This window comes from Schistocerca serialis, chromosome 6, assembly GCF_023864345.2.
Source record: "Schistocerca serialis cubense isolate TAMUIC-IGC-003099 chromosome 6, iqSchSeri2.2, whole genome shotgun sequence".
In the NCBI taxonomy this organism is placed as follows: domain Eukaryota; kingdom Metazoa; phylum Arthropoda; class Insecta; order Orthoptera; family Acrididae; genus Schistocerca; species Schistocerca serialis.
This window is the reverse complement of record NC_064643.1, coordinates 104304823-104449001: the sequence shown is the minus strand read 5'-3', so window position 1 is coordinate 104449001 and position 144179 is coordinate 104304823. Positions and strand designations below refer to the sequence as shown.

The 144179-nt window shown below is 42.9% G+C and overlaps 1 protein-coding gene across 2 annotated transcripts; it reads left to right on the top strand.

The window, feature by feature from the left end:
* Positions 1-32022: 32022 nt before the first annotated feature.
* On the top strand, positions 32023-100038 carry LOC126483872 (cytochrome P450 6k1-like). 2 transcript variants are annotated; one of them, XM_050107115.1, is made up of 8 exons: positions 32023-32064; positions 51219-51448; positions 56895-57133; positions 71192-71454; positions 74432-74619; positions 81964-82185; positions 86998-87249; positions 99533-100038. In XM_050107115.1, exons 2-8 carry the CDS (start codon positions 51229-51231, stop codon positions 99703-99705), a joined length of 1557 nt encoding a protein of 518 aa, XP_049963072.1. In that variant the 5' UTR covers positions 32023-32064; positions 51219-51228; the 3' UTR covers positions 99706-100038. The 2 variants fall into 2 exon arrangements, with proteins under 2 accessions (XP_049963072.1, XP_049963071.1); XM_050107114.1 differs by lacking the exon at positions 32023-32064 and adding an exon at positions 32193-32222.
* Positions 100039-144179: the final 44141 nt, after the last annotated feature.

Here is a 144179-nt window from a genome sequence, read left to right as displayed (position 1 = left end):
GCGCAAGATACCGCTTTAGCGCTGATAAGCCCTGGAGAGGAGATGATTTGCTTAAACTGATATCTACCATTGCTGTCGTCACAAAAGCAGCCATTGAACGCAGTTGAATGAAACATGTTCGCAATTCGAGATACATCTCGGTGAAGATATGAAATGAATTTATGCATAGTGAAAATCTATCACAATCGTACAATAACTAAGAATACGTACTAAGATTGTCGATGTATGGTACCTCAGCAAGAAAGCGACAAACCTACCGGACGAAGACGGGAAATAGTTTCCGCTGTGAATTACATTTTCCTGGACAGTTTCTAACATCGCTACGCCACCAGACCATATCTAAATTAATCACTTCACATGTAACGATCACAGCAATGTGACTATACCTAAATTAATCACTTCACATGTAACGATCACAGCAATGTGATATTTTTGTAGGACATCATCACACACGAGTGATAAAGCAACAAAATATTCAATATACGACTTAGCGAGATGTGATGATCGTGCATCCTTCGTAAAGTAAAATGAAAGTAAATACTTTCGTTTTACGTTTATTGCAACAGGCAAAAATACAGAGCCTTCAGCTTTTCAGTCGTAAGTAACAAGAAGCCACCAGCCAACAACTCACTAGAAACTGTGCCCTCTGCCATCGTCATACTTATATCTTATGAATAATTCCTACTTTACGTTTCTTTGTTACAGTATTAGTCTCAAATGATTTTATTACGAGGGCGTGCTGAAACTTACTGCCTCCGAACTTATATGTATAAACTCTTAAAACTTTTGCAATAAAACGAACTTTATTAACATTCTGCGTCTTTATTCTTGATGTCTTCATATTTATTTCTCAGCATAATCATCCTGGCGACGAGGAAAAGTATCCATAAGAAAATTACATCAACTCTTGCACGATAATTTGAGTGATCGTGTGCCAAGAGTAATGAATACAAACAATAGTAACACAAACAACAGAAGAAGAAAAATACTTGCTCACTTTATCTTCAGAATCAAAAGTAGGTTGAAAAAAATGTGTAAACGCAGAAAGTACCTACACCTATCAAAGTAATCAGAATAGCTGACTTAAAAACCAATACAACATACGAAAAAAGTACATAAAACAAATGAAAGGTTCCCTTGACTAAAGAACATGGCTACATATCGCAAATGCCCTGTTGACTACAAATGTTGGGTTGAGGAACTGTACAAAATCGACTTCAAAGGAAAAAAACTCTCTGGGAGACAGGTAACTCGTTCCGATAATGTGAATTTCCTCAGGCTCCATACGCATTGCTGATGGCATGTATTGCAACACAATATTGTGATGTCACCCACACACAGGTGTATCACACGTTACACAGTTGCTTTTTGTCATGCTTCTCAGATTATAATTAGCAGTCTCTGGAAACGCGACGTTTTTTAGGCTTAGAGGGCTGGGTTGGGAACTGCTTGAGGAGGGACGGAGTTCCTCTTCGTTTCGTTTCGGGCACAGTTTGTAACCTCAACACGTTTTCTATTCTCTGCTTCACGTCCCGATGATGATGATGATGATGATGATGATGATGATGATGTTTGGTTTGTGGGGCGCTCAACTGCGCAGTCATCAGCGCCTACGGAATATCAGACCAGCTGTGCGGCTGGATTGAAGAGTTTTTAGCAAACAGAACACAGCATGTTGTTCTCAATGGAGAGACGTCTACAGACGTTAAGTAACCTCTGGCGTGCCACAGGGGAGTGTTATGGGACCACTGCTTTTCACAATATATATAAATGACCTAGTAGATAGTGTCGGAAGTTCCATGCGGCTTTTCGCGAATGATGCTGTAGTATACAGAGAAGTTGCAGCATTAGAAAATTGCAGCGAAATGCAGGAAGATCTGCAGCGGGCAGGCACTTGGTGCAGGGAGTGGCAACTGACCCTTAATACAGACAAATGTAATGTATTGCGAATACATAGAAAGAAGGACCCTTTATTGTATGATTATATGGTAGCGGAACAAGCACTGGTAGCAGATACTTCTGTAAAATATCTGGGAGTATGCGTGCGGAACGATTTGAAGTGGAATGATCATACAAAATTAATTGTTGGTAAGACGGATACCAGGTTGAGATTCATTGGGAGAGTCCTTAGAAAATGTAGCCCATCAACAAAGGAGGCGGCTTACAAAACACTCGTTCGACCTATACTTGAGTATTGCTCATCAGTGTGGGATCCGTACCAGATCGGGTTGACGGAGGAGATAGAGAAGATCCAAAGAAGAGCGGCGCGTTTCGTCACAGGGTTATTTGGTAAGCGTGATAGCGTTACGGAGATGTTTAGCAAACTCAAGTGGCAGACTCTGCAAGAGAGGCGCTCTGCATCGCGGTGTAGCTTGCTCGCCAGGTTTCGAGAGGGTGCGTTTCTGGTTGAGGTATCGAATATATTGCTTCCCCCTACTTATACCTCCAGAGGAGATCACGAATGTAAAATTAGAGAGTTTCGAGCGCGCACGGAGGCTTTCCGACAGTCGTTCTTCCCGCGAACCATACGCGACTGGAACAGAAAAGGGAGGTAATGACAGTGGCACGTAAAGTGCCCCCCGCCACACACCGTTGGGTGGCTTGCGGAGTATAAATGTAGATGTAGATGTAGATGAAGATGATGATGATGAAATGATAAGCACAACACAAACACCCAGTCCGCGGGCAGAGAAAATCCTCAAACCGACCAGGATTCGACCCCGGGACCCCATGATCCAGAGACAGCAATGCTAGCCACTAGACTACGAGCTGCGGATGTTACCCTGCAATATCTTTTCTTTCAGTGCACCATTCCTACGACAAAGCATCTATAAGGGAGAATATGAAATCCAGCAGAGACAGACCATTCCAGGCCATTGCTGTCTAAGGTATTAACTCGCATTTGGATTGTACCAAGGTGTACTGGCAGCTGTCTCCAGAGGACGAAATCGTGGCTAATGACTAGCAAGCTGCTGAGAAGCGTTTCTTCCTTGAACCATTCTCGTTACTTGTGTTCTGCACATTTTTCAGGCCACTTTTCTGGGGTAGAATAGTTGACTGTTTTCCCTTCTTCTTGTCTTTCCCAACAGACATTTCCTTCTCAATTTGGGTCCCCGCTGCGGTAACCTTCTTCTTCCCCCCAATCTGATGCAGAGTGAATAATGTCATCAGAAACGAAGTCTTCTTCTTCAACTCTGTAGTCTTCGACAGAATCATCAAATGATGACATGTCAAGATCCGACTCCATTTCATCCATAATGCTCAGATTTGGATAGCAAATCAGGACCTAAAAAGGAAATGAAAGATGTGGAATAGGTACCACAACATCCAATAAGATACGTACCGCAAATTGATCGCTCATTGCTAAACTTTCGTCGAATAGACGAATCCATTTTGTTCGTGAATACCACACGTTAGTCATTTCGACGATCCAACATTTACGTAAACACCTATACCTTCGTCGAAACTTCGGGACGAAATATGGTTTACGTGATCGTAGAGCGGGGTAGGTCACATGCGCCGGCGGTATCACAGAGCCAACTATACCCTCTAGGGCTCTAGGCAATGCTGCTAGGACGGCGTGCACACTCCCATCTGCGACAGGCAGGGGCTTATTGAAGGGAAATGTGTTCGTCGAATTGACTACCAATACTATTCTGGGGTTAACACATCCTGATGGAGTCCGCTTCGAGCATGTATATATTTTTTCAGAAATCCTGTTTCAGCCAAAATAGCCACTATGGCAGACGTTTTGCATAACATTGAGGGAGTAATATACCAGATGTTCAGTGAAAGCAGCGATATTCCACCGCCTAAGAAAGGAAAGCCAAGCAGCGTTTTCATATTTGACAATCAAATTCGAATGACTCTAAGCACTATGGGACTTAACATTTGAGGTCATCAATTCCCTAGACTTAGAACTACCTAAACCTAACTAACCTAAGGACATCACACACATCCATGCTCGAGGCAGGATTCGAACCTGCCACCGTAGCAGCAGCGCGGTTCCAGACTGAAGCGCCTAGAACAGCTCGGCCACAGCGGCCGGCCATACTTAATAACGTTGTAGTGGAAAATCAGGATGAGATCTGGAGATATTTCTGCTTTGACCACCCATATGCAAGTTACTATACTTTATTTGAACCAGATATATTCAAGGATCCTGAAGAAATTGGTTTGGAATAATTTGAATCATATTATGACTTTCAAACAGGACAGTCTGAATTTAGATCATACCTACCAAGCACAGGCAGGAACTTACATGTTATTCTATCAATATATTACCATATGCAGGGATGAATAGAATAATTTACGGTATATATGAAGATAGTAACTGTTCTCGAAAAAACAGACACCATTGATGACCGTGCAGCTTTTCTAGAATAAATGATAATTAATTGAAACCTCAGCTGCCGACAGGTGTTGTTGATAACCTCAGTGGGGACAGCTGAAAATGTGTGCCCCAACCGGGAATCGAACCCGGGATCTCCTGCTTACATGGCAGAATGTGAGTCTCACGCGAAGCGTGCAAGGGATAAGTCCCTGCAATCGTGCTATTCATCTGTGTCCTCGGTGGCTCAGATACATAGAGCGTCTGCTATGTAAACAGGAGATCCCGGGTTCGATTCCCGGTGAGGCCACACATTTTCAGCTGTCCTCATCGAGGTACATTAACAATGCCTGTCGGGAGCTGAGAGTTTCAACTAATTATCATTAATTTACAGTATGGCTTTCTGGTTATTAATAAAACTAGGAAACTGAATGAGGTCCGATATAGATTAAACTCTGATGAGGATCTGCACAAAATACAGTGTACCAAAGCGTACACTACGTGATCCAAAGGAGCCGCACACCCCCAAAAACGTCAGTTTTTCATATTAGGCCCACTGCAGTGCCACCTACTGCCAGGGACTCCATATCAGCGACCCCAGTAGTCAATAGACATAGTGAGAGAGCAGAATGGGGCGCTCCGTGAAACTTCGAACATAGTCAGGTGATTGGGTGTCACTTGTGTCGTACGTTGCTACGCAAGTTTTCCACACTCCTAAACATCCCTAGCTCCACTATTTCCGATGTGATAGTGAAGTGGAAACGTGAAGGGACACGTACAGCACAAAAGCGTACAGGACGACCTCGTCTGTTGACTGACAGAGACCGTCGACAATTGAAGAGGGTCGTAATGTGTAATACACAGACATCCATCCAGACCATTACACAAGAATTCCAAATTGCTTCAGGATCCACTGCAATTACTATGACAGGTAGGCGGGAGGAGAGAAAACTTGGATTTCATGGTCGAGCGGCTGCTCATAAGCCACACATCAGGCAGGTAAACGCCAAACGACGCCAAGCTTGGTGTAAGGAGCGTAAACATTGGACGACTGAACAGTGGAAAACCGTTGAGAGGATTGACGAACCATGGTACACATGTGGTGGGTGTGTCGAATACCCGGTGAAATTCATCTGCCAACGTGTGTAGTGCCAACAGTACAATTCGGAGATGATGGTGTTATAATGTGGTCGTGCTTTTCATGGAGGGGGCTTGTACCCCGTGTTGTTTTTCGTAGCACTGTCGCAGCACAGGCCTACAGTAATAACTTCGGTGATCTGACGGGAACCGGTGTTACCACTACGGCAAGGGGGTTGGCCCCTCTCGGCTAACGCAAAAACAATTTTTTTTAGGTGAACAACAAGTAGCGGTAGTCTGAAAGGCAGCCCACACAACTGTCTTGAATGTAGTGTAAACACTGTAAGCTGATGTCCTGACTTTGTGTGCCGCTCATTGTGCCGTAGAAACAGCCAACCAACAGCCTGGTTCATCTATAAGCTGTTGTCACGTCTCTCACTAAAATGTGGTAGTGTGGGCTGAAAAACGGTAGCAACACGTGAATAGAGTGCCTCAGTGTACTACAGTAAACGCATCTTCCAGCTTCCCCACCACGCACTATCTCTCATCCCTGGACCTCCAAACGCAACAGTTGTCATCTCAATAAGTCGTCATAAATGCTAAAATAGGCGTTATGATTGTACTTGCGAAGTGCCTAGCTAGCAGTGTATTTATCGCTAAATTCTTCTAGAATCTTCATATGGAAGTGATGCTCTAAGCCCCCCCCCCCCCCTTTTCAAACTCCGACTTTTGCTGTTCCACATGGATTAAGAAGAAACACGAACTGACTGTAATCAACCCTGCAAGTGGAGTAGAAAAGAGTTTGGCACCTGCAATAACTTAATTTGATAAAGTAAAGTTTCATTAACAAGTGAGAAATGAAAGGGTTGCTCTACCGATCTACAGAATGAAAGTTCTGCCCAAAATAACAATTTGATTTATTATGAATAAACTCAAAATAATTAACAAAACACATGAAACATTTACAATACGTCAAACTGAATACTCAAATAAATGCTGTGGAGGTGAAGTTGTCCGTAAACTAGCTCGTGACACTTATGATCAAGTGGTATGTGGAGCCACTTCCTTGCAACTCAGATCTTAAGAGAAACAGCCAGCCAACCCAACATTAATTGCTGCTACAGTAGTGAGAACTCAGACAGTGAACACCCAAGACAGAACCACGTTAGAAAAGACGGGAACAGGCGCGCTCTGCTGAGCTCTGGTTGTCACATAGCTAAATTCCCTAATCTGCCGGTGCTGCGGACATACATTACCAAGTTGTCTTCTTAACTGCAAGGACACGATCTGGCGTACCGTAGGCGATGGCTGGTTGCTTCGACGTCCCGTCGTGGTGATGATAATGTCGCGAGTATAGCCCGAAACAAACTATCCTGGTCTGGTTGTTCCAGACTAAAGACTTCCTAGCAATTCAAATGCGCCTCTGAGGGAGAAGAAGAAGCCTTTCCACACAATCACTGACGGTACAGTGATTGATTTTAACAAGCGAAGTCACTCAGTAACTCCGATACAGTCGACTTTAGCCAAAACTGCTCAAGACGGACAACATAGACCGCTTGTACAGAGAACACTCAATTGCCAACTGTACTCGGAAAGTAACGTTGAAGTAGAAATTTCTGCAACTTCGTCAAACAGTTACAATTAAATGAAAGTATATTAGGCAGCCACAGGAAGGCAGGCTGTCCAGAGCAGCGAGAGCTCAGTCTTGTAACCTACCCCGTCCGAAAGGCGAGACTCGACTCTACAAAGAGCACCTGTACAAGCCGCACACAGAACATTACCGCCCCCACGAAAGTGACCGTGGTAAAACGTGCCAATCAGCAACTCGAAAACCGGCGGAAAATTCCACTCTATTGCTGAAGTGCTACTATTCCACCAATGGAGATACTTGGCGCCAATTGCAGCGCCGATTTTACTACGTCACGGAGCTATCCCCTGAGCAAGCCAATCACAGTTATGATTTTGCAGAAAACGCGGGAATTTGCCCACCCAAGACTGCCTGGGAACACAAGTCATTCCCGCGTCTCGCTGGTAGCCCGTCAGGAATTGTTTTCACTAAGTTTCTGCGAAGTAACGGAATCTCTAACCCCAGCCTCTCCTACAGGCCCCTGTGGGCGTGTCGCCTCCATTCTTATGACAATGTCGGCGTCTGGACAGCATCTACTCGACTCCCTCACATCCGTTGGCATAACCCTTTCAAGATCAGCAGAACCCGCCTATCACCAGACCACCCGGGTGACGAGAGACGCTGCGTGGGGAGTCAGCGTGTGAAGGAATAGCAACTTTTCACCGCATGCAATTAGAGAGGAAAATATTCATATCTTCTGAGTTCTCAATACTAGCCTTGTAATGACCATACTCGGTTATACTTCCCCAAATCGAATTACTCAGAGTAAGATATAAATATGAGAGGGGGCAAGTCACTATGTGCATCGTAAGGGTATGCCACCTCTCAAACTCAGCCAGCGGGTGTGGCCGAGCGGATCTAGGCACTTCAGTCTGGAACCGCGCGACTGCTATGGATGCAGGTTCGAATCCTGCCTTGGGCATGGATGTGTGTGATGTCCTTAGGTTAGTTAGGTTTAAGTAGTTCTAAGTTCTAGGGGACTGATGACCTCAGATGTTGTCCCATAGTGCTCAGTCCCCTAGAACTCAGAACTACGTAACCCAACTAACCTGAGGACCGAGGCAGAATTCGAATCTTCGACCGTAACGGTCGTGCGGTTCCAGAGTAAAGCGCCTAGAACTGCTCGGTCACAGCGGCCGGCACTAAGATTGCCACTAAGCCAACAGGAAGTAGAAAAGGAGCTAAGCATTTTAGGACAAGTGGCCGTAGCGAAGGGATATACGTGCAAGGAGTTGATGAATATTTATAATAAGATAAAGAATAGGCAGATGAAACAAAAAGAAGGAAGTGAATTTGCAGTTAAGAGGAACAACAAGAAAAAATTAATGGTTCTCACGTACAGTGGAAGAATTACAGATGAGATTGAAAGATGCTTTCGTAAATCCGACGTTAAAATAGGGTTCCGAGCAAATAACACGCTAAAATTGAAGCTCTGGCAAAAAATATGTAATAGTAGGAATAAATTTCAGGATTCAGGTGTATATAAGATCAAATGTGATGACTGCTGTAACCAATATACAGGGCAGACTGGTAGGAACTTTGAGACCAGATTCAGCGAGCACACCTACTCTCAAAACCAAACAGCGTTTGGTTCGCATATGGCTGCCTTAAAGCACTCAGTCACAAACACTGAACAAAATTTAGACATCCTGCATAGAGCTCATAAGGGACGGCTTCTCAACATTTGGGAAGAAATTGAAATATATTATTGTTGTTGTTGTCAGTCCTGAGACTGGTTTGATGTAGCTCTCCATGCTACATCCCTCTGAATCTGCTTAGTGTATTCATCTCTTGGTCTCCCTCTACGATTTTTACACTCCACGCTGCTCTCCGGTACCAAATTGGTGATCCCTTGATGCCTCAGAACGTGTCCCACCAACCGATCCCTTCTTCTGGTCAAGTTGTGCCAAAAACTGCTCTTCTCCCCAATTCTATTCAATACCTCCTCATTAGTTATGTGATCTACCCATCTAATCTTCAGCATTCTTCTGTAGCACCACATTTCGAAAGCTTCTATTCTCTTCTTGTCTAAACTATTTATCGTTCATGTTTCACTTCCACACATGGCTACACTGCATACAAATAGTATCAGAAACGACTTCCTGTCTATTAAATCTATACTCGATGTTAACAAATTTCTCTTCTTCAGAAACGTTTTCCTTGCCATTGCCAGTCTACATTTTATATCCTCTCTACTTCGACCATCATCAGTTATGTTTCTCCCCAAATAGTAAACCGCCTTTACTACTTTAAGTGTCCATTTCCTAATCTAATTCCCTCGGCATCACCCGACTTAATTCGACTGCATTCCATTATCCTTGTTTTGCTTTTGTTGATGTTCATCTTATACCCTCCTTTCAAGACACTGTTCATTCAGTTCAACTGCTCTTGCACGTCCTTTGCTGTCTCTGACAGAATTACAATGTCATCGGCGAACCTCAAAGTTTTTATTTCTTCTCCATGGATTTTAATACCTACTCCGAACTTTTCTTTTGTTTCCTCAATATACAGACTGAATAATATCGGGGACAGGCTACAATCCTGTCTCACTCCCTCCCGACCACTGCTTCCCCTTCATGCCCCTCGACTCTTATAACTGCCATCTGGTTTCTGTACAAATTGTAAATAGCCTTTCGCTCCCTGCATTTTACCCCAGTCATCTTCAGAATTTGAAAGAGAGTATTCCAGTCAACATTGTCAAAAGCTTTCTGTAAGTCTACAAATGCTAGAAACGAAGGTTTGCCTTTCTTTAACCTATTCTCTAAGATAAGTAGTCGTAGGGTCAGTATTGCCTCACGTGTTCCAACATTTCTACGGAATCCAAACTGATCTTCCCCGAGGACGGCTTCTACCAGTTTTTCCATTCGTCTGTAAAGAATTCGCGTTAGTAGTTTGCAGCTGTGACTTATTTAACTGATAGTTCGGTAATTTTCACATCTGTCAACACCTGCTTTCTTTGGGATTGGAATTATTATATTCTTCTTGAAGTCTGAGGGAATTTCGCCTGTCTCATACATCTTGCTCACCAGATGGTAGAGTTTTGTCAGGACTGGCTCTCCCAAGGCTGTCAGTGGTTGTAATGGAATGTTGTCTACTCCCGGGGCCTTGTTTCACCTTAGGTCTCTCAGTGCTCTGTCAAACTCTTCACGCAGTATCGTCTCCCATTTCATCTTCATCTACCTCCTCTTCCATTTCCATAGAATTGTCCTCAAGAACATCACCCCTGTATATACCCTCTATATACTCCTTCCACATTTCTGCTTTCCCTTCTTTGCTTAGAACTGGGTTTCCATCTGAGCTCTTGATATTCATGCAAGTGGCTATCTTTTCTCCAAAGGTCTCTTTAATTTTCCTATACGCAGTATCTATCTTACCCCTCGTGAGATAAGCCTCTACATCCTTACATTAGTCCTCTAGCCATCCCTGCTTAGCCATTTTGCACTTCCTGTCGATCTCATTTTTGAGACGTGTGTATTCCTTTTTGCTCAAGGGATCACCAATTTAGCATCGGAGGGCAGCGTGGAGGGTAAAAATCGTAGAGGGAGACCAAGAGATGAATACACTAAGCAGATTCAGAAGGATGTAGGTTGCAGTAGGTACTGGGAGATGAAGAAGCTTGCACAGGATAGAGTAGCATGGAGAGCTGCATCAAACCAGTCTCAGGACTGAAGACCACAACAACAACAATTGAAATATACACCCACAAAAAGAAAGATACCGAGTTAATCCTCAACGAGCAAAGCGAGTTCAATCATGACGCCTATTTTAGCATTTATGACGACTTACTGAGATGACAACTGTTGCGTGTGGAGGTCCAGGCCGAGGGATGAGAGATTGTGTATGATGAGGTGGCTGGAAGATGCGTGCAGCGCCTGCGCGGCCCTCTTGCCCACGGCGATGGACGTTACACGACTGGGCGGATCGCAGCACAACACCGAAATGGCGGGAACCACGGAAGCAGACCATGGAGGATAACAAGTTTACACCAGCGCCATGGATATAGATATCGCCCTTTGTTTTTAGATCGTATAAAAATGATAATTTTACTGTGTATTTCAATTTTGACAAGTAAAGATTTTAATTTCTGGTAAACCTTCCGGGATGTAAGGTCGTGGTCCATGAAACTCTTCAGCTCCTGACGTTTCGTCCAGAGCTGCGCCGGACATCTTCAGAGGGGTGTTTCTCCTTCGGTGAGTCTTGCCGACTGACGGGTCGGATGTCCAGCGCAACTCTGGACGAAACGTTAGGAGCTGAAGAGTTTCATGGACCACGAACTTACATCCCGGAAGGTTTACCAGAAGATATGTCATCCGGTCGTGAAAGCCTTCACACTATGATAAAGATTTTAAATTCTGAAGGTGGCAGGGGTAAAATACAGGGAGCGAAAGGCTATTTACAATTTGTACAGAAACCAGATGGCAGTTAGGGGAGTCGCGGGACATGAAAGTGAAGCAATGGTTGGGAAGGGAGTAAGACAGGGTTGTAGCCTCTCCCCGATGCTATTCAATCTGTATATTGAGGAAGCAGTAAAGGAAACAAAAGAAAAGTTCGGAGTAGGAATTAAAATCCATGGAGAAGAAATAAAAACTTTGAGGTTTGAAGATGACATTGTAATTCTGTCAGAGACAGCAAAGGACTTGGAATAACAGTTGAACGGAATGGACAGTGTCTTGAAAGAAGGGTATAAGATGAACATCAACAAAAGCAAAACGAGGATAATGGAATGTAGTCGAATTAAGTCGGGTGATGCTGAGGGAATTAGATTAGGAAATGAGGCACTTAAAGTAGTGAAGGAGTTTTGCTATTTGGGGAGCAAAATAACTGATGATGGTCGAAGTAGAGAGGATATAAAATGTAGACTGGCAATGGCAAGGAAAGCGTTTCTGAAGAAGAGAAATTTGTTAACATGGAGTATTGATTTAAGTGCCAGGAAGTCGTTTCTGAAAGTATTTGTATGGAGTGTAGCCATGTATGGAAGTGAAACATGGACGATAAATAGTTTAGACACGAAGAGAATAGAAGCTTTCGAAATGTGGTGCTACAGAAGTATGCTGAAGATTAGATGGGTAGATCACATAACTAATGAGGAGGTATTCAATAGAAATGGGGAGAAGAGAAGCTTGTGGCACAACTTGACTAGAAGAAGGGATCGGTTAGTGGGACATGTTCGGAGGCATCAAGGGATCACCAATTTAGTACTGGAGGGCAGCGTGGAGGGTAAAAATCGTAGAGGGAGACCAAGAGATGAATACACTAAGCAGATTCAGAAGGATGTAGGCTGCAGTAGGTACTGAGAGATGAAGAAGCTTGCACAGGATAGAGTAGCATGGAGAGCTGCATCAAACCAGTCTCAGGCCTGTAGACCACAACAACAACAACAGATTTTAACCTTGACATCTATAGATTTTAATAAAGTATTTTTAAAGATAAATGTAAGGCACAAAAATCTTATTAATACAATATGCGCATATGTAATGTAACAAATGTACCAGATGCCACCTGTCGGTAATAGCGTTATAATTAATATAAGTGACGTGCATTCTGCTGACCAATTTTATGTGACACAACATGTGAAGGTTGCTGTGTGTGGACGGGCTACCCCTGTAACCGAAATAGCAGGTAAGTTCTGGTGCATTTGATGGTGATTGGATAGGATGAAAATTTTTGGCTTCGTGAAATAGTAAATTAGTATCATTATCGTTACAGATCTGAAGGTGGTTCTAAAGGAACCGAAACTGGTCATGTGAATAAACATTTTATGCAATCAAGACGGATTACAAGTAAAATTCCAAAAATATATGTTTTTCATATTAGGTGCATTGTGCTGCCACCTACCGCCAGGTACTCCATATCAGCGAACTCAGTAGTCTTTAGACATCATGAGAGAGCGGAATGGGGCGCTTGGCGGAACTCACGAACTTCGAACGTGGTCAGATGATTGGGTGGCATTTGTGTCATACGTCTGTACGCTAGATTTCCACACTCCTAAACATCCCTAGGTCCACTGTTTCCAATGTTATAGTGAAGTGGAAACGTGAAGAGACACGTACAGCACAAAAGCGTACAGGCCGACGTCGTCTGTTGACTGACAGAGACCACCAACTGTTGAAGAGGGTCGTAATGTGTAATCGGCAGACATCTATCCAGATGACAGGCGGCAGGTGAGAAAACTTGGATTTCATGGTCGAGCGGCTGCTCATAAGCCACACATCACACCGGTAAATGCCAAACGACGCCTCACTTGCTGGAAGGAGCGTAAACATTGGACGATTGAACAGTGAAAAAACGTTGTGTGGAGTGACAATGTGGCGATCCTATGGCATGGTATGGGTATGGCGAATGCCCGGTGTACGTCATCTGCCAGCGTGTGTAGTGCCTACAGTAAAATTCGGAGGCGGTGGTGCTATGGTGTTGTCGTGTTTTCCATGGAGGGGATTGCACCCCTTCTTGTTTTGCATGGTACTATCACAGCACAGGCCTACATTGATGTTTAAGCACCTTCTTGCTGCCCACTGTTACAGAGCGATAAGCGGATGGCGACTGCATCTTTCAACACGATCGAGCACCTGTTCATAATGAATGGCCTGTGGCGGAGTGGTTACACGTCATTAACGTCCCTGTAATGGACTGGCCATCACTGAGTCCTGACCTTAATCTTATAGAACTCCTTTGGGATGTTTTGAAGCGCCGGCTTCGTGCCAGGTCTCACCGACCGACATCGATACTTCTTCTCAATGCAGCACTCCGTCAAGAATGGGCTCCCATTGCCCAGCACCTGATTGAACGTACTCCTGCGAGAGTGGAAGCTGTCATCAAGGCTAAGGGTGGGCCAGCACCATACTGAATTCCAGAATTACCGATGGAGAGGGCCACGAACGTGTGAGTCATTTTAGGCCAGGTGTCCGAATACATTTGATCACATAGTGTAGTTTCATGAGGAAAATGATTAAACAGGTACAAACAGTCCATCACTCAAGTAAAAAAGGATTTAGAAAGAGAAAAATTACCACACCACCACATCTACTGGAAGTACTACAAACTGGGCAGAGAAGTAAGACATCACGATGATGTTGTTGTTGGTGTGGTCTTCAGTCCAGAAACTGGTTTGATGCAGCTCTTCATGCTTCTCTATCCTGTGCAAGCTTCTTCATCTCCCAATACCTACTGCAACCTACATCCTTCTGAATCTGTTTAGTGTATTCATCTACGATTTTTACCCTCCACGCTGGCCTCCAATACTAAATTTGTGATCCCTTCATGCCTCAGAATATGTCCTACCAACCGATCCCTTCTTCTAGTCAAGTTGTGCCACAAATTTCAATTCTCCCCAATTCTGTTCAATACCTCCTCATTAGATATGTGATCTACCCATCTAATCTTCAGCATTATTCTGTAGCGCCACATTTCGAAAGCTTCTATTCTCTTCTTGTCCAAACTATTTATCGTCAACGTTTCACTTCCATACATGCCTACACTCCATACAAATACTTTCACAAACGACTTCTTGACACTTAAATCTATACTCGATTTTAACAAATTTCTCTTCTACAGAAACGCTTTCCTTGCCATTGCCAGTCTACATTTTATATCCTCTCTACTTCGACCATCGTGAGTTATTTTGCTACCCAAATAGCAAAACTCATTTACTACTTTAAGCATCTCATTTCCTAATCTAATTCCCGCAGCATCACCCGATTTAATTCGACTACATTCCATTATTCTCGTTTTGCTTTTGTTGATGTTCATCTTATATACTCCTTTCAAGACACTGTCCATTCTGTCCAGTTGCTCTTCCAGGTCCTTTGCTGTCTCTGACAGAATTACAATGTCATCGGCGAACCTCAAAGTTTTTATTTCCTCTCCATGGATTTTAATTCCTACTCCGAATTTTTCTTTTGTTTCCTTCACTGCTTGCTCAATATACAGATTGAATAACATCGGAGATAGGTTACAACCCTGTCTCACTGCCTTCCCGACCACCGCTTCCCTTTCATGCCCCTCGACTCTTATAATTGCCATCTGCTTTCTGTACAAATTGTAAATAGCCTTTTGGTGCCCGTATTCCAATCAACATTGTTAAAAGCTTTCTCCAAGTCTACAAATGCTAGAAATGTAGGTTTGACTTTCTTTAATCTATTTTCTAAGATAAGTCGCAGGTTCAGTATTGCCTCACGTGTTCCAACATTTATTCGTAATCCAAACTGATCTTCCCCGAGGTCAGCTTCTACCAGTTTTTCCATTTGTCTGTGAAGAATTCGTGTTAGTATTTTGCAGCCGTGGCTTATTAAACTGATAGTTCGGTAATTTTCACATCTGTCAACACCTGCTTTCTTTGGGATTGGAATTATCATATTCTTCTTGAATTTGAGGGTATTTCTCCTGTCTCATACATCTTGCTCACCAGATGGTATAGTTTTGACATGGCTGGCTCTCCCAAGGCTGTCAGTAGTTCTAATGGAATGTTGTCTACTCCCGGGCCTTGTTTCAGTGCTCTGTCAAACACTTCACGCAGTATCATATCTCCCATATCATCTTCTTCTACCTCCTCTTCCATCTAGGTTTCCATCTGAGCTCTTGATATTCATGCAAGTGGTTCTCTTTTCTCCAAAGGTGTCTTTAATTTTCCTGCAGGCAGTATCTATCTTACCCCTAGTGATACATGGCTTCTATATCCTTACATTTGTCCTCTAGCCATCCCTGCTTAGCCATTTTGCGCTTCCTGTCGATTTCATTTTTGAGACGTTTGTATTCCTTTTTGCCTGCTTCATTTACTGCATTTTTGTATTTTCTCCTTTCATCAATTAAGTTCAATATCTCTTGTTACCCACGCATTTCTATTAGACCTCGTTTTTTTACCTACTTGATCCTCTGCTGCTTTCACTATTTCATCTCTCAAAGCGACCCATTCTTCTTCTACTGTATTTCTTACCCCCATTCTTGTCAATCGTTCCCTAGTTCCCATCTTCTTAAATTCTCACCTTTTTGCAGTTTCTTCAGTTTTAATCTACAGTTCATAATCAATAGATGGTGGTCAGGGTCCACATCTGCCCCTGGAAATGTCTTACAGTTTAAAACCTGGTTCCTAAGTATCTGTCTTACCATTATATAATCCATCTGACACGTTCCAGGATCTCCAGGCTTCTTTCATGTAGACAACCTTGCAAGTGTTAGCTACGATTAAGTTATGCTCTGTGCAAAATTCTACCAGGCGGCTTCCTCTTTCATTCCTTAACCCCATTCCATATTCACCTACTACTTTTCCTTTCCTCCCTTTTCTACTATCGAATTCCAGTCACCTATGACTATTAAATTTTCGTCTCCCTTCACTATCTGAATAATTTCTTTTGTCTCATCATACATTTCATCACTCGCTGAAAAAGACAAGTTTGTGGTGCGCCCCATCGGTAATGCTGGAATTGAGTATGGTGTCGGCACACCCTTAGCCTTGATGACAGCTTCCATTCTCGCAGGCATACGTTCAAACAGGTGCGGGAAGGTTTCTTGGGGAATGGCAGCCCATTCTTCACGGCGTGCTGCACTGAGGAGAGGTGTCGATGTCGGTTGGTGAGGACTGACACGAAGCCGTCGTTACAAAACATCCCAAAGGATTCAGATCAGTCCATTACAGGGATGTTACGGTCTTGTAACTACTCCACCATAGGCAGTGCATTATGAACAGATACTCGATCGTGTTGAAAGATGCAATTGCCATCGCCAAATAGCTCTTCAACAGTGGGAAGCAAGAAATGCTTAAAACATCAGTGTAGGCCGGTGCAGTGATTGTGCCACGGAAAACAACGAGGGGTGCAAGCCCCCTCCATGAAAAACACGACCACGCCATAACACCACCGCCTCCAAAATTTGCTGTTGGCACTACGTACGCTGTCAGATGACGTTCACCAGGCATTCCTCACACCCACACCCTGCCATCGGCTCACCACATTGTATACCGTGATTCGCGACTCCACACAACGATTTACCACTGTTCAGTAGTCCTATGCTTACGATCCTTACGCCAATCGAGATGCCGTTTGGCATTTACCAGCGTTATGTGTGGCTTATGAGCAGTCGCTCGACCATGAAATCCACGTTTTTTCTCCTCCCACCTACCTGTCATAGTACTTGCAGTGGATCTTGATACAATTTGGAATTACTGTGTGATGGTCTGGATAGATGTCTGCCTATTACACATTACGACTCTCTTCAACTGCCGGCGATCTCTGTTAGTGAACAGATGAGGTCGGTCTGTACAGTTTTGTGCTGTACGTGTCTCTTCACGTTTACACTTATCACATCGGAAGCAGTGGATGTTTAGGAGTGTGGAAATCTCGCGTACAGACGTATGACACAGTGACACCCCATCACCTGACCACGTTCGAAGTCCGTGCTTTCCACGGAGCGCCCCATTCTGCTCTCTCACGATGTCTAATGACTACTGAAGTCGCTGATATGGAGTACCTGGCAGCGGGTGGCAACACAATACACCTTTGATCACATAGTGTAGTATGGGAACGACGTCTACAGCGGCGAAAAAGAACGAAAAAACATCTAGTATGAATGTGGAAGGTAGTGGAGTACCCGTTCACCAAATAGTCTTGTCTGACACATTTAATTAATCCCGAGAGCCTTTGATGGAAAGAAAGATGAACTTCGACATTTGTGACCTAGCATCGAAATAACGCCAAGCCTTTGTCATTGGGTGCTACTAAACTTTGTTAAAACTTGTATTGTCGTTGCAGCTCGGAGTAAACTACTCGTACGCGATTTGGCAGCAAATATATCAGAGGTGAAAGGAATTTTATTGGTTATCGTGCTTTTTTTTCTTGGTAGACAGAAAAGGACCGAAATTGGTAAATTGGGCCAATCACGTTGACGCTTTGCAACACCAGTTTCGAGAAGCCGTCCAGGGAATGATGATGGCATCAGACGTTCCGAGTAGTCTTCTCTAATTGGGAAGCTGGCCCGATCAGTGTTTATACAGGGAACTGGACATGAGAGGACTAAATCAGTCGTGAAAGCAAGAGGAGAGGTTCTTAACGTTAGTAAAACCCGAAGATATAGTGTTAACCGAAGAAGCACCCACCACCCCTTGTAAAGAAAAGTTGGATGAATCCGGTCGCCTGAGAGATTACTGTTTCAGACGTAAGAAAAGAGGTCAACGTGCGAAGAACTGCACTACAGAGAAACGCGTCAGGAAAATAGACGCCAAGCAACATAGTTGTAATGGAGCGGAGAAACAAGCACGCCATAGTCTATCACCGCCGAGAAGGACAGAGTAAACGCTATGGAGAGGTCATCACAGAGGAACTGGAAGCAAACTACCGAAGGTGTGTTGTCGATGAGATCACCAAAGGCAGCGAGGCCTAACAATCTGGCAAGACCCGTGGTATGTTTCATTTACAAAGAACCAGGACACCGACAATGTAACGCCGATGCTGCGTTAGCGAATACAAAGACTCAGAAAACGGGAAACGAAAGAAAGACAAAGTTATACTCAGTAGACTGCAAGAGGAGGAATGATTTTGTCAATTTAAGATGTGCACAGGGATGCGCAGGAAATACAAGTTTCATTGTAGACAGTGCTGCTCAGGTGAGTTTAATAAAGGAATCAGCACTGTAGGGTACGTTTGCCAGTAACGCTGACGAAAGAATAATACTTAAAGGGATCACTAAAGCAGTAATAGAGACTCACACAACAGCAATGTTAACGCTGAGGATAGATGCCGATGTGTTTGTGGAACACAAGTTTCAGATAGTGGAGGATGAGTTAGATGTCCCGTATGAAGGAATTTTAGGCAGGGACGCCTGCGACAATGTAAGAGTAATCATAGATTACGTAACGGAGACGTTGCGGATATGGGCTGAGCAGTACGGTTGTACACGGAACGAGCTGAAGCAGCGAATCCTGCGGAGCGAAAGAGAACTGTGTCGAAAGAAACGGGTCGCGAGGACAAATGAGACAATTGGAAATTTTTTTATGTTTTTTGAGTCATCAGTCTCTCGATTGGTTTTATTCGACCATTCCAGGGATGGTCTCGGTGCCATGTGGCTGGATTTGATGACAGCTAACTTTTAGGAACGGTATTGATGATCATAAAGCGCTGATGCTGATGTCTGCACGTTTTCCGCCAGAACCAACTACTATTGTCACCGATCATCCTCCATACAGTCCCCACTTGGCCCCAACCGATTTTCATTTGTTTCCAAAACTTAAAGAACACCTTCGAGGCTCCATACTTGTTAGCAAGAAACTTAAATTCATCTGTTATGTCGTGATGTTGCAATTTAGAAAAATTAATAGCACTTTCATCATGCTTCTCCACAGCACCCATTTTTCCATATTCGAGCCTAACACCATCTGACTGTGTATACTCTGTGCGCCACTTGCACATACGACCGAAGAAAGGTCTACTTTGATTCGTCCGTCGGCGTATCCAACGCCTCGGGCGTGCAGCGCGAACCCTGCGGAACATCCTTATCCGACGAAAGGCAGATAACCTCCCCCGCGGTCTCCATATCCGACGCGTCCGACGGATCCAACTCCTCCTTCATAGACAAACAGTGTACTATATGACAATCTGCATGTATTACATTCAGTCGCGAAATCAAGGCTTCGTCACCAATTGAATATTCATTCGATACAAATATGACCAATCCACGATGTTTAATAACCATACCAGGCTTGTTCTTTACATTAACAGTAACAGGCCGTCCTGCAACTATACGCTTCAAAATAGATGCATACGGCCTCCACCTTGACCATTCAAATTCCTCAAAGACAATAACATTATGCACCCGCGGATCGTATCCACCAAATCCGAATTCGGAACAAAAAGGCAGGTACACATGTTGATTACGGGAAACTACTTTCTCAATTAAAGTGGACTTGCCGATATTTGTATCTTCATAAAGATATAGCTGCTTCTTACGAACCTGCGTGGACCGAAAGGCCTGGTTATACCACCGTACCACGTGGCCCGCCCAGCCATTATAATTTAAATGACACTCAGTAAGCGACCTGACGACCAACCGATTTGCCTGGAAAGAATCAAAATATTTTTCTATGAAACGGATACGTGACGAATTGTTAACTAGAAATGGATCCGTGTAATCTATAACATTTGTACGTTCGGCCCACCTCCGCAGCCGCACATTGAATGACAAGGCCGTAACAAAAATGGTTCAAATGACTCTAAGCACTATGGATTTTAACATCTGAGTTCATCAGTCCCCTAGACTACTTAAACCTAACTAACCTAAGGACATCACACATCCATGCCCGAGGCATGATTCGAACCTGAGACCGTAGCAGCCGCGTGGTTCCGGACTGAAGCGCCTAGAACCGCTCGGCCACAGCGGCAGGCAGGTCCGTAACAGTTCAAAACATTGTAGAAAAACTAAAAGGCTGTTGAAATATGTTATCAATATGTAGTGCCACAAAAGTAAACTGTGACATTCGCATTTGTACCGCTTCTGAAACATGGTAGTGAGAGCGAAAAATATGTAGTTATCAATTTTCAGAGTCTAAGAATAGATTTCTCGCTTTGTGTTTTTCTACGTTCACTGAACGATGGGGCCCAACGGTGTTCGCGGAGAAAAGCAATGTGCGAGTCTAAGAAACGTAATTGCTCAAGAAGATACAAACTGCATGATTATTGTATGATAGCCAAGTGTAAACAGATAGCTTGGGAAATAGGGAAACATACATACGAGGGCTATTCAGAAAGTAAGGAACGATAGATCGCGAAATGGAAATCACAATGAAAATCAAAACCGTTTTATTTGCAACGGTTTGCTACACCTTGCAGCTACTTCTCTACGCAGTCGCCGCTCAGACTTCGACATCTGTCGTGGCGTTGTACCGACTTTTCAATTCCCTCGTTATAGAAGACAGCCGCCAGTGGTTTTCGACAAGTTTCTACTCTGGACTGCCGCTCGTTGTCTGGTGTGTCAAAATATTGGCTTCATAGCCAGCGGTTTATTTGAGCAGAGATGAACCTCATGAGTAGCCAATTACTTTCTATATTATGGGTGATCAAACACTTCCCATCGAAAATGCTGCAGGAGCATCTTTATTGCCCCTGCAGAGTGCGGCCGATAATTGTCGTGACATGCATGACAATTATGTTATGTGGATTGCTTAGCTTCATCCGACATCTTTCGCCAGGCCCTCATACTTGGCGGGAGACGCTAATTTGTAGCCATCTTTACGTTCTCACTGTGGACTCAGAACTGAAAAGAGCGACACGATGCGATCGACGGGCGTGCTAGACACAGTGCCCAACGCATCTGTGCAAAGCTTCATCAGATTTTCACTGTATTTTGCATTTCGCAACCGGTCTTTCCTTACTTTCCGAATAACCCTCGTACAATATAGGGTCTAAAGAGATGTTTCAAGGAGCTAGGGCCTGTGAAGAATGGTTCCCTGAGATGTGATATTGAACTATAAATTGGAAACCGCTCACGATATATCAAGAAAAATTGGCACGTAGGCAAATGTTAATTAGACAATGAGACACGTTAGCAAATGGTATGACGTCGCCATGACTACACTGCTCTTGCGTTTTAAAAAGGGAGTCACACGTTTAAATTGCTTGGAACTTTTCATCCCTGGACTTGAAGCAAGGTTCTTATACCATGTATTGGGAGGCATCATCCAAAAAATAATAAAAAAAGATCGGATTTGTAGTTAGTGCTAGCTGTTTACACTGTGGGTTTTTCTGCCTTTTATTCCTGAGATGGAAATAGGCTGGGGGCTAGACAGCCCATTCCAGTGTTGTCTGCATCATGCGAGAGGATATACCAGCCGATGTTTGCAGTCCTAAGGCAGACATACACAACTGCAAAATTTCTACTACAAAACACGGATTCCATATTTTGTGTCATATGAAGTGTCTCCCAGGTAGTTCTGTGGTGGTACTTTAAACAGCAGACTTTTTTTCTCTAGCAAGCACAGGGGAAACAAGAAACTGGTAAAGCAAAGTGCTAAGCAACTGATACGTGTCGTTCAAGGATGGTGGCCCACACTTTTAGCATACGCTGCTACCAAGTCACCTTGTTAGCTTAATCGAAATTAAGCAAATAAAACGGTGAGATTGGAAACCTTAGCAGTTTTTTGGTTTTCCTTCATCCGACATTACCACATTTAATAAGAGACCCAGTACCTGCGCATGGGTTGAACCAGGCTGTAGGTTGGTTATATCTCAGACGTAGTGGGCGACACAGATATCCAGGATATCAGTTAACAGTGTTTACACTACACACACGACAGTTGTGTGGACTGTCTTGCATGCAACCACTAACTTGCTTTCCACCTAAGAAATGTTATTTCTGTGTTAGCGGAGAGGGATAACTCATGCTATAAAGACAGCAATTTTTATTTCAGTTTCAATGATTTTGATAACAGTCCATGTATACTTGCTTCAAACCCAGGGTCAGGAAGGTCGAGCAAATTCAGTATGGAATTCCATGCTCAGTATACGAAGGGACGTGGTCTCCAAGTAAACCATATTGTTTGGTAATGTATCTTGAAACAGCTTGGTGGTAGGCCAGTATTAAGAGTTAACCTTTCTTAGTGTATCTGCAGTGTCTGTTAATTTGTGACCTGAAGATGGTCGCTTGCTGAGAATATTTTTCTGAAAACAGGGGAAGTTTGCCTACTGTAAAATAATTTACGTGTTATGCACTTGCATCACACGGTATTACATTATGAATAAAGACGTAACTTAAAGGCGTATAATTTAAAATTTAGAAGTATATAAATGTTCCGAATATTAGAAAACAGGTTGTTTAATTTGGACCTCCAGTTGCTTAAGTTGGACTTTTGCCAAAACTATGAGTAAAAAATAAACAAAAACTGTAATATTTTAAAGAACTTGTATTTCAACACATTTATTAGACACTTGATAATTAGGTAGTTAGACCATTTACATAAAGCTGGATCAATCGTAAAGCTGTGAGTAAAAGATAAATAAAAACTCTAATACTTTAAAGAAGTTGTATTTCAACACATTTATTAGACATACAAGATATTTAGGTAATTATGCCATATTACACAAAACCAATATTTTTGTAGTATTCATCACTAGTAAGATGAAAGAAAATACAGCACTAACCTGACTACAGCAGATGTTTAAAGTGACCCCCCACTCGTCTCTTGGCACTTTTGAGCTCTGGTCAGCAATTGCTGAGGACGGACCGAAGCAGGACTGCTGGAATTTCTCCAGTTTCATCCGAAATGTTATGCTGCAGTTCTTAAAGACTATGAGGGTTGTTGCGGCACACCTTAGACTTGAGCGCTCCACACACAAGATAATCGCACACTGACATATCAGGTGATCTTGTTGGCTAGCTAGGACTGCGACCGGGCTGACCTCTGCTAACACCCCTGTTAGGCGTGAAGATTGTGTAAACGTGGTCTACGGTTCGGCCGGCTGTATGGGCAGTTGCCCCATCCTGTTGGAAGTTAGTTGGTGTGCTTATATGCATATATTCACGTCCAATCGTATCCACTTGTCCGGGGCACTTTTATTTGTCCCACCCTGCTTGAATCTGGAGGGAGTAACACCTTGCTCACAACCTTCCTGAACATCCTTTTAAGTGCCGTACGCTGATCATCACTTAAAATGTCTTCTGAAGAAGATTCCTGGCTTCCACTGTTTCTAGAGATGAATTTCTCTTGGAAACTATGATTAATTTTGAAACACTCTGCTGGAGAAAAATTGTGATCTGAAAACGCGTTCATATTCACAGTCCAAATTCCTGCTGGACAGAAGGCACTCTCTGCGGTTCCAGTTGTTGTTGGTAGGCCATGGGTTTCGTTCAACAGTCCAGATATCTGAATCTGTGTTATAGTTTCACCTACGTTTTCAGCAACCATTTGTTCTGGGCTTGAATGAGAAAGGTTTGACGAGGTGCACAGAACGAAACATCAAGTGGCTGAGATCTGTCGGTGGTGTGCCCACATGACTGCAATATTACGTGATGCACGACAATTGCTTCTTGCTTCTTTGCACGACGACTTTCAGCTGTCTTTTTCGAAAAATTGATTCACATTCTCTCCATTAAACCCCTCAACTCCTACCATTGACCTTCCTTCTGGCTGACAGGAGGAAAGTTGTGGATTTCATCTCATGAGTAAAACCACTTTTTCCTCGTCATTTCCTTCTCTTTGTTGAAACAATGAAGTAGCTCACATATCTCTGCTACGTAAATGCAAGTCTATGAATATCTTTGATGGTATACCCGAAAAACTCCCTTCAAGTAATATGAAGTGGTTTACGAGTTTTTTTTCCATTTCAGACGTAGAAGTTTACTGTCTTCCGAATGTGTGTTTACTATCAGCATATGTGTGTACCATACACACGAGCACACTCATTAAATCAATAGTCACAGTTTCTGTCTGCTGCCACGGTGACCTCCATCTTCTATTTCCCATGCATCCTCCTTGAGAAGCTAAAAACTTATCACCTTCCTATCACTTATTGTAAAAGTGCATTTCAAAATTAATTGTTATGAGTGTTTCCTAAAATAGACCGGTTCAGATTAGGAAACACGCGTTAGTTCGACTTCGGCAAATGGCCGCCGTAAAAGAAAAGGAAAAACTACAGGAATGCACTAAATTAAACTCTAGTTTTGCAATGTCTAGTTATTAATTAACAAAAGGCAGTCATGGACTAGTTTGCAGATAACTTATTTGTTACTGGTACTGTGTAAAACTGCTTAAGGTTTGTTATGCAACACTTTTAACGAAAACGGAGAGAATATAACAACGGCAACTATTTTTTGCCCCACGGCTACAGTCGACTGGCCGCTGTGTCACGCGACCTCGAGAACATTTCTCTCCAGTAGAGCCACTTGAAGGTTTAAATTAGCAACACAAAGCACAATACGAAGGTGGCACAACTTAGGCAACGGCCCAACTTTGGAAACTCTCCCTTAAATATTCGTTACAATAGTTTTAGGTGCTTCCACGATGTCTTACATTAAATACAGACTCCGCCAGAAAAATGTATACACATTTTAAGGAACGAAAGGTATTACTTGTGTGTTTATTTTACATTTAATAATTGATCACACCTGTTGTACAACCTTCAGTTTAGCACGTGGTTACTTTAAATGTTCAAAATGCTATACATATAACAGAACGACGAGCTGTCGCCGCAACTATGTCAGTCAATGTTACAGTGGAGACCGCTGCACATGTCACTGTAAGCTCCTGGCGAAGTTCCTCCAGCTTGCGTGGCTTACGTCGATCTTTCACAGTTCCCCACAAATAAAAGTCCATAGGTGTTAGATCTGGCGACCGTGGAGGGAGGTCAATGGGCCCTCTTCGCCCATCCAATGCCCCGGAAAACTCTCATCCAGGGAAGATCGTACGTCTAGGTGATAGTGTAGTGGCACCCTGTCCTGTTGGTAGAAGACCTCTTCATCAGCTCCATAAAGCGGACGTATACCTTTCAAAACCGATGTGCGTAACATTTCCAGGTACACTTCTCCAGTGACAGTAGCATCGAAGAAAAAGGGTCCTACTAACCCCCTGGATGATAATCCACACCACACATGAACCCCTAGTGCACTGACCGCTTTATCCACATAAACATACGGATTTTTCGGTGCCAAGTACACACTGTTATGCCAATTCACAGTTCCATTAAGATGAAATTGTGCCTCGTCACTCCACACTACCTTCGTCACAAATTGTTCGTCATCAGTTAGCATTTTTTGGTAGCATTCGCAAAATTGCATTCGGCGATCAGGATCATCACCATTAATAGAGTGCAGTAATTGTGGAATGTAAACTGTCCACTTTGCAGCTTTCAGAATTCTTCGAACACTTGTACTGCTAATCCCCACTTCACGTGGACATTGCGTAGCAGACTTCTGTGGAGAATTAACAAACGTTTCCATCACGAGAGCCGACGAAGCAGGGCTTGTAGCTGTACGCTGTCTTCCTGATCTTCCTTTGTAAGTATCAGAAATCGTTGCATGCACTTCAAACTTGTCAATGACGCATTTAATTATTAGGCGAGTTGGTGGTTCTGTTTCAAACTCCCGTCTCCATTGACGTTGCACTCCAACGGCATTATCAAATTTGAAAAACGACTTCACAATACATTTTCGTTGCTCGAATGTCAAGCGTGCTCCAGCCACCTTGTTTTCTCAATACCGAGATGAAAGTACTAACATCTGTTGAGCCAATACCATACTACAACACACTCGTAACTCAAATCGAATGACAATATCGATACCGAGGGATCTAAGGTGCTGCAGTCATGGACTGTGCGGTTGGTCCCGGCGGAGGTTCGAGTCCTCCCTCGGGCATGGGTGTGTGTGTTTGTTCAAATTCAAATGGTTCAAATGGCTCTGAGCACTATGGGACTTAACATCTGTGGTCATCAGTCCCCTAGAACTTAGAACTAGTTACACCTAACTAACCTAAGCACATCACACACATCCATGCCCGAGGCAGGATTCGGACCTGCGACCGTAGCAGTCGCGCGGTTCCAGACTGAGCGGCGAGAACCGCTAGACCACCACGGCCGGCGTGTGTGTTTGTCCTTAGGGTAATTTAGGTTAAGTAGTGTGTAAGCTTAGGGACTGATGACCTTAGCAGTTAAGTCCCATACGATTTCACACACATCTGAACATTTGAGAATATCGATATCTCGATAGAGCCTGACAAAGATCGTATAGATTTTTCTGGCGGACTCTGTACATTGGATCTGCTCGGCAGTGTCAAAGAAAACTACTGCTCCAAACTTTACTGTCTAAAGCCAAACAAAATTTAAGTACATTTTTATAAAATTCGATTACTTTTTGCTTGTACTGTACTGTTCTAAAAAGCTGAAAATTACAAAAAAAGCTTCATGTTTCATTTTACATTCAAGCGATACTAAGTTTATGAATGCATTTACACCACATTCCAACAAATTGGGTGATCTTAGGAAATGGTACTCCGAAATAGTGTTATGAATGACAAACTTTCGTGGAAAATTGTGGTTTTTCAGGGAGAAGCTCAATCGTAGGTATGTTACAGAGAAAGGAATGCTCTTTAAAATGGTAGTTAATTTAAGTCTGGATAGGTGTCACTTTAAGTTACAAGAATTTTCATGTCATTGTTTTTGCAGCAAATGGTACCTTTCGGTTACTTTCTCTCCCATTTATTTTAAAAATTATAAAACTAAAAGTGATAAGTAATGCAGGTAGTCGAGCGCACAACAACCAAATGAGGTGTTGCATGTGTTATGAACCAGCTATTAGAGAACAAGACCGCAACAGGGCACCCGTCCAAGCCAAGTACGTGAGGAGACCAAGATACGAGGGCCGTTCAGTATGGAATGCAATACATTTTTTTCCGAAAACAGATTAGTTTTATTCAGGATTCCAATATACCATATTATTCCCCACTCTCTTGGCTACAAAACCCTATTTTCCAACGTTCAGTGTGACGGCTTCATGCAATCCTACTGGGAGGGCCTGGTACCACTCTACTGGTGAACGTCAGAACCAATGCTGCGCCCATAACCCCACCCCACCATCCACGCACTGCTTCCCTCGGCGTCAATCCTTCATTGGGCCATACAGATACTCGTAGAAGTCGGAAGATGCGAGATCGGGGCAGTAGGGTGGATGAGGAAGGACAGTCCACTGAAGTTTTGTGAGCTCCTCTCGGGTGCGAAGACTTGTGTGAGGTCTTGCGTTGTCATGAAGAAGGAGAAGTTCGTTCAGATTTTTGTGCCTACGAACACGCTGAAGGCGTTTCTTCAATTTCTGAAGAGTAGCACAATACACTTCAGAGTTGATCATTTGACCATGGGGAAGGACATCGAACAGAATAACCCCTTCAGCGTCCCAGAAGACTGTAACCATGACTTTACCGGCTGACGGTTTGGCTTTAAACTTTTTCTTGGTAGGGGAGTGGGTGTGGCGCCACTCCATTGATTGCCGTTTTGTTTCAGGTTCGAAGTGATGAACCCATGTTTCATCGCCTGTAACAATCTTTGACAAGAAATTGTCACCCTCAGCCACATGACGAGCAAGCAATTCCGCACAGATGGTTCTCCTTTGCTCTTTATGGTGTTCGGTTAGACAACGAGGGACCCAGCGGGAACAAACCTTTGAATATCCCAACTGGTGAACAATTGTGACAGCACTACCAACAGAGATGTCAAGTTGAGCACTGAGTTGTTTGATGGTGATCCGTCGATCATCTCGAACGAGTGTGTTCGCACGCTCCGCCATTGCAGGAGTCACAGCTGTGCACGGCCGGCCCGCACGCGGGAGATCAGACAGTCTTGCTTGACCTTTCGGCGATGATGACACACGCTTTGCCCAACGACTCACCGTGCTTTTGTCCACTGCCAGATCACCGTAGACATTCTGCAAGCGCCTATGAATATCTGAGATGCCCTGGTTTTCCGCCAAAAGAAACTCGATCACTGCCCGTTGTTTGCAACGCACATCCGTTACAGACGCCATTTTAACAGCTCCATACAGCGCTGCCACCTGTCGGAAGTCAATGAAACTATACGAGACGAAGCAGGAATGTTTGAAAATATTCCACAAGAAATTTCCGGTTTTTTCAACCAAAATTGGCCGAGAAAAAAAATGTGTTGCATTACTTATTGAACTGCCCTCGTAGAAGTCGGAAGATGCGAGATCGGGGCAGTAGGATGGATGAGGAAAGACAGGCCAATGAAGTTTTGTGAGCACCTCTCGGGGGGTCAGACTTGGGTGAACTCTTGTGCCGTCACGGGGACTGAGGAATTCGTTTGTATTTTCGTGGCGTTGAACAAGTTGAAGTCGTTTCCTCAATTTCTTGAGGTTAGCACAGTACACTTCCAAGTCGACTGCTGCACTTTGAGGGAGTCTATTAAAAACAAGATAACCCCTTCAGAGTCCCAGAAGACCGTCGCCATCACTTAAATGGTTGAGGGTGCGGCGTTGAACTTTTACCACGGAGGAGAGGTGGTGTGGCCCCATTACGGTTCGAAGTGATGAACCCATCGTCTTTGCGATATTCGACAAAAAATCGTTACGTTCAGCCTCGTAACACGCAGACAATTCCTCACATACGATCCTTAGTTGCTCTTTATGGTCTTCTGTTGGGGGGCAAGGAATCCAGCGGGCACACACCTTTGAGTATCCCAACTGGTGGGGCCGGCCGGTGTGGCCGTGCGGTTAAAGGCGCTTCAGTCTGGAACCGCGTGACCGCTACGGTCGCAGGTTGGAATCCTGCCTCGGGCATGGATGTGTGTGATGTCCTTAGGTTAGTTAGGTTTAATTAGTTCTAAGTTCTAGGCGACTGATGACCTCAGAAGTTGAGTCGCATAGTGCTCAGAGCCATTTTTGAACGCAAATGGTGGACGAGTGTGTCAACAGCACCAATAGAGACGTCCAGTTGTGCAGCAAAGTGTTTGATTGTGATCCGTCGATCACCTGGAATGAAGGTGTCCGCACGTTAAAACACTGCAGAGTCGCAGCTGTGTGCAAATGGCTCGCACGCAGGAGATGCGATAGTAACAGGCGCCTCGCCCAACGACTCACCGTGCTTTTGTTCACTGCCAGGTCTCCGCCCATGAATATCAGCGATGCTTTGGTTTTCCGTAAAAAAAAAAAAAAAATCTGTGGCAGCTCTCTGCTTGGAACGCAACTCCGTAAAGACGTCATTTTGAGGGCTGCTTACAACGCCCCCACCTATTGGGTCTTCACGAAACTATGAAGGACGAAGTGGGAATATTCCATGAGGTCCCACAACAAAATGTGCATTTTTTCAATTGAAAAAATGTGTTTCATTGCTTATTGAACGCCCCTCGTATTTAAGTTTGGGAGACATGGCATCATAAAACAATTTATTGACCATTTTTAGTGTCGCTTGGCCCAGAAAGAATGAATCAAGCGATATAAAATCTATGCAGAATGCACAACATTAACTGTTATAGAAGCGTGCTAAGGTTGGAAGCTTTTACGTAATTGTCATAATTATTCAGTGGTATACAGTAATTCATATACTGCCATAAATTCTGAAATTTTGCCGCGATGTTTTGTTGTTCTTTATTTCAGGCACCCCTATTCACAAAACACTGAAGTTTGTATATCTTGTATATCACCACTGAGTCGATTAGCAAACTTACGCACAAAATTTGAACCAACTCTTCGAGGATCGTGGGGGAAGGGCGAAAGACACCCCTTAATCATTTGACCTGGAATCACCCAAAGGTGACTCGAAAACACATGTAGTGAAGTAATAACTTTCCAAAATTGCTGCAAGATGGCGCGTATATATAGCCATTCAGAAATAGAAGGGAATGCCTGCAAATGACGCTTTTTGAAAAGAATGGTCAGAGCTGCAAGCGAAGCCATAGAAAAGGACCTTCCAGAGACAAGACCCCAAAATTATAAATATTCTGTAATTCATCTGCTTCACCTGAAAGGAGAGAGGCGAGATATAAAAAACACTGGGTCCACCAGACTCCTCTCCATGACGTGCAATATGTTCACAAAAACTGACACCAAATGCTTTCAAAGAAGCACTGGACCGAAACAACACAGTGAATAGAACAGCTTTAGAAATGAACACCACAGTGGAGTACTCGCACGAGCACCGGCACCTCGTGGCCGGCCGTTGTGACGGAGCGGTTCTAGGCGCTTCAGTCCGGAACCATGCTGCTGCTACGGTCGCATGTTCGAATCCTGCCTCGGACATGGATGTGTGTGATGTCCTTAGGTTACTTACGTTTAAGTAGTTCTAAGTCTAGGGGACTGATGTCCTCAGATGTTAAGTCCCACAGTGCTTAGAGCCATTTGATCCATTTTTGAGCACATCGTGTTCTTATCAGACTTAGAGTGGAGAGGTATAGAAATTACTCCTACTTCCTGCAATTCTTCTCTTATGACCTCGTCTCCTTAAACTATTTAGTACCAATATATGTGCACTTTTTCTGAAGGTCACATCACACATTATTGTCCGTAGAATGAACTACATCCAAATGTAATGGGTTGCTAAATATTTGTCACGCCTCAATACACTGCAGTGATTAAAACTTGCTGTTAATTCAATTTCATTATACTACGTTAATTATTTGCCGGCCGCTGTGGCCGAGCGGTTCAATAAGTTAATATACTTCGCGTAATTTTAGTTCATAATGTATGGAATGATATTCTGGAATAACTTGTCCTTAAGAAAGGAAGTTTTCAATGCCAAAAAACATGCTGTAAGAGCAATATATTATGCCGACACACGAGAATCTTGCAGAACGTATTTAGGCATTTTGACAACCGCGTCTCATTATTCGTATTCCCTCGTGAACTTCGTTGTAAATAATTCACCATAGTTGAATAGAAACAATTATGTGCACAATTACAACACTGGACGCAAAAATGACATTCGTTACTCCATATTAAAGTTGACTTTAAGAACTACACCAAAATTTTTGATTACCTACCCAGTAATATAAAATGTCTGACAGACAGCAAAGTTAAATGTGAATAAAAAGTTGAAAAAATTTTTCCTTGACACCTTCTTCTACTTTGTAGGATAATTCCTAGATTCATCGCACGTAAGAGGTGGTGCATAGGAATTACTAATTTACTTTGGGAAAAAGTTAAAAAAGCACTAAATGTTCAGCACATAGCTGTATTTATGTATGACTGTATAATTTGAATATTAAGTGTCTCGACGTACAAAATCATAATAAATCCTCCACCCGATGCATGGAACATGACACTATCTGATCATATACGATAAGAAGAATGATGTCACCGGAGCTATTGACATATCTTATGACTCACTGCTATAGATAGATCCGTCACAAGCGTAGTAGCTTCGATTTTACCTTAGCCACTATGACGGTGCACTCTCCTCTCGGTCACAGAGCTCTTCTGCTGACAACAGATGACTCAGGAATTCTCCGCCGGAGCCAAACTTTCACAGATAATTTGCTCCGTTGATTATCTGTCAGGGCGGCCCACTTCTTATATACAGATGGTGAGGTGAGACGTAAGGAGTTGAAGTTGAGGCAAAAGGCAGGTGAGTGTAGCAGCGCTCTCGCGTCGGTTCTCTCTCTCTCTCTCTCTCTCTCTCTCTCTCTCTCTCTCACTCCCTACCTCCCTCCCTCCCAGTTTAACGGTATGCCTCATTCATACTTAGACTATCGGGAGATGCACACGAGCTGCGGCAGCGAACGGGTGAGTGTAGCAGCGCTCTCTCTCTCTCTCTCTCTGTCAACTTAACCGTAGGGTCCATTCGCACATTCATGTCCGTAATAGAACCTGGCAGTCAGCGTATATCTATGACACTCACGCAGCCTGAGACCTTCCGCGAACGGTCGACCTTGATCTTCACTGCGCATGCGCTGTTGGTGCCGCCTCACTTTTTTATCTGTCGTTGCAGTATCGCTCAGTCTGTCAGTAGTGCGTGTGGGTTTGTTCTACAAACGACACGAATGAATTTCAAAACTAGTCTCCGTTTGCATTGTAACAAAACTCTCATGTAAGAAAAGCGTGCGTTCGTAATCTTCGGGTTAATTTTCTAGTTTTTGATTGCGAAGTGAGTGTTTTCGACTGACTGACGTTTCGCTGCCAGTATTGTCGGAGCAACGAGGGCTACTGTAATGGTTAGCTACCTGATGTCAGTGCCACAGACTTCATGTTGTGTTCAGTTTAGTCACTTCATTGTTTCATTTTTATTCTCGCAACAAACTTAACAATGTCAAATGTGCCGATTGACAAATACAGCACTATTTTAAATTACATTTACTTATATGGTTGTAAGTTTGTAGTTGACTGGGTATTATTTATCTTAACTCTTTGATGGAGTAGGAGAAACAGCCTACATCTACATCTACATGATTACTCTGCAATTCACATTTAAGTGCTTGGCAGAGGGTTCATCGAACCACAATCATACTATCTCTCTACCATTCCACTCCCGAACAGCGCGCGGGAAAAACGAACACCTAAACCTTTCTGTTCGAGCTCTGATTTCTCTTATTTTATTTTGATGATCATTCCTACCTATGTAGGTTGGGCTCAAGAAAATATTTTCGCATTCGGAAGAGAAAGTTAGTGACTGAAGTTTCGTAAATAAATCTCTCCGCGACGAAAACCGTCTTTGCTTTAATGACTTCCATCCCAACTCGCGTATCATATCTGCCACGCTCTCTCCCCTATTACGTGATAATACAAAACGAGCTGCACTTTCTTGCACCGTTTCGATGTCCTCCGTCAATCCCACCTGGTAAGGATCCCACACCGCGAAGCAATATTCTAACAGAGGACGAACGATTGTAGTGTAAGCTGTCTCTTTAGTGGACTTGTTGCATCTTCTAAGTGTCCTGCCAATGAAACGCAACCTTTGGCTCGCCTTCCCCACAATATTATCTATGTGGTCTTTCCAACTGAAGTTGTTCGTAATTTTAACACCCAGGTACTTAGTTGAATTGACAGCCTTGAGAATTGTACTATTTATCGAGTAATCCAATTCCAACGGATTTCTTTTGGAACTCATGTGGATCACCTCACACTTTTCGTTATTTAGCGTCAACTGCCACCTGCCACACCATACAGCAATCTTTTCTTAATCGCTTTGCAACTGATACTGGTCTTCGGATGACCTTACTAGACGGTAAATTACAGCATCATCTGCGAACAACCTAAGAGAACTGCTCAGATTGTCACCCAGGTCATTTATATAGATCAGGAACAGCAGTGGTCCCAGGACGCTTCCCTGGGGAACACCTGACATCACTTCAGTTTTACTCGACAATTTGCCGTCTTTTACTACGAACTGCGACCTTCCTGACAGGAAATCACGAATCCAGTCGCACAACTGAGACGATACACCATAGGCCCGCAGCTTGATTAGAAGTCGCTTGTGAGGAACGGTGTCAAAAGCTTTCCGGAAATCCAGAAATACGGAATCAACTTGAAATCCCCTGTCGATAGCGGCCATTACTTCGTGCGAATAAAGAGCTAGCTGCGTTGCACAAGAACGATGTTTTCTGAAACCATGCTGATTACGTATCAATAGATCGTTCCCTTCGAGGTGATTCATAATGTTTGAATACAGTATATGCTCCAAAACCCTACTGCAAACCGACGTCAATGATATAGGTCTGTAGTTCGATGGATTACTCCTACTACCCTTCTTAAACACTGGTGTGACCTGCGCAATTTTCCAATCTGTAGGCACAGATCTATCGGTGAGCGAGGCGGTTGTATATGATTGCTAAGTAGGGAGCTATTGTATCAGCGTAATCTGAAAGGAACCTAATCGGTATACAATCTGGACCTGAAGACTTGCCCGTATCAAGCGATTTGAGTTGCTTCGCAACCCCTAAGGTATCTACTTCTAAGAAACTCATACTAGCAGCTGTTCGTGTTTCAAATTCCGGAATATTCTATTTGCCTTCCCTGGTGAAGGAATTTCGGAAAACTGCGTTCAATAACTCCGCTTAACTCAGTGTGAACTTGATATTATGCTGGAGTTTCTGAGACATGTTATTTGAAAGGGTAGATTTATTAAGTGTATATCTCACCCTCATTCTGTACCAAATTTAGATTCACTACAAAGTTGTACAGATCGTATTCCCCCTTGTACTGACGTGTTGACAACTAACTGTATTTTTAACTTTTCTGATGTTCAAATCTTGCTTGGTTTTTAAAGAACCGTGTCATCTACAGGAGATGTATTTAATGCTTTTAATAACTGATTAAAACGTGTTATGTTTGTGAAGTTTAACAGCCTGTCTAAATGCACGACTGGTTTATTCGTTATTGGGAGGGCTGACATAGTTACTACCACTAATTGTATACGCAGCCATTAAGGAGTTTTCCGTATTTCGCTGTCTACGTAGTGTCATATTCAAGAAAGTGATTTTTAAAATAACGTCAATCACGCCTCGAGGCCAGGTGCGTATTTCCGAACTCGTGTATTCGAGCGACGGCGCTGCGTTTCCTGGCAAGTGAATGTGAGTTAAGAGTTCGAGGCATGGCGAAGACCGCTCACGGACGGGTGTGTGGTAGTAAGCCAGGCCCGTTTTCTCCGTTTCGTCCTGTGCGGATCGCGCTGCGTTCTTAACCACAATTCATATATGACATAGTTTACAGTGACGGCTGGTCAAGTGCTTCACAAGAAAGCAATAGGAACCTTCTCCTCTTTCTTCTTCTTCTTCCTCTTCTACAATTGAACTGTTTAGGTATTTACCTGTTATGATACTGACCTTTTCCTCTGTCTTCCTTGAATTCTCCCTTTTTCGTTTGTATCTAAGGCATTCAGAGATAATCTTTGGGTACTCATTCTGTCAATGTGTTCATTCCATTCTGTTCTGCCTGTATTTATTTTAGTTCCCAATATATAAATGTTCAATTCATTCCTAATTTCTCCACTGTATCTATATCATATTCATATGTAACGTCATATCCTACATATCTTATACAAAATATTCTAATATTGATACAAAACATTAATTTATTGTAATATTAAACAAAAAGAATAGTGGATCCGTTTGTATCACTCCTTCAAAAATTGTTGGAATAAGGAACCCCAATTCGTAGAGCCAAAACAAGAATAGGAGAATATGGTGGTGTATTTAGAACTACGGAGAGAATTTCCGTGTCCGTTCTAGTCCCTTGCTCGCAATTTTCATATCATCAGCCAGTCAATACAATCGCAAAAAAGAAAACGGAGGCTTCGCAAAAAACTTTTTCCAACGCATCATGTTCACTTTGTACACTGCAGGTATGAAACTGCCAGGAGAATAAAAGACTGAAAAAAAAACGCAACACCAACAAATAATTAAAAATTGTTCAAATGGCTCTAAGCTCTATGGGACTTAACATCTGAGGTCATTAGTCCCCTAAACTTAGAACTGCTTAAACCTAACTACCCTAAGGACATCACACACATCCATGCCGAAGGCAGGATTCGAACCTGCGACCGTAGCAGCAGCGCAGTTCCGGACTGAAGCACCTAGAACCGCTCGGCCACCGCGGCCGGCAAATAATTAACGTAGTATAATGAAATATCGGGAATGAATTTGTCTAGGTAACATATTTAAGTGATTAACATTGCAAGATTACAGACATGACACAAGCCATTGCAAATTTCAAATTATGGTACATTAATAACTGGTGTAATCGCCGGAATGTTGAATGCAAGCTTGCAAACTTGCATACATCGCACAGGTGAACGATGTCAGTTTGTGGGATGGAGTTCGATGCCTTCTGTACTTGGTCAGCCAATACAGGGGCGGTTAATGCAGTTTGTGGATGGCGCTGGAGCTGTCATCCGATGCTGTCCCACATGTGCTCGACTGGAGACAGCTCTAGTAATCGAACAGGCCAAGGTAGCATATCGACACCCAGCAGAGCATATTGGGTTACAACAGCGGTATGCAGGCGAGAGTTATCGTGTTTGAAAATACCCCCGGCAATGGCTTTTCTGAACGGCTGCACAACAGGTCGAATAACCAGATTTACATATGTACGCCACAGAGCGTCTGGCTCAGAGCTGTCCTTAAAGTAACTGAGTTGTAACATTTCGCTGTGTCCCTTGGTACCAACTGCTGCTCAGATTGCTGCTGCAGATGCAGCACGATGCACCAAAGTTCAAAAATGGTTCAAATGGCTCTGAGCACTATGGGACTTAACACTGAGGCCATTAGTCCCCTACAACTTAGAACTACTTAAACCTAACTAACCTAAGCACATCACACACATCCATGCCCGAGGCAGGATTCGAACCTGCGACGGTAGCGGTCGCGCGGTTCCAGACTGTAGCGCCTAGAACCGCTCGGCCACTCCGGCCGGCTGCACCAAAGTCACATGCCGAGTATGAGAGTCTTCCCTTCTAGAAGTGCCACATGGCCACCTGTAGACCAGTCTCCTTGCGACAGTACATTATCGTGATCACCGCTAACAGCAATCGTATACAATGGCTATGTCCCTGCCAAGTCTTTCTGCCGTATCGCAGAAGGATCATCCCGCTTCTCGTAGCTGTATTACACGACGTCGTTCAAACTCCGCGACGTGTTGATAATGCGTCTTTGTCACCATAAAGACATTCTTGACTAACATCAAGTCACCACGTCCAATGTCAGAGGTAACTAACACTCACGACATAGTGTATGTAAAGCAAACCTGGTTTGAATCCGCATAGTGGCATAACTAGCGCCACGCTTATGCGACCGACAAGAAATATAAATATACGAGGCGTGTTTTTTTAAGTAAGTACCGTTTTGCCACACCGCGGCCGCAGCGCTGCGGCCGGTGTTCTGTGCATGCGCACTGGATACCTACATCTGTTGTCTACGCACTGACGCCATTACAGTCTGATTCTTCTTTGTTTACGTTGTGTACTGAGTGTTTAAGATGCCTCCGATAATCGTGAGTCCCGCCGACTGTGAAGTACGGGCTGTTATAAGATTTCTTAGTGCTAAAGGCCTAAAAGCGATCGATATTAATCGTGAGATCTGAGCAGTTTACGGAGAAAACACCATGAGTGATGGAAGTGTAGGAAAGTGGGTGAGAGCATTTAAAGATGTGCATGATATAACAACGGAGTGGGCGCCCTTCGGTCGTTAATGAAAGTTTGGTGCAGGAAGTGGACAATAAGGTGAGAGAAAACAGATGCTTTACGATTTCCTCCTTGCGGGATGACTTTCCTAATGTTTCTCATAGTGTTTTGTATGGCATTGTGACCGAGCACTTGAATTACCGAAAATTGTGCGCACGTTGTGTACTGAAAATGTTGACGGATGTGCACAAAACCAGATGTTTAGACAGTGCATTGACTTTCTTTGAGCGGTACCACAACAACGGTGATGATTTCGTAAGCCAAATTGTTATGGGCAATGAAACATGGGTGGCCTACGTCACACCAGAATCAAAGCAACAGTCCATGGAATGGCAGCGTTCAGATTCATCCAGAAAAGTGAAGTTTAAGCAAACAATTTCTGTCCAAACATCATGTGCACAGTTTTTTGGGACAGAAAAGGAGTATTGCTTGTGGAATTTCTGCCTCGTGATGAGACAATCAATGCAGCAGCTTACTGTAAGACATTGCACAATCTGCGCCGTTCAATCAGAACAAAAGACGTGGCAAGTTGAGCAAGGGCATCGTTTTGCTGCAAGACAACGCCCGTCCGCATGTGGCGAATCAGACCAAAGATCTCATAACATCTTTTCTATGGGAAAATCTAGATCATCCTCCGTACAGCCCCGATCTTGCACCCGGTGACTACCATCTGTTCCTGCACTTGAAGAAACACCTGGGCGGTCAGTGTCTTCAAGACGATGACGACGTCAAAACAGTGGTGATGCAGTGGTTAACAAGTCGGGCGGCGGACTTCAATGAGGAGGGTATTCAAAACTGGAGAACGTTATGACAAGTGCCTCAATATTGACGGAAATTATGTAGAAAAGTAGATTAAGGTACAGGCTTGCATGTAAAAATAAAATTATTGAGATATCATAGCACGTCTTTTTTAAATTTCAAAGCGATACTTTAAAAACACGCATCGTACATCATCATGCAGTAACACCCCTACCAACTTTCGTTTATGTCGCTCGTTCTTGGTGTTGCGATTTTTTATTAATATAGTTTACATATTGAAAGTGCATACCCCACAGCCTGGTTTTTGCAGAGGACTTTAAAGGAAACTTAGTGACATTCTAGTTGACAGATTTGTATTTTTGAGAACGGCGCATCTCGAATTAACTGCGCTGACAAAATTTACGTACAAGAAAATTATGCAAGGGGTATGTGCCGGAAACGAGCTTTGTATATGATGGAGTACTTGGAACCGGATCAGGGAAAGCGACTGTATTCCTCTACGCTAGCTGCTTTTTACAGCGCCAATGGCAAATATTTCTGAGAATTGCCAATGCGAAATGCCATACTCTGTTTTTAAATAACGTGAAAACGCGACGACATTTGAGTATAAACTGTCTGATTCCTTACCGCGTCAGAAGAGGGTAAATCCTCAGTGTTTTGTCATTCACATTCATCGTCTTCGTCAGAAGCAGCTGACTACGAACAATGCTTTGAATAACAATTTCTGCCTTACTACCATGCGTGTTCAGTTATTTTCATGGACTACGCTAGCAACTTACCTGTGCCAGTCATTAATGCTAAACACTTAGACACTATTAAGTCGGTGATCTCTAACGAAATACCACCTTTTTCATTAAAATTTCAGAGCGGAGTTGTTGGTCCTTTAAAAGACCACGAGCTCGCTCAGCGAACATAGGAGCAGATGAAACAGCTACCCTACCACCACGCCATTCGAATTGCAATCGAATTTAACGGCCTGTCTTATCTTAGAACCTCGTTCCTTGAGGACGTGTTCAGCATAAATATTAATTAACGTCTGAGTAAGTCTACGGCTTACGTTCACTCCTCTACTTATTTTACTGCCTGCAATTGGTCGCTATTGAATTTCAGTGGTTTAATTCCGTCAAAACTTTTGATGTTATGGAATGCTTCCGATATATCCTTTGTTTTCTTATAGGCTCTTCTCAGCTATTCAATCAAAAACGTTTAAAAAATGATGAACGGAACGTAAGATAGGGGAGACATTTATCTCACCATCAGGTTGTAAAACTTAGTTCATGAGATTGAAACGTTAAAGACACTGCCAAAACAATTCCGTTGTTCACAAAATGAAATTGAATAAAAGCACATTGGGTTATCGGGATTACTGAAGAATGAGATAGAACCCATTGGCTTTGACCAATGTCGTCAGAAGTTACCCGAAATGATGTATTGCACAGATTTAACAGCAAAGACGAACGTTGGGAAACAAACGAACGCGGGATAGAGAAAACAGATGGTAGACGTGTATCACGTATATCCGTATTTCGAACATAATGTTAGATTTATTACTTCTTTGGGTCCTAGTATCCTATTGTTCATTTGACCTATATAGCTCAACTGAAGAATGGGATACCAGTGCATAAAAGAAAGAAAAAAAAGGGACAGAAATAATGTTAGCATGGACTAACTCAGTTGACAAATATGAGTTGTGTACCGATCTTCTGTTGATCTATATAGCTTAACTGCAGTAAGGGATAAAAACTTAACGTATGTCGACATGCCGCCTTCGCTAACACTAGTACCCTGTTCATCAGCTGACGTACATAGGTCAAGTGAAGTACAGGTGACAAATTTTACAGTTGTTGCTTTTTTCGCCTCCGCCAGTATTAGCTTCCTAATCTGCAGCTGGTACTAGTACTAGGGGAGGGAAAAGACCGAAATACTGTACGTAAAATTTGAATCCCATACTCCAGCTGGCCTATACGGGTCAACTGAAGTAGGGGATACAAATTTTTCGTATGTCGGTCTTTTCGCCTTCGATATTACTAGTAATGGCTGAAAAATGTAGCAGTCATACTAGTGCTAGTAAAGGCGAAAAACAGCGACAGTTGTAATATTTGTATCCCGTACTGCAGTTGTTGTTGTTGTTGTTGTGGTCTTAAGTCCTGAGACTGGTTTGATGCAGCTCTCCATGCTACTCTATCTTGTGCAAGCTTCTTCATCTCCCAGTACCTACTGCAACCTACATCCTTCTGAATCTGCTTAGTGTATTCATCTCTTGGTCTCCCTCTACGATTTTTACCCTCCACGCTGCCCTCCAATGCTAAATTTGTGATCCCTTGATGCCTCAGAACATGCCCTACCAACCGGTCCCTTCTTCTTGTCAAGTTGTGCCACAAACTCCTCTTCTCCTCAGTTCTATTCAATACCTCCTCATTAGTTATGTGATTTACCCATCTAATCTTCAGCATTCTTCTGTAGCACCACATTTCCAAAGTTCTATTCTCTTCTTGTCCAAAGTATTTATCGACCATGTTTCACTTCCATATATGGCTACACTCCATACAAATACTTTCACAAACGAATTCCTGACACTTAAATCTATACTCGATGTTAACAAATTTCTCTTCTTCAGAAACGCTTTCCTTGCCATTACCAGTCTACATTTTATATCCTCTCTACTTCTACCATCATCAGTTATTCTGCTTCCCAAATAGCAAAACTCCTTTACTACTTTAAGCGTCTCATTTCCTAATCTAATTCCCTCAGGATCAACCGACTTAATTTGACTACATTCCATTATCCTCGTTTTGCTTTTGTTGATGTTCATCTTATATCCTCCTTTCAAGACACTGTTCGTTCCGTTGAACTGCTCTTCCAAGTCCTTTGCTGTCTCTGACAAAATTACAATGTCATCGGCGAACCTCAAAGTTTTTACTTCTTCTCCATGGATTTTAGTACCTACACCAAATTTTTCTTTTGTTTCCTTTACTGCTTGCTCAATATACAGATTGAATAACATCGGGGACAGGCTACAACCCTGTCTCACTCCCTTCCCAACCGCAGCTTCCCTTTCATGCCCCTCGACTCTTATAACTGCCATCTGGTTTCTGTACAAATTGTAAATAGCCTTTCGCTCCCTGTATTTTACCCCTGCCACCTTCAGAATTTGAAAGAGAGTATTTCAGTCAACATTGTCAAAAGCTTTCCTAAGTCTACAAATGCTAGAAATGTAGGTTTGCCTTTCCTTAATCTATTTTCTAAGATAAGTCGTAGGGTCAGTATTGCCTCGCGTGTTCCAACATTTCTGCGGAATCCAAACGGATCTTCGCCGAGGTCGGCATCTACCAGTTTTTCCATTCGTCTGTAAAGAATACGCGTTAGTATTTTGCAGCTGTGACTTATTAAACTGATAGTTCGGTAATTTTCACATCTGTCAACAACTGCTTCTTTGGGATTGGAATTATTATATTCTTCTTGAAGTCTGAGGGTATTTCGCCTGTCTCATACATCTTGCTCACCAGATGGTAGAGTTTTGTCAGGACTGGCTCTCCCAAGGCCGTCAGTAGTTAAAATGGAATGTTGTCTACTCCGGGGGCCTTGTTTCGACTCAGGTCTTTCAGTGCTCTGTCAAACTCTTCACGCAGTATCGTATCTCCCATTTCATCTTCTTCTACATCCTCTTCCATTTCCATAATATTGCCCTCAAGTACATCGCCCTTGTATAGACCCTCTATATACTCCTTCCACCATTCTGCTTTCCCTTCTTTGCTTAGAACTGGGCTTCCATCTGAGCTCTTGATGTTCATACTAGTGGTTCTCTTTTCTCCAAAGGTCTCTTTAATTTTCCTGTAGGCAGTATCTATCTTACCCCTAGTGAGATAAGTCTCTACATCCTTACATTTGTCCTCTAGCCATCGCTGCTTAGCCATTTTACACTTCCTGTGGATCTCATTTTTGAGACGTTTGTATTCCCTTTTGCATGCTTCATTTACTGCGTTTTTATATTTTCTCCTTTCATCAATTAAATTCAATACTTCTTCCGTTACCCAAGGATTTCTACTAGCCCTCGTCTTTTTACCTACTTGATCCTCTGCTGCATTCACTACTTCATCCCTCAGTGCTACCCATTCATCTTCTACTGTATTTCTTTCCCCCATTCCTGTCAATTGTTCCATTATGCTCTCCCTGAAACTCTGTACAACCTCTGGTTTAGTCAGTTTATCCAGGTCCCATCTCCTTAAATTCCCACCCTTTTGCAGTTTCTTCAGTTTTAATCTACAGTTCATAACCAATAGATTGTGGTCAGAGTCCACATCTGCCCCTGGAAATGTCTTACAATTTAAAACCTGGTTCCTAAATCTCTGTCTTACCATTACATAATCTATCTGATACCTTCTAGTATCTCCAGGATTCTTCCACGTATACAACCTTCTTTTATGATTCTTGATTCAAGTGTTAGCTATAATTAAGTTATGCTCTGTGCAAAATTCTACCAGACAGCTTCCTCTTTCATTTCTCTCCCCCAACCCATATTCAGCCACTGTGTTTCCTTCTCTCCCTTTTCCTACCCTCGAATTCCAATCACCCATGACTATTAAAATTTCGTCTCCCTTGACTACCTGAATAATTTCTTTTATCTCATCATACATTTCATCAATTTCTTCATCATCTGCAGAGCTAGTTGGCATATAAACGTGTACTACTGTAGTAGGCATGGGCTTCGTGTCTATCTTGGCCACAATAATGCGTTCACTATGCTGTTGGTAGTAGCTTACCCGCACTCCAATTTTTTCACTGCATAGGATAGGATCCCGCTGATCTGCTGCGGTCTTCCATAGTCCCAAGCTGACGATTCTCAAGACATCCGGAGTCTGTTGTCAAGTGACATGTTCGTGGTATTACAGGGTATGCGTACGTGTTGTCTCAACCACAATGGTGTTCTGTTGCTCGCCCACATTTTCCTAATTACTTAAGCGAACGCTCGTCAGTTTATAGCTGCTTCTTCAAAGTGGCATTGCAAATTGATAATTATGTAGGTACCTTAAAAGAAAAATACACAGGCGTTAAGAAATCGTCTTTCCGTTCTCATTAGCTAGTCCCACAAAATTCTGCGAACATTTTTAAACCACATGCTGTTAAAACAGCGTTACAGACAAATGATCTACATGGGTGTTTCAAAAGTACGTGCAGAAATAAAAAGTACTTACGTGTTTGGGGTAAACCTTTTTTATTTTTCGACATAGTCTCCTTTTAGACTTAAACACTTCGTCCAACGCTGTTCTAATTTGTTGATCCCTTCCGTATAATAGGAATTGTCCAAGTCTGCAAAATAGCTATTAGTTGCTGCAATCACCTCCTCGTTTGAATAAAATCTTTGTCCCCCCAGGCATTTCTTCAAATTGGGGAACAAATAGTAGTCCGAGGGAGCCAAGTCTGAAGAATAGGGAGCATCTTGAACGAGTTGGAATGCTACTTCCATTAATTTTGCGACCATAACTGCTGTCGTGATGTAAAAGGACGTTTTTGCGGTCCAATCACCGGCGTTTTTCTTGCAGCTCGGTTTTCAAACGGTCCAATAACGATGAATAATATGCAACTGTAGTAGTTTTACCTTTTCCAGATGATCGATGAGGATTATCCCTTGCGAATCCCAAAAGGCAGTCGCCATAACCTTTCAGACCGAAGGACTGGTCTTCGCCTTTTTTGGTCCACATTCTCCCTTGGTAACCCATTGTTTAGATTGTTGTCTCAGGAGTATAGTAATGTATCCATGTTTTATCCAAAGTGACGAAACGACGCTTAAAGTCCTGCGGATTCTTCCTGAACAGCTACAAACCATCCTTGCAACGCTTCAGACGATTCCGTTTTTGGTAAAGCGTGAGCAATCGCGGAACCAGTCTTGCGGATAGCTTTCTCATGTCCAAATTTTTATGCAAAATATTATGTACACGTCCATTCGAGGTGCCCACAGCACTAGCAATCTCACGCACCTTAACTCTTCTGTCATCCATCACCATATCATAGATTTTATCAATTATTTCTGGAGTCGTAACCTCCATAGGGCGTCCAGAACGTTCAGCATCACTTGTGCTCATATGACCACTTCAAAAATGTTGAAACCACTTATAAACTGTTCTAATCGAAGCTGCAGAGTCACTGTAATGTTTATCAAGCTTCTCTTTAGCCTCCTGAGGCGTTTTGCCTTTCATAATGTTTAATCACCACACGAAATTCTTCTTCGTCCTTTTTTGACAATCACTCGACTTCCTTGATTCACACGAATGCAAAACACAAAGAAATAGACCAATATGGCTGAAACTTGGTGTGCGTTCTTTCCTAAGATGCTACTAACTAAACATGACCTCGATACGCGCCGGTGGTGCCATCTCTCGCACTTTGCACAGACTTTTCAAACGTCCCTCGCAGTTAATATAAAATGAAATATGTCGTCGTTAAAAAGACAAATAAGTTTGAAAGATTGTGATTTTATAAAACTGAGTGCACAGTCTATGGTGAAAACTGTATCGTCCAGTCACATTAATGTGATCGCCATCTACGTTCGACCTCAGCGTGCAATGGCCACTCACAGATGGCAGGTGGCAGCACTAGCAGCGGAGTGTGTATAAAGAATTACGGCGGAGCGCATAAAAAACTGCGGACGTTCTCGTGCCCCCTTGGTTAAAGTACTTCGTGGATGGCAAAATGGCGCTATCCAAAACCTGCGCCGAGGCAACCACGCCTACGTGTAGTTGGTTTTTCCTCGATGCGGTGGCATCTACCAGCAGGACAACGTAACGTCCCACACAGCTCGCTGTGTATGTACGTGGTTCGAAGAGCACCTGGTTGAGTTTATCGCACTCCCACGGTTTCCAGTCTCATTGGACTTAAACCCAATAGGTAGCCTGTGGGACAACCTCGATCGCGCTGTTCGCGCCATGGATTCTCAATCAAGAAAACTATCACAGCTGTTCACGGCATTGGAGTCAGCATGGCTTAGCATCCCAGTTGGTACATTCCACAACCTCACTGATTCTCTTTCTGCGCGCCTCGCAGCGGTCCGCGCTGCAAAAGTTGGCTGTTCAGGCTTCTGACAGGTGGTCACGTTAATATGACTGGACAGTGTGTATTGGACAGACGGGAAACACATTTTCGGTCAGATACAAGGAACATAGAGAGGCATTCAGACTGGATAATTATGACAAATAAGCAGTCGGTAATCCTGTAAACAAAAGAGGCATACCTCATAAAGGGAAGAGGAGAAGAAGACTCGGAAAGAGAGGAAACTCGATTCGCCTGAAGAACTGGAGACCGTCATTCACGAAAAGAAACATGGCAGTATACTGAATGCGTAATTTAATGGCAACGGAATGAGATTTATGAACGCCTTCACAGAATTATTTTAAGACACGTACATGACTATGGTCGACCCCAGGAAAGATCAGATTTCGGAGAAATGTAGAAATACGAGAGGCAATACTGTTTCTACGACACAGCATTTGCAGACTTAGAGAAAGCTTTTTACAATGTTAACTGGAATGTAATGACATTTTCACTCTGCATCCGAGTGTGCGCTGGTATGAAACTTCCTGGCAAATTAAAACTGTTTGCCGGACCGAGACTCGGGATCTTTGCCTTTTGCGGGCAAGTGCTCTACCATATGAGCTACCCAAGCACGACTCACGCCCCGTCCTCACAGCTATGGAAGGTAGGAGACGAGATACTGGCAGAAGTGAAGCTGTGAGGACGGGGCGTGAGTCGTGCTTGGGTAGCTCGGATGGAAGAGCACTTGCCTGCGAAAGGCAAAGGTCCCGAGTTCGAGTCTCGGTCCGGCACACAGTTTTAATCGGCCAGGAAGTTTCTCAACGGGAATGTTTTATTTAAAATTCTAAAGGTAGATGGGGCAAAATGCAGGCAGCGTAAGGCTATTCATAACTTGTATAGGAAACAGACGGTTATTATGACAGTCGAGGGGCATGAAAGGCAAAAAAATGGCTCTGAGTACTATGGGACTCAACTGCTGAGGTCATTAGTCCCCTAGAACTTAGAACTAGTTAAACCTAACTAACCTAAGGACATCACAAACAGCCATGCCCGAGGCAGGATTCGAACCTGCGACCGTAGCGGTCTTGCGGTTCCAGACTGCAGCGCCTTTAACCGCACGGCCACTTCGGCCGGCCATGAAAGGCAGGCAGTGGTAGAGAAAGGAGTGCGACAGGATTTTAGCCTATCCCTTATATTATTCAATCTGTGCATTGAGCAAGCAGTAAAGTAAACCAAATAAAAATTTGGAGTTGGAATTTAAGTTCAGGAAGAAGAGATAAAAAAAACCTTAAGGTTTTCTAATGATATTGTAATTCTGTCAGGGACTGCTACGTACTTGGAAGAGCAATCCAATGGAGGGCACGTTGTCTTGAAAGTAAGATATAAGATGAATATCAACAAAAAGCGAAACAAGAATAACGGAATGTAGTCGAATTAAATCAGATGATGCTGAGGGAATAAGGTTAGGAAACAAGACACTTAAAGTAGTAGATGAGATTTGTTATTTGGGCAGCAAAATTATTGCTGATGACCGAAGTAGAGAGGATATAAAATGTAGACTGGCAATGGGAAGAAAATCGATTCCGAAGAAGGAAATTTATTAACACCAAATACAGACTCAAGCGCTCTGAAATCATTTCTGGAGGTCTTTGTGTAGCCATGTGTAGAAGTGAAACAAGGACAGTAAAGAGTTTTTGGACGACAAGAGAATAGAAAACTTTGAAATGTGGTGCTACAGAACAATGTTGAAGATTACATGAGTAGATCACGTAACTGACGAGGAGATATTGTACAGAACTGGGGAGACAAGAAATTTGTGGCACAACTGGACTAAAAGGAGGGGTTGGTTGATAGGATACACTCTGTGTCATCAATGGATGACTAATTTAGTATTGGAGGCAAGTTTCAATGGTAAAAATTGTAGAGGGAGACCAAGAGATGAATAGAGAAGGCAGATTCAGAAGGGTGTAGGTTTCAGCTGTTATTCGGAGATGATGAGGCTCGCGTAGGATAGAGTAGCTGCCTGAAAACAGTCTTCGCATTATTGTAAAGTTACAATACCTCTTTGATGAGGACCGCACATTTAGTAAATAGAAACCTTATAGTCAAGGGAAGGCAAGATTCGATTACGATTGTGGACGGGGACGTAATCCGTTACTATTGGTTGCCTTTTACAGGAACACACATTTATTTTTAAAACAGTAATTCCAGACACAACATAAATTAAAAAATACCACAAGTTATTAATGAAGGAATACACAACTGTGTTAATAAAAGTGTTTCCAGTGTGTTACAATTTAGCAAATCACCATAAAATACAAATACAGATAAAGTTAAAAAAACGATCCACTGTGATCACGGCTGAAGGCCTTATACGCCAAGAATGGCAATAAATCAAGAATGTTTAAGAACTCGCTGCAGTTACAACTTACAGGTACTGAAATATTAAAAAGTAGGTGGCCACAAACACAGCAGAAGGTATCAGATGCCAGGATATAAGGTTTTAACGTTTACTGCTAAAGTACAAATATCAAATTATTTTTTCAAAGCAAGTGACCACAATCACAGCTGAAGGCCTTACACAACAGGAACGGCCATTATATAAAAAATTTAGAAATCTGCTGTAAAACAGCAAATACAAGCAAAGGTTAATTAAAAGAAACTGACCACCAAACGGGTCAAATGAGATGATGGTAATCTTGTACATACATAACCTTTAATGTAGGCATTACAATAATAAAACGCAAGATCCAGTCACAGACGGTGCTCCAGGAATCGACCTCTGAGAAGGTCCGGCAACAAACACTTTCGCGAGCGATGAGGTAGGCAGCCAAGAGTTGCATTCACTTCACAAGATGGTAACTCAGACTAGTGGCAGTCTAACGAATGACTAATGATAATCTTGTTGAAGCCACCTGACGTCCAATAAACCAAACGCAGGAATGGAACAATACGCCAAAGCCAGAACCGGTGGACTGGACTACGCCCCCAGAATAGTGTGCTTAGAGCGCCCGGAACGAGGAAAGGAATCACTACCACCAGAGTAGAAGAATCACAAACGGCCTACAATCGAGAAATCTGTCAAAACTACACGCCTTACAAGACAGCAGCGGCAAGGCGAGGAAACGTACACTGCCGTTACACACACTAACCCCCAGGGCAGGTAACTGGGGCGTTAGCGGCCACCAGGCAAGAAAAGTACAGCTGGTTGAACTTAACAAATTGTAACAAGCTGAACGCAGTAAATAGTGACAAGAAGTCGAGGAAAGCTAATCAGATCCGCCTTCCCCAAGCGCTCCACTCGCTGCTCTTCGCCTCGGCAACACTCCGAGCAGCAACACGAACCCAAGTCACTCGAGAATCGCGAGATGTCACAATGGTGGGGGTTTCTCTACTTGGATTGAAATGCACTCATCTTAAAGCCTGCAGGATCTGGTTTACGACGAGGTCGTGCACCTTCACGACCACAGCCCTTCCATCCGGCAGTCTATGTGCGCCACCAGCAGTGCCAGCGTGTTCCCGCACTGCGCGGACCTGGCTCTTCCTGAGTCCCCAACCAAAGTGCTACACTCACACGACATGGAAAAACAACAACGTCGCCCCAAAGATAGAGCAACAATTACTGCATATCGATAACCACCGCTGCTGCCACTAGCTGACAGGCAACGCTTGTGAAACGAGTGGCGCCAGTCAAGATGAGAAGAAGACAGACAACTGCAACCATGCCAACTAAAGGATACAGTCTGGCCTCCAACCTACAAACAACACTAACACGAGCTGCAGCATGGCTCAGAAATGAGGAAAATGTAGGCCACCTGTAGAACAGCATTTTGGTTGAGTTAGTAACTGCGTTCACGTTGTATTATCGTGAGTTCGTAACAATTACCTGGACACCTGCTGAAGCGTCAACTTGACATTCTTAGAGCACATAGCAATCAGCAGGGTAAGGCCTGGTGCGGTGTGCGGTGTGAGATGACGCGACCACTGGCAGAAGTTGTAGATCTTAATGTAAGACGAGGACACACAGCCCAGTATGTTTTCATTCCATTCCATCTTGTGAACGCCGCAACTGCGTTGGAGTACTTTTTAGCATTGCCTCTCCAAAACAAGTTGCTGAGTTGTGTGTAGGACAAAAATTATGGTTGCACGCTACCAGTTACTACAACAGTAATCTCAAATCCGTAATGGATAATTTGAAATTACAGAATATAGGTATCTTAGCTAAGCTCCATTCGACCTTACGTAGTTTGTTCCAGTATAAATGCGTTGTCTGTACAACCTCAATATTTTCCAAAACTAGGGCAAAGTTAGGGACGTAAAAGGAGGGACTTACAAGACAGCTTCAAAGACATTCAGATCAAAACTTTCCGACGTATTCGTGCTTTTTTTACTTGTTAGTATCAGTACCCATGTCATGTAATATAATGCAGCCACCAAAGGAATTATATCCCCTCAGTAAAACGTTTTTAGATATTGACCTGTATGCTCTTCAGCCGTATGATGCTATATGTTATTTACTACGGCTGGCGAATAGTGTAGATTAGGATCAAAGGTGGTCGAGCGGTTCTAGGCGCTACAGTCTGGAACCGCGAGACCGCTACGGTCGCAGGGTCGAATCCTGCCTCGGGCATGGATGTGTGTGATGTCCTTAGGTTAGTTAGGTTTAAGTAGTTCTAAGTTCTAGGGGACTGATGACCTCAGAAGTTAAGTCCCATAGTGCTCAGAGCCATTTGAACCATTTTTGAACCATTTGGGTCAAAGGATCACGGACTTCAGCATATAAAGTGCAAGGCGTAGGTGTACCAACACTACGCAGCTAGAAGAGCTCACTGCATTGGGGAAATACATTTAAGACGTAAATAAGGTCGAATAAAATTTATTTTGAATTAAATGTCTCTGAAGCTGCCAGGTAGGCCGAAAAGCTAGTTAACTTGTTTTATTCTTTTATATCCCTAACTGCCCAGTACATATTCGCCTTTTCCTGTGCTTTCAGAGGACCATTTTTCACTCTGGTTTCCAACATTTACTCTGCCATAATCGCCATACCTTGGCAAACGATGAAGTTTTTTTTTTTTTTTTTTTTTACTCAGCCAGAGTCTAATCCGGTATAGGTCTTTTATTATATTGTTATCTTTCGAACCATTTTACTTATATCGTGGCAGCGGAAAAAGCTTTGACGGAAATCGATTCGTCGCTCAAACCTTGATCAATATTCTGTAATATACCTACAGAAAGACAGATGTTCTATTGGTTATTAAACTGGCCGATGATCTGTACAATGAGCCCCCCCCCCCCCCCCTCTGCGATTCTGTGCGCTATAGCAGTAATGTGACTTCCACATTTATCTTAATTCTGTTCGCAATAATCTTTCGAGTATCTTCACATGCTGCATTTATATGCGCAGCATATACCTCTGCCCCACAATCGCAGGATTCACTATCTGCTTCAGCTACAGGGGCATTTCAAAAGACCATATGCTTCTTGGTCTGAATGATGGTGATAACGATGATTTCTTTTTCAGCTGCAGCCAAAGCTTCCTTTACACAAAACACCACTGGCCTAAATGGGTACAAACAACAATTCCCTTTCGCACCTAGGAGTTCTATGGCTGCTCGCATAATGCAGCAAACATCATAGGCTACAGTCTGTAAACATCGCATATAAAATGAGGTGATAATAATGACACTGGAAAGTTCCTTTCTGGTGGTGACAGTTATTTTACATGCTAGTAAAAGGACGGTACAATGCGACGGAAGGACGAGATGTTACAAGGAAGCAAGGAGACGTCACACTCATTTCACTTATATCCGGTTCTGTTTCAGATTCTTCAACATGGCTTTCTACGCAGAGTCGTGGCTCACAGAGCTGTTGGTAGCCCTGTCACTGGTAGTGGCGGCGGCGTACGTGTGGTTCTCCCACTCGTACAAGTACTGGAAGAAGAAGGGAGCGCCCTATCTGGAACCGCAGTTCCCCTTTGGTAACGTCTACAAAAGTTTTGTGGGCAAGCTCTCAATGCCATTGGATATAGTTGACGCCTACTGGCAACTGAAAGGTATGACTGGACGTAAATATTATTTAAATCCATTATTTTCCCCATGACCACTCGCAGAGATAGTGTCATACTTACTTTTGATTAAATTCCATCTTAGAATAGATATTTGTTATACGTCTTTATTGAAAATCCATTTTTTCGGAAACAATTTTTTTCTATAACATGCATTTGATCCAACAAGATTCTAACACCTTTTTCTCTCAGCAAACTATACGTATCGCTCGTTTACATCACTGATAGCCCCAGTGTTACCATCAGGTTTCAGATGGAACCATCGCGCTGGACTAGGCGCTCTCGACACAGTGGCAAGTCACTTTGCACACCATGCAGATGAGGTAGGAGATGCCAGGTCTGCCCCCAAGACAAATCCTTCACCAGAATCTGCAGCCATATCATGGATGTTTTCTCCCAATCTGACGGCTTCCACTCTGAACAGCCAGCAGTACCGTCCAGATGTAGAGATTGTTGGCATGGCGTGCCCATAGAGATTGCGTACATCCAAGTAGAAACTGTAACTTATATCATCAGATGGCATAAACTCCTCCTCGCTCATTTGTGGATTGTTCGCCATGGTGTGGCTATATACGCACTGGCAGAGTCCCACGTGAATCCCACATTCGAAGAAGAGCAGCACGTCAACATCAGTCAGCACTTCGACGTTCACATTAGCTCTCCTGAACACTGTGTCCACGTAAAAGACCTGGCGTGGTGTAATTCCCTCTGAGGAGTCGTACGACGGTACATGCTGCCACACACAGTGCGTGCCGTTCTATGAAGGTTTGTGAGAGACATCAGGGTTACCTTCACAATGTGCCACAGGAGCTGAGGGGGCACCTGGAGTCAGCGCAAAAGAACTTCTTATCCTCTGTAGGCATTTCCACATTTACCAGTTCCTGGATCGAACAGTCATTCCGGTGCCTTTCTAGATACTAACTCTTGGTAAAACAATTTAGGCACCTATCGTAAGAATGCCGAACACCATCGTGGTTTGATAACTACTGGGAAAATAGGGCGACAGGTTTCTGATCCAGACATAGCGCTCCTTCTCGCCCTTGGAGAACAGCAACAAATCTACGTGTTTTCAGTGCTGACCAGATTATTTTGAAAAGTAGAAGGAACTACTTTATGCAATAAAAATTTAATTTACTTTCTGTGCTGTGCTTTCACAAATGTTTAAATAAGTTCTCTTTCCATGACATAAAAAATGACTCCACATATATCAGGTATGATTAGAGAAATAGTGCTCCCAGGCATGCGAAACAGGTACATCGGGGACCTGTATGAGTCTCCTACAAAGTTAGTATTTCGGAATTCCACTTTTTTTAAAATGTATGTTTCATACAAATAAATAAAAAGTAAAATTTCCTGGCAGATTAAAACTGTGTGCCGGACCGAGACTCGAACTCGGGACCTTCGCCTTTCGCGGGCAAGTGCTCTACCTTGCTAGTTCTGCAATGTTCGCAGGAGAGCTTGTGTTAAGTTTGGAAGGCAGGAGACGAAGTACTGGCAGAAGTAAAGCTGTGAGGACGGGACGTGAGTCGTGCTTGGGTAGAGTGCTCAGTTGGTAGAGCACTTGCCCGCGAAAGGAAAAAGGTCCCGAGTTCGAGTCTCGGTCCGGCACACAGTTTTAATCTGCCAGGAAGTTTCATATCAGCGCACGCTCCGCTGCAGAGTGAAAATCTCATTCTGGAAAATAAAAAGTGCTGTCTAATTCGTAGCTCACCTGTAGCGATAAATCGTTGCGTGCCAAGTAATCGCATCTTCGCTGAAATAGCTGTGTGAAATGTTGGGTCCTGATTTGAAATGACGTCTCGTATCTATGTCACCAAATACTTCACATCGTTTTGTAGTGATTCTACAAAGGTTTTCGAAGCTTTCCATGTCCTCAATACTCTGTTCTTGCAACAGGTTATTGCAGGTTCCATACTGTGGTCTTCTCAGTATCCAATCACTAAACCAGATTCTTCTCGTTTTCTTGCTCGCATTCTTTTTAATAATTAGAAGACCTGCAGTATATCTGAGCCGCCTGCTCGTCATTTTACTTGCTCCCGCACTCAGACTAAAAACACATGTTGCAGAACTTCTTGCTTATTTCTTCCGAGTGCTGTGGAATCGCAGCAGCAAGTGGCTCGTAGTAACTTGCAGCGATGACTTATGCAGACGACATGCTAGTGTAAACCCAGCTTAACAGCTTTTAGCAAACCAATCTCGGCAGCAGAGTGCAAGCATTTTCATTGGTCATTTCCTGTTCTCACTAATGACACTCCTCTGCGAAGTGCTGCTTCCTGCTGAGACACTCAGAATTTCTTTCCTAGTGATATTGGAAGATACCTGCCATCATGGAAAGTGACAAGCCCTTAAACCAGTCTAGTAGACTCAGACCATAGCTTATTTAGATAATGCTACCCCCAGACTGGGAAACAGCCCCTGTCACCTTCGATACCAGAAAATGACTCAAGCGTACTTATTAAGCCATCCATTCACAGCCAGACTTGCTACCTGACCCCCACCATCTCCCCCTCCGACGGCCGGAGTGGCCGAGTGGTTCTAGGCGCTACAGTCTGGAACCGCGCTACTGCTACGGTCGCAGGTTCGAATCCTGCCTCGGGCATGGATGTGTGTATATGTCCTTAGGTTAGTTAGGTTTAAGTAGTTCTAAGTTCTAGGGGACTGATGACCTCAGAAGTTAAGTCCCATAGTGCTCAGAGCCATTTTTGAATCTCCCCCTCCCGTCACCGCTGAGTGGGTCGGAGACCTGTCTGAATTTGTGTGGGCACACTCTTACTTGCCTGCACTGACAAGAGTATGAGCTGGCAGGTAACAGTTGGGTAAACAGGTAGAGGTCTGTCAGGAAAACCGACACATTAATGCCACGGACCTGACTGCTATAAAATCGCCCTCACAAAGGCGAAAGGGTCAGGTCAGACCCAAATGGGGGTGGGGGGGCAGCCAACTGGTTAAGCCGTCTATGGGGGCCTATTAACCACGGGACGAGCACAACTGGGTGGCCATGAGTGAAATGTCACAGGATCAGAATCATATTAGACTGAGTAACCGAAACATCAAGCAACAAAGGCGCTTAAACTTCTACCATACCATTGCTTCAGAATGGGTATGGAGTTCGTTTAAACAGCATTCTCTTTCAAGGATACCTCGGATTACAGATTTACGAAACGGGAAACAGATTTCTCGCCACCTGTAATTTCTATTTACATTGTTTTGGTAATACAGAACAAGGGTGAGGGAAAAATACTGACAGAGATATAGTATCACACACAGTCAGTATCAAACATTGAGAAACCTTCAATATCCATTAAATAATTGGATGCAGATGGCTACGTGTGTGGGAAGACTGCATGGCAACATTACAACGTGTGACACAGATGAAACTGGTACAAGTTGTGGGCAATAATTACAAAATGTGGTGTGTAAAGTCTTTAATAAAATAAATACGCGGATAATCTAAATGGAAGTGAAGACCAACAAAAAAATTATTAAGTATTTGAATAATATGCTTCAGCTTTGAATTTCTCTTACAACTTCATTTCCTTTATTATAAATGAATTTCTGTAATCTTTGTCCACTTTCACACAAAGATGGACACATAAGCAGCTTTGTAAAATATCCAGCACCTCTCTCGCAGCATCCAGTGATAGCTTCATATGCAAAAATCAGAAACTCTTAAATGCAGAATGTGAGCCCTAATGAAATGAGAACAGCATTTATGTTTTACCTTTGTTCTACCGTCGCAACTTGATGTTGCACTTTTTAAATATGTTCGAAAGCCGGAGGAAAATTTGATATGTCAACCAGGAACAATTAACTTAGGGCTGTAAAAGGTAGTGGTGGTGAGAGGGTGGGGGGGGGGGGGGGAATAATAGACTAGAGTAAGTAGAACAAATTAAAGACGATGTTGGATATAGTAGTTATGTAGGTTTGAATATATTAGCACAAGACAGCAAATGACGAAGTGCCACATCATACCAGTCGAAAGACGTAATGAAGAGTGAAAAGATATATTTCTCCTATTCTTTGTTTTCTGATTTGCACAACCATAAATTGTCACGTGTCTTGCCAGCTAAGAGGTAAATGTGTCCTTGGGGTGTGAATGTCGGTGACCATTGTCTCCTTCATGACACTACCTCCCCAGCCTCAGCCTTGTAACATGTAAGCAATGTTTACGCCTATGTATACAAAATGGTAGGACTAGGTCCCTAAATTACCCTGAATAAATAAGGGCAAGAAATACATTTTAATGAAGCCTAGTGAGGTCGGTAAGTGAACATGTGACAGTTTGTCGTGCCTCTAAATTTCTTCCATGTCATAAACCAAGTCATTCTTTCATTCTTAAGTGGATACCATTCTAGCCACTCCAGAGGAGAAAGAAATTAGCTCAGTTCATCTTTTATCCTCATCAACATCAAGCTACCTGGAAAAGATTCCTATGAGCGCAGTAAAGTGGATCCAAGAACTCTTTGAGTGCCAACAACATAAAAAATTTATATTTTTCACAAAATTGACCTTTCTCATTGTAGTGAGCAACGAAAACAGAATAATTACTCAAAAAGTAAACAACAAATTGTTTTAAAGAGGTGGTTTGACTTGGGAATATAATTTTAAATTTTTTCACAAAATTAACTTTCACCTAAATAGTAAACAACGAATACAACAGTACATTAGTGAAAAGTAAACAATCCAAATTATATTAATGTTGTGGTTTTATTTTGGAACCACTGGGACATACAGTTTTCAACCACCCCTTGAAAGCTATTTCACATTTTTCCTAGACACAATCCCACACATCGAAACTTCTATGATCTCATAGTGCCTAAAACAAATTATAGTCCAAAACAACAAGTAAAAAACGGACCTAAAATTTAATGAATTTTATCAAATGTACTGAATGCTCTAGTGATTCAGTTTAGAAAGCACATGTAATAGCAGTAGTGCAAACTCAAATTTACGTTACAGTTACTTTAGATATACTTATTTTGACTATTAATGACCTCCTCAACATGATCAACATAAAAAAATACACGTCACAATCTCCTACAATCACATAACACCTCAGTGTACCACTAGATGTCTCTGACTTGCAATAGCATCAGATGTTTCATGCGAAAGCACTGGAACTTCCAAATAATAATAATAATAATATAATGTTGGTTTCATGCAGAAACTATTGGTACTCAATGGGTTACACGACGGCCAGAATAACAGTGTACATCCTCATAGTTATAAACTATAGTATAGAGGCTAGTGGATTACTTACTGTGAAAATTTCCATAGTTTTTGTTCATGGACGCATATCTCTAAATACTTTTCTGCCATGAATTTGACAGAAGTTTGCAGAGTATCTATGTGTGCATACACAATGTCAAAATTGGGCAGATTTTCGTTTTATATACAATATTATCGAGTTTATCATTTGAAACTTTTTTTCCAGGCAATCGTTTCGGCGGAATATATTTCTTCACTCGACCAACCCTGGTCGTACTGGATCCGGATTTGATCCGTTGCATTCTCGTCAAGGACTTCTGGACCTTCCAAGACAGAATGGCACTCGTAAACGAGAACGAACCCATAAGCCAACACCTTTTTGCTATTCGTGGGAACAAATGGCGCAGGTTACGTGTGAAGTTGACGCCCACGTTTACATCTGGAAAAATGAAGATGATGTTCCAGGTGAGACTACTGCCCGGCATATTTATAATTTAAACCGGAAAAAAACACATATTGTAACTCCTAAAATGACTTAATTCCGCCATACTTGAACTACGAATCATGGTAACTTTGTGGCAGGTGATTGGCAGGAATTACTAACTCATAACTATACACCGAAACAAAATCAATTGTTATTGCTCAGATTGTAATCATATTTATGTATGTATGTATAATGCGGGTGTAAAGTGACTCAATCCACATCATTACGATGTTCCTTCTGCCATTTGTGCGAAAAAGTAGTTCACGGAACATGGAATTTACTAACATCGACCAACTGCAGTCAACTGTGTTTTGGCTCACTATCCGATGTAGGTTCTTTATTTAGAAGTACCCCAATCAGTTCTACACCTTATAATCTTCTATATTTTGAAATATGCATTCTTATTCCGAACTACATTGTTCTACTGCACAAACCGATATTAGTAGATTGCAAAGAACACCGCCATTTTATACATGACGTGTACTCACCTATACGAGGTGTGATTGGAAAGTTTTAAGAATGGATCCGCTACTGCTTACTGGTTTGGTAGACAGGTCCATGGAGGGTGCGTAGTGAGTCAGTGTCTTGTCCTTATATGCCCTCTGACAGGAAACTGCGTTTCCTTTATTCAATTCGTAGTGGCAGCAGGTTGAGTGCGGGTCTGTTAGGGCTTGTTGCCGGATTCTGTGTGCGTGAAAATTGATGTAAAAACGGAGCAACGAGTTTGTGTGAAATTTTGTTTTTAAAACCGGGAAATCAGCTTCTGAGACTTACGAACTATTGAAAATAGCCTTTGGAGATAATTGTATAAGCCAGTCAAATGTTTTTGTCTGGTTCAAAAGATTTAAAAATGGCCGCGAATCATTTGAAGATGAACCACGGTCCGGCCGTCCTTCCATCTCAAAAACGAATGAAAATGTTGTGAAAGTTCACTACTTAGTGCGTTCTGATCGTAGACTTATAATTAGGGAGATTTCTGATGAACTTAATTTAAGTTTCTATGCAGTTCAGCCGATTTTAAATGAAGATCTGAACATGCATCGAGTGTCCGCAAAATTCATTCCAAAAGTGTTGTCAAGCGACCAGAGACAACACCGACTTGAAGTGTGCCAAGAACTGATTAACCGGACTAAAAATGATCCAGATTTGTTAAACAGTGTAATTACAGGTGACGAATAAATGGATATGATCCTGAAACCAAAGTGCAGTCTTCGCAGTGGAAAACTCCAGGTTCACCACGACCGAAAAAGCACGGCAAAGTCGGTTGAAGGTGAAGACAAAGTTGGTGGTTTTTTTTTCGATTCTGCCGGTATTGTGCATCATGAATTTACCCTGGAGGACAGACAATTAACCAGGTATACTACAAATGTTTCCTTGAGCGTTTGCGCGAAAAGGTACGAAAGAAAAGGCATGCATTGTGGAAAGACAGGAGGTGGGTGGTATACACCATGGCAATGCTCCGACTCATCGTGCCTTCTCCGTCGCTGAATTTTTGACCAAATTCAGAATTCCTGTGCTTCCACAACCGCCATATTCCCCTGATCTGGCCCCTGCGGACTTCTACCTGTTCCTAAACTCAAATTTTCACTGACAGGGAAGCGATTTGTCTCGATTGAAGACATCCAGACAAATACGGAGAGCATCCTTAACACACTTCAGGAAAAAAATTTCCAGGAATGTTTCCAAAAGTGGAAACACCTTTGGAGTCGGTATGTTCGGTCAGAAGGGGAGTGTCTTGAAGGAGATGCATCACAGTAGCATGTAAGTACCACCATTGTGCAATTACAAGCCCATTCTTAAAACTTTCCAATCGCACCTCGTCCTTCGTGTTTGGACCAAAACAAACAGCTCGAGAGAAAAAACGCCATTGTCTCTTGCCAGAAGACGGAAAACCGCAAATTTTATGGCGGGAAAAGATGTCCATTCCGCCTTATCGAACACAGTGTGGTGGAACACAAAGCGGCAAACAGTCAGAGTTACGATTTCTGCAAACCCAGTTCACAGGGCTGGACGTACCCCATCTAACTGGGAAGACAAGAACGATATTCGATAAACCTTGCCTGTTGGGACACTCTTCTACTGGATAATTATATGTTAGTTTGAAGAAGTTTCCCACATTCCTATAGTCAAATGTTATCCCTAGTTTTATCTATGTTGTGGTCTTCAGTCCTGAGACTGGTTTGATGCAACTCTCCATCCTACTCTATCCTGTGCAAGCTTCATCATCTCCCAGTACTTACTACATCCTACATGCTTCTGAATCTGCTTAGTGTGTTCATCTCTTGGTCTCCCTCTACGATTTTTACCCTCCACGCTGCCCTCCAATGCTAAATTTGTGATCCCTTGATGCCTCAGAACATGTCCTACCAAACGATCCCTTCTTCTAGTCAAGTTGTGCCACAAACTCCTCTTCTCCCCAATTCTATTCAATACCTCCTCATTAGTTATGTGATCTACCCATCTAATCTTCAGCATTCTTCTGTAGCACCACATTTCTAAAGCTTCTATTCTCTTCTTGTCTAAGCTATTTATCGTCCATGTTTCACTTCCATACATGGCTACACTCCATACAAATACTTTCACAAACGAACTCCTGACACTTAAATCTATACTCGATGTTAACAAATTTTTCTTCTTCAGAAACGCTTTCCTTGCCATTGCCAGTCTACATTTTATATCCTCTCTACTTCTACCATTATCAGTTATTTTGCTCCCCAAATAGCAAAACTCCTTTACTACTTTCAGTGTCTCATTTCCTAATCTAATTCCGGCAGCATCACCCGATTTAATTCGACTACATTCCATTATCCTCGTTTTGCTTTTGATGATGTTCATCTTATATCCTCGTTTCAAGACACTGTCCATTCCGTTCAGCTGCTCTTCCAGGTCCTTTGCTGACTCTGACAGAATTACAATGTCATCGGCGAACCTCAAAGTTTTTATTTCTTCTCCATGGATTTTAATTCCTACTCCGAACTTTTCTTTTGTTTCTTTTACTGCTTGCTCAATTTACAGATTGAATAGCATCTGGGAGAGGCTACAACCCTGTCTCACTCCCTTCCAAACCACTGCTTCTCTTTCATGTCCCTCGACTCCTGTAACTGCCATCTGGTTTCTGTACAAATTGTAAATAGCCTTTCGCTCCCTGTATTTTACCCCTGCCACCTTCAGAATTTGAAAGAGAGTATTCCAGTCAACATTGTCAAAAGCTTTCTCTAAGTCTACAAGTGCTAGAAACGTAGGTTTACCTTTCCTTAATCTTTCTTCTAAGATACGTCCTAGGGTCAGTATTGCCTCACCTGTTCCAACATTTCTACGGAATCCAAACTGATCTTCCCCGAGGTCGGCCTCTATCAGTTTTTCCATTCGTCTGTAAAGAATTCGCGTTAGTATTTTGCAGCTGTGATTTATTAAACTGATAGATCGGTAATTTTCACATCTCTCAACACCTGCTTTCTTTGGGATTGGAATTATTATATTCTTCTTGAAGTCTGAGGGTATTTCGCCTGTCTCATACATCTTGCTCACCAGATGGTAGAGTTTTGTCAGGACTGTCTCTCCCAAGGCTGTCAGTAGTTCTAATGGAATGTTGTCTACTCCGAGGGCCTTGTTTCGACTCAGGTCTTTCAGTGCTCTGTCAAACTCTTCACGCAAAATCATATCTCCCATTTCATCCTCATCTACATCCTCTTCCATTTCCATAATATTGTCCTCAAGTACATCGCCCTTGTATAGTCCCTCTATATACTCCTTCCACCTTTCCGCTTTCCCTTCTTTGCTTAGAACTGGGTTTCCATCAAAGCTCTTGATATTCATGCAAGTGGCTCTCCTTTCTCCAAAGGTCTCTTTAATTTTCCTGTAGGCAGTATCTATCTAACCCCTAGTGAGATAAGTCTCTACATCCTTACATTTCTCCTTTACCCAACCCTGCTTAGCCATTTTGCACTTCCTGTCGATAGCATGTTTGAGACGTTTGTATTCCTTTTTGCATGCTTCATTTACTGCATTTTTATATTTTCTCCTTTCATCAATTAAATTCAATATTTCTTCTGTTACCCAAGGGTTTCCACTAGCCCTCGTCTTTTTACCTATTTGATCCTCTGCTGCCTTCACTATTTCATCCCTCAAAGCTACCCATTCTTCTTCTACTGTATTTCTTTCCCCCATTCCCGTCAATTGTTCTCTTATGCTCTCCCTGAAACCCTGTACAACCCCTGTTTCTTTCTCCTTAATTTCCCACCTTTTAGCAGTTTCTTCAGTTTTAATCTACAGTTCATAACCAATAGATTGTGGTCAGAGTCCACATCTGCCCCTGAAAATGTCTTACAATTTAAAACCTGGTTCCTAAATCTCTGTCTTACCATTATATAATCTGTCTCATACCTTTTAGTATCTCCAGGGTTCTTCCATGTATACAACCTTCTTTCATGATTCTTGAACCAAGTGTTAGCTATGATTAAGTTATGCTCTGCGCAAAATTCTACCAGGCGGCTTCCTCTTTCATTTCTTAGCCCCAATCCATGTTCACCTACTACGTTTCCTTCTCTCCCTTTTCCTACTCTTGAATTCCAGTCACCCATGACTATTAAATTTTCATCTGCCTTCACTACCTGAATAATTTCTTTTATCTCATCATACATTTCATCAATTTCTTCGCCATCTGCAGAGCTAGTTGGCATATAAAGTTGTACTACTGTAGTAGGCGTGGGCTTCGTGTCTATCTTGGCCACAATAATGCGTTCACTATGCTGTTTGTAGTAGCTTACCCGCACTCCTATTTTTTTACTCATTATTAAATCTACTCTTGCATTACCCCTATTTGATTTTGTATTTATAACCCTGTATTCACCTGACCAAAAGTCTTGTTCCTCCTGCCACCGAACTTCACTAATTCCCACTATATCTAACTTTAACCTATCTATTTCCCTATTTAAATTTTCTAACCTACCTGCCCGATTAAGGGATCTGACATTCCACGCTCCGATCCGTAGAACGCCAGTTTTCTTTCTCCTGATAACAACGTCCTCTTGAGTAGTCCCCGCCTGGAGAACCGAATGGGGGACTATTTTACCTCCGGAATATTTTTCCCAAGAGGACGCCATCATCATTTAATCATACAGTAAAGCTGCATGCCCTCGGGAAAAATTACGGCTGTAGTTTCCCCTTGCTTTCAGCCGTTCGCAGTACCAGAACAGCAAGGCCATTTTGGTTAATGTTACAAGGCCAGTCAATCATCCAGACTGTTGCCCCTGCAACTACTGAAAAGGCTGCTGCCCCTCTTCAGGAACCACACGTTTGTCTGGCCTCTCAACAGATACCCCTCCGTTGTGGTTGCACCTACGGTACGGCTATCTGTATCGTTGAGGCTCGCAAGCCTCCCCACCAATGGCCGAGGTCAGTGGTTCATGGGGGGAGTTTTATCTATACCCCAAACAAAACAAAATACATAATTTTCGAAGCACTTTAGCTGATCTTTAATTACACCAGTCAGTATTAAAAAATATAAAAGATTAAAATAAGACAATAAATCCTTTTAAATAAACATATCTGGAGTCTTGTGGCGCAATGGTTAGAGCATCTGCCTAGTAAGTGGAGATCCCTGTTCGAATCCCAGTGTTGGTACAAATTTTAATTCATTGCTTCAGCTTGTATTCACTATCATAAACAAAGCTGAGACTTAATATGTCTCAGAAATATATAATTTCATCTGAAATAACTTTTGTTAACATTGTTTCATAGCTGATCAAATGTTCTTGATTCAATCATATGAGGATATTTTATCAGATCATTAATTCAGTATAGGTCATATAAATAGCGGTATTAATAACATAAAAGGATGTACTTATGAAATATGTTGAGTGGAATGCACTCTTTGAAGTTCTGAAGATAGCAGATAAAGTAAAAGGAGTAATGGCGTGTAGTCTTGTACGAAAGTGAAATGTGGACGACAAGCAGTTCGGACAAGAAGAGAATAAAAGCTTCTTAGAAGGTCTGCTACAGAATAGTAGTAGGCCAATGGGTATTCTGGACCAAATGAAGAATGGATGGAATGCAATGGCAACATAACAAATGCAATGGCCAGGTAACCAACACGTAAGGGCATGGTCGTGATGGCTGTGGCTGTAAGAAATCATCAATGGCAAAGCGTGATTCATACCAATGTTGCATTGCAACGAGTCTTTGTAGCAATGATATATGGTAGAGAGTGCTTCCTGTCAATGTTGTATGGTAGAAGTTGAATCCTACCAAAGTTGCAGAGAGTGCTTTTACCAATGTTACGTGGCGGAGGTTGGAGGGTGCTTCACAGCAGACACACTTAAGATGCATGCGCCCGAAAATGCGCACTCACACATACACACACACACACACACACACACACACACACACACACACACACACTTCTTGCTCTCCCAGTCATCACCCACCAGCCACTGAACTGAACTGCCAAAAATCCAAACTAGTTCAGTGCCAAGTGCAGTGTAATCTGTAAGCTACACTAGTTGTGCCACTACGTTTATGTATTTTTAATATTGGGCCTGGTGCATGAGTTCATAGTATTTTTTCGTAAGTTTAATAAAGACAGCAGATACACATAACAGAGATTTTAGTCATCAATAATATGTTCTCAAATGGTTCAAATGGCTCTAAGCACTATGAGACTTAACATCTGAGGTCATCAGTCCTCTAGACTCAGAACTACTTAAACCTAACTAAACTAAGGACAAGATGGCAGTTATAAGAGTCGAGGGGCATGAAAGGGAAGCAGTGCTTACAATGGGAGTGAGACAGGGTTGTGGCCTCTCCCTGATGTTATTCAATCTGTATATTGAGCAAGCAGTAAAGGAAACTAAATAAAAATTCGGAGTAGGTATTAAAATCCATGGAGAAGAAATAAAAACTTTGAGGTTCGCCGATGACATTGTAATTCTGTCAGAGACAGCAAAGGACTTGGAAGAGCAGTTGAACGGAATGGACAGTGTCTTGAAAGGAGAATATAAGACGAACATCAACAAAAGCAAAACGAGGATAATGGAATGTAGTCGAATTAAGTTGGGTGATGCTGCCGGAATTAGATTAGGTAATGAGACACTGAAAGTAGTAAAGGAGTTTTGCTATTTGGGGAGCAAAATAACTGATGATGGCCGAAGTAGAGAGGATATAAAATGTAGAATGGCAATGGAAGGGAAAACTTTTCTGACGAAGAGAAACTTGTTAACATCGAGTTGATTTAAGTGTCAGGAAGTCGTTTCTGAATGTATTTGTATGGAGTGTAGCCATATATGGAAGTGAAACATGGACGATAAATAGTTTAGACAAGAAGAGAATAGAAGCTTTCGAAATGTGGTGCTACAGAAGAATGCTGAAGATTAGATGGGTAGATCACATAACTAATGAGGAGGTATTGAATAGAATTGGGGAGAAGAGGAGTTTGTGGCACAACTTGACAAGAAGAAGGGACCGGTTGGTAGGGCATGCTCTGAGGCATCAAGGGATCACAAATTTAGTATTGGAGGGCAGCGTGGAGGGTAAAAATCGTGGAGAGAGACCAAGAGATGAATACACTAAGCAGATTCAGAAGGATGTAGGTTGCAGTAAGTACTGGGAGATGATGAAGCTTGCACAGGGTAGAGTAGCATGGAGAGCTGCATCAAACCAGTCTCAGGACGGAAGACCACTACAACAACAACCTAAGGACATCACACACATCAGTGCTCAAGGCAGGATTCGATCCTGCGACCGTAGCTGCAGCGCGGTTCGGTGCTCAAGTGCCTAGAACCGCTCGGCCACAGCGGCCAGCAATATGTTCTCCTTCACCGTTTACAATAGTCTTGCTAACTTTTCAGTTCCTCAACTGTAGAACGCACGTGGTCTTGTTATAAAGAACTCATTGAGTCGTGTTCAGAGTGCATTTTCATCCAGAAAGGAAGTTACTTGACGGTTCTTCTATAGGGAGGGGAAGAGATGAAAATCAAGTGACTAAGGAGGGTGCACAATGACTTCCCAAGCCAACTCCTGTATAGTGTTTTTATCTGTCTAGCAGAATGCGGGCAGGTGTTATCACGGATTAGCGCGCTTCATGCAGTCCTACTGCTCATTGTTCTTGGATTGTCTCTGCCAGGCGTCTCAGTTACTGACAATACATGTCAGCAGTGACACTTACACATTAGGGAAGCAATTCGTAGTGCACAGTGCCATCGCTCTTCCACCACATCCATAAAATGATCTTATGTGGTTGCAGTTAGGTCTTTGTATGGAGATTTGCTGCCTTGTTAGAGCTCAGCCGTTCCTTTCTTTTCCTTATGTTGGCATAAAGACACTATTTTCCGTCATCAGTAACGATACAGGATACGTATGGTTGGTGACGAGCAAGCACAATGTACAGGGTTATTACAAATGATTGAAGCGATTTCACAGCTTTACAATAACTTTATTATTTGAGATATTTTCACAATGCTTTGCACACACATACAAAAACTCAAAAAGTTTTTTTAGGCATTCACAAATGTTCGATATGTGCCCCTTTAGTGATTCGGCAGACATCAAGCCGATAATCAAGTTCCTCCCGCACTCGGCGCAGCATGTCCCCATCATTGAGTTCGGAAGCATCGTTGATGCGAGCTCGCAGTTCTGGCACGTTTCTTGGTAGAGGAGGTTTAAACACTGAATCTTTCACATAACCCCACAGAAAGAAATCGCATGGGGTTAAGTCAGGAGAGCGTGGAGGCCATGACATGAATTGCTGATCATGATCTCCACCATACCGATTCATCGGTTTTCCAATTTCCTGTTTAAGAAATGCCGAACATAATGATGGAAGTGCGGTGGAGCACTATCCTGTTGAAAGATGAAGTCGGCGCTGTCGGTCTCTAGTTGTGGCATGAGCCAATTTTCCAGCATGTCCAGATACACGTGTCCTGTAACGTTTTTTCGCAGAAGAAAAAGGAGCCGTAAACTTTAAAACGTGAAATTGCACAAAACATGTTAACTTTTGGTGAGATGCGAATTTGCTGCACGAATGCGTGAGGATTCTCTACCGCCCAGATTCGCACATTGTGTCTGTTCACTTCACCATTAAGAAAAAATGTTGCTTCATCACTGAAAACAAGTTTCGCGCTGAACGCATCCTCTTCCATGAGCTGTTGCAACCGCGCCGAAAATTCAAAGCGTTTGACTTGGCCATCGGGTGTCAGGGCGTGTAGCAATTGTAAACGGTAAGACTTCTGCTTTAGCCTTTTCCATAAGATTTTCCAAACCGTCGGCTGTGGTACGTGTAGCTCCCTGCTTGCTTTATTCGTCGACTTCCGCGGGCTACGCGTGAAACTTGCCCGCACGCGTTCAACCGTTTCTTCGCTCACTGCAGGCCGACCCGTTGATTTCCCCTTACAGAGGCATCCAGAAGCTTTAAACTGCGCACACCATCGCCGAATGGAGTTAGCAGTTGGTGGATCTTTGTTGAACTTCGACCTGAAGTGTCGTTGCACTGTTATGACTGACTGATGTGAGCGCATTTCAAGCACGACATACGCTTCCTCGGCTCCTGTCGCCATTTTGTCTCACTGCGCTCTCGAACGCTCTGGCGGCAGAAACCTGAAGTGCGGCTTCAGCCGAACAAAACTTTATGAGTTTTCCTACGTATCTGTAGTGTGTCGTGACCATATGTCAATGAATGGAGCTACAGTGAATTTATGAAATCGCTTCAATCATTTGTAATAGCCCTGTACATACGGCCACACACTGATTTTTATGGTTTTGGCCCGGCAGCCTGCTATGTCGAGGTATTATGGTATGTGTCATCGGAGTACAGTGGGCACCTAGTGTACTCCTCTGACGACTGGATACATCTTAAATTGCGTCCACTTTCCTGCCGCATGTTCTTGCGCTGTAGTGTAGGGTCAGACCGCCGCCACGACGTATGCCGCTGGGAGTTTTAAGGGTAGCTCAGATACGCTTATAGCTGCAGTTCCAATCCGGCATTGTCGGCCTCGACGTTGCCAACATTTCCGTCTGCGTGGCAGAAGCGGAGTCTTTGTTTCATCTCCCAAACAACCCTTTGACATACAGCGTCGGTAATAAGTTTCACGTTACGACCGAAAAGTAGATGCCGAATATATCGGCAGCCGGTATCTTGACTTCTTCCTCGAAAAAGCTCTCGACATCGCGTGCATTTGGTCTAGCGAAGTCGTTTCTAAAAGCGAATTTCAACGTTGATTTCCAGCATTGGTTTGCCAGCATCTTGTCGCGCTATGGCGTAAACATACAGAGCGTCCACTCTCGGCTGCTCAAGCCACACTGCACTTATCAACCACTAAATGTTTGTTGTCACATTAAGAAAAAGTTGTCTTTAAGGGGGGACGTTGATGAAATTGACCAAAACTGTCAATTTTCAATTTATTTTTTATTTGTTAGTACAACTCACGGACAATAAGTTCCCAAAGTTTCAATGTTGAAATCGCATCCGAAATTCCTGAAATTTAATTAAAAGTGTGACGCGGCCTCTCTGCCACGCCCAAGTTTTGAAGCAGCACTTCAATACCAGCTCAGTGAACAACGAATCTCTGTGTGACTTCTGCATAAATACCGCGACTGCACCTGGGCTCTTCAGTAGTTGTGTACTCACCTGATGATGGCCGGATGTCTCTGGGCCGAAATATCGTGGCAGAATGTCGACGGGATCCGGCTGCATACCCGGAAATTATTAGAAGAACGATTCTCTATATTACTTTCAACCAAACTTGTGCGGGATAGATCTAGAAGACCGTGATACATACTCTTTGGTTTTATAGATCATCTTTGGCCGATCCTGCACTTCTCAAAAAGTGTGTTCATGGCAAAACCCAAAATCCAAATGAGTCTCTAAATTCACTCATATGGAAACGATGCCCTAAAAACACATTTGCACCTGCTACAGTTGTCAGAATTGCAACTTATGATGCACTCACTGTATTTAATGATGGGAACGTCGGAAGGATGAAGGTATTATAAAGAATGGGCTTCAAGATAAATTATTTTACTCAAGACATCCTGAGAAAAATAGATTTACAGCGAGTCTCTGCAGCTGAAAAGTCAGTTGAAGACCCGGTAAAGGAAAGAAGACAGACAAGAAACCAGAAGAGAAGCCTTGAAGGGAAATACGCTCCAGAGTACAAATGTGCTGCCTTCTGAAGAAGTGACATAAGGAAAAAAGTTAGGTTGAACTTGGAATTGCGTTTCCTGAAAAGTTTTTTTTTAAGTTTATGTGCCTTTTCGTCAGATTCTATGAATGCTAGAATTATGAAATTTCGTGCAGATATTTCTGCAAACCTAATTAACGTTGTCTCAAGAGCGGATTTTGAAATACTGATTGGAAGCTGAGATATGGGGCAAAGTGGTTGGAATTTTGCATGAATTTAAAATTCTACTTGTGGAATTGTAATTAAAAAATTATGAAAATTCTCCTATTTGACCTATTCCAAAAACCTCATGAGAGAAGCTTACAACATATAAAGAGATGGAACAGAGAAATTTTTGTAGAAATCTCTTGAATAATTTCCGAGAAAAAGGAACATACAATATTTTTTGAAAATAAAACTTCAAATTTCATTTAAAAAAAGTTGAATATATATAATAAAAGGATTTTATATGTAAATTTGTTACTTTCATGCAAAGCATGGTACAAAATTTCATTCTCCAAAATCTGTGGATTTAGTGCATTTTTGAAATAGTGTGAGTTTTTCATCAACGACCCTCCTTAATTCATTGACGAGATAATCGAATATATCTCTGCTCATTCTCGTGTTTTCGAAGAATTTGGTGATCATAGTTGATGATATAAGTTGCGAAATTCTTCATAAAGATCCCTCCCTTTGTAAATTTCACGCACAGAGCTCCTTTAACACCTTATGTTATTGCCTTTGCCTTACTCTCGAACTACAATATCAACAGTTTATGGGCACCATTTACTAGAAACAGCTGGTCGGCTCTTACGACCGTCTTGTCCGGGAGTTCATCGTTCCCATGCAGGGCAATGGAAGATGTAGCCCCATGTTGCTTTCTGTAGTAGGAATTATGCGCATCAGGATGTCGGGATGTCGTGCACTGTCGGTGGTTTCTACTGCTGAGGCAGCGCGTGAGCTTGTGAGCACTGGCCTGTGTCGACATCTTGCTGTTTGAAGCCCGAGGGTGGCGTCGCACGGATCCACGCTCTTGCACCATTACAGACGAATGTTGTAGGCACCTACACTCCTGGAAATTGAAATAAGAACACCGTGAATTCATTGTCCCAGGAAGGGGAAACTTTATTGGCACATTCCTGGGGTCAGATACATCACATGATCACACTGACAGAACCACAGGCACATAGACACAGGCAACAGAGCATGCACAATGTCGGCACTAGCACAGTGTATATCCACCTTTCGCAGCAATGCAGGCTGCTATTCTCCCATGGAGACGATCGTAGAGATGCTGGATGTAGTCCTGTGGAACGGCTTGCCATGCCATTTCCACCTGGCGCCTCAGTTGGACCAGCGTTCGTGCTGGACGTGCAGACCGCGTGAGACGACGCTTCATTCAGTCCCAAACATGCTCAATGGGGGACAGATCCGGAGATCTTGCTGGCCAGGGTAGTTGACTTACACCTTCTAGAGCACGTTGGGTGGCACGGGATACATGCGGACGTGCATTGTCCTGTTGGAACAGCAAGTTCCCTTGCCGGTCTAGGAATGGTAGAACGATGGGTTCGATGACGGTTTGGATGTACCGTGCACTATTCAGTGTCCCCTCGACGATCACCAGTGGTGTACGGCCAGTGTAGGAGATCGCTCCCCACACCATGATGCCGGGTGTTGGCCCTGTGTGCCTCGGTCGTATGCAGTGCTGATTGTGGCGCTCACCTGCACGGCGCCAAACACGCATACGACCATCATTGGCACCAAGGCAGAAGCGACTCTCATCGCTGAAGACGACACGTCTCCATTCGTCCCTCCATTCACGCCTGTCGCGACACCACTGGAGGCGGGCTGCACGATGTTGGGGCGTGAGCGGAAGACGGCCTAACGGTGTGGGGGACCGTAGCCCAGCTTCATGGAGACGGTTGCGAATGGTCCTCGCCGATACCCCAGGAGCAACAGTGTCCTTAATTTGCTGGGAAGTGGCGGTGCGGTCCCCTACGGCACTGCGTAGGATCCTACGGTCTTGGCGTGCATCCGTGCGTCGCTGCGGTCCGGTCCCAGGTCGACGGGCACGTGCACCTTCCGCCGACCACTGGCGACAACATCGATGTACTGTGGAGACCTCACGCCCCACGTGTTGAGCAATTCGGCGGTACGTCCACCCGGCCTCCCGCATGCCCACTATACGCCCTCGCTCAAAGTCCGTCAACTGCACATACGGTTCACGTCCACGCTGTCGCGGCATGCTACCAGTGTTAAAGACTGCGATGGAGCTCCGTATGCCACGGCAAACTGGCTGACACTGACGGCGGCGGTGCACAAATGCTGCGCAGCTAGCGCCATTCGACGGCCAACACCGCGGTTCCTGGTGTGTCCGCTGTGCCGTGCGTGTGATCATTGCTTGTACAGCCCTCTCGCAGTGTCCGGAGCAAGTATGGCGGGTCTGACACACCGGTGTCAATGTGTTCTTTTTTCCATTTCCAGGAGTGTATGAGCCAAATTTAAATCTTATGCGTTCCAATAGGAGACAATTACAGCGTTTCCAATAATGGTCCTTGAACAGTGTTGTGCACAGTAGGTTGTATTCCATCTTAAGAGGACAACAGCAACTAGGATGACGACATCAACAATAGAATGAGCCTGCCTTTCAGGTACAAAGTAATCTACTTTCAAAAATATATTATTGAGCTTATAACCAGCAATAGTTTAGAATACAGAACTTTTGGGGTACATCTTGCAAAATTTAGTTATTAGGGCACAGTAGGTCTTCAAGTTTAGCAGTCCAGCGATGTCAGATATGGCAACTTTTATATCCTGGAGAAACCTCTACCGACGATCACAGCCACATAATTCGCTGTCAGTAACAAAGCTGGACCCTTATCGTTGCAGACAATGGCGGAGTGCGGCCGCGAGATGGCGGAGGTGCTGGAGGGACCAGCGTCGCGCGGGGAGGTGGTCGAGATGCGGGAGCTGAGCGCCCGCTACTCCACTGACGTCATCGCGTCCGTCGCCTTCGGCATCCAGGTCGACTGCCAGCGGAACCCGGAGAACGAATTCCGGCAGTGGGGGCGGCGCGTCTTCGAGCCGGGTCTGCTGGCCACCCTCAACGCACTCGTCTCCTCCATCAGTCCCAAACTGCTGACTACACTAAGGTAATCACCAAAACAGTCGCACTCCCCAGCAGTTTCAATAGTTACTTCTCGATCGCGAAATGCGGATTCTCAGTCTCCCAAATGCGCCAATTTTGCGTATCGACGAAGCCATCCAAATGAAAGTGGGTTCCGTTGGTAAACCAAAGCATACAGCATATACTAATTCCCGCCACACCCCGCGGCCAACCGTGCAGTTTGAACGTCCTAAAGCAAACCGCTCAGGTGTTATGACGATTTTATTTCACATAGTTCAGTAATTGTCGCCCTACAAATATCCTCCTACGATTCAGAATAGCTGTGACCTTTAGTCAGCGGCCACTTAGTTCCCTTACCTCACTATATCAGAATAATGATTGTGTTTCGTTGTTGGAATGTCGATAGCTTTGATCGTCTTCGACTGGCATATGCATGTTCACTGTTTCGATTTGGAAACGTCAACGACACGCTGTATGGGAGAGTATTCTACATTGGTACATTTTTCAGACACCCGCTTTTGGCCAGACCTTAATAGAAATTTAAAATATCTTTTATTTCATTTAAAACTAATGGTATGCACTTTTATGTGCTGTAGTTTTTTTCTGAAGTCACCAAAATAGTTCCGGAAAAGTTTTCCAAATGTGAAAGGATGTTCCACGGTACAGCAAGATCATGTACCTAGGAACAAATATTCGATTTAAATTCAAACGAGAGAAATCGATACAATAAAGAAAAACTTATCAATACCGTATTTAATAGTGTGTTTTGTCAGTACCGTGTTAATAATCTACTGCGTTACTACCCTACTACACGCCAATAACCAGTAATCGAAATCAAATCAAGTAGAAGTATTATTGAAAACCAGTTGCAAGTTAAATACATTTTGAAACAGAAGCTACTGGAAACTAACACAAATTTCCAATATCAAGACAGGTAACATTGTTAAAACATTAAAGAAAATCAGTTCATATGCAAGTATCACGTGTTCTATGGTAAAAACTCTTCTTCTTTTTCAAGGTACAAGATGGCGCACGACCAAAAAACATAACTGTGGACGTGTTACATAAATAGTTCTAAAATATATATAGCATTTTACTTGCCATAAAATTCTGTACTTGTGAGAAGAAACGTTATATTCCAAACAGGTTTAATATATTATTCAACACTTCGATGTGTAGAACGCGAAATGCACGTATGCATGTCTGAAGGAACAGTCACTGCGGCGACTACAGCCGTCAGGAAATGTATTCACAGTTGCGAATACGGACAACCATCAGCTGTATAATGGAATGACGACAATGCTGGGCCGGGATTCGAACTCGCATTTCCCGATTTAGGTGAGTGGTCGCCTTCATCGCTTTGGCTATCCGTGCACGACTCACGGCCTGCCCCAGACTTCCCTTCTGTCGTCGTCTATGCATCACAACCTGCACTCGTTCACATTAAGTAATTCCCACATGGTGGTGGGGGGGGGGGGGGGGGGGGGAATTTTAATTGGAGGTCCCAGATTGGAATCGGCGGATAAGTACGATACTGCAGTGCCTCTGTTGTTAAAAAGTACGATGCAATGTCCCTTCGGAGATGCAAGCTTGTCGAAACGAGCGGCGGATTCACCATACAGGTTCTCAAACAGCCTGACGTCGAGCTTGGTCCAATACTGGTGTTCCCATTCTAACGACAATCTCTCCTTTATACATTGTTGGGCTGCACTTCCTAAAACTACGTGTCATAAAATATATTTTGGTAGAATTCATAAGTCACCCAGAGCATGCTTCACTGATGATGCATTAGTCAGCAGATACAGTTATGAAAAGGACGTAAACGACACCTGGGTTATGAATGTGCTGAATAAGTTGAGTTCATCTGAGAATCCTAAAAAATGCTAGCGACAGAGAGCTGAAGCTCTCAGGTAGTCTTCGGCTTGGAATATCTTTGAATGGAGTATAATTGTCTTCCGTGATGAGTCCCACTTCAGATCCAGTCCTGATGACCATTGTCGATGTCTATGTGGACTCCCTGTACAGCGGTGTGATACCAACCTTACTGTCACCTGACATACGATACGACAAACAGGAGTAGTGGTGTGGGATGCCATTTATTTTCATAGCAGTAGTCCTTTGGTTGTCTTCCGCAGCACCCTTACAGCACCGCGGCACGTCTACGATATTATACGCCCTATTTTGTTGCCCTTCATGCCAATCCATCCTGGGATTATATTTTAGTAAGACAATTCCCATCCACAAGCAGCGAGAGTTTCTGCTTCTGTTCTTCGTGCTTGTCAAACCATACCTTGGTCACCAATGTAACCGGATATCTCCCCAACTGAGAACGTTTGGATCACTAACTCGAGATTTTGACCATCTAACGCGCCAGTTGGACACGATTTGGCATGGTGTCGCTCACATCCAAGAACTCTGTCAATCAGGGCCAAGTCGAATTGCTCCTTGCTTAAGGCACAGAGGTGGACCAACACGTTGTTGTTTTCATTAAAAATGAAACTCCTCCAGCTGTACTTAAGATTTCATATTTATTTGGCTACTTGTTTCGACATTGTATCAACGCCATCTCCAGCTGGAGGAGTTTCATTTTTAATAAAAATTATACCAGCTGATGTCACACCATCATCCAACTTAAATATGGATGTACGAAGAACACGTTGTTGAGTTGCTCAATTTGTGAATACGTTTGTCCTCACTCTGCCACCATGCGCAAGTAAACATAATCTCCACATTACTATCTCTCTCTCTTTCTGTTCTCTCTCTGTCTCTCCCTTTCTCTCCTTCTGTTCGGAACCTCCTTCAGGAGTGATCCACACCACGGAAAGAGAAAATCTAAATGATATGGGAGTATTGCTGTTCATATGTCTTAAGCTCTAGGATGGTAGATTAGCTGCATTTAGAACGAGGCGTTGTCAACAGTGGAAAAGAAGCTAATATTATGTATCAGTGTCTACCAAGCAAAAAATGACGAGTAAGTCATTAATTGTTTCTTATTTGTACAGGGTAAAAAGTAATCTTTCAGTCATCTCAGCGTACTTCCGGGGCATGGTGAGGGAGACAGTGAAGTACAGGGAGGAGAACAACATAACGAGGAATGACTTCATGCAGCTGATGATCCAACTCAAGAACAAGGGAAGCGTCGACAGCGCCAAGGGCGGAGAGCACGAGGAGGCTGGAGGAGATGTCTGGAGTAAGTATTGTCCTCTGTTTCTACATTCGTTTGTGACCGCTTTGCTTAACGTCCGACAATGTAAACAAATGTCGAAGCACCGGCCTGACATAGGAGTTGTGTTTTCACATTCACCTGGCAGAAATTTTCACTGCTCTCACACACAACACGCACATTCCAAAGGGTCTTTCATGGAGGTATGTTCCGCGTTTCCAACTAAATGAAATGCAATCTTTTTTTGCTTTTTTTGTTTATGAAACATCTTCAGTGGCCTGTGAAACATGTTTATGTATTAGTATCTAAAATAGGTTAATATGTTTTCGCATGTCGCTCTCTTGTTTTCAGAAACAACTTTTGCGGTCTCTATACTCTAGATGACCCGTGTTCGGCGTTTTCTCGCCGACATTGTTACAACACTTCACTTGCTCTTTCGCTATGTGTTGAATGCGTTTGTGTTTACAGTATGTAGTGTCGCCAACTGTCGCTGTGTGTTTATATCTCGTCTTTTGTTTGTGTTGTGTATTTTTAGTTTGATATATATACTGGTGCTGCTGCTCGCAGTGTAGTTTCAGCTCTCTGAGACTGCAGACGTGTGGGCAAGTTGCGTTTGCGTGTGTGTGTGTGTGTGTGTGTATATGTGTCTACTGCTGACAAAGGCCTTAATGGCTGAAAGCTGTGAGTGTGTGAACCTTTTAATTGTGCCTATTGCGACTCAGCATCTCCGCTATATGGTGAGTAGCAACTTTCCTTCTCTGGTGTATATATATATATATATATATATATGTGTGTGTGTGTGTGTGTGTGTGTGTGTGTGTGTGTAGGGGTGGGGTTGGGTGGGAGAGAGAGAGAGAGAGAGAGAGAGAGAGTGTGTGATGGAGTGGGGGGGGGGGGGTAGGAGGGAGGGAGATGTGGGATTCATTAATTATTTAGTGTGAATGTGTTTTATATTTCTGTTTGTTATTGCTTTAGTGTCTGACACGGCCAATGAGTTATTGCTTATGTTGCTGTGGTCATTACTTGCTTTCTTTTTCATTACAAGGGCCTTTTATATACGAAAGTCTTCCTGTAATGACAGGAGTTTTTTGTTGTAAATCTTCACTCTAAAAAATTTCATGTCCTCTTCCATATTAGATGGTTCATGTCCATGTTTTATCAACTGTTCAGCAGAGTTAGAATGGCTATTGTTCTTTATATCTAGGTTTTAAATTCTTGCATGTCATTTCCAGTTACACTGATTCACATTCTTGATATTCTGACTGGTTTGTATCTGCTCCTTGCTAATTTTTTGTTGATTTGACTGGAAGAAGAGGAGGAGATTGGTGTTTAGCACCCCGTCGATGAACTCATTAGAGATGGAGCACAAGCTCGGATTAGGGGAAGATAGAGAAGGAAATCGGCTGTACCCTTTCGGAGGAACCATCCCAGCCTTTGCCTCAAGCTATTTCGGGAAATCATAGAAAACTTAAATCTGGATGGCCAGAAGCAGGTTTGAACCATCGTCCGCCCGATTTCGAATCCAGTGTGCTAACCATTGCGCTACCTCGCTCGGTAAATGTGACTGGAGTCTGTTTCTTGTTCTGTAACCAATGTGTGATTCTTGTTTCTTTTGTACATTTAATATGCTCTGTGTTGATTTGTGTTTGTATATTAAGTTGTACCATTTCTTTGTGTTAGTGATGTCATGAGTATTACTGTTTTGTATTTCTGTGTGTGCTATAGTGTCTGTTTTGTCTGTGGGATCCTGTGGTGTTTGTGTTCTGTGATTATTTTCATTTTTCTTTAGTTTTGTTTTCATTGTGTAGCTGAGTCTTTGCCCTACATGGGTGGTTTTCATACAAGCTGAGGTAACTCCTCATTTGGCTCGCCAAGTGAAAGATCTGCTTAATGCAAACTTCAACACACGTCTTATATCCAGAGGTTTTTCCGATGCATGGGCTGCAAGATCACCTGATTCGAATCCATGTGACTTTTGACTCTAGGGCTATCTAAAAGAATGTGGTTACCAGGGACGCGTTTCATATCTCCCTGAGCTAGAGGCCAGTACAAAGGAACACGTCGCTTGTAAATCACGAGGAACTGTAGATCACGTCATTTTATGGATGCGATATTTCGTCGACGTCTCCGGTGCTCATACTGAACAAATTGTATAAGTGGCGCTCAGTTACAAAATGAGCTATATGTCTTTCCCACTTGTTTGATCTTTTCTGTCCACATTTCATTTCTAATTCATTACATATGGAAACATTTAAATACGTCATTCTTGCTTTCACAATGGCAGTTTTGCACCTGGTGACCGAAACTGAACTAATTTTTTTCCAGCGTTAAATGGGTTCCGCATTATAATATCTAACAATATTCGTTGCCAAACGATAATTACAACCCATAATGGACCTCTGTAAGTTGCTGTACTTTAATTATAACCACTCAGTCTCACAAAAGTCTGTTTGACATATTAACCCTCCAGATAAAGAGAGCATATGTTGCTTTAACAAACCTTTTTGGCGCGACTAAACCAGTCTTCTAGAGGTTCTTTCCCTACGTAAATAAAACCCTGCTACCAGGAGCTTCCTCTCACATAACGAGATTATTCGGCAGTCAGCAGCTACTCTAGTTTGGCGCACGAGAAGTTCAAATATATCAAGTTACAATGGAAGCAGGGGTAGAAGTTCGTATCCATTCCTTATATCGAGAAGATAGATTGTGTCTCTCACTCAGCATGTGACAAAACTTTACAAACATATAGGTGGCATATATCGTGAATGAGGATGTTGCAAGTTCATCATAAATAAAGAGTATTTTTCCATTTAGTATTAATGAAATATATCGTGTCCTTGAGAGCCACTATGGTGGAAGCAGTTGTTGTGATCCTTCATTTATCCTTCCCCATCATAGCCAATCAACCTAGTGTTGATCTGTAATGAACTCGTCGTCAACAAGCGTCTAAACTTTACTTATTTCCTTTTTACAACCATATAAGACCAGTACTACTTTAACATACTTCTTCTTCCTCTTCTTCTTTCAGTGCCTATCCGGTTCGCATGTTGGCGATCATGATGGCATTCTTCTCTTGTTCATAGCAACATGGAATGGTTCTGTTGAAGAAGTTTTGAAGCAACATTTAAGGTTGTCAAACCAAGATATTTGTCTTCATTTGCTGGTGATTTTTGTTAAAGTATTTTTTCTACCAAATCGTATCTATTTCTATTCCGCATGATATGTCCTAGGTATTGCACCTTTCAGCATTTCATTATCTTAATTAATTTAGGTGTAGAGTTCATTCTTCTCAGAACTTCCATGTTTGTCACTCTCTGGGACCAAGGTACTCTAATGATCCGCCTATAAAGCCACAATTCAAAGGTCTCCAGCTTCTTCTCCATGTTTTCATTTAGGGTCCATGTCTGTACCCCATACTGGAGGACAGAATGTACATAGCAGTGGAAAACTCTGATTTTTGTTCTTAAAGTTAGGTTATGGCTTTTGGAGACAGTACTCTTTTTCTGAACCATACTTCTTGCTTTTCCAATGCGACTCTTGATTTCTTGTGAGTTATTCCAATTTTCATTTATTATTTTACCCTTTCAATTGTTCCTTGGTTTATGCCTAAGTTTACTCCTGTAATATTTTCCTTACTTACGACCATAAGTTTTGTCTTTGTGCTGTTTATTTCAAACCCATACTGAGTATTAACTCTTACAATTCCATCTATTAATGATTCTAACGCTTGGATAGTGTCAGCAAATACAATAGTATCATCAGCGTATCGAATGTTGTTTAATCTTATTCCATTTATCCCAATTGCTTCTTTTACTTCTTCCAGGGACTCTGAATATGAATTCTGAGTATATTTTAAATAGTATGAGTGTCTTACTACTCTGAAAATTTTGACTGTGTCGATGTGTCTCCATTAATATGCAACACCGCTGTGTGATTTCAGTACAGGTTCTTGGTGATTCGCAGATCTCTTTCCTCCATTCCAATATTTCTCAAAATCTCCATCAATTTGTCATGTTTTACTCTATCGAAAGCTTTCTGGTAATCTATAAGGGAAGTAAATACTTCTAATGTACATCTCTGAAACAGTAATCGTACACTGAACAAGGCTTCTGTTATACTCAGGGCATTAACAAACCCAAACGGAATGATTCAAATGGCTCTGAGCACTATGGTACTTAACATCTGAGGTCATCATTCCCCTGGACTTAGAACTACTTAAACCTAATTAACCTAGGCACCTCACACACATCCATGCCGAGGCAGAATTCGAACCTGCGACCGTAGCAGCAGCGCGGTTCCGGACTGAAGCGCCTAGAACCGCTCAGTCACAACGGTCGGCAAACCCAAACTGATTAGGGGCTATCTGTTCCTCATATAGTCTATGTCTTCTTCTGTGTATCATCCTCAAAAATAATTTCAAGATATGGCTCATTAGGCTTATCATACGACTATCTCCACAGTGTTTTTTATTTGCCTTTTTGGGCAGAGTAATGAACTCTGATTTCAGCTATTAAAGTGGAATGTTTCCAGATACACAGATTTGATTGAAAATTTTGGTTAACCATTTTACATGATTTTCATCCATCAGTTTTAAGAACTCTGCTTCTAATTTATTTGGTCTCACAGCCTTCCCGCCTTTCATCTGACATGGCTGTTTGAACCTCTACTTCTAGTATATCTGTACCACTTATTTCATTTGTATTTGATTAAAAGCACATATCAAGTTCTCTGCTTCATCCACAAGTTTCCACTGATTGTCTTCCTGTATTTCCCTGTTGTTTCTTTTACTTTCTTGTGTACATTGCAACTATCATATTTACTTTGATATAACTCCATTTCCTCGCACTGCTCCACATTTTCCTTTCCATTGCCTCCCTTATTTTTTTATGATGTCCTTATTTATCTTCCTGTATTCCACTGGGTTTTGCCTTATTTAATATCCTTTCCTCCATTACAGTCAGAGCCTCATCTGTATCCGCGAGTTCCTCTTCTTTCTCTCTGGTTTCATGTACTCTTTTTCATTTTCTGTACAACATTCTGTAATTTGTTAAATTCTAAATTGACATTGTTACTTGCGATGTCTTCTGTGTTAATCGCCAAGTTGAGTTCTGTTTATATATTCTGTTTTACTATCAGGTCTTTCATTTTCCTCAAATTGTAGATCTGCTTCTCAATCACTTCACTCTCTTCATTCTAACTTCAAAAACTCCTACAAGCGGTGTGTGATCAGAGTTTACATCTGCTCCTGGGTATGTTTTATTGATGTACAACTATTCCTGAAACGTTTATTTAGTAGGATGAAATCAATCTGATTTCGCACATATTTTCCAGTTCTAACCATTGGGACTTCCATGTATACAGTTTTCTAGGTGGAAGTTTAAACCAGGTGTTTATAATCACTTGATCACCAGATACCACAAAATATTCAAGATCGTCCCCTCTAGAATTCTTCTCTCCTAGTCCAAATGGTCCTACCATGTCTGATGTTCTATCTTCCCTTACTTTCGAATTGCAATCTCCCATCAAAACTGTCAAATCACATTTGTTAAGTTTTCTCAAAATTCCATTAATGTAATCATAAAATTCTTCTATCTCTTCATCTTCTTTGTCCATTGTAGGGGCATAGAGTTGCATTATATTTATATCACTAGGGCCACCTCTCAACTGCAAGAATACTACTGGCCATTAAATTGGTACACCACGAAGATGACGTGCTACAGACGTGAAATTTAAACGACAGGAAGAAGATGCTGTACATGCAAATGATTAGCTTTTCAGAGCATTCACACAAGGTTGACGCCGATGGCGACACCTACAACGTGCTGACATAAGGAAAGTTTCCAACCGATTTCTCATATACAAACAGCAGTTGACCGGCGTTGCTTGGTGAAACGTTGTTGTGATGCCTTGAGTAAGGAGGAGAAATGGATACCATCACGTTTCCGACTTTGATAAAGGTCGGATTATAGCCTATCGCGATTGTGGTTCATCGTATCGCGACATTGCTGCTCGCGTTGGTCGAGATCCAATGACTGTTAGCACAATATGGAATCGGTGGATTCAGGAGGGTAATACGGAACGCCGTATCACTAGCAGTCGAGATGACAGGCATCTTATCCGCATGACTGTAACGGATCGTGCACCGGCCGCGGTGGCCAAGCGGTTAAAGGCGCTACAGTCTGGAACCGCGTGACTGCTACGGTCGCAGGTTCGAATCCTGCCCCGGGCATGGATGTGTGTGATGTCCTTAGGGTAGTTAGGTTTAAGTAGTTCTAAGATCTAGGGGACTGATGACCTTAGAAGTTAAGTCCCATAGTGCTCAGAGCCATTTTGATCGTGCAGCCACGTCTCGATCCCTGAATCAACAGATGGGGGCGTTTGCAAGACAACAACCATCTGCACGAACAGTTCGACGTTTGCAGCAGCATGGACTATCAGCTCGGAGACCGTGGCTGCGGTTACCCTTGACGCTGCATCGCAGACAGCAACGCCTGCGATGGTGTACTCAACGACGAACCTGGGTGCACGAATGGCAAAACGTCATTTTTTCGGATGAATCCAGGTTCTGTTTACAGCATCACGATGGTCGCATCCGTGTTTGGTGACATCGCGGTGAATGCACATTGGAAGCGTGTATTCGTCATCGCCATACTAGCGTATCACCCGGCGTGATGGTATGGGGTGCCATTGGCTACACGTCTCGGTCACCTCTTGTTCGCATTGACGGCACTTTGAACAGTGGGCGTTACATTTCAGACGTGTTACGACCCGTGGCTCTACCCTTCATTCGATCCCTGCGAAACCCTACATTTCAGCAGGATAATGCACGACCGCATGTTGCAGGCCTTTCTGGATACAGAAAATGTTTGACTGCTGTCGTGGCTAGCACATTATCCAGATCTCTCACCAATTGAAAACGTCTGGTCAATGGTGGCCGAGCAACCGGCTCGTCACAATACGTCAGTCACTACTCTTGATGAATTGTGGTATCGTGTTCAAGCTGCATGGGCAGCTGTACCTGTACACGCCATCCGAGCTCTGTTTGACTCAATGCCCAAGGTATCAAGGCCGTTATTACGGCCAGAGGTGGTTGTTCTGGGTACTGATTTCTCAGGATATATGCACCCACGTTGCGTGAAAATGTAATCACATGTCAGTTCTAGTATAATATATTTGTCTAATGAATACTCGTTTATCATCTGCATTTGTTTTTGGTGTAGCAATTTTAATGGCCAGTAGTGTACTCTCTGGCATTATCACTTTAGTAGCGGACGTTTCCACATCTTCCAACACAAAAATAGTGCATTCATACTCTGGTGCTACAAACTTTTAAGTTGAGGGAAAAATGTAAAAGTTACCGGTCTCTTTCAGAGTTATCGATCGACGACGTCGCAGCCCAGGCGTTCGTGTTTTTCGTCGCTGGTTTCGAGACCTCTTCCACCACCATGAGCTTCGCCCTTCACGAGCTGGCTCACCACCCAGACGTCCAAGCGCTTTTGCAGGAGGAGATCGACTCAGTTCTTAAGCAGCACAGTGGGCAAGTTACCTATGACGCGATTAGCAGTATGCACTACCTCGATAAAGTAGTTGCAGGTATGTATGAGTGTATTGTTGTCTTTCAAAATTTCATCACAATTCAAATGAACTGCTTTATTTTCACTTGAGAAGACAGATATCTCGATGTGTTATTTTAAGCCACCTTGGCACTATCAACGCAAACTGAAGGTTATTATTTGTATATTTAAATTAAATTCTTTAATTGCCTAATACTTTGGACTTTGTTCCGTAAAACTGCGGCAGAACAGCTGAATGTCGGTAGCTCCCTGCCATAACATTACGATAGACAGTGTTCCCGTCATCTTCAGGTGCATACTGGCGAGAGTATTTTTCTCCCTTTATTGGTCATTTCATTCCCCGTGAATGGGGAAGGGGACGGTTCAAATGGTTCAAATGGCTCTGAGCACTATGGGACTCAACTACTGAGGTCATCAGTCCCCTAGAACTTAGAACTACTCAAACCTAACTAACCTAAGGACATCACACACATCCATGCCCAAGCCAGGATTCGAACCTGCGATCGTAGCGGTCGCGCGGTTCCAGAGTGTAGCGCCTAGAACCGCTCGGCCACAGCGGCTGACGAAGGGGACGGGGTGGTAGCACTCACATTACCGTTTTTCAGTCACATGGTGTTAAAATTACATACCTGTAGTAAATTACAGTTAAAAGGTTAAAATAACAGGATTGCCACGCAATAAAATAGTTTCCTATGATGTTACAAAAACAGATAGAGAAGGTGTGACAGGTTCTAAGATGATGACACTGATTATTTTGCTTCCGGAAAACCCATCGTGGTCACCTCGCAGTAAGGGTTAGGTGGATAGGAAGGAAAGATGGAAGGATGGAGGGCAAGGGCCGCTAGGTCTGGAAGTGGGGATCTGGAAAATTTGACGTATAAATGGATGGTGGAACAGTATGGATCAAGATTCCGTCAGGGGTCTGGAGCCTTCATCTGGGGAAATAATTCGGGTGTTAGGGCTCCATCTGATAGGGTGAGTAGACAATAGGAAGCATTTCTGGGTCGGGAAGAGAGAGGCCTCTGATGCTTCGCGAATATACGCTCAACTCCTCTATTTAAGAAATCGCTACACATGCATCGTGTACTTGTAGGACACTACTCAGGCGCTACTTGAGCACGTGTGCTTCTGGTGTAGGTCTGTGCTTTGCTCCGAACGACCCCGTGGAGAAAGCTCCTATCAGACCAACAATTTTCCTTGGGTACATTAACAGAAAGTTGTCGGATGAGCTGAGCACTGTGTTTCACAAGGACAGGATTTCATGAGGTATACAACAAGAAATGACCGTCTTGATTAATCAGTTCCTCAGTCTTATTGCTACTGATTCCTGAAATCCCATTTAACAATACTGGCCGACAATCAGATATCTTCATTGAGCAGTTAGCCATACAGCTCACAATAGAGAGAAGCATTTTAGACCTTCTGTCTACAATCGGGCCGGGTATTTTCTGCAGAATCACCAAGGGGATTAGTGGCCATGATGTTATTAAAGCGAAGATTGTTAATAAACGCAAAGTATTCAATAAGGATGGTCATAAAGTGTATGTGTTTCGTAGAACAAAGTGATAATCACTAACTGCATACATAAAAGACGCACTGAGAACATTCAAATTTTTGACGAATAGAATCCAGTGCGCTATCTTGGATGGTCACTGTTCAACAGAAATGAAAGTAACCTCGGGAGTACCCCAAGGAACTGTCCTTGAATGACTTCATGACCGATATGTCTTCGAGTAAAAGTGCCAGACGAAACATCCAACTATCAACCCAAGCCCACCGCTACCAGCCACTCTCGTCCACAGAGGTCACTATCGGTTTCATGTTAGCTCTCAACAGACCTCACGTGTCCAGTCGTTGCTATAAACTCTATTGCTCTTGCTAAGTCTAATCTGTCTTTTTCTTACACACTCCACGTGTTGTTGTAAATGTGTGTAGTTCCTAGTTCATTGATTCTTTATTCCATACATAACCTGAGGGAGATGGACTTCTAGAAGAAAGCTGAGTTCCAGGAACTTCGTGTGAACGACTCAGCATTGTCAGACAGTGAGCTTTCTTCATGGGATTCCGGAATTGCATCAAATCTAAAGAACTGTCCATATGTAGTTCACACATAGTGTGACAAATGAATGGCTATTTCCGCTGTCTATTGCACACCTGACCTACTGAGAGCGGCTATACATGTCACAAACTATTTTATTTTCCGGGTTTCCGCAGATATTGAAAGGCATGATGTTGGGAAGAATTCCTCTGATAAAATTGTTGGTCATTGAAACACATCTGGTTTTGCGCCCCAAAGACCCATCATGAGCTGCAGCCTAGTTGGTAAAAACCAAAGTAGAGTGTCGCCACATTATGTGGCTATTGAAATTAATAAAGGAATGTCCAAAATATACTCACAGTATTACAAAATCATAGACATACCCATCCTCCTAGACAAAATTTACTAGTCAGCGAATATTGTCAATACTCTGTCGAAGGAAAGATAACGGAGACATGCTCCATTCTTTTAGGACAATCTGCTAATAGCTGAAACTAGCGGTTACAGAGCCATGTTTTAAAATCTGCCTACATCTAAAAAGAAGAAAGAAAATATTTTATAGTGAAAGGACGCTAAAAGTTTGTAAGGTACCAGATTGGCGATAAAAAATTATCACTGCTAACATGGTTGGTCAAGGCACTGTGCAAATTATTATGTGGAATGTATCAGGAGGCAGCGTCTTACCGGTGAGAAAAAGAAAAAAAAGCCATATTTTGAGTATATTGGGAGAAGAAGATATTTTAAATATAAAAAAGAAAATACACATTTCACCTTGAATATAAAATTAGAGTTAAATCATGATTCTGGCTAATTTGAGTATTTATACGATTAGGTATTAGTACGTAATAAAATTCTGTGTTATTCTCGCTTTTAAAGGCAGCGACCCAGTGGTCCTAGCCATGAGTATATGACATCACTATGTTCATGTGAATAGCACCCGTCCCGCCAGCCAGCCAGCTAGTCTGTCTTCGTCGTTCGAGCGGGCCGCTTTTAATTCGACCAACACCGGATTGCCCTGCTGTGACTCCGGTAAGACACAGCCACCTGATACATTCCACATAGTAATTTGCATAGTGTCTCGACTAATCGTGTTACCAGTGACAGTTTTTTAATTGCCAGTCTTGTTCCCTTAAAAACTTTTAGAATGCTCTCAATATAAAATATTTTTCTTTTTGTGTTCCTCGAACCACTCCATCATACTCCTGGCCTTTGGCATGGCAGGTTATCAAATGCCACTGCCGTCGGGTAACATGATCGTCATGAAGAGGTGTACACGGTCTGCAACCAGTGTACGATACCCCTTGGCCATCATGTTGCCTTGCACGAGCTCCTCTGTAACCGTGGATGCCCCCGTGAATCTTCCCCATAGCATAGTGGTGCCGCTGCCAGCTCGTCACCGCTTCCGCAGTCCAGGCGTCAAGGAGGTGTTCCCCTGGAAGATGACGGATTCGCACCCTCCCATTGGCATGGTGAGGATGGTGCCGTGATTCATCAGACCATGCAACGCTCTGCCACTGCGCCAACGATCAGTGCCGATGGTTATGTGCCCATTTCCGTCGTAGTTGCCTATGACGCGGTGTTAACATTGGCACATGCATAGGTCATTAGCTGCAGAGGGCCATCGTTGGGGGTATTCGGTGCACTGTATGTTCAGACACACTTGTCTCTGACCAGCATTAACATCTGATGTTAGTTTCGCCACAGTTCCCCGGCTGTTCTGTTTTACCAGTCTGCCTAACCTACGATGTCCAAAATCCGTAATAAGGGCCGGCCGCACAGCCCCACGACGTCTGGATGTGATTTCACATCGCTTTCGCCACGTGTTGAAGACACTCACCAGAGCACACTCCTCGTACACCGAACATGTCGTGCAGTTTCCGAAATACTCGTGCCCAGCCTCTGGGCCATCACAATTTACCCTAGGTCAAACTCGGGTAGATCGCACATTTCCTCCATTCTACACAAGGATAGCCCACTCACCAATACATCATGCACCATGCATGTGTCTGACTACCAGTCATTCCTCACCAGAGGAAGATGCTATCGCCTGGATGGGTTTATATAGATAGTAGGTCGATGGTGATACTGTCCTGTATGGTCATAATGTTCTGGCTGGTCAGAGTGCTTTTCTCTGTATGATATAGTCCTTCAGTAAGAGCCGGCCAGTGTGGCCGTGAGGTTCTAGGCGCTGCAGTCTGGAACCGCGAGACCGCTACGGTCGCAGGTTCGAATCCTGCCTCGGTCATGGATATGTGTGATGTCCTTAGGTTAGTTAGGTTTAAGTAGTTCTAAGTTCTAGGGGACTGATGATCTCAGAAGTTAAGTCCCATAGCGCTCAGAGTCACTTGAATCATTTAAACCTTTGAAACGTGTTGTGGATATAAATAAACAGTGATTGGTAACGCTAAACTTGTTTCATTCGAAAAAAATTACTTTTTTCATTGTGTCGTGCTGACATCTGCAGGATAATTTTGTACATGGGCAGTATCCTGAGTCAGCAAAATGGGTCAAATGGCTCTGAGCACTATGGGACTCAACTTCTGAGGTCATTAGTCCCCTAGAACTTAGAACTAGTTAAACCTAACTAACCTAAGGACATCACACACATCCATGCCCGAGGCAGGATTCGAACCTGCGACCGTAGCGGTCTCGCGGTTCCAGACTGCAGCGCCTAGAACCTCACGGCCACTTCGGCCGGCTGCCTGAGTCAGCAGTCCGGAGCTTAGTTCCCTCGTGTACCTAATGTCGGCTCAATTTATAGCAACCTAATTTACTGTGTTGATTCTGTTACAGAGACCCTGAGGAAATATCCGCCACTCCCGTTGCTGAACAGAATATGCAATCGAGAGTACAAGATAGCTGACAGTGACGTAGTCCTGGACAAAGGAACCTCTGTTATTATACCTGTGTATGGACTGCACCACGACCCAGAGATCTACCCAGACCCGGAACGCTTCGACCCCGAGAGGTTCTCTGAGGAGCACAAGGCCCAGAGACACCCCTACGTCTACCTCCCGTTCGGAGAGGGCCCACGCAACTGCATAGGTGAGTATTGTAACAGAACGCTGTCTTCGACTTCACTGTAGTGAACTCAATCCCATCTAAGATATGTGAGTACATCACACAACTGGTTCGGCTGTCACTTGTGTCGGAGTATGTGCGAGAGGGGGAAGTGGGTCTTTGGTCGGTGGGAGCCACACTGAGGTGTCAGAGGTCAGGGGATGCCTCCTGATGTCGGGCCGGACTTCCTCTCGCGCGGCCAAGTGCGGCAACGCGCCGTGCCACGAACGCAACAAGTCTTTGGAAGCCCACTGAAGAAATATTGAGCACCGCTGCCTCTACACCTGTCCGTAACGGCGAAAACGTTGCCAGTGCAGGATTTTGTGCCTGAACTGACTTCTCAATTGGGTCCTATAAAGGTTCGATGGAATTCATGTTGGGCGATCTGGGTGGCCGAACCATTCGCTCCAATTGTCTAGAACGTTCTTCAAACCAATCACGAACAGTTATGGCCCAATTACAAGGCGCATTCTTGTTGTTGTTGTTGTTGTGGTCTTCAGTCCTTAGACTGGTTTGATGCAGCTCTCCATGCTACTCTATCCTGTGCAAGCTTCTTCATCTCCCAGTACCTACTGCAACCTACATCCTTCTGAATCTGCTTAGTCTATTCATCTCTTGGTCTCCCTCTACGATTTTTACCCTCCACGCTGCCCTCCAGTACCAAATTGGTGATCCCTTGATGCCTCAGAACGTGTCCTACCAACCGATCCCTTCTTCTAGTCAAGTTGTGCCACATACTCCTCTTCTCCCCAATTCTACTCAACACCTCCTCATTAGTTATGTGATCTACCCATCTAATCTTCAGCATTCTTCTGTAGCACCACATTTCAAAAGCTTCTATTCTCTTCTTGCCCAAACAAGTTACCGTCCATGTTTCACTTCCATACATGGCTACACTCCATACAAATACTTTCAGAAACGACTTCCTGACACTTAAGTCTATACTCGATATTAACAAATTTCTCTTCTTCAGAAACGCTTTCCTTGCCATTGCCATTCTACATTTTATATCCTCTCTACTTCGACCATCATCAGTTGTTTTGCTCCCCAAATAGCAAAACTCCTTTACTACTTTACGTGTCTCATTACCTAATCTAATTCCCTTAGCATCACCCGACTTAATTCGACTACATTCCATTATCCTCGTTTTGATTTTGTTGATGTTCATCTTATATATTCCTTTCAAGACACTGTCCATTCCGTTCAACTGCTCTTCCAAGTCCTTTGCTGTCTCTGACAGAATTACAATGTCATCGGCGAACCTCAAAGTTTTTACTGCTTCTCCATGAATTTTAATACCTACTCCGAATTTTTCTTTTGTTTCCTTTACTGCTTCCTCAATATACAGATTGAATAACGTTGGGGAGAGGCTACAACCCTGTCTCACTCCTTTCCCAACCACTGCTTCCCTTTCATGCCCCTCGACTCTTATAACTGCCATCTGGTTTCTGTACAAATTGTAAATAGCCTTTCGCTCCCTGTATTTTACCCCTACCACCTTCAGAATTTGAAAGAGAGTATTCCAGTTAACATTGTCAAAAGCTTTCTCTAAGTCTACAAATGCTAGAAACGTAGGTTTGCCTTTCCTTAACCTTTCTTCTAAGATAAGTCGTAAGATTAGTATTGCCTCACGTGTTCCAACATTTCTGCGGAATCCAAACTGATCTTCCCCGAGGTCCGCTTCTACCAGTTTTTCCATTAGTCTGTAAAGAATTCGCGTTAGTATTTTGCAGCTGTGACTTATTAAACTGATAGTTCGGCAATTTTCACATCTGTCAACACCTGCTTTCTTTGGGATTGGAATTATTATATTCTTCTTGAAGTCTTATCTATTAAAAATCCCATCTTTCTTTGGGAACGTGAAGTCCATGAGTAGCTGCAAATTGTCCCCAAGTACGTGAACATAATCATTTCCAGTCAATCATGGGTCCAGTTCAACTAGAGGACCCAGTTCATTCCACGAAACACAGCACACACCTTTATGCAGCCACCACCCTTCATTGTGCCTTGTTGGCAACTTGGGTCCACGGCTTCGTGGGATTTGCACCACACACAAACCACGTCATCAACTCTTACAGCTGAAATCGGTACATCTACATCTACATCTATACTCCGCGAGCCACCTTACGGTGTGTGGCGGAGGGTACTTATTGTACCACTATCTGATCCCCCCTTCCCTGTTCCATTCACGAATTGTGCGTGGGAAGAACGACTGCTTGTAAGTCTCCGTATTTGCTCTAATTTCTCGGATCTTTTCGTTGTGATCATTACGCGAGATATATGTGGGCGGTAGTAATATGTTGCCCATCTCTTCCCGGAATGTGCTCTCTCGTAATTTCGATAATAAACCTCTCCGTATTGCGTAACGCCTTTCTTGAAGTGTCCGCCACTGGAGCTTGTTCAGCATCTCCGTAACGCTCTCGCGCTGACTAAATGTCCCCATGACGAATCGCGCTGCTTTTCGCTGGATCATGTCTATCTCTTCTATTAATCCAACCTGGTAAGGGTCCCATACTGATGAGGAATACTCAAGAATCGGACGAACAAGCGTTTTGTAAGCTACTTCTTTCGTCGATGAGTCACATTTTCTTAGAATTCTTCCTATGAATCTCAACCTGGCGCCTGCTTTTCCCACTATTTGTTTTATGTGATCATTCCACTTCAGATCGCTCCGGATAGTAACTCCTAAGTATTTTACGGTCGTTACCGCTTCCAATGATTTACCACCTATGGCATAATCGTACTGGAATGGATTTCTGCCCCTATGTATGCGCATTATATTACATTTATCTACGTTTAGGAAAAGCTGCCAGCTGTCGCACCATGCATTAATCCTCTGCAGGTCCTCCTGGAGTACGTACGAGTCTTCTGATGTTGCTACTTTCTTGTAGACAACTGTGTCATCTGCAAATAGCCTCACGGAGCTACCGATGTTGTCAACTAAGTCATTTATGTATATTGTAAACAATAAAGGTCCTATCACGCTTCCCTGCGGTACTCCCGAAATTACCTCTACATCTGCAGATTTTGAACCGTTAAGAATGACATGTTGTGTTCTTTCTTCTAGGAAATCCTGAATCCAATCACAAACCTGGTCCGATATTCCGTAAGCTCGTATTTTTTTCACTAAACGTAAGTGCGGAACCGTATCAAATGCCTTCCTGAAGTCCAGGAATACGGCATCAATCTGCTCGCCAGTGTCTACGGCACTGTGAATTTCTTGGGCAAATAGGGCGAGCTGAGTTTCACACGATCTCTGTTTGCGGAATCCATGTTGGTTATGATGAAGGAGGTTTGTATTATCTAAGAACGTCATAATACGAGAACACAAAACATGTTCCATTATTCTACAACAGATTGACGTAAGCGAAATAGGCCTATAATTATTCGCATCTGATTTATGACCCTTCTTGAAAATGGGAACGACCTGCGCTTTCTTCCAGTCGCTAGGTACTTTACGTTCTTCCAGCGATCTACGATAAATTGCTGATAGAAAGGGGGCAAGTTCTTTAGCATAATCACTGTAGAATCTTAAGGGTATCTCGTCTGGTCCGGATGCTTTTCCGCTACTAAGTGATAGCAGTTGTTTTTCAATTCCGATATCGTTTATTTCAATATTTTCCATTTTGGCGTCCGTGCGACGGCTGAAGTCAGGGACCGTGTTACGATTTTCCGCAGTGAAACAGTTTCGGAACACTGAATTCAGTATTTCTGCCTTTCTTCGGTCGTCCTCTGTTTCGGTGCTCATCTGATCAGTCCACGGTTTTCCCATCGTCTGAGGTCCAACCATCCCACACTGATTTCTGTGGTTATTTCACACAGTGTTGTTGAGAACTTAATGCAAACGCCGCTGTTATGGGTCGTTAAGTGAAGGTCGTTGACCACTAAATTGTCCGTGGCGAAAGGTAATGCCTGAAATTTCGTATTCTCGGTACGCTCTTGACATTGTGGCTCTCAGAATAGTGAAATGCCTAACGATTTACGAAATGTAATGCCGCATGCATCTAGCTCCAACTACTACTCCGCATTCAAAGTCTTTTTAATTCCCGTCGTGTGGTCACGATCACGTAGAAAACCTCTTCGCGTGGATCATCTGATTACAAATGACAGCTGCACGAACGACTGATCTTTCGCAGCTTGTGTATGCGGATCTACCGACATCTGTGTCTGTGCATAACGCTATCCCATGACTTGTCACTTCAGTGTACTCTCGGCTTTTCGTTGCCTGTCGTGTTCACTTGAAATGTAGATGAGCAAATATCCCAGGAAACAGTACATGGGAGTACCTTTATGAGGGTCAGATACATCTTGCTGATCACAGAAGTTTTAGTGAATGTGGTGATGAAGTAATGGATGTCTGCACTGGGAAATCGAAGTGCGATAGTCTTTCTACACCCTCGTTCGGCAACTCGTGTAATACACTCCTGGAAATGGAAAAAAGAACACACTGACACCTGTGTGTCAGACGCACCATACTTGCTCCGGACACTGCGAGAGGGCTGTACAAGCAATGATCACACGCACGGCACAGCGGACACACCAGGAACCGCGGTGTTGGCCGTCGAATGGCGCTAGCTGCGCAGCATTTGTGCACCGCCGCCGTCAGTGTCAGCCAGTTTGCCGTGGCATACGGAGCTCCATCGCAGTCTTTAACACTGGTAGCATGCCGCGACAGCGTTGGACGCGAACCGTATGTGCAGTTTACGGACTTTGAGCGAGGGCGTATAGTGGGCACGCGGGAGGCCGGGTGGACGTACCGCCGAATTGCTCAACACGTGGGGCGTGAGGTCTCCACCGTACATCGATGTTGTCGCCAGTGGTCGGCGGAAGGTGCACGTGCCCGTCGACCTGGGACCGGACCGCAGCGACGCACGGATGCACGCCAAGACCGTAGGATCCTACGCAGTGCCGTAGGGGACCGCACCGCCACTTCCCAGCAAATTAGGGACACTGTTGCTCCTGGGGTATCGGCGAGGACCATTCGCAACCGTCTCCATGAAGCTGCGCTACTGTCCCGCACACCGTTAGGCCGTCTTCCGCTCACGCCCCAACATCGTGCAGCCCGCCTCCAGTGGTGTCGCGACAGGCGTGAATGGAGGGACGAATGGAGACGTGTCGTCTTCAGCGATGAGAGTCGCTTCTGCCTTGGTGCCAATGATGGTCTTATGCGTGTTTGGCGCCGTGCAGGTGAGCGCCACAATCAGGACTGCATACGACCGAGGCACACAGGGCCAACACCCGGCATCATGGTGTGGGGAGCGATCTCCTACACTGGCCGTACACCACTGGTGATCGTCGAGGGGACACTGAATAGTGCACGGTACATCGAAACCGTCATCGAACCCATCGTTCTACCATTCCTAGACCGGCAAGGGAACTTGCTGTTCCAACAGGACAATGCATGACCGCATGTATCCCGTGCCACCCAACGTGCTCTAGAAGGTGTAAGTCAACTACCCTGGCCAGCAAGATCTCCGGATCTGTCCCCCATTGAGCATGTTTGGGACTGGATGAAGCGTCGTCTCACGCGGTCTGCACGTCCAGCACGAACGCTGGTCCAACTGAGGCGCCAGGTGGAAATGGCATGGCAAGCCGTTCCACAGGACTACATCCAGAATCTCTACGATCGTCTCCATGGGAGAATAGCAGCCTGCATTGCTGCGAAAGGTGGATATACACTGTACTAGTGCCGACATTGTGCATGCTCTGTTGCCTGTGTCTATGTGCCTGTGGTTCTGTCAGTGTGATCATGTGATGTATCTGACCCCAGGAATGTGTCAATAAAGTTTCCCCTTCCTGGGACAATGAATTCACGGTGTTCTTATTTCAATTTCCAGGAGTGTATATCCATGTACGTCATGTTGCTCGCTGTCATTTGCTGGTTTTTTTTTTTCCTGCATACACTTGTAAGTCCACGGGTCTTACTACCCTATTGCATCTCCCTGACCTGTGGCTATTTTTACAGGCCCAGAATAGCGTGTCTGAGCTAGCTTCAACTACCTCTTGTAACGTACTGACTTACATGGTGCATGCTATTGCTTTGAGTCGACGTTCAACACAATCACACAAACTTTCACGTAGACACGTTTCGAAAATGTAGGAACTGAATACAGTACTTCTGTAGTGGATTACCTTCGACTGATAACTATAACTGCATATGTAAATCTTATCTTCCGCTGTTTCCAAACCCACACGGTCCAGTCATATTAATGTGACCACTGCCTATGTCCGACGTCAGCATTTGTGTGTGTGTGTGAAATCTTATGGGACTTAACTGCTAAGGTCATCAGTCCCTTAGCTTGCACACTACTTAACCTAAATTATCCTAAGGACAAACACACACACCCATGCCCGAGGGAGGACTCGAACCTCCGTCAGCATTTAATGACCACTCCTAGACTGCAGGTGGCAGCACTAGCAGCGGAGGGCATATAAAGCGTGACGGTGGGACGTGGAAAACAGTGCAGTCGTCCTCGTAATGCGGCAACGGAACGATTTATCTAACGTCCAAAAGAGCGTGATCATTGGCTTTCGGGCCAAGGGTGGATGTATTTCCGAAACAGCTAAGTTTCCAAACTGTCCAAGTGCCGCCGTGATTAAAGTGCACCACGACTGGTTAAACGGCGCTATCTAAAACCGACGACGAGGCAACTTCAGTGCACAGCAAGCCGTAGATGAACAGGAGTGAGCGACGGCTTGCAGACGTGTGTATGGACAGATAGGCGTGCAACTGCTGAGCAACACACCGGCCACATAAACCGAGGGTCTACCAACAGGGTTTCCCCAGAGAGCATTCAGGGGACGTTGCTGCATACGGACCTCTGCAGCCGGAGCTTGGTTCGTGTACCAATGCCGACTGCTGCTCATCGGCGAAGAGACCTGGAATTTTCACGCCCATACCGCATGTGGACATCCACTGAGTGGCGACAGATGGCCTTCTCAGATGAGTCACGTTTTGTACTCCATTTGGCAGATCGCCGTTGGATCGTAGGAAGGAACCAGGCAGGAGGAGAGAGCATTGTTGTCCGGAGAATGTTTAGGCAGCACTCCTTGGGTGATCTCCCCATTCTCGAAGGCACAGTGGATGAAGACAAGTGTGCATCTATCCTTGGGAACCACGTTCACCCAAACATATAGTTTTTTTCTCCTTGGCACGGTGGTATCTACCAGCAGGATAAAGCAACAGTGTACATGTTTGTTTCGAACAGCACCAGTATGTGTTTGGCGTACTCTCCTGGCCACCAAACTCCCCGGATTTAAACTCAATCGACAGTCACTGGGACCTTATCGATCGGGCTGTTCGCGCCCTGGGTCCTTAGCCGAGAAACCTAGCTAACTGGCCACAGGACTCGGCGTGACTCTGCATGACTCGGCATCCCTGCCGGCACCTTCCAGAACCTCACTCACTCTCTTCCTCCACGCCACGCTGTGGTCCACGCTGCAAAAAGCGGTCATTCTGACTTTTGACAGGTGGTCAAACGAATGTGACTGGACCGTGTATTTCACCACTTTTGATCAATTATACAATATACCGAGAAAGATATTGCACGATGATTGATACTGTGTTTAGTACGTAGACACAAGTGAGTCTGTGCTTTCTTATTTTTTTTATCATTTTTTTATTTATTCACTCATACATACATCCTGTTCTCAAGAGCCCATAATTAAGAATGAGGAACCTCAGATATTCAATAGAAACAGACAGACACCTCAACAAAAGCTTCATCAGTACGTTATGTTAAAAATAGACGATCACTATATTGCTTAATGCTATTCATACTTACACCATCAAAATTCTGTCAAACAAACTGGACAGAAAGCTGCTACTTCAAAGTTCCGAATACTTCGTCAGTTACACTAAATAACTATTATCTCCGAGTTTTAGCTTAACATTTAACTTAATAACTCAAATTAATAACTTAATCGTAGCTAACACTTCGTTCAAGAATCATGAAAGAAGGTTGTGTACATGAAAGAGGTCTGAAGATACTGGAAGATTTCAGATAGATTACATAATGGTAAGATAGAGATTTAGGAACCAGGTTTTAAATTGTAAGACATTTCCATGGGCAGATTTGGACTCTGACCACAATCTATTGGTTATGAACTGTAGATTAAAACTGAAGAAACTGCAAAAAGACGGCAATTTAAGTAGATGGGACCTGGATAAACTTAAAGAACCAGAGGTTGTAGAGAGTTTCAGGAAGAGCATTAGGGAGCAATTGACAAGAATGGGAGAAAGAAAAACAGTGGACGAAGAATGGGTACCTTTGAGGGATGAAATAGTGAAGGCAGCAGAGAATCAAGTAGGTAAAAATACGAGGGCTAGTAGAAATCGTTGGCTAGCAGAAGGTGTATTGAATTTAATTGATGAAAGGAGAAAATATACAAATGCAGTAAATGAAGCAAGCAAAAAGGAATACAAACGTCTCAAAAATGAGATCGACAGGAAGCGCAAAATGGCTAAGCAGGGATGGCTAGAGGACAAATGTAAGGATGTGGAGGCTTATCTCACTAGGGGTAAGATAGATACTGCCTACAGGAAAATTAAAGAGACCTTTGGAGAACAGAGAACCACTTGTATGAATATCAAGAGCTCAGATGGAAACCCATTTATAAGCAAAAAAGGGAAAGCAGAAAGGTGGAAGGAGTATATAGAGGATCTATATAAGGGCGATGTACTTGAGGACAATATTGCAATGGAAGAGGATGTAGATGAAGATCAAATGGGAGATACGGTATTGCGTGAAGAATTTGACAGAGCACTGAAAAACCTAAGTCGAAACAAGGCCCCGGGAGTAAACAACATTCCATTAGAACTACTGACAGCCTTGGGAAAGCCAGCCCTGACAAAACTCTATCATCTGGTGAGCAAGATGTATGAGACAGGCGAAATACCCTCAGACTTCAAGAAGAATGTAGATATTCGAATCCCAAAGAAAGCAGGTGTTGACAGATGTGAAAATTACCGAAATATCAGTTTAATAAGTCACAGCTGCAAAATACTAACGCGAATTCTTTACAGACGAATGGAAAAACTGGTAGAAGGCGACCTTGGGGAAGATCAGTTTGGATTCCGTAGAAATGTTGGAACACGTGAGGCAATACTAACCCTACGACTTATCTTAGAAGAAAGATTGAGGAAAGGCAAACCTACGTTTCTAGCACTTGTAGACTTAGAGAAAGCTTTTGATAATGATGATTGGAATACTCTCTTTCATATACTGAAGGTGGTAGGGGTCAAATACTGGGAACGGAAGGCTATTTACAATTTGTGCAGGAACCAGATGGCAGTTATAAGAGTAGAGGGGCATGAAAGGGAAGCAGTGGTTGGGAAGGGAGTGAGACAGGGTTGTAGCTTATCCCCGGTGTTATTCAATCTTTACATTGAGCAAGCAGTAAAGGAAAGAAAAGAAAAATTCGGAGTAGGAATTAAAATCCATGGAGAAGAAATAAAAACTCTGAAGTTCGCCGATGACATTGCAATTCTGTCAGAGACAGCAAAGGAGTTGGAAGAGCAGTTGAACGGAATGGACAGCGTCTTGAAAGGAATATATAAGATGAACATCAACAAAAGCAAAACGAGGATAATGGAATATAGTCGAATTAAATCGGGTAATGCTGAGGGAATTAGATTAGGTAATGAGACACTTACAGTAGTAAATGAGTTTTGTTACTTGGGTAGCAAAATAACTGATGATAGTCGAAGTAGAGAGGATATAAAATGTAGACTGGCAATGGCAAGGAAAGCGTTTCTGAAGAAGAGAAATTTGTTAATATCGAGTATACATTTAAGTGTCAGGAAGTCGTTTCTGAAAGTATTTGTATGGAGTGTAGCCATGTATGGAAGTGAAACATTGACAATAAAGAGTTTGGACAAGAAGAGAATAGAAGCTTTCGAAATGTGGTGCTACAGAAGAATGCTGAAGATTAAATGGGTAGATCACATAACTAATGAGGGCGTAATGAACAGAATTGGGGAGAAGAGAAATTTGTGGCACAACTTGACTAGAAGAAGGGATCAGTTGGTAGGACATGTTCTGAGGCATCAAGGGATGACCAATTTAGTACTAGAGGAGATCGTGGAGGGTAAAAATCGTAGAGGGAGACCAAGAAATGAATACACTAAGCAGATTCAGAAGGATGTAAGTTGCGGTAGCTACTGGGAGATGAAGAACCTTGCACAGGATAGAGTAGCATGGAGAGCTTCATCAAACCAGTCTCTGGCCTGAAGAACACGACAACAACATTTAACTGATTACATTGACATATAGCTAGCATGACAAAGGGTACGTCCCATTGTACCAGTTATTAGGGTTTCTGTTTGAGTGCCCCTGTGCGTGCAGTAACTATTCTAATCTTATCCTGACGGTCTCCATATGTGAGCGATACTTAGGGAAAACTTTGTTAATAGACTTTCTCGGAATAGTTTACGTTTGTCTTCAAGAGTCTGCCAGCTTAGTTCCTCCAGTATCTCTGTGACGCTCTCCCACAGATCAAACGAACCTGTGACCATTCGTGGTGCCCTTCTGTGTATACGTTCAATATCCCCTATTAGTCATATTTGGCATGGGTCGCACACACTTGATCAATATTCTACGATGAGTCGCAAGAGTGATTTGAGAACAATCTCCTTTGCAGATTGACTGCACTCCTCCAGTGTTCTGACAATAAAGCGATGTCTACCGCTTGCTTTACCCGCAACAGAACCTATGCGATCATTCCATTTCATATCCCTACAAAGTGCTACACCCAGGTATTTGTATGAGTTGGCTGATTCCAACAGCGACTGATTGGTATTATAGTCACAGGATACTACTTTTTTTTTAAATTTTGTTAAGTGCACAATTTTACATTTCTGAATATTGAGAGCACATAGCCAGTCTCTGCACAAGTTTGAAATCTTATCAAAATGTGATTGAGTATTTATGCAGATTCTTTCAGATACCACTTTAATATAGATAACTGCATCATCTGCAACGAGCCTGACGTTACTATTAACATTGTTGGCAGGATCATTAATATACAACATGAACAGCAAGGTTCCCTACACGCTTCCCTGGGGCCCGCCCGAAATTACATCTACACCTGAAGATGACTCTCCAACCGAGATAACGTGCTGCGTTGTCCATAGCAAAAAGTCCTCAATCCAGTCACGGATTTCGCCTGATACACCATATGATCGTAATGTTGACTATATGCTTAGGTGTGGTACTGAATCAAACGCACTCTTAAGTGCATTAATAGTCTACCATAGACCACTTCCTCAGACTCTTTTGAAAATACTGGAAAGGGTGAAATAAGTCTATGGTTGGAGGTGGTTTGATTATCTCCTGTTTTCTGGATGGCTGCTACTATAACACATCTAATTTTATCATGAAATATGCCCTGGTTCACCCTGAACACAATTATTAAGTCATTGTTTATATTTCTGCTGTGTGACACTGTTCTTCTGTAATTTGTACCCAACTGGTCATTTCTTTTTTTATTGTTAACATTTAACCATATGTTTTTCAGATAATTCATTGCACTTTAGTGGGTCCAAAACCAAACTGTCAATGGCTGCTGCACTATTTTATTTTTATTTTTTTTGTTTCTCCTGCTGAATTTCAGTATAGCAAATAATCCAAAGCTGGTCATCAACTGTTCAAGGTGTTTTCAATCAGTACTATCTGACATAAAATGGACAACATACCTCCAGAAACAATGACAGCCCCAGAGTGAATCTTCCACTCCGCAGCGGAACGTGCCACGTTTTGAAACTTTCTGTCAGATTACAACAATGCATGAGATCGGTACTCGTACCTAGAATCTTGCCGGGCAGTACTGTTAGCGAGTGAGCTGTCCACCTACAACTCGCAACACTCCTACTATCCTGGACAGCTCAGTGGGAGCTCAGCTTGTTCGGTCAGAGAGCTGGCTGGTCTCTGTAATAAAAAAAATAAAAAAACATAGTGATAAGATCAATAACGAACTTCAACGGATGTCATGTGACGTCCGCTATGATCAAATACAACGAACAATAATGAACAAAATGCAAAAAAAGTGAGTAACGGCATTGCCCGCCTATGGTAAAAATCTGAATCCAAGACCCAATCCGACATATGATGTTAATCTTTCAGGAAATTGTGATGACTGCCCATTTCTGGAAAAAAATCTTTAATTCTTGAGAAATAAATCGCCAGGAGTCATTTTTCTACATTACCATATAATTATTTTATGTTTGAGTAAGAAGTACACTCTTTTGTTCTACTGATTTTTGTTTCAGGTATGCGGTTTGGACTGCTCCAGACCAAAGTCGGCCTTACGAACGTACTCGCAAACTTCAGCGTAGTGCCTTGTGAGAAGACAGTTCGGCATTTGTCCTTCGAACCCAGATCAGTCATCCTGAAACCAAAAAGCGGTATCCAACTGAGACTCAAGAAGAGAAACAAAGTGTAGTGCTTCTCATCAGTCATTGGATACCTTATAAAAGACAATGCTTTTAGTTTATCATACTCGCACATTCTGTGAAAAAAAAAATTACCTGGTTGAGTGCTTATTTTCATGTAGTCTGTATTAATAACTTGCTGGTAATAATTTCTCTGACGCCCGAACTCAATGAGCAGGACCCATTTACCATGACTTTCGTAGCCTGTTGTTCCTGTATGACACTAGAAATAAGTATGCTGTTGATAATATAACGTGTGTACAAATTGAACGGCCTTCTGCTTCGTAATCTGTACGATGAACAGAGAACACAAGCTGTGATGCAAACTTAAATACAATAAAACAATCCTGACTGTTATTTTTATACTGTATTGTCTAAGACAGTACGTTTAAGTATGTATATTCCTTCAGACGTAAATTTTGCTGTCATACTACTGTTCGAGGACAAGTGCCGGCCGGAGTGCCGAGCGGTTCTAGGCGCTACAGTCTGGAGCCGTGCGACCGCAGTTTCGAATCTTGCCTCGGGCATGGATGTTTGTGATGTCCTTAGGTTAGTTAGGTTTATGTAGTTCTAAGTTCTAGGGGACTGATGACCTCAGAAGTTAAGTCGCATGGTGCTCAGAGCCATTTGAACCATTTTTTTTTTTTTCAAGGACAATTCGTTGTTATAGTTGCTACCAAAAATCTCGAAGCTTACTTGACCGATTTACTTCTAATTTGTATGTAATTCCCTAATAAGCGTCCGGATGGACATAAGCTGCACATTTCTTTAATATTTTTGTATTCACACTGAGGTGACAAAAGTCATGGAAAAACTATATGAACATACACGGCGTAATATCATGTACAGAAGATGTAACAGGGCAGTTGATTGGCGGAGCTGTTATTTGTACTCAGGTGATTCATGCGAAGAGATTATGGCTGCGCGACGGAAATCAACAGACTTTGATCGCGTAGTAGGAGCTAGACGCATGGGACATTCCATTTGGGGAATCGTTAGGGAAGTCATTATTCCGAGATCCACAATGTCAAGAGTGTGCCAAGAATACCAAAGTTTAAGCACCACCTCTCACTGCGGCCACCACAGTGGCCGACGGCCTGCAGTTGAAAACGGAGAGCAGCGGCATTTGCGTACAGTTGTCAGTGTTAACAGACAGGCAACACTGCGTGAAATAATCGTATAAATCAATGTGGGACGTACGACGAATGCATCCGTTAGGACAGTGCGGCGAAATTTGCAGACGACTGACGCGAGTGCCTTTGTTAACATCACACGGCCTCTCTTGGGCGCGTGACCATAGCGGTTGGACCCTAGACAACCGAAAAACCGTGGCCCGGTGACATGAGTCCCGATTACAGTTGGTAAGAGATGATGGCAGGAAACGAGTGTGGCGCAGACCCCGCGAAGCCACGAACACAAAACTGTCAACACGGCTGTGTGCGAGATGGTGGTGGCTCCATAACGATGCGCGCTTTGTTCACATGGAATGCACTGGGTCCTCTGGTCCAACTGAACCGATTATTGACTTGAAGACCTTTTGCAGCTATTAATGGGCTTCATGTTCCCAAACAACGACGGAATTTCTATAGATGACAATGCCCCATGCCACCGGGCCACAGTGTTGTTCGCAATTGGTTTGAAGAACGTTTTGGACAATTCGAGCCAATGATCTGGTCACCCAGGTCGCCCGACATGAACCCCTATCGAACATTTATGGGACATAATCGAGAGGTCAGTTCGTGCACAACTTCCTGCACCGGCAACACTTTTGTAGTTATGTGCAGCAATAGAGACAGTATGGCTCATTATTTCTGCAGGGGACAGCCAAGCACTTATTGAGTCCACACCACAAGCAAAAGGAGGTCCGATGCAATATTAGGAGGTATGCCATGGCTTCCGCCACCTCAGTGTAAATACATGTATACTGCGTAAAGGCGAATGTTTTTTAACACAAACCTTGAAATGTTCTTCACCGACTTCAAATACATGCACTATAGTATAATAAACGTGCGGATGGGTATAGGCACCTTTCGATACACTATTACATAACGACAGATCATTGTTTAACGTTGTTGCCAAAAATCTCGAAAAGTTCTTGATCGTTTTATTTGAAATTTTTACACGATATTCTAAGAATTATTCAGATGGACATAGGCCACATACTTTTTTAAATAATAATGTGCCGTTTTTTTGGAGAGCTTTTAAACATTAGGCAACCTGAATCTTCCATAGATAATTTAAATTTTAAACAAAAACTGTATACACAAACATCTGCTGTTTTGTTTTCTCCCTTGCGGTTGGTTTTAATAGAAAAGGGAAAATGTGTATTTGTGGCTTATTGGCTTATGAATTGTCAGAAGCTTGGTAACCCTACCCGTTCGCAAATTTAAGCTATATGAAATAATGTCACTGAAGCTAATATCCTCACAGATACAGCATCAGTAGAAAACTATCCGACCCCGTATATGATTTCCACATTCATTTTAATCGATTTCAATTCCCAATCAAAGATTCGTTGGCAATAACAATGAACAAAGCTCAAATTTACAGACAAAATGAAATGATCGTGAGGCTTTGTTGGCCGGGACGCCATATCCGGGGAAGTTCGGCTGCTGAGTGCAAGTCTTACTTCAGTCGACGCCACATTGGGCGACTTGCGTGCCTGTGGTGACCATGATGAGGACAACAGAACACCTAGTCCACGAGCGGGGAAAATCTCCAACCCGGCCGGGAATAGAATCCGGCCCGCTGGACGGTAGGCAAGCAAGTTACCACTCAGCTAAGCAGGCGGACAGTTACAGACAGAGAAGAAGAATCCGGCCTTGTGGCCGAGAGGTTCTAGGCACTTCAGTCCGGAACCGCACTGCTGCTACGGTCGCAGGTTCGAATCCTGCCTCGGGCATGGATGTGTGTCATATCCTTAGATTAGTTAGGTTTAAGAAGTCCTAGGTGACTGACGACCTCAGAGGTTAAGTTCCATAGTGCTTTGAGCCATTTGAACCATTTGTACCACAGAAGAAGAAGAGACGAGTAGAGCGGTAGAGCGGCGAGGGGGGGAGGGGGGAGGGAAGAAATAGATATAGAGAGGGGGAAAGGGACAGAGGGAGGTTGGAGAAAGAGACAGTGAGAGGTAGGGGATGGAGGAGATGGACAGAGACATAGGAGATGATGAACAAAGAGAGAAGGAGGAAGAGGAGATGGACAAAGAGTAGGGGAAGTAGGGATGGATAGAGAGAGGAGGGAGATTATGTCCAAATCCAGTTTCCATACACATTTGGCAGTTGCAAAGCAATGCCGGGTTCACTGGCTTCTTATAAAAGCATAAATTTAGCTTTCCATTCAACGATGTATGTTTCTAATAGTAAGGACTTTTGTACAGGATGAACTAGTAATACACTTTATATTTCTAACGCACAAAGTGTTATAGTGTTGTTGTGATTCCTAGGATATCATAACACAACATGCTCACATCGTCAAGTGTTGGTACTCAGTGTAACAACAACAAATTAAACGTAACCGCGAATTTTTTTAACGTCGGATACTTATCCGTCTCACATAAATTATCCTACTTGTATTGTAATAATCTTCTAACGTACCTAAAAAAAGATCATCACCAAAGCTCTTCTGAAAGTACAGGATGTTCGGAAAGTTTCTGCGTAGTTACAAGATATTGACGCCCACGAGCAGCTATGTCTGAACGCGCAGAATTTTTGTGGATAACACTTTCACCAGATCTGACCTTCCGTACGCTGTTACTTCAGTTTTTGCGTCACGAAGCGCGCGTGGACTATTGCGATACATTACAGATTTCTGTTGCTTCCAAAAGGAAAAAACCTGGAGTAGAAAGGTCCGGCGAGCGAGAGGCCACAGTCTTTTACAGCTGACACGTTCCCCAGCAAACTCTTCCGTAAGACGCATAATGTTGTTAGCTGTGTGCGCATAGAGCTATCTTGTTGAAATCATTAGTAATTTATTTCATCTTTCTTTAGCCGACAATAAAATCATGGATCATTAAACAATAATGCTACCTGCCCACGGTTTCTTGAAAAAGTAAAGATCCAGTAATGCGCAGTCTGGATAACGCTGCCCTCACTCCAGTTTGCTGGCCATGCAGTGATGTTTAAATCACAGCACGAGGATTCTCAGTTGGCCATCATCGTGTGTTTTGTGTATTAGCACGACCATGCGTCATCCACATAGAAGGTGGCCTGAAGAATATTGATGGCATTCCTCTCAGTGAAAGATGTAAACCATTTGCATTAACGGGTTAACTTCTTCGTGGTCCACATCCTTTAAATCATGCACTGCTGTCGCTTTATGCGGGAACAACAACGATGTTTGCCTAACAGCTGTTACCAGTGCAAACTTTGGCAATGCTGTTGCAGGGCTTGCTGCATAGAATTAGAAATATCTAACAGATTCTATTCGTTTACTTTAAGTGCCTTCCAGGCTGTTGAGCAGCTAACACTGAGTTTGTCTTTCTTGGGAAGTCGGCGAACGGCATTACGAAGAAGCACAGATGTTCCCGAGAATTTTTCAGCAAATGCTTCCTGCACTAAATCTGTCGGAACACATGATCAGTTGAAAGCACCGTAGCACAAATTCAACAACCGAACACTACATATCGCATTCATGAGCTTTCACCAAGTGAACCAAACAGGTAACGCAACAGCTGTTGCAAGATTGGCAAAGTTTTACAGAAGTTTGAAATATGGCGCGTACTTCAATGCGAGATCCTTTTAATAATTTCCACAACGAAATTCTGTCTCGAAATTTGGCAGAAAACCCAAAGAGATTCTGGTCATACATAAAGCACACCAGTGGCCAGACACAATCAATACCTTCACTGCGCGATACCAACGGTGAGGTCACTGATTACAGTGCCACTAAATTAGAGTTATTGAACACGGTTTTCCGAAATTCCTTCGCCAAAGAAGACGAAGTAAATATTCCTGAATTCCAATCAAGAACAACTGCCAAGATGAGAAACATAGAAGTAGATATCCTCGGTGTAACAAAGCAGCTTAAATCACTTAATAAAGGCAAAGCCTCCGGTTCAGATTGTATACCAGTCAGGTTCCTCTCAGAGTATGCTGATAAAATAGCTCGATATTTAGCAATTATATACAACGACCCGCTCACAGAAAGATATGTACCTAAAGATTGGAAAATTGCTCAAGTCACACCAATACCCAAAAAGGGAAGTAGGAGTAATCCGCTGAATTACAGGCCTATATCACTAAAGTCGATTTGCAGTAGGGTTTTAAAACATATAATGTATTCGAGCATTATGAAGTACCTCGAAGAAAACGATTTATTGACGTATAGTCAGCACGGATTCAGAAAATATCATTCTTGTGAAACATAACTAGCTCTTTATACTCATGAAGTAATAAGTGCTATCGACAGGGGATGTCAGATTGATTCCATATTTTTAGATTTCCAGAAGGCTTTCGACACCGTTCCTCACAAGCGTCTTCTAACCAAACTGCGTGCTACGGAGTATCGCCACAGTTGTGCGACTGGATTCGTGATTTCCTGTCAGAAAGGTCACAGTTCGTTGTAATAGACGGAAAGTCATCGAGTAAAACAGAAGTAATATCCGGTGTTCCCCAAGGAAGTGTTATAGGCCCTCTATTGTTCTTGATCTATATTAACGACATAGGAGACAATCTGAGTAGCCGTCTTAGATTGTTTGCAGATGATGCTGTCATTTGCCGTCTTGTAAAGTCATCAGATGATCAAAACGAATTGTAAAAAGATTTAGATTAGGTATCTGTGTGGTGCCAAAAGTGGCAATTGACCCTGAATAAAAAAAAGTGCGAAGTCATCCACATGAGTACTAAAAGAAATCAGCTAAATTTCGATAACGCGATAAGTCACACAAATCTGAGGGCTGTAAATTCAACTAAATACTTAGGGATTACAATTACAAATAACCTAAATTGGAACGATCACATACATAACATTGTGGGTAGAACAGACCAAACACAGCGATTCATTGGCAGAATGCTTAGAAAGTGCAACAGGTCTACCAAAGAGACTGCTTACACTACGCTTGTCCGCCCTATTCTGGAGTACTGCTGTGCTGTGTGGGATCTGCATCAGGTGTGACTGACGGATGACATCGAAAAAGTACAAGGAAGGGCAGCTCGTTTTGTATTATCGTGAAATAGGGGAGATAGTGTCACAGACATGATACGTGAATTAGAGTGGCAATCATTAAAACAAAGGCGTTTTTCGTTGCGACGGGATCTTCTCATGAAATTTCAATCACCAGTTTTCTCATCCGATTGCGAAAACATTCTGTTGGCACCCACTTACATAGGTAGAAATGATCATCACGATAAAATAAGAGAAATCAGGGCTCCCGCAGAAAAATGTAAGTGCTCGTTTTCCGGCATGCCGTTCGAGAGTGGAACGGTAGAGAGACAGCATGAAGGTGGTTCATTGAACCCTCTGCCTGGCACTTTATTGTGAATAGCAGAGTAATCACGTAGATGTAGATGTAGATGTTGTTGTTGTTGTTGTCTTTAGTCCGAAGTCTGGTTTGATTCAGCTCTCAATTCTACTCTATCCTGTGCGACCCTCTTCCTCTCTGAACATCCCTCTGACTTTGCTTACTGTATTCATCTCTTAGTCTCCCTCTACCATTTATTCCACTCACACTTCCCTCCAGCACGAAATTGGTGATGCCTTGCTGTATCACAATGTATGCTACCTACAGATCCCTCTTTCTGGTCAGATTCTGCCACAAATATCCTTTCTCCCCAATTCTACTCAGTATCTCCTCATAAATTATGTGATCTACCCATCTAATCTATTCTCATCTTCACTAAATCGTTTATCGTCCATTTTTCACTTTCATATAGTGCTACACTCCAGACGAATATCTTCAGAAAATATTTCTAGTCTTAAATCCATATTCGATATTAACAAATTTCTCTTCTTCAGAAATTCTCTCCTTGCCATTGTCACCTACATTTTATTTTCTCTCTACTTCTGCTATCATCCTCGTTTTGCTTTTGTTGATGTTCGTCTTATATCCTCCTTTCAAGACACTGTGCATTCCGTTCAACTACTTTTCCAGATCCTTTGCTTCCTCTGATAGAATTAAAATGTCGTCGGCAAGCCTCAAAGCTTTTATTTCTTCTCCATGGATTTTGCTTTCGTTTCCTTTACTGCTTGCTCAATATACAGATTGAATAACATTGGGGATAGGGTACAACGCTGTCTAGCTCCCTTCCCAACCACCGTTTCCCTTTCATGCCCCTCGACTCTTACAACTGCCGTCTGGTTTCCGTACAAATTGCAAACAACCTCTCGCTGCCTGTATTTGACCCCTGCCACCTTCAGAATTTGAAAGAGAGTATTCCTGTCAACATTGCCAAAAGCTTTCTCTACAAATACTAGGTTTTCGTTTCCTTAACCTGTCTTCTAATATAAACCGTACACTCACTAATACCACAGTCTAACATAACAGTCGCGACACTCACTGCTGTAAAAGTTGTTGCCGTTTGACAGATGGAGCGACACTAGCGCTCCAAGCGGCAGGTAAGGTGAACGTCAGACGCGTCGTAAGCACAATGTTTGTTTGCATCCATTTCCTACGTAATTTCCGAATTATTTGAGTTATTTTCTTGCCTCCAAGGGTTTGTGTAGTATCAGAAGGCATATATGTTTCTAAAAATGATTCTAAAATAAGTGCAAGTATGGACAAAAACCATGAATAGAGTGGCAAGCTACAACACATTCGGGAAGAAACACTTGTGACATTGGACAGAATTGCAGCTTACCACGTTGATATCAAAAGAATATAAACACACAGATTCACATGTAAGAAGCACAGACATGCACCTCTACATGCAAAAGATATGGACAGCTCTTTTATCGTTCTGTAGGCCTACTGTGTTTGTCATTGTCGCCTGTTGCCACAAGTACGAGCTTCATCTTTATATTATTCTAAGTGGGACAAGCAACTGCCAAATAGTGGGAGAAATATGCTGAAAACATTATAATGAGCTGATTACATTACATTTCATGGAAAACCAAATATTTGAATAATTTTCAAACAATCTGTCAGCGAACAAGGTGCTAACAGAATAATGTCATCACACGAAAGAAGCAACGAAAATTAAGTGACTAACAACAGAAGTGAATAAAATACATACCAAAGAAATCAGTACCCAAATGAGCAAACTTCTTCAGTTTCTTATTTGCTTTCTTGTTGTTAGAAACTAAGTCTTGATTCCAATATTTGAGCCGGTAAACGAGTCTCAGTTTAACAAATATCTTGATCAACAGCAACTTAGTTTCTTCACAACATCCAGGAGGAAAACTTGGGATAGCCATCAACAAGTCCACCTATAATTCACCACAGTTTTTCTTGTGAGAATGTTCATCAAAAACTGAAGCCATCTGATTTTCACAATCCCTTAAAGTAAACAAACATTTTCACTACAAATAACCAAGCTTCCAAATTTGTCTTCATTGCTTTTGAAATCGCAATAAAACCTGTCGAATCTTTGTGGCAGTTTCCTCTTCGTCAGTTGAGGTGGCTTAATTGGAATGTCAGACAGTGTGGGTGCTGCATTCCACACGAGTTTTTTATTTTCTGCGTTCATGAACTAGTTTTGATCGAAATGTAGCAAACAAAACCTAATATTATTACACAGGTAAACTGGGTCTTTCTTCATAAGGTCTTCTCGTCTGCTATTAACTAGCCATTTTCTGCTCCTAAAACGAAACATTCATCATTTATACACATATAGTTTGCAGCTGAATCCTGACGATACAATTTAGTAACATCTCAGGATCCTCAGGAAACCTAAAAAAGACAGCTGTGGTCTCTTCTTCCTGTTGTTGCTGCAATTTATTGCGCTATAAACGCTCTCGATGGTAAAAACCATTGTATAAATCGAAATAAACAATCACTATTCGCTTTCACGATCGCGCCGAACTCATAGTTTAACCTACCGGCCGCTTGGGGCGCTGCTGTCACTGTAGGCAACAAAATCGAGGCGAAGTGTCGCGACTGTTATGTTAGACTGTGCTAATACCCTGCGTTTTCCTACGTATCTCCGGAATCCAAACTGATCTTTCCCAAGTTTGGCTTCTACCAGTTTTTCCATTCTTCTGTAACGACTTTATATTAGTATTTTGCAACCATGAGTTATTAAACTGATAATCGGTAATTTTCACATCTGCCGGCACCTGCTGGAATTATTACATACTTCTAAAAGTCTGAAGGTATTTCGTACGTCTCATACATCTTGCACACCAGATGAAGAGTTTTTTCACGGCTGACTCTCCCAAAGCTGTCAGTAGTTCTGATGGAGTATCGTCTATTTCCGGGGCCTTGTTTCGACTCAAATCTGTCAGAGCTCTGTCACATTCTTCTCGCAGTATGGATTATTCTTTCGTGTGTTTGTTGTGGTACCCAGCAAAAACGTAAGCAGACGGACAGTGTTTTGAAGTGCAGTCGTCGGTTGCCAGTCGAACAGCTCTAATCGCAGAGAGTCTGTATTTAAAGAGAGGGGTCAATCCTCAGGCGGCCTCCATGTTTTTTCTAGAATGCGCACGGAACAATTAGGTCGGGCTACAACGTGAAATGCAGTCGCCAATTGGTCATAACAAGAGGTCGATCTGACAAGTGAAACTAAAGCAGAACATTCAACTTGTTGTTGGGAATCTCGCTCTCGCGAATATCATTCCTATAAGACTGTGTAGGCTCACTAGCTAATTGTAAAGTCTGTGTAGGGAAAGCACTCCGACTTTGCTGGCGACCAACATATTGGGTTCATGGTGCTGCTGGTCATACATTGACCATTACGGTACACTTACCCGTCTCTACACTGAGGTGACAAAAGTCATGAGATAGCCATATGCATGTATTTGACGTCCGTATAATCGCGTACGCAAGGCACAAGAGGGCAATGAATTGGCGAAGCTGTCATTTGTTCTCAGGTAATTCGTGTGACAAGGTGACCGCCGTGATTATGGCTGCACGATGGAGGTTAAGAGACTTTGAATTCGGAATGGGAATTGGAGCTAGACGCAGGTGATATTCCATTTCGTAAATCGCTATGGAATTCCGAGATCCACAGTGTCAAGAGTGTGCCGAGAACACCAAATTTCAGGCACTACCTCTCACCACGGACATCGCAGTGGCCGACGACCTCCACTTCACGATCGAGAGTGCGGTGTTTGCGTAGAGTTGTCAGTGCTAAAACAGACAAGCAACACTGCATGAAATAACACCATAAATCGATGTGGGACGTACGAAGAAAATATCTGTTACAACAGTGTACCGAAATTTGGAGTTAATCGGCTTCGGCAGCTGACGACCGAAGCTAATACCTCTGCTAACAGCTCGACATCATCTTCAGCGTCTCTCCTGGGCTCTTGAGCATATAGGTAGGACCCTGGCCTGGCCAGAGGAGTAACGATTTCAGGTGGTAATAACTGATAGCAGGGGGTTCGAGTGTGCGGCTGACCTCACGAAGCCATGGACCCAACTTGTCAACAAGGCACTGTGAAAGTTGGTGGTGGCTCCATAATGGTGTGAGATGTGTTTACATGGAAGGGGCTGGGTTCTCCAATCGAACTGAACTGATCATTGACTGGAAATGTATGTTCTATTCGGAGACCTTTGCAGCTACTATTGGACTTCGTGTTCCCAAAAACGATGAAATTTCTGTGGACGACCACGCGCTATGTCAGCGTGCCACAGTCGTTTGAGATTGGTTCAAAATGGTTCAAATGGCTCTGAGCACTATGGGACTTAACATCTCAGGTCATCAGTCCCCTATAACCTAGAAATACTTAAATCTAACTAACCTAAGGACATCACACACATCCATGCCCGAGGCAGGATTCGAACCTGCGACCGTAGCGGTCTCGCGGTTCCAGACTGTAGCGCCTAGAACCGCTCGACCACTCTGGCCGGCTACGATTGATTTGAAGGACATTCTGGACATCCAGATGGCCCGACATGAATCCCATGGAACATTTATGGGACATAATCGAGTTGTCAGTTCGCGCACAAAATCCTGCACCGGCAACACTTGCAATTATGGATGGAAGTAGAGGCAGCATTGCTCAATATTTCTGCAGGGCACAACCAGTGACTTGTTGAATCCACGCCACGTTGAGCTGATGCACTGCGCCGGGTGAAAGGAGGTCCGACACGATATTACGAGGTACTCCTTGACTTCTGTCAACTCAGTGGATTAAAGATGCGAGATCATCTACTTAACAGTTTGTTAAAGTACACTACTAGCTTCAAACTGAAAGTCTTAAATGTAAGCAAAATGTGTCGAACAGTATCCCCAGTTTTCGTGCTGCTGTCATTTATTAAAAGCGACAAAGATAGATTCTTCAGTTCCTGTTGTGGAAGCTACTCAAATAATTAGTGTTGCCACAAATAGTTTCAAGCTGATCGTCTCGAATCCTCAGCAGAAGTCTAAACCAACACCAGAACGGAAAACATAGTCTTTACTAAGAAAAATCAAATCTCCAGGAGACAGCTCAGTACTGGAGGAGTTTTTGTTAACTAAATGTTAAAAAACTATTCAACACAAACCATTCACCGGTATGCAAAACAGGCTCCTCTGGAAGCAAAGATTATTTAAGAAATCTGATTTATCTGTTTTTTTTTCTTTCTTTCTTTCTTTCTTTGCAAGGTCTCTTCGTACTCTGCTTTGATAATCTCTCACTTATTACACAGACAGACTGACATATTATATATTGTCCATGCAGCAATATTGTAGTAGAGTTGTCGATGAATTTTTATTGAAGTACTTCGCAAAATAAAAATGCCTTAGGGATAATGGCCATGTGATGGGGCATTATCATCCGTGCTGATGTGTCAAGGAAACATGAATCATTCACAATATCCTGGCTTGTTAACCAACGGTACATACACACATACCATGACTACAGTGTAACTGAGACATATCTCATGCATAAATGACTTTATTTAGGTTCTGAACTTACCGCAAAAATTGTTGCTATCCGTACACTAAATAAAAGAGCAGCAATGAAAGTGTTAACAGAAGAGTACAGACAATAATTATGCTGCAAAAGATCAGTGCTGCTTACCAGAACTGACCATTGCGGTTTACATATCTGAAAATATGTACCGTTCAGAAAAGGTGTACCAACCTGAAAATCATAATGTTTAATTATCATTAGGTTCCATGTGAGACTGGGAACATTGTTTGATGTATGTGTTGTAACTAGTTGTTGAGTCTGAAATTGCTTAGTGTAGCAAAGAAACGGGCATTAATTACCAAGAATCTAAAAAAAATCTACTGTGCTATTCCGATTGTATTTGGTCATTTTTTGTGCTTTTCTTCTTTCACATTTGTTTTCTTTAGCGACACACTAAACACATGAGAATGAATGAGAAAAGCACTCTTCAAGAAACTATGAAACAAAACGATAATCAGTTTGTTACACAATACCTTTTCTTGAATTTTCAATCAAATGTGTGAGTCTTTCCCTTTAGCAGGAATCTTATAAGGCTTCCCTCCCTTTTGATCTCGAAAAGTAAACGTGAAAGCACAGCAGTGTGGTATAATTCCACTCAAAACTTCTAGAAGCACTTAGCACATCTTGTGTCACACACGTAACAAGAGGGGGGGGAGGCACTGCCATGAATGGTAAAATACCAGTGGTTACAGGTGTTGGAGCAGCACCTTTTTTAGGATAGGCAAGACAGAAAGATGTCAAGTTCTACGAGAGGTCAGGATTGAAACAAATCTTCAGTTTAGGAAAGGAATTAAACAGCACAATTCTAGCACACTGGATCACCAATCACAGCTATCAATTATAAATTTTCACCAATCACCAGAAATTTTATCTCCACCAAGTTGTATCTCAGTCCTAGGTAATTGCATTGATGAACTAAAGTCACTCAACCCAATTGACATAATCTGCCTCTCTGAACACCATGTGACCACTGGTATAGGAACTAGGCCTAAGCACAATGAGAAACTCAGACAGGAGAGTACTGCAAATGTTAGAATAAGGAAAGGTTCTCATAAAAGTATAATTAAAAATAATGTAAGTATATTTCATCAAAATATTGGGAGTTTAAAGAATAAAGTAGATGAGCTTCTGGTTTGTTTAGAAGATTTAGAAGCTGAGAATGAAATAGATATACTATGCCTGTCTGAGCATCACATTGTTACTGATATGGATAAGGTAAATGTAAGTGGTTATAAGCTCTCTGCACATGTAATGAGAGAAAATATGGAGAAAGGAGGAGTTGCCATATATGTCAAAAGTTATCATTGTGCAAAAAGTATAGAAACAAAAAAGTTTTGTGTAGAGAAACATATAGAAGCATGTGCCTGTGAGCTTAAATTAAATAAAGGCACATTTATAATTGTAACTGTATATAGGTCCCCATCAGGAAATTTTCATCTATTTCTGAAAAATTTGGACTCCTTGTTGTGCTATCTGTCAGACAGGGGTAAGCAAATTATTATTTGTGGGGACTTCAATGTAGATTCTCTGAAAGAGGGTAATAGGAAAAATGACCTTGAAGTATTACTCGGTTCTTTCAATTTGACACCCGTTATTGATTTTCCTACTCGGGTGGTAAAGGATAGCAGCTCACTGATAGATAACTTCTTTATAGACCAAGATAAGTTTAACCAGATAAATGCTCAGCCTGTTGAGAACGGTCTTTCTGATCACGGTGCACAGCTAGTTACAATATATGACATAGCTCCATTCAGCAATACTAAACAGTCCTCCAAAGTAGTACGTTCAGTCAACGATTTAACAATTGCAAATTTCAGGGAAAGCCTACAGCAGTTAGACTGGGATGAGGTGTACCGTGAACCTGATGCCAATTTAAAATATAATTTATTTCATGACATTTTTGTAAATGCATTTGAAAACTGCTTCCCCAAGAAAATAGTTAAATATACTCGTAAGAAACCTTGTAACAAACCATGGCTTACTAAGGGTATAAAAATATCTTGTAACCAGAAAAGGGAAATGTATCTGACAGCAAGAAAGAGTAGTGACCCAGAAACTATCAAAAATTATAAAAACTACTGTGTTATATTAAGAAAAGTTATTAAAAAATCCAGGAGTATGTGTATCATGTCTGAAATCAGCAACTCTGATAATAAAATTAAAACAATTTGGAATATTATTAAAAGAGAAACAGGTCAACCAAGAGCAGAGGAAGACAGTATTACCATCAAATTGAATGAAAACTTTACGAACAAAAAGTCAGAAGTTGAAAATATTTTTAATAATCATTTTCTAAATGTTGTGGATATAGTAGGATCCAGGTGTTCATTAGAAGATGCTAGGCTGTTAATGGAAGAGGCCATACCTATGCAATTTGATACAATTGAAATCTCACCCACTTCTCCCTCTGAAATTAGGAAAATAATAAACTTGCTTAAAAGCAAAAACTCACATGGAATTGATGGCATTTCCAGCAAAATACTAAAAGCTTGTTCTCAACAGATAAGTAAGATTCTCAGCCACCTGTGTAATAGCTCTCTGGAACAGGGCATTTTCCCTGATAGACTGAAATATGCTATTGTTATACCTTTGCATAAAAAGGGGGATAGATCTGATGTCAACAATTACCGTCCAATCTCCCTTTATCCAAAATTTTTGAGAAAGTAATGTATTCAAGAGTAGCTTCACATATCTGTAAAAATGAAGTACTAACAAAATGTCAATTTGGTTTCCAGAAAGGTTTTTCAACAGAAAATGCCATATATGCTTTCACCAGTCAAATTTTGAATGATCTGAATAACAGAACACCACCCATTGGGATTTTTTGTGATCTCTCAAAGGCTTTTGATTGTGTAAATCATGAAATTCTGCTAGACAAGCTCAAGTATTGTGGCATGAGTGGGGCAGTGCACAAATGGTTTAATTCATACCTAACTGGAAGAGTGCAGAAAGTTGAAATAAGTAGTTCTCGTAACATGCAAAGATCAGCACATTCCTCAAACTGGGGAACTATCAAGAATGGGGTTTCACAAGGGTCAGTCTTGGGTCCTTTGTTGTTCTTATTATATATTAATGACTTGCCATTCTATATTCATGAAGAGGCAAAGTTAGTTCTCTTCGCTGATGATACAAGTATAGTAATCACACCTGAGAAACAAGAATTAACTGATGAAATTGTCAATACTGTCTTTCAGAAAATTACTAAGTGGTTCCTTGTAAACGGACTCTCACTGAATTTTGATAAGACACAGTACATACAGTTCCGTACAGTGAATGGTATGACACCATTAATAAATATAGACCTTAATCAGAAGCATATAGCTAAGGTAGAATATTCCAAATTTTTAGGTATGTCCATTGATGAGAGATTAAATTGGAAGAAACACATTGATGATCTGCTGAAACGTTTGAGTTCAGCTACTTATGCAATAAGGGTCATTGCAAATTTTGGTGATAAACATCTTAGTAAATTAGCTTACTACGCCTGTTTTCACTCATTGCTTTCATATGGCATCATATTTTGGTGTAATTCATCATTGAGGAATAAAGTATTTATTGCACAAAAGCGTGTAATCAGAATAATAGCTGGAGTCCACCCAAGATCATCCTGCAGACATTTATTTAAGGATCTAGGGATATTCACAATAGCTTCTCAGTATATATACTCTCTTATGAAATTTGTTATTAACAACCAAACCCAATTCAAAAGTAATAGCAGTGTGCATAACTACAACACTAGGAGAAAGGACGATCTTCACTATTCAAGATTAAATCTAACTTTGGCACAGAAAGGGGTGAATTATACTGGCACTAAAGTCTTTGGTCACTTACCAAATAGTATCAAAAGTCTGACAGATAACCAACAAGTATTTAAGAAGAAATTAAAAGAATTTCTGAATGACAACTCCTTCTACTCCATAGAGGAATTTTTAGATATAAATTAAGAAAAAAAAAGAAAAAAAAACAAAAGTATTAAAAAAAATAAAAATAAAAAATAAAGAAAAACAAAAAACACAAAAAAATAAAGTTGTTATATTAACTTAAGTATGTTGTTATATTAACCTAATTATGTCATGTATGGAAAATTCGACTCGTTCCACATCATTACGAAATATCGTATTCATGATCCATGGAACTAGTATTAATCTAATCTAATCTAATCTAATCTAGAGGGAGCAATATGGCAGCAAAGTCCGCAGCTTGTGGTCGTGCGGTAGCGTTCTCGCTTCCTGCGACCGGGTTCCTGGGTTCGATTCGCGGCGGGGTTAGGGATTTTCTCTGCCTCGTGACGACTGGGTGTTGTGTGATGTCCTTAGGTTAGTTAGGTTTAAGTAATTCTAAGTTCTAGGGGACTGATGACCATAGATGTTAAGTCCCATAGTGCTCAGAGCCATTTTTATGGCAGCAAATATCACGAGATGTAACTTCCGTGTGAGAAGCTAGTGTCACTGAAGCTTACTGTGAAGTGACGTCAAAATGACGTGTGGTAAAAGTTTTCAGGAGATCCTAAGACGATAGACACAGTTGTTGAATGCTGTGTGTGTTTGCCGTGGTGCAGTCGTTAGAGACGTTAATTACAGAGTTGAAAGAAGTTGGGTTTTGCGTTCTGCTATATTCATATATTTTATACCTCATTTTTTTCTGTTTTTCGTCTTTCGTTTAGTTTCTTTAAATTCTTGGAGGTGTGTACCATCTATGTAATCAATTGAAGGTAGTTTGTTTGTTGCCATACGCGTTTCGCTTCATTTATTTGGGAAAACAATAGAAAGACAAACACACAACACAGTTGGCAACACTGCACAGCGAAAACATGTATACGTTGATCACAAAATGAAAGTTCAAAAATGGTTCAAATGGCTCTGAGTACTATGGGACTTAACATCTGTGGTCATCAGTCCCCTAGAACTTAGAACTACTTAAACCTAACTAACCTAAGGACATCACACACATCCACACCCGAGGCAGGATTCGAACCTGCGACCGTAGCGGTCACGCGGTTCCAGACTGAAGCGCCTAGAACCGCACGGCCACACCGACCGGCCGAAATGAAAGTGCGAGCGATATATGCAATGTGACAAGTGTGGGTGAAAGAACGCCAAAAATCGGCCAGCTGGACTATGGAAGATAACGAATACATCTCCAGGACCATACACATACGTTAACAGCGCTGAACGATTAGTTCCTTACGAACTTTGTGCTACAAAAGTTGATTTTGTGCGTGATATCTTATGGGACTTAACTACTAAGGTCATCAGCCCCCAGGCAAACACATTATTTAACCTAAATTATCCTAAGGACTAACACACACACCCATGCCCGAGGGAGGACTCGAACCTCCGCCGGGACCAGCCGCACAGTCCATGACTGCAGCGCCTAAGACCGCTCGGCTAATCCCGCGCGGCGAAGTTGATTTTAACCTAAAAAAACAAGAGAAAGACACAACAAAATGTAATATAGTAGCATATTATATCTACCACATAATACGTTTATTGCATGTAAAAAGCGAACACGTATTACAGACCACTGATGTTGCTTCCGAAACAAATGAAGAACGCGTATGGCAACAAACTGCCTTCAATTGGTTGCATAGACGGAACATACATCCAAGAATTTTTATACGTCTTTGAGTTTGTAAAAGATTCTGGGAATTTGTTAATGATGTAACGGAAGTATCTTCTGCAATATCCGATGTTATTTACACATAAAAGTTCCCTTTCTCAAAATTGAGTCTGAGTTTGTGTCTTCAGTGAGACTAAAAAGCGAAAATTAAATTGGTTAAGGCATAGAAATTACAAAACTTTATTAAAAGTCATTCGTATTGCCGTGGGCAACGTCAAGTCGCCCAGACACAGAGGCAGAAGCAGGAATCGGGGCAGTATGTCGCATGTGGGTCAGGTCGCTGACACATTATGACATTGGCCAGTACCTCGTCTCCTACCTTCCAAACTTTACAGAAGCTCTCCTGCGAACCTTGCAGAACGAGCACTCCTGAAAGAAAGAGTATTGCGGAGACATGGCTTAGCCTGGGGGTTGTTTCTAGAATGAAATTTTCACTCTACAGCGGAGTGTGCGCTGATATGAAACTTCCTGGCAGATTAAAACTGTGTGCCGGACCGAGACTCGAACTAGGGACCTTTGCCTTTCGCGGGCAAGTGCTCTACCGACTGAGATACCCAAGCACGACTCACACCCCGTCCTCACAGCTTTAATTCCGCCAGTACCTCGTCTCCTACCTTCCAAAAACAGTTTTAATCTGCCAGGAAGTTTCATATCAGCGCACACTCCGCTGTAGAGTGAAAATTTCATTCTACATTATGACATTGTCTGGCAAGTGAAGATACTCATTCAGAAGAAAGGAGACTGCTACAGAAAACCAACGGAAGTGAGACAAGCATATTCGTTAGCTCATAAAACATTTTGCAAGAATCTCTAGCTCACTCATAAGAGCACATAATGTGGAACCAACACAGCAGTTAACAGCCTGTTAAGTAAATATAGCAGAAAAAGGAGGACACGTGTAGTCATTGCGAACGGAGCCTTGTGTCGCGGTCTTGCGCCAGCTCCCTTTAATTATTCCAGCTCTCCATCTCTTGTGATGAATTGACCATTGGGACTGATGACATTGTGAGGTAACGGGCAAGCTGTGGCGCCCTGGAAATATTCTATGTTCGGAGTTGAGCACAGGACGCTCGTCAAAGCCGCGGCTCGTTAGCAACCGCGAGATGGCGCACGATAGCTGGACCACGTGGGGCCGAACGTTAGCCGGGAGGGGTAGCCCCAGCGCATGGTCCAGCTGCGTGGCTGGGAATTCCGCTGTGACGAGTTCGGTGCTTTGTGTCGATGAAGGAGATATCTATGCCGGGAGTGACGAAGATGGCGGACTTGTTAAACCTTAATGGCAGATATTTCACAGTTCGTATAGAAATTAATAGTAGCCAGAGGAATCATGATAGCTCAAAAAGAAACCTGTACATTACCATTATTTGCACAACGATTCTGATGGTGTAATCAGATTTTCAATATCTTTATTAGTTTAAAGTTTAGTATCTGACGGTAAATTATACAAGTAACAACCAGCAACGAATTTCCAAAATATAAACGATTCATCCGATTTTTTCAATCGCCGTGTCTTTAAAAAGCTATTAGTGTAAACCTAAATTGGTATGAATTACAGGCATGTAACTTAAATAGTACATGAGTTATTGAAGGTCAAAGTGGCCGATTATTATCAATCGCGTCAGGCCATAAGTACTCCACAGTTACATGAAAAAAACGGTAGCAGCAGTCTTATAAATATATTGATTCATCCATCTCTTTGTTAATATCCGATATATGCTATTCATGAAGAAATTGGTTAAATATTTACTGTGTATTAGAAAGCACAGAGATATTAGGCTACTGGCCTACCTTTTGCGTCTTTTCTTTTGATATACGTTTATTTGTTTATGTATTTAATAATGTGTGTTAGAGCGTGTTTATGGTCCAGTCGTAGGAATTCCAAATATTTAAATGTAATTCCAGTATTTCGAATGTGTTTCATTACCAGAATGAGATTTTCACTCTGCAGCGGAGTGTGCGCTGATATGAAACTTCGTGACAGATTAAAACTGTGTGCCAGACCGAGACTCGAACTCGGGACCTTTGACTTTTGCGGGCAAGTGCTCTACCAACTGAGCTACCCAAGCACGACTAAGGCGCACACTCCGCTGCAGAGTGAAAATCTCATTCTGGAAACATCCCCCAGGCTGTGGCTAAGCCATGTCTCCGCAATATCCTTTCTTTCAGGAGTGCTAGTTCTGCAAGGTTCGCAGGAGAGTTTGGATGGTAGGAGACGAGGTACTGGCAGAAGTAAAACTGTGAGTACCGGGCGTGACTCGTGCTTGGGTAGCTCAGTTGGTAGAGCACTTGCCCGCGAAAGGCAAAGGTCCCGATTCGAGTCTCGGTCCGGAACACAGTTTTAATCTGCCAGGAAGTTTCATGTTTCATTATGTTTCTGACTGCGTTGGCATGAAGACATGGTGCGAGGGCTCTAGCCAATCACAGCGCTCGTTAATGGTGAGACTGTACGGAAGTGGAGGAGCAGGATCGTTTCGAGACACAACAGGGCAGTTCTGGGAGTGCGGGAGTTCTGGACAGTACAGCACAGGACACGGAGAGGCCGGGTTGGTACGGCGCTACGGACGCGCAGTCGGCGGAAAGACTTGGACAGTCGAGCGTTTTGCGCGTGGTCGCGGAGAATAGAAATATTTCGGAGTGCCGACCTGTGTTCTTGTGTGATTTCCGTGGCTTCTGCAATAAAGACGCAGTGTGCGTTTAGAAGTGAATATCTCGCGAGCTATGTTGTTGTTCATAACTAATTACGTGCAGTAGGAATCTATTGTTTCCGTGTTATTCATCTTGTATTTTATTTAATTGCTGGACCATCGACACCAATAAGTGTTTTGGGGAAATAAACCACATTCTCAAAAATACTTCTACTATCGTACTCATCATTTAAAGTCGTTAAGATAGTACCTGCAGATTTTATTTAATTACAGTTGTAAGTAGGCTGTTTAGGTTTTCATGTTGGTAACGTCACGTAGCGCTCTGCATGAAAATCACTAGCAGTGCTGTGTGCAGTCTGTGGCTGGCTGGCATTGTTGGAATATTCGCTATTGTAGTGTTGGGCAGTTGGATGTGAACAGCGCGTAGCGTTGCGCAGTTGGAGGTGAGCCGAGAGCAGGGGTGAATGTGGGGAGAGAGATGGCGGAGTTTTGAGAGCGGACGAACTGGACGTGTGTCCATCAGAAAGAGTAAATTTGTAATACTGGATATCATGAACTGATATATATATGATCACTTCTGAATATTATTAAGATAAATACATTGTTTGTTCTCTATGAAAATCTTTCATTTGCTAACTATACCTATCAGTAGTTAGTGCCTTCAGTAGTTAGAATATTTTATTTAGTTGGCAGTATTGGCGCTCGCTGTATTGCAGTAGTTCGAGTAACGAAGGTTTTTGTGAGGTAAGTGATTGATGAAAGGTATAGGTCATTGTTAATCAGGGCCATTCTTTTGTACGGATTATTGAAAGTCAGGTTGCGTTGCGCTAAAAATATAGTGTGTCAGTTTAGTGTTGATCAGAATAAGTAAAAAGCGAAATGTCTGAGTACCTTCAGTTCTGCTCAGCTGTTTGAAAATCAAATAACGTAAAGGGTTTACCAGCACAGCAATTCATCAATTTTTCTAAGGGGAGGTTTCACAGTCTTTCATTTATAAATTTATGTGTTACATTGATATTCACAATTTGACGAGTGATAGAAACCTTCGACCATTCGATTCATGTGTGTATTCTTATCGTATACTGTAGACTAAGCAGTATTTGGCCTATAATCCGTCAACTACGTATTCCAGCCCCTGTACAACGAAACCAGCCAAAACTTTTAATATTGCAACGTTGAGTCTGAGGGTGCGTAGTTATTTGGAAACCCCGCAACATTCATTGGATTCTATGATTATGATACTGTGGGTAACCTGTGTCATAGTTGCTCCTTCACCATCTATGAGCAAGTTGAAGATGCACTCAAGATGACGGTCTCCACCTGATGAACTCCATGCTGCTCGTCGCCTAGCATTTGCTGGTAGGGGAACCGACAGTCTTCCAACAACGCTACGTCACCAAGTGCTGCCAGCGCGGAACTCCAACGCAAAAGCCTGTAGCAGTGCCTCTTTATGGTCTACATTCCTCTTCAACATTCAGGCACCTGTGAGTGTTGAAACCTACTAGCCAGTAGGGAGGAGACCAACTGACTACACGAGTGCCGACACCAACTACATCGCAGATGGGACATTGAGGGTCACCATAGAATTTGGTCTGGGACTGAAGGCACTCCAGCAACCAGCGCCAAGTATCACTTCATGCTGGGCAACGGCTACGCCTGTCAGCTGGCAACCCGCCATGGCGCCACGGCCGCTGACATCTTCGCCTCGGCGTGCAAACATCGAGCTGACTCGATAGATGTCAGCTAAAATGCAACACGCAGTTCAATGAGCAACCGCTGATGGTGGTGCAGAAGAACAAAGACTTGTAAATATTGAAAATGAATGACTGAACTCTAACAATGTTTTACTAGTGTCATTAACACTTCACAGATTCCCAACATCTATCCAGGCTTCATGCAGAGGTGTCTCCACGCAGCCGTCTGTAAACTGCTGCGAGTGAAATTAGCAGCAGTGACATTTGCATTCTTGCTTGTCACAAATATCTGCCTGCTTCTTTGCAGAGGATGTGGCTAGGCTGGAACCTAAGACATCTTAAACTGCTGCGAGTGAATCGAATAGCAATAATGTTTGCATTCTTCCTTGTCACAAAAAATTTAGTTTATTTTTTCCGAATACTCGTATATCACAATTTCTGAGGGTCCACTCACACATTTACCTCCGTAAAACTCGACGCAACCACAAAAACTCAGCAGGTGTGCTGGCTATCATGTGGACGACACCTTCCAGTAAGTTTCGAGTGAAACTAGTTTCTCTAGACTGCAGCCAATCATTAACTGCAGGCGGCGACAAGCGAAGGGGCAAAGGATGGCCATGTCTTCCCTATAAGGGGCTTTAGCCACACGATGGTTGAAGGAAGCTAATGGGGTTACAAAGTTAAAAAGACTATTAACTTTTAGTGGCGTGGCAAAAAATGCCGTCACTCGAATGATTTGACTGGAATCTGGGTGTTTCTGCATGCAACTTCAATGACGTCACTGGAGTGGAGTGGCCTTAGTCACATGTGGAAACCTGGAAGAAGCCAGGAGCCATACGAGTAGACAGAGTACGCCTGCTCCAGTTTTAAATTTTCTTGGTAGCAATATAGGTGCCATTTATTGATTGGCGACTTCATAGTGTCCTGTGTGCACAACGACCATATGTTAAATATAATTAGAAGGAAGGTCAGCGTTCGCCGTAATTTTGATGATTTATTAACAGCAAAATCGATTTTAGATCACATAATTATCATCTTCAGTGTGAAACCTCCCCTTAGAAAAATTTATGAATTACTGTGCTGGTATTTGATTTTCAAACAGCTGAGCAAAACTGAACTTACTCAGACACTTCTCTCTTTACTTATTCTGATAAACACTAAACTGACGCACAATATTTTTTGCGCACAGCAATCTGACTTTCTATAATCCCTACAAAAGAATGGCCCTGACTAACAATAACATATGTTGTTGTTGTTGTGGTCTTCAGTCCTCAGACTGGTTTGATGCAGCTCTCCATGCTACTCTATCCTGTGCAAGCTTCTTCATCTCCCAGTACCTACTGCAACCTACACCCTTCTGAATGATATATATATATATATATATATATATATATATATATATAGGGCTGGAGTCATTATATATATATATATATATATATATATATATATATATATATATATATATATAAAATGACTCCAGCCCTACAAATTTTCTCTTTCTGATGGACACACGTCCAGATCGTCCGCTCTCAAAACTCCGCCACCTCTCTCCCCACATCCACCACTGCTGGCGGCTCACCTCCAACTGCGCAACGCTACGCGCTGTTCACATCCAACTGCCCAACACTGCAATAGCGAATATTCCAACAATGCCAACCAGCCACAGATTGCACACAGCACAGCCAGTAATTTTCGTACAGAGCGCTACGTGACGTTACCAACATAAAAACCTAAACAGCCTACTTACAAGTGCTTTTAATTTTTACGCTAAAGAAGCAAAATCGATTTTAGATCACATAATGATCATCTTCAGTGCTTTTAATTTATATGCTGAAGCACTGAATATGATCATTATGTGATCGAAAATCGATTTTGCTATTAATAAATCATCAAAATTACGGCCAACGCTGACCTTCCTTCTAATTTTATAGGTGCCACTGCAAGACTAACTCGTCTTTTTGTTTAATCTGAAAGGCTACACGCGACTATAACTGTTAAAGTACGATGAAACAATGAGTACCTACGCAGCAATATAACATATTGCATCCTTTATTGTATGATTATATGATAGCGGAACAAACACTGGTAGCAGTTACTTCTGTAAAATATCTGGGAGTATGCGTACGGAACGATTTGAAGTGGAATGATCATATAAAACTAATTGTTGGTAAGGCGGGTACCAGGTTGAGATTCATTGGGAGAGTGCTTAGAAAATGTAGTCCATCAACAAAGGAGGTGGCTTACAAAACACTCGTTCGACCTATACTTGAGTATTGCTCATCAGTGTGGGATCCGTACCAGGTCGGGTTGACAGAGGAGATAGAGAAGATCCAAAGAAGAGCGGCGCGTTTCGTCACTGGGTTATTTGGTAACCGTGATAGCGTTACGGAGATGTTTAATAAACTCAAGTGGCAGACTCTGCAAGAGAGGCGCTCTGCATCGCGGTGTAGCTTGCTCGCCAGGTTTCGAGAGGGTGCGTTTCTGGATGAGGTATCGAATATATTGCTTCCCCCTACTTATACTTCCCGAGGAGATCACGAATGTAAAATTAGAGAGATTAGAGCGCGCACGGAGGCTTTCAGACAGTCGTTCTTCCCGCGAACCATACGCGACTGGAACAGGAAAGGGAGGTAATGACAGTGGCACGTAAAGTGCCCTCCGCCACACACCGTTGGGTGGCTTGCGGAGTATCAATGTAGATGTAGATGTAGATGCATAGTATTTGACGAGGTGTAGCCTGAAAGGCCAATCTTGCGTTGTAAAAAAGTGCCACCGAACGAAAATGTATTAACAGTTAATTTACAACGATACTGTTGTGAAGTAAAGCACATGAATTTACGTTAGTGTGCACGCTTTTCTGCGCCATCTCTTCACATAAGGCTTTGCACGTCATTTATTAGGTTGTGAAGGAGTCGTGTTGTTATCCTATGATTGTCGCTGGCTGAAATTTTATTTCAGTTATTTTCCTCTGGGTGACCAGTTCGCCCTTCATGTTCGACTTCCCTCTGAGCGCGAAAGAAGCTAAAGACAGGTGCGCTCGTTCAGATCACTCCAGCAGACGACACAGTAGCTGTCGACAGTCTGCTGTTCGGTAGAGTCACAACACAGCGACAAAATATCCCAATAAAAGAAAAATTCTTAACAGCCTAATGTCGTAATGAGTATTACGGCCCCGCAAACTAATACATTGCACGAGTTGACAGCGGTTTAAAGCAGTACAAAATGTTCCAACTTCTGTCGTCCAGTTCAGTGGGAAAAGTAGTGATGGGACGGGGGAGGGGAGGGGGTAAGAGATCATGCAAGATAAATAAGATATCACTCTCATCGACTTACTTTCCTGGTCACAAATATCAGACATAAGCTAATAAACAAAAAACAAATGCTTTTTTCACTACACATCTATTAAAGTTAACACATTTGATCTTACACTGAAGTGTTAAGGTCAGAGCTACCCTACCATGTATGCAAGAGAAAGAAACAATTGTTATCATCGCTCTTTAATCATCTCTAAATGTCATTTTACTAGGATCTCGATTTTTGGAATGAGATCACACGTCCTCAAACGCATTGATACAGTCAGACGAACGTCACTAAGACTTCGATTTTCGTAATTTCATTGTTGAAAAAACACTTTCACACAAATATATGGTGCCTCCTTTAGCAGCTGTTCGAAACAACTGCGGGAACTGTTCTCGAGTGAAGTCCTTGTAAAACATTCTAGGATTTTCTGCAGTGCAAAACCTCTCCCTGAGCACACGATTACACTGAAAGTCAGTAAGCTCCAAATGAATTTCAGGATGCTCACTGCGAATGCCCACTGCAAAAGGAGTTGCAAGAACAACAAAATCAATCTGAAATCGATTTAAATCGCCAAATCTACTATCTATGATTTCTGTCAGTGCCTATAGCGCTGTAACAAATTCGTGAAACAGTTCGCACAATGTCTCCTTTTCCTTATTTAATTTATAAGTAGTGCAACATTCGAAAAGTGCGCAACTGGCCTTTTGGTTCAAATGGCTCTGAACACTATGGGACTTAGCATCTGAGGTCATCAGTCCCCTAGAACTTAGAACTACTTAAACCTAACTAACCTAAAGACATCACACACATCCATGCCCCCATGCCCGAGGCAGGATTCGAACCTGCGACCCTAGCGGTCGCGCGGTTCCGGACTGAAGCGCGTAGAACCGCTCGGCCACAACGGCCGGCCAATTGGCTTTTCTGAAAGTTGTTTTGTCCATAACAGTAACTTTTTTTAAAAACCCAAAACTGTTTCAGAAAATAGTGGTAATTAGTTGATGACTTCTCTGCAAACTTCTACTCACGATATTCGGATGCTTTGTAATATCGGTTGGAAATGCAAGATCTAATATCCATGGCGAGTCATCATTTTCGTTTTGAGGATCTGAACTCCTGCTCAGCCATTTCCCACTAGCTAATTTCCTTCTACCACGAACGCCAGTGAGACTTCCGACACCGACAACATTACTGACTCGAGGTAGAAAAGCCTATCTCGCCGCGCGCGCTTTGTTTACAAACGAGTGGTGTTGACAGAGAGTTGGGGGATTGTTGGCCCAAGCGCCCTCGGGCAAGCATTTGCCCATCCCTACCAACGGCAGAACGCGAGGACCATGAAATCGGCAGAGAGGCAGTCAGAGACCCGTATCCATCATTATCATCGATCCGGCTTACAACTACGCTTCAGCGACAGCAGGGACCATTAATAGGCGGCTCACAAAAAGGGGGATGAGCTCACGACCCTCCTTGTGCCGACTATCGTTGATCGCTGTACACCAATAAGCGCGTCTGCCGCGATATCTGGTACATTCGGTATAGGATCTCATTCACTGGAGTAAAATCGTCTTCATTGATGGGCACCGCTTCGATCTAGGCTCCAATCACTAGCAAAGATGCGTCTGTAGACGCCCCCAACACTGGTGGGATATCTTCCTGACTGTCGCCTACCATATGGACCAACAACAGGGAGTGATAATCAAGGTTGCCGTTCCTTTTCACAGCAGGACGCCTTTGTTTGTCATCTGCGGAAACTTTACAGAACAGAGGTAATTCGTCGATATTTCATGGCCAGTTTTGTTGCCCCTCGTGGCAAGTCATGTCGCGCTTACATTTCAGCAGGATAATGTCCGCCTGGACACGGCGACAGTCTCCACTGCTCGTCTTCGTGCTTGCCAAACACTACCTTGACCAGCAATGTCACCGGATCTTTCCCCAGTTGCAGCATTATAGGCAGCTCGGGATTTTGACGATCCGATGCAGCAGTTGTAAAGAATTTGGTACGACACCCCTCAGGAGGACATCCACCAAGTTCAGCAAGCAACTCCAAGCTGAATAAATGCTTACATAAGGGCCAGAGGTGGACCAACGCATTATTGACTGTCTGAAGCCCATTGGAATAATTCCTTCATGGTCCGAATTTCTTTTTTTCTTTTTGTGTTGTATTTCATTGAACCGTGAAACGGGATAAATTGCTAATATGCAAATTAAAGCTGTCGCTTGTTTGCTTATTAGATCTTAATTGTGTACTAGTAGACCCTAACCTGAGCTTCTGCTCCATCCCTCCTGACTTCATCGTCGTCTATGGGACGTTAAATCCCAGTCTCTTTCCCAACGACTGCTCCCATTTGGGAAATCCCGTACCGTTTGGCGGAGGAAGAGGTGGGGTTTGGGTTTTTTGGGGGAAGAGACCAGACACCAAGGTCATCGGTCTCATCGGATTAAGGAAGGACGGGGAAGGAAGTCGGCCGTGCCCTTTCAAAGGAACCATCCCGGCATTCGCCTGGAGCGATTTGGGGAAATCACGGAAAACCTAAATCAGGATGGCCGGACACAGGATGCAGCTGGAGCGAGGCCCAGTTTTCCGCGACGTACCCCAGCCGTCCGCACGTCGGACAGCGCCGGTTGCGGCCCGCCCTCTCGCCATCGGGCACCTCCAGCAGGGCAGCGCAGGGGACCGCGTTTATGAAGTGCTCGCGACCGACCGCCGGCCATAAATCCAGGGCGCGTGCGGTCAGCCAGCTACGGCCCCGTCGATAAATCTCCGAGGGACCGCCACATGCTACAAGTGCGCCGGGAAACTGTTTCCTCCGCTATACACTGCGCCAGAAATAGATCGTGTCACCTCCGATGGCGGCCGTGCATAAACGCTCCTACACAAACACAGACGCCAACAGCACATCAACAAATAAAGGGTGAACCTGGAGTTGTCACCTGACACGGAAAAGTAGAAAAAAAGTTCGTTTTAAAATACATCTGGAAACGGACTGTGGGGACTCTTGTCTCTGGACCAGCTGGTATTAATATAATCCATTTTAGAAAAGCTATTTCTAGTGGCGCAGTCGCATCCAATCGAATTCTCCACATGTCTCATCATACGAGAAGCGTTCAATAAGTAAGGCTTCAATATTTTTTTTCAGAAAGCACGTCGGCTTTATTCAGGATTCCAATGCACCTTATTATTCCCCATTCTTTTTGGTACAAAATCCTATTTCTCAACATAATATCCGTCCAATCCGACGGCCTTACCCCACCCTATTGGGAGGACCTGTATGCCCGCGTGGTAGCACTCAACTGGTCGACGACTGAGCCAACCTCTTGCTGCATCAACAACCTCTGCATCATCCACGTACTGCTTCCAACGATGCTTTCTTCATTGGACCAGATAGATGAAAGTCGGATGCCACGAGACTCGGGCTGAAAGGTGGATGAGGAAGAACAGCCCAATGAAGTTTTGTGAGTTCCTCTTTGGCGCACAGTTTTGTGTGAGGCATTGTATTGTCATCGAGAAGAAGAAGTTCATGTGAATTTTTGTGACCACGAACAGGCTGAATTCACTGAGACGTGGAAAAAGTTGCTGTTTTGGAGAGCGCGTCGCAGCGCGTTGTGTGAAGCAGTCGCCCTCCGTTTCTGGCGGTGGCGCCGCTGTGGCAATCCCAGCTTTGGTGTCTCCCTCTGGTGGGAAAGCGGAAAGGTTGCCTGTTCACGTGCATTTAAGGGGCGCTATAAGCTCGCCAGTGGAGTTGGTCAGTCGGAGTGAGTGTGGGTCAGTCATTCGTCACTAGTTGCTGGTCTGTCTCTCGTTCGCATTTGTGCGGCAGTTGGCGTCTGTCTGTCGTTCGGAGTGCTAGTATCTGTCGTTTGGATCAAACTTTAAAGCCGGCAAAATGAGAGTCTTTCCACTCCGCCAGTAACGGAACTCAGCTAGTGGTGGCCCGGTCGGGGCTGAGTTCCTGCATCTTAGTCTGCGCGTTAGGCCGCCAGTCTGCTCGAGTTGCTCGGGCAACGGTCATAGGCGGTTGGATCGATCGGTTAGTCGGTCGCGCACTGAGACACGAGATGACTTGTCCGCCTTGAGCGTCGGCGCATGTGAGGTGGCCACGTGAGTCCAGTGGGCCGCGCCGTATAGCGAGGGGTAGTGGCTTCGCGGCCGACACGAGAGCAACAGGAGTCAACCCACGACATCGGTCTGGCCGGGGCGAGCTGCGACGCCGTGAGACGGGAGATCGGCGCGCCTTCCTGCGTCCGATGAAGCGGCTGGCAGCGGACGGTTCGGCAGAGCGTTGGGGGTGCTGCGCCAGGTCTTCGCCAGAAATCGCTGTTTATTAGAAGTTATGTGATTGGAGATATTTTGTTTCATTTACTTGTTAAATTCTACTTGTTTTCTTGGTGAGGTCACCAGCCGCTTTGTTTTGCGGTCGTCCCAACATTCTTCTCCTTTTTCCCACCCGCGGGAAGGTGGTTATTTATTAATTGGATGGTCCGTTTTTCCCTTGTGGAGTAGGAGCGGGTTAGAGCAACCTGCGGTTCGGGTTGTGATGTAATATCCCTGTCAATCTGCTGTACGTTAATAGCTGCCTCTGTCATGTTTGTCGGATTTGCTGTTAACGAATTTATTGTTTGAACGGCCGAATTCCTGAAATATGTTTTTATCTTGCCTATCATCTTGAGAGGCGGCATATGCGTAATGTAGAGCATGTTTGTACATTTTATGTAAGATTGCAATTCATGGGTTTTTATTTAAATGGTTCTTTTAGTATATTATGTTGCCACCCTACCACCGTAAAGTTTTTTTTAAATCAAGTTGCACCTTCGGTGGCAAGTTAATCTTTTAATGTTAATATTTTGTTCCCTTTCCAGCTCTCGTACAGGGTGCTTGTGTGAGTTGTTAAAACTTTTAGTTTAAAGTAATCTGGTATGTTGCAGATTTGCACCAGTGTAGTCTTTCAGAGGTTGTTGTGAGCGGTCGTGACTACGACCGTGTCGAAAGGGAGTGGCAAGGTTCTCAGCCCGAAAGGCCATACTGTCAAAAAATTTGTTCTTTGTACCTCTCTGAATAAATTGTAACTTGATATTTAGAGGGTGCTTTCTGATTACAATTTTAAATCTGTTCCTAAAAAGAAAACTAGTTTTTAGGAATAAAATTTCCATTTGTTGAAAGAAATTTCAATTGTTTTCATCAGTTACCCACCGGCAACTACTTCCACGCTCACATAGTGTGATTAAATGTGTTAATGTTCTTCATGAATCGCTAGTAAATAAAGTAAATTCTTAAGAAAAAGTTTTGAAAGTAAATTCACGGTTCATTAATTTTTTCAGTTTCTTGAGGGTAGCACTGCCTGTATATTTCAAAGTTAATCGTTACACCATGAAGGAGGACGTCAAACCGAATTATCCGTTCAGCGTCCCAGACGGCCGTGCCCACAACTTCACTGGTCGAGATTGCGCTTTTGAACTTTTTCTTCCGAGGGGTGGAGGTGTGGTATCGCTCCATGGATTGTCATTTTGTTTTTGGTTTGAAGTGATGAAACCTTATTCATCACCTGTGTCGATGTTTGACAAGAAATTGTTACGATCAGCCTAGTAGCAAGCAAGCCACACCGCTCTTTATGGTCTTCTTTTAGGTTGCGAGGAACCCAGCAGGCACACACCTTTGAGCACTCCAACTGGTGGTGGACGACTGTGTCAGCACTACCAACAGAAACATTCAGTTGTGCAGTGAGGTGTTTGATTGTGATCCGTCAATCACCTCGAATGCGATCGTCCGCACGTTCTAACATTGGAGGAGTCACAGTTGCGTGCGTCCAGTCGGCACGTGAGAAATCGGTTAGGTTTGCGTGACCTTGTGAAAGGGTACAGTACCGCCCGACATTGAAAATAGGTACAACATACTTCATTATTTTTGTCAGAACAACACATTTTTTTTTGTAAAATAACTCAATTTCAATTAATACAGCGAAGCCGGATACCAGTGTGGGAAAGAATGACAATTTATTTACTTAATTGATCACATGTGCACTCCCACAAAGTAAATCCCTACATCCAGTTTGATGAGATCTGTGAAATGAATGAATGTATGGTTGTCTGCTAACCGCAGATAGTGAATGTGAATGTATGATCATCTTTGAGACGATCCTTTGGCCACCTTTGGTGGGACCAAAGAGATGAAATTTACCTGAGCTTTGAGGACCTGAAATGTGGCTGACCAATACGGTAGCAAGGTGCTCCCCCACTTCGACAGAGGTGTGAGAGGACCTGGAGAACGGCCATGTTTCAGCACTCTGCCGCTGGATCTTGTGCTGTTAAGACCTGTTTTAGTTGTGCTCCGTAATGACTAAAGAGTGGAGACATGGTATGCATGTGGAATATTTAAGAGTAGTTTGAAATAATAATCTCTCTATTTCAGGAACTTTTGTGGGGAGAATTAAATGTCAGGCAGGTAATATTAATGAGATTGCAGTAATCTTCGGAAGTGACCAACGGTCACAATGAAACCAGGTGTAGCAATAAGTTGAAATACTTCCATGTGCTTAAGTTAAGCTGAATTACTAGCGTGTGTACAATAAGTTGAAATATTTAAGAAATAGCGTGTGTACCATAAGTTGAAATATTTAAGAAATGGCGTGTGCAGGACTTGAAATTAGAGACGAGTACTCCCACGTGGTGACTACTGTGTGAGTCTCAATCTGTGTATGAGACAAAGGATAAAGAGAAGTACTCGTCCATGGTATCAGTTGAGGACTCGCGTGTGTGATGAATACGTTCTTAATATTACTTTGCGTGATTTGATTCCGTGTGACGCTAGATTCAAACTCTGAGAGAGAAGCAAGGTGAGTCGGCCGTCTATCCAGCAACGCCACTTGGCTTGCGTTGCACAGGAAGACGTGCATATATCTCCAGAGTTCATAGTAGGAAAGTAGAATTACGAAGTGGGGCAGTGTCGTGTGAAACTGGGATAAATATTAATTGATGTGGGAAAGCTGAAAGTGATAATGTTGTGACTATTCTCTGTGTAGTATTTCATATTCCATGTCGTAGTGTGGTGTATGTCATGTAATTTGGGTATGTGTGGTTTGCATGGGTGAGTAGCAAGGTAGTTTCAAAAGATTAGTGGGTTATGCTTGTTCGTTCGGTACCGCTCGGTCTGGAGGAAAGTTTCATGATGATGATTGTGAGAGTCGAAGTGTGAGGTATAATAAAAGATCCACCATCCCATCCAGAAAGTGCACTGTAGCGTTAAATAATTACGAGACCATAATATAGAGATTCACCAATGTAAAGCCATGCCCACTGGGCGGAATTTCTCATGTGATATTGTTGTAGGTTATAGAATTTGTGTGTTTAGGTTAGAGAATTTATCGGAATAAATAGGATAGTGAAAAGAAAAAGATTGGTGGACTTTTCCTTCGAATTGTATGTTGTCATGATGTCCCGAATTTGTAATGCGTGCGCCATTCATCTTCAGTGCGGTGGCCACGTGTTGATAAAAGCCGTTAAATAAAAGACGAAAAGAAAATGTGGTATTGCCAGTGCGTAGTGAACAGTCAGAGTTCTGTAAATCACTGATAGTCAGATATGCGTTTCCGTTGCGTATTATTCATACAGGAGGATAATTTGTAACTTAATTGAGAGTACGAGAGTTCGTATTACTCGATAAATAAGAATGAATCCACTCGCTTGGCAGACCACTCATCTTGCAGGCCTGACTGCTAAATGCCACAGTATGAGCAAGGCATGTGGGTGCCTCTCACTTGTTGCGATGATGACAGACGCCTCGCCCAACGGCTCACCGTGCTTTCGTTCTCGGCTGCGTCTCCGTAGACACTCTGCAAACGCCGATCAATTTCTGCGATGCTCTGTTTTTTCGCCAAAAGAAACTGACTGACAGCTCTCTGCTTGGAAAGCACCTCCGTTATGCACGCCATTTTGAAGGCTACGTTTAGTGTCACCAACTGTCGCAACTTCATGAAACTATAGAAGCTGAAGCGCGAATATTCTATGATGTTCCACAACAAATTCCAATTTTTCAACAGCAATTGGGCGACAAAAAATGTGTTGCATTAATTACTGAACGCTCCTCGTAATTGTCTCACTGTTTCGAATGTTCCATACTGTAGGCGAATAGTGTCACGTGCTGCATGTACTCGCTGTTCAGTGGTCTGCATATCAGCAACTAGTTCAGCATACACAACACTTTCCAGACACTTCCACAAGTAAATATCGAAGGGATTTAAAGGCAGTGATCGAGACGGCAAGACCCAAGGCTTTCTTCACGCTATTCATTTGCTATGTTGACGAACACTGGTAAAGAAGCGAACACCTGCGCCATTATGTGTCGGCCAGATTCGCTGTCCTTTCCGTTAGGGCACATTCTGCAGTGAAACAGGCAGTGTATTATCCAGAAATCCCACATACGTGTGTCCGTTTAAGCGTGGTGATCAATCACACACTCATGCTCACAAGGGAACCTCCCCATCGCACCCCCCTCAGATCTAGTTATAAGTTGGCACAGTGGATAGGCCTTGAAAAACTGAACACAGATAAATTGAGAAAACAAGAAGAAGTTGTGTAGAACTGTGAAAAAATATGCAAAATATACAAACTGAGTAGTTCAAGGGAAGATAAGTAACAATAAGGACGATAGTAACGCTGGAGCGCCGTGGTCTCGTGGTACCGTGAGCAGCTGCGAAATGGAAGGTCCTAGGTTCAAAATCTTCCATCAAGTGTAAATTTTAATTTTTTATTTTCAGTTTATGTGACAAACTCTTATGTTTTCATCACTTTTTTGGGAGTGATTATCACATCCACAAGAAAACCTAAATCGGGCAAGGTAGAAGAATCTTTTTACCCATTCGCCAAGTGTACAAGTTAGGTGGGTCGACAACATATTCCTGTAATGTGACGCACATGCCGTCACCAGTGTCCTATAGAATATATCAGACGTGTTTTCCTGTGGAGGAATCAGTTGACCTATGACCTTAGGATCAAATGTTTTCTGTTCCCATTGGAGAGGCACGTCCTTTCGTCTACTAACCGCACGGTTTTGCAGTGCGGTCGCAAAACACAGACACTAAACTTATTACAGTGAACAGAGATGTCAATGAACGAACGGACAGATCATAACTTTGCAAAAATAAAGAAAGTAAAATTTTCAGTTGAGGGAATATTTGAACCAAGGATCTCTCGTTCAGCAGCTGCTCACGCTACCACGGGACCACGGCGCTTCGAAGCACACTTTCTCCATGATGTTGCTTATGTGCCCCATGGACTACTCAGTTTGTATATTTTGCTTATTTTTTCACAGTTCCACACAACTTCTTCCTGTTTTCTCAATTGATCTGTGTTCAGTTTATCAAGGCCTATCCACTGTGCCAACTTATAACTAAATCTGAGGGGGGTGCGATGGGGAGGTTCCCTTGTCAGAAAAAACAGAACACCTTGAACGACTACACATAGGACGTTCCTATTCACAAGGCATGTACATTAGTATTTCAGTCAGCTTGGTGCAACATGTGTCCTATTGCCTAGTAGGCACCTGGTCTACCATGGACCCCGATGAATTGTTCCATGAGTGGTGTGTATAATGTGCAAATGGCGTCCTGTGGTAAAGCCATCCATGCAGCATTCACCTGGTTCCAAAGTTCACCTGTGGTGGTTGGCTCTGAGTTACGACGCTGCACCTGTCGTTTCACCATATCCTCGACTGGTGACAAGTCTGGTGATCTGGCGGACCAGGGAAAAAGGTTGAAATTCTGTGGCACCAACAAGGCACGTGTTTGTGCAGTAACATGCCTGATCGTAAAGTGTCTTGCTGAAAAATGGCGTCTGGGGTATTGTGTAGAAAGGATATGCCTACGGTCTGCAGGATGTTTATCATTCACGTAGGTCAGACTGGCCGTAGTGCCCTGGACAAGCGCCAGCTGCGATTTGTGGTTGTAACCAATAGCACTCCACACCATAACACCTTGATTTGGCGCTGTATACAGGGTTATTACAAATGATTGAAGCGATTTCATAAATTCACTGTAGCTCCATTCATTGACATATGGTCACGACACACTACAGATACGTAGAAAAACTCATAAAGTTTTGTTCGGCTGAAGCCGCACTTCAGGTTTCTGCCGCCAGAGCGCTCGAGAGCGCAGTGAGACAAAATGGCGACAGGAGCCGAGAAAGCGTATGTCGTGCTTGAAATGCACTCACATCAGTCAGTCATAAAAGTGCAACGACACTTCAGGCCGAAGTTCAACAAAGATCCACCAACTGCTAACTCCATTCGGCGATGGTATGCGCAGTTTAAAGCTTCTGGATGCATCTGTGAGGGGAAATCAACGGGTCGGCCTGCAGTGAGCGAAGAAACGGTTGAACGCGTGCGGGCAAGTTTCATGCGTAGCCCGCGGAAGTCGACGAATAAAGCAAGCAGGGAGCTAAACGTACCACAGCCGACGGTTTGGAAAATCTTACGGAAAAGGCTAAAGCAGAAGCATTTCTTAAACAGGAGATTGGAAAACCGATGGATCGGTCGTGGTGGAGATCATGATCAGCAATTCATGTCATGGCCTCCACGCTCTCCCGACTTAACCCCATGCGATTTCTTTCTGTGGGGTTATGTGAAAGATTCAGTGTTTAAACCTCCTCTACCAAGAAACGTGCCAGAACTGCGAGCTCGCATCAACGATGCTTTCGAACTCATTGATGGGGACATGCTGCGCCGAGTGTGGGAGGAACTTGATTATCGGCTTGATGTCTGCCGAATCACTAAAGAGGCACATATCGAACATTTGTGAATGCCTAAAAAAATTTTTGAGTTTTTGTATGTCTGTGAAAAGTATTGTGAAAATATCTCAAATAATAAAGTTATTGTAGAGCTGTGAAGTCGCTTCAATCATTTGTAATAACCCTGTATTTTGTGCGAATGCTGCCACGGTGACGGCACTCACCCTGTCTGCAGCGAATCAAAATGTGGCCATCATTTTCAAACAAACAGAACCTGTATTCGTCTGAATACATGATCTGATGGCATTCCTGTCCCCGATGGCGTAGTTCCAAACACCATTGCCGTCTTTCATATTTCTGCACGTTCGTCAAAGGTAGGCGGAGAATTGGACAATGCGGGTGTAACCCATGCTGTAATAAACGACGACGGACTGTCCCTGATAGTGTTCAATACGTTACACTGTTACACTGTTGCGCCAGAGGCCAAGAGGACGCTGATCTGTCCTAGAATGCCATTCAGATGAGGTGTAGACCTTCGCGGGAGTTGGTGGGTGGTGCGACTTGACCCACCTCATCGTGTTCTACGCCCTTCCGTGAACCACTCTGCACGTATCTGCTGCACTGCCGAAACACTTCATCCCACACTAACAGCAATTTCCTGGAAGGATGCATCACATTTTCTCATGTCAATAATACGCCCTCTTTCAAACCAACAGATTTATTGGCACGGTTCGCGCGTACGTCTGCGAGGCATCCTACACGTCGGCTCAATCACACTGACCCACTACCTTCGGTTTATGACGAGAGCCGCAACATATTTAACCGGTAGGTGGTGTTGTGCCGCTATATCGATAATGATGTTGAACCCGCGGACCGACATGGTTCAAGTGCTAATCATTTCTGCAGAACATACTAATATACATGTTTTGCAAATGTCAACGTTGTAACCTCCCCACAAAAATCATAATAAAAATAAAAATTAACCATGTGTAACCTCCCCACGGAAATATTATTTAAATGAATTTTTTAATATTGTAACCTCTGAACAAAATTGGTTCCCATTTGTAGTCTCCGTGCAGAAATGCATTCGCATTTAATGTAACCACAAAATTCAATTCCTAAACCCGGAAATAATAAAAAAATTCAGTAACCTGATAAATTTTATGACGACAGCAACGCTGCGCCACGGCCCTGTACTCTGAATAAAAAAGCAAAAATTCTCACCTCAATAAAAACTGCGAATATATCTGCTCTTACCTAAAAAAAATTCGGGTCAGCTCCGTGCAATACAGGCCTATGCTTTGTGATTCATGAAAGGAAAGATAGTCCATTGAATAAAATCTTTAAATTAAAATGAATGCCTTTTTTTTAAAAAAATTACTTTATATTATAAAAATTATTATTGGGGCATTTTTTGAAAGAAATTGGATGACAGTTAACATACATTACTAGATATGCGCAAGGCTGCATCCTCCAGAGTCCCGACCAGAGCAGACTGCCGACACGCGCAGACTACTGCCGACTCACGCAGACTATTGTCGACTAGTGCCGACTAGCGACAAGCAACAACTAACTACATACTGCTCTCTGGTCAGAGACTCTCCTAAGTCTTGCCTGTTGCAGGCAGCGCATACATCGCATACCTCTTACAACGTTCTGTATCTAATCGTTCAAAGTGTTCTGCTTTTTTCTGAACATGAGTGTATCTTCCAAATAGGTGATGGGAAATAATCCCCGCCCAAACGCTGATACTAAGCTGTCCCTGATATGATTATTCAACCACTCCCTGAAGATTTTCTTTAGCTTACAGATTACGACTGTGCAGATTTACACTGAAGCGCCAAATAAATTGGTTTAGGCATGCGCATTCAAATACAGAGATACGAAATTTCCCCATACAACCATTTCACGAGTGCACCGTGAATATCAGAAATCCGGCAAAACATCAAATCTCCGACATCGCTGGGCACGATAAAAGATCCTGCAAGAGCGGGACCAACGACGACTGAAGAGAATCGTTCAACGTGACGGAAGTACAACCGTTCCGCAAATTGCTGCAGATTTCAATGCTGGGCCATCAACAAGTGTCGGCGTGTGAACTATTCAACGAAACATCGTCGAGATGGGCTTTTGGAGGCGAAGGCCCACGGGTGTACCCTTGATGACTGCACGACATAAAGCTTTACGCCTCGCCTGGGCCCATCAGGGCCGACATTGATGACTGGAAACATGTTGCCTGGTCGGACGAGTCTCATTTCAAATTGTATCGAGCGGATGGATGTCTACGGATATGGAGACAACCTCATGAATCACTGGACCCAGGATGTCAGCAGGGACTGTTCAAGCTGGTGGAGGCTCTGTAATCGTGTGGGGCGTGTGCAGTTGGTGTGATATGGGACCCCTGATACGTCTAGATACGACTCTGACAGGTGACACGTACGTAAGCATCCTGTCTGATCAACTGGATCCATTCATGTCCATTGTGCATTCCGAGAGGCTTGGGCAGTTCCAGAAGGACAATGCGACACCCCACAAGTTCATAATTGCAACAGAGTGGCTCCAGGAACACTCTTCTGGGTTTAAACAATTCCGCTGGCCAATATTCTTCCCAAACATGAACATTATTGAGCATATCCGGGATGCCTTGCAACGTGCTGTTCAGAAAAGATCTCCACCCCCTTGTGGTCTTACAGATTTATGGACAGCCCTGCAGTATTCATGGTATGAATTCCCTCCAACACTACTTCAGACATTAATCGTGTACATGCCACGTCCCTAAAGCCGCAGGGATAGAAGTAAGTAAAGATGAAAAGCTACAAGACGCTTTCGTTTTGTCAGGCCAGGCTACGAAAAGTATGTATGATAAATATGTAAAGAGTTTGCAAAAGTTCCAAGTTGGTGATAAGTTTCTGCTAAGTGCATTTCCAAAATCTACATCTACATCTACATTTATACTCCGCAAGCCACCCAACGGTGTGTGGCGGAGGGCACTTTACGTGCCACTGTCATTACCTCCCTTTCCTGTTCCAGTCGCGTATGGTTCGCGGGAAGAACGACTGTCTGAAAGCCTCCGCGCGCGCTCTAATCTCTCTAATTTTACACTCGTGATCTCCTCGGGAGGTATAAGTAGAGGGAAGCAATATATTCGATACCTCATCCAGAAACGCACCCTCTCGAAACCTGTCGAGCAAGCTACACCGCGATGCAGAGCGCCTCTCTTGCAGAGTCTGCCACTTGAGTTTGTTCAAAAATGGTTCAAAATGGCTCTGAGCACTATGGGACTCAACTGCTGAGGTCATTAGTCCCCTAGAACTTAGAACTAGTTAAACCTAACTAACCTAAGGACATCACAAACATCCATGCCCGAGGCAGGATTCGAACCTGCGACCGTAGCGGTCTTGCGGTTCCAGACTGCAGCGCCTTTGACCGTACGGCCACTTCGGCCGGCGACTTGAATTTGTTAAACATCTCCGTAACGCTATCACGGTTACCAAATAACCCTGTGACGAAACGCGCCGCTCTTCTTTACATCTTCTCTATCTCCTTCGTCAACCCGATCTGGTACGGATCTTCCCTTCTCAAGAAAAATAATAGGAAATGGCAACTTTTGTACACTGGATCGTTTATAATAAAAAGTATTCCATATGAGGGAGCTATTTTCTAGTCTACCCCGAAATACAGAACCTAGAAGGCTTATATCACCATAATGACATTAAGAAATACAGGCAGAAGTAAACCTAGATATATTATTGTGACTGCAGGTATGAAATGCAGGCTCCCTTTGTAGAGCATGTTTCATATCAGACAACTAAAGTGAAAGAGTAAAGGAAAATGTATAAATATGTATTTAATACTTTGTAGTCTCTAAGTAATGTAGTTTTAAGTATTGGAAAAACTTATTTTTAATTTAAGGTCGTTAGTTTATAACATACTAGAGACTGTAACCAAGGAGTTACTTTGGAAGATTTGATGCAAATAGATGGACTGTAGCCTGCAGGCTATTTCTTAGTGTAGCGTCTTCTGACATTATAGTCAAGAGTGCCTAGAAATGAGTAAGTGATTGTAGTGTCGTAATTTTCCCGACGAACTGTAGCAAGAAGAGATTTCTCATGTATGATTACTTATGTAGACAACAGTGTTAAAAATTTTCTTACGTCAGGCTAAATAACTTACCCTGAGGCACCCTGAACATTTAAACATTAATTACTGCATGCATCATATCCCGCGGCGAATCCTTACTGAAGAGAGGAGCGTGTCTCCGTCCGTGTCGCAAAATCTAGATTCGCGTAAGAGGTATTTTAATGCTCTTAATGCTTGAGTCTGCTTAATGTTTTCCAGGCGGGTTCAATACCAATATAAACAGGTTGCCAGGAAGATACTTTTTAAATAGCGGAGATCTCAACGCCGATCTCCCCTAGCATGAACAAAAAATCGCAACACTGGCATTCGAAGTTCATTTTACAGTTTGTGTATGGCAGTCTGTGAACTCAAGCTAAGTTAATCTCTTAACGGCCAGATGGTATAAAGAAAAAAGGTATTTTTGTGATAGAATTCGGAAAGAGGAAAAGGTGCGACTGCAGGTAACCGCTGTATGTAAGTCCATGTGGGGGCGAGCTTTGCTTATTCAGTCACTGAAAATGTGTAAATTATACAATTTCGTGACTAAATGTCTCACACACGTAGTACTGGAATGAAGACGGTGTGCTTTCTATAGCGTGTTCGACTGGAAAACGAAGTATCTGACAGATATAAAGTTGCGTGAACGTTAGTGCTTCAGATTGCACGAGGTTCCAAAGATGTTGATTGAGTGGTCAATATAAAGACGCTCTCTTGAATGAGAACCGTTCATCGGAAAGACAATGTACAATAGATGTAAGTGTAATGCAAACTGTTCTAAGCGGATTTGATGTGACGAGGACGCTGTTAAACGCGTGTAACACAATCTGAGCAAAATATGAAGACTATGGGCATTATTACATCAAACACGTAATCACGCATGATTGTAATGATCATCTTTTTTTAAAGTAATTGTACATTATTGGAATGACAACCCATACATGGATACTGACTGGAAATTTTACAATGACAAATAGTAATCATTCGTATACTAAAGTCGTTGGAGTGTATAAGTACTTGTGTAAATGACGGATGCGGAGCGTCGACGCTTAGACGCCTGTTTATATTTCATGTCAGGCTGAGGGCTAGGCGGTGAGCTGCCTGACGAGGGGATTTCATCGAACCATCGGCCTGCAGCCTCCCACACGGCAACAAATGAAGGCGCGCCGGCCGGCCGTCGAGTCAGCTGATGGCGGCGTGACGTCATCGTGCATACCATCACCGAATCAGCTGCTAGGTCAACAACCTATACACCCATCCGTCGGAGAAGATAGTCTACTTTGATTTGTATAAAGGCGTTAATATGAAAACGATATTTTTGTAATCGTCGAAATTTTCATTGAATACTAAAAGATACTCCCCAACTAGAGTGTTGTATATTATGCTATGGCCAAAATTTCATGAATTTTCAGTGTCATGCTACCAACTGAATAGTTAGCAATTTGATTATTTGAGATCAAATTTCTGAAAACTTAATCAAAGTTGTTGGCTTCTGTCTCGGTTGCTTCCCCCCGACGCTTGTTTGTCGATTTTTCTGACGTTTCGCTAGCACGGGTGACTGTCATTGCTGTTGGTGGTGGACTGGAGTAGAGTTCACAGTGGCAGATTATATGTACCTGGCGCGCCAACGACCAAATGCTTCTGCCTGGTCATTTCCGGTGCGGTTCTGCTCTTCCTACCTGCAACGGTCATTCGCTGCAGCACGGGAATCCAGAATCCGTTCACCTTGAGTCTTTCTTCTTTCTTGTTGAAGCTATTCCCGTCTTTGTGTATTTCTATAGTTTCTCTGAACAAGCGGATGTGATAGTTCTTCACTACATCCAACAAGTGGCAACGAGTGCCTTAACACTTGTAATCAAAATTAATATTTATGCCAAATTATTATGAAAGTTAAGATTCGGAGTAGGTATTAAAATCCATGGAGAATAAATAAAAACTTTGAGGTTAGTCGAAGACATTGCAATTCTGTCGGAGACAGCAAATGACTTGGAAGAGTAGTTGAACGCAATAGACAGTGTTTTGAAAGGAGGATATAAAATGAACATCAACAAGAGGATAATGGAATGTTGTCGAATTAAGTCGGGTGATTCTGAGGGAATTAGATTAGGAAATGAGACAATTAAAGTAGTAAGGGACTTTTGGTATTTGGGGAGCAAAATAACTGATGATGGTCGAAGTAGAGAGGATATAAAATGTAGACTGGCAATGGCAAGGAAAGCGTTTCTGAAGAAGAGAAATTTGTTAACATCGAGTATAGATTTAAGTGTCAGGAAGTCGTTTCTGAATGTATTTGTATGGAGTGTAGCCATGAATGAAAGTGAAACATGGACGATAAATAGTTTGGACAAGAAGAGAATAGAAGCTTTCGAAACGTGGTGCTGCAGAAGAATGCTGATGATTGGATGGGTAGATCACATAACTAATGAAGAGGTATTGAATAGAATTGGGGAGGAGTTTGTGGCACAACTTGACTAGAAGAAGGGATCGGTTGGTAGGACATGTTCTGAGGCATCAAGAGATTACAAATTTAGCATTGAAGGGCAGCGTGGAGAGTAAAAATCGTAAAGGGAGACCAAGACATGAATACACTAAGCAGATTCAGAAGGATGTAAGTTGCAGTAAGTACTGGGAGATGAAGAAGCTTGCACAGGATAGAGTAGCATGGAGAGCTGCTTCAAGCCAGTCTCAGGACTGAAGACCACAACAACAACAAAGATTGTACAATTAATAATCTCATTTCTGAATGAATAATTAAGTTAATATTGCAGTTGAAAATATTTTCGCATAAAAGTGCTTGTGTATTAACATTGTCGTTAAATGCCAGAGAACATGTCGTAGCTCTGTCCAGGTTTTAAGAACAGGTTTGTCTCGGACCTTGCCCAAATGGGAGAGCTAAATGTTGTTGTCCTACGCGCAGGTTAATTTTTTGTTTGTTTACATACTCCCTAAAGTCAGTAGGCTAGTTGCCACACGACAAGTTTGTCAGTAGTGTGAACATAAGAAAAAGTAACTGAAGATAATTAGCATGTGTTGAATTAGGCAGAGTCTTTAGCCTGAAGTTTTAACATAAATGAAAATGTAATGGTAAAGATAGACTGTGATGTTCAGATAAACTTGGACTGTCAGGGGACAGCATGATATATTAACTAAAAATGAATTTTTTAAATTGAAGCAGGTGACATACTTTATTTAATTTTCAGAAATAAACTCCTGTTAGACCTTTTAGATACGGAAGCCTAAAGGCAAGGCCATTCAACACATGCTTTCAGCCTTCCATGACGCTGTGTGACAACTCCATTTCTAGTGTTAATAATAAGTCTAACTCTTTCACACAGTATACGTAAAACTTTGGATCAATAATGAACGATTGTTTTTTCTTAGTGAGGTATAGAACCTCCCTGAAAGACTATTTAAGGCGCAGTCGCCGTATTCATTTTGTCTATTCTATTTTATTCTATTCTCCAAGATTCAGTCAATTAGATATTCGGAGATTTATCGCATTATTATCAGATACTCATGTTATTAGATATTCAGACACTCAGATACACCGGTTAACAGATTTCTAGATTATTAGAGAACCAGATTTGTTACATACTGCAGTTGCTGGATTATCGGTATAATGTTTTCATTGCCTATGCAGGAGACGGACAATGTAATCTTAGGGCTCATGGTTTTTTTACTAAATAATAATTAAGTGTTATTCAAAAACTGTGTTCGTATTTCAGTAACCTTTCCTCTATCTCATCCTTCGTAATTGTGGCCAGTAGTTGTGCGGTCGATCGCTTATGTGATTTGGCTAGTCTTCGTTTCTTTTTTTTTCTTTTTTTTTTTTAGTTATTCAGAATTCCATTTCATGTTAAATAGCAATCCCTAATCTCTGAGCTTGCGAGAAGTAATTTGTGTTTTACAAAGTCCGATAGGAAAAATAATTCACGGTCAAATTTTATATTTTTAGTTACAGATTAATTTCGTACGCTAAAACCACATTAGCCGCAGCAAGGGTTAACATTGGCTTGAGCAACCCTAGATGTTACATCAAAAAGGATAAAAAGTGATTTATATTCTAGATTCACATCAGAATGTATATGAAATTAATTTCAGCTCGAAATAGGAGGTATTCAATTTTCAGTGTTGTAAAGTTTAAAATATATCTTTGCTCTTTCCGTTCAAAATAGAGAATTTCTACGTAATTTCACGGGAACATGGGAGGTACTAGTTTCATTTGCATAGCAATTGCTGGACTTTGCTAAGTTGAAATACTGGCTTTGGCGATCGTTATTAGGCTTCATGTGCTCATTAACAGAGATATTTATCTTTCTCAGTCCCAATGTTTAATCGAACGTCTGAAGCAGTATACCTTTATTTACGGGAATTACATGACCTGTGCTTAGACATCTAATGCCACAT

Excerpts from the sequence above, each read along its gene's own strand:
- LOC126483872 (XM_050107115.1), top strand. The coding sequence starts at position 51,229 with ATGGCTTTCTACGCAGAGTCGTGGCTCACAGAGCTGTTGGTAGCCCTG. Across the intron at positions 57,134-71,191 it reads AAATGAAGATGATGTTCCAG|ACAATGGCGGAGTGCGGCCG; the intron begins GTGAGACTACTG and ends TTATCGTTGCAG. Across the intron at positions 82,186-86,997 it reads CCTCGATAAAGTAGTTGCAG|AGACCCTGAGGAAATATCCG; the intron begins GTATGTATGAGT and ends ATTCTGTTACAG.